Raw genomic sequence first — 144,179 nt, 5'->3', positions numbered from 1 at the left:
GCTGCTGCAATCCATTGCATCTGCTAGCAACTCAATCTGCCTGCCTGCAATCAATGCAATCAGTGAGCAGCTCAATCTGCCTGCCTTGTGTCTTCCTTGTGTCTTGTAACTGGGAGCTTAAAAAAAAATAGTTAATTGGGGTTTTTTAAGAGGTTTTTTTTTTTAGACATAGCAATTTAAAGTTAAGGAAGTTTTAAATTTAGCTGCTTTTATCTAAAAATATAAATAAAATAAAATAATAAAATAAAATAAAATATTTGTACAGCTTTCCATGTTTCACTCTAACTACACAAACACACAAAATCTCACAAAGCTGTATGTGGCATTTTGTGTGGAAAAAATGTAAACCATTCCAGAGGGAAATACACAATGTGTATTTCCTACACTTGCATATGCAAGTACATTGAATGGAAACCATTCTGGATTTGATCTGAGGTCCTTCAATATTTACCAAGGTGTCTGTATTAGTCAATCCAATTTGGGGATTAAAGAAGAATAACTATACTATAATAATAATTAACTGAACATTGAGAATTAACTAAATGACAAGTTGAGATACTATATTTGCAAGAAGTAACCACTCCAAATCCATTACTATGATTAATCATTCATTATCATTATTAAGATTCTAAATTTGGAAGGAAAAATCAGATAAGGTAATAAAATGGGATGTGTGAGTATATTGACTAAAATATATTAGCTCAGGAACCCTTACTCAACTGCATTCCTATCTCAAATTCTTGATAACCTGCCAAATAGTATTGGCACAGTAGAAAATATACATATATACAGCCAATGACCACTGGGTACAACATATATTATTTCTTGCAAAATGTCTTACAAGAAAGGGTTATTTGAGGGCAACTATAAGAAAAGTCTTTTTCGACATTGTTTATTTTTTGTTTCAAAACAATGAAGCATCAGGAGAAACTGAATACTTAACATGTGAATGTGATATGAAAGCAAATTTGAGAAGTATTGCTATAGTCAGTAAACATATCACCAGGATTGGATTTTAGTTCTTAGCAAAACAAGCGGATAAATAAAAACCCAGCCCTAAAATGTTAGAAAATCCAAAAAAACACATCTCTAAAAATTCAGGAATTATTATTTTAATGTTAGGAACAGTCAACTCCAATAGGGCCGTGATGGTGAACCTATGGCATGTGTGCCAGAGGTGGCACGCAAAGCCCTCTCTGTGGGCATGCGTGTCGTTTCCAGCTGCTCTTCTGATTTCCAGCACGCATGTGCGCACCAGCCAGCTGGTCTTCGTGGGCACCAGAGCGCCGAAAAACGGCCTGAAAATGGCCCGAAAATGGCCAAAAATATGGCCAAAAATGGCCAAAAACCAGGCATGCACACACCATCCAGCTGGTCTTTGGGTTTCCGCTGCTTCGGCGTGTGAGAAGACCAGCTGGCTGGTGCGCATGTACAAGCTGGAAACCCAAAGATCAGCTGGCCGGTGTGCAGGGGTGGGTTTCATTTTTTTTACTACCGGTTCTGTGGGCGTGGCTTGGTGGGTGTGGCTTGGTGGGTGTGGCTTGGTGGGCGTGGCAGGGGAAGGATACTGAAAAATCTCCATTCCCTCTTCAATCCAGGGGAAGGATACTGCAAAATCCCCATTTCCTCCCGATCAGCTGGGACTTGGGAGGCAGAGAATAGATGGGGGCAGGGCCAGTCAGAATTTTTACTACCGGTTCTCCGAATTACTCAAAATTTCCGTTACCGGTTCTCCAGAACTGGTCAGAACCTGCTGAAATCCACCTCTGCTGGTGTGCACATGCACACCGGCCAGCTGGTCTTCGGGTTTCCGGCACTCCGGCGCATGTTTTCTAAGAAGTAGCCCTTGGTGCTGATAGTAACACCAGAATTATGCAGAAGTGCATAATTCCCATAAGAAGAATTCCCATATAAATTATTTCCTTAGGTTCATGGATGCACAAGAAATTAATATACCAGCTGAAGAATTGTTGTGCGGTAAACAATAAGAATTAATAAGGACAAGAAAATTAAATTCTACAAGGAGAATTATTTCAAATTTAGAATTCTCCTTCTCTTCTGAATGAATTTCAAAATCAAATTCGTTTTTACCAAAGTTTCTCCCATTAGTACAGCTGGAGAAGCTGATTTGTTTTGTGAACAGAGTCCTTTACTTGTTTGAACAAAATCTAATCTTCCAGACTTCTTTCAAGGGGAGTGAAAGCAAGATTTGTTTGTTTGTTTGTTTGTTTGTTTGTTTGTTTGTTTGTTTGTTTGTTTATTATATTTCTATACCACCTTTCTCCCGTAGGACTCAAGGCGGTGTACAGTCAAGAAAAATATAGATACACAAACATCATAAAATTGCTAATTAAAATTATTATTATAACATAGTTTGGCCCAATTAAATAGAACCTAAAATTAGATAACATTTTAAAAACATGTTTATGTTTATGCACAAAACTGAAAAGCAGAGAATATACAATTGGAGGGAGAAGTAATTAAAAAATTTTTAGATTGTGCAGAAATGAATAGATTAACTATGATGATAAAGGAAAGAGAGGATTCAGAATATTTTAAGAAATGGAATAAATTTTACTGTTGGTTAGAAAAGAGATATAAATAAGTTTTAAAAGAGATTGAGGAAAAAATAATTGTTGTAATTAGAATATTATATAATGGAAAACCTTTGTAATGGACTTGGTGAGATTGAAGACGGAAGAGATAGAGAAGAGAAGAAATCTTTGAAGGTAACACTGAAATGTCACAGGAAAGAAATGAATGAAGTACTAAATGTTTGTTTGTCTTAAAAAATAAAAAAAAACTTTATTAAAAAAAAGGGGGGGAGTGAAAGCAGGCAAGCTAGTACCACATTTTCTCCAAATTCCTGCAACTTGCCACAGCCAGGGCAACCCCGTCATGGAGGAAACAGAGGTCTCGGTGAAATGGTTAAACAAACATATAGTTATTGTTCAGCTTTGAAAAAGGATATTAGATTACATACCAGGAAAGCAAACCATGTCTGACTTTGGCTTTCAAAAACCTTTTGAGACTCTAGTGCAAGGCTTAGTTTTGATTACAAAAGCACCAAGCAAAGTTGAGTTTATTTATCAAGGTATTATTCTAATATCAACTCAGCAAGACCAATTGTTTCTTCAACTGCACAGTTTTAACCAGTGGGAAATTCATTGCTGGAGCTGCAAATTGTGATTGTCATCCCTTCTGCTTCTTTCTCTCATCTGAGTTCTTTCTACACTGAAATAGTTTGCATTTTGTCTGAAAACAATGCCTCAAATTGTTAAGAAGAGAATAATTTTTATAGCTCTTGATGAGCAACTAGAAATATGTTTTATGTCCATAAAATCAACCACAACAAGAAAATAACTGTGAGCAAGACATTCATCACTATCAAGAACGCATGAAGAATTCTGGAATACAGTTGATTGAACAAATGCCATGCAGGAGATTTGCCTATCTATTGGGAGTCAGAAAGAAGAAAATAGGACCTGTCAAGAAAAACTGACCTTGCTCTTTGATAGCTATGGATGCAAGGGAAAGTATTTAATTTACCAAACAAAAAGAAATCTTGATGAATAACAAGGAGAAGGAGGAGGTGGAGGAGGAGGAGGAGGAGGGATGAAACAGTCATACAGAGCATAAACTCTTTTTAATGGAATTAACACTAGCTCAAATAATCACTTCATTTATATATGAGGTAGCCAGTGGTGAAATCCAATTTTTTTTACTACCGGTTCTGTGGGCATGGCTTGGTGGCCATGGTGTGGCTTGGTGGGCGTGACTTGGTGGGCGTGGCAGGGGAAGGATACTGCAAAATCTCCATTCCCACCCCAGTCCAAGGGAAGGATACCGCAAAATCCCCATTCCTTCCCCACTTCAGGGGAAGGATATTATAAAATCTCCATTCCCATCCCATTCTGGGGCCAGCCAGAGGTGGCATTTGCCGGTTCTCCAAACTACTCAAAATTTCCACTACTGGTTCTCCAGAACCTGTCAGAACCTGCTGGATTTCACCCCTGGAGGTAGCTCAAGAAAGTTGATTTTGAAACCCCATTTGTATACTCATTTGGAAGAAACATGGCTCTAGAATCCTCAATGAAGTTCATTTCTATGGAGAATACTTGTGAACTTTGCAAAGAAGTTGGTAATAGTTGAGGATTCATCAAATTAGACATCCCTGAAGAAGCAGGGGCCACATTGTGATAGAAATTGGAGGACAGAAAGCAAATTCTGGCCAGCAAAGTATATGTACTCCTCATGAGTAGGCAGCAGTTTTTATGACTGAATCAAATAGCTGGAGGTCAAAGGATTTTAAGCAAGCTCACAGCCGTAATGTAGTTATATGGAAAAAAGTTTGCCATATATAATTTCTAAATCACTTTTGGGAATTGATTCTTAATTGTTTTTCAACTATTATAAATCTTTAGAGCAACAAGTTTTTATAACACCAAGTAATTCCCTTCAATTGTCAGAGAAAGAAATTTTAAATATAAGTTTAAGGAGGGTTTTTTTTTTAATATACCACAGAAGAATGATTAGAAAGTTCATTTTGAAAAGACTAAATAGATTTGAAATTAGGTTTGGAAATTAATTATAAGAATTCTTCCCATGGGAAAATGTATTGTTTTGAAAACAAAAACATGATAGGATTGGACTTTGAAGGTTCTTCAAAGAGGGACCAAAAGGAATTAAGGATTACAATTATAGGAGAACACTGAAATTTGACTTGCTAATACAGAACAGAGCAAAATACTGCTCCGCAGTATCTGTTTAATATTGGATGTATTGAAGGATATCTGTGAATAATGGACCCAAAAGATAAATTAAGACTGTCTGCCAATATACATAGATTGTGCTTAAAGACGATATGGAAGAGGAACAAATTTTTGCTAAAAGTGAATTTTAAAATGACTGGCTACAAGAATGACATAGAAAAAGCTGCTGCACTGGTCATACAAAGGAAACCAGCTGATACCTTAATAATAAAAAGGGATATACAAATAACAAACCAAAAGACTGACTTGGATAATTTTTCTATGCTGGATTTACAAAAGCCAATTGTTAAAGTGTTGCATTTTTGAGAAAAGGGAAAGAAATAATGATAAAATATAAGCTGTACAACATTATTTGAAGGGATTAAATATAAGATTGTTAAAGATAAAAAGAAGGATATAAAGTTGGCTTATTTAAACCATGTTAAAATAGATATGTTGTTATCCCTGATAACTCTTAATGGACTTTTGCTAACCCCAAATTGAACAATAAGATTGTAAGGATTTGTTAATAAAAAGAGGTGAGATATGGGAAGAAAAGACCATTTGTTGTACTTTAAGAAAAGGTGATCAGTTATTAAAACTGTTTACATTTGTTGTGATAAAGGGGGAAGTCGTTTCTTTATATATTTCTTTTCTTTTTCTTCATTCTATTCTATTCTTTTTTCATATTTTTGGTTTTATTAGTTTTGCTCTTTTTAATTGTAATGTTCAATAAAGTTATTACCAGAAAAATTGGTAACTCACTTATCACAAGGGAGGGGAATACTAAATGCATGGGAAAGACTCATACAATTTATGTCATCTACCCACATAAAATATTTAATGGACATAAATTACATTAATTATCCCATGTGAGTTATTGTAATAGATGTATTCATGCATATTATTGAATTATTCATCCTCCCACTTTGATTAATTCAACTAAATCATACATATAAATTTTGCAGCACTGTGTTTTTTGATATTGTCTCAAACATTTCTCAGTTCCAAATGAATTCCTCTTTCATTTTTTTCTAAAGATTTTGGTTTGAGTTAAACTATGCTACTTTTATTGTTCATGCTGCTTTTGTTGTTTTACATTGGTGATGCGCAGCCTGAGGCTCCGAGCTCATATGCAATCTTCAAAAGTCTTCCCAAACCAGGGGTGCAATTCTCAGAAACCTCTAAGTTGTGGTTACTAAATTATAATTTTTAATGTGACAGAAAAATATTAAATGCATGACTGCAGAGTACTCATATCAATTACACTGCATTGTAATTTAAAACTTATGCAGCTCTATTTTAGAAAACAGTTTTTTAGCTTTGTACTAGAAGACCAAGATTCAGGCACCATGATCAGATTCCAAAGTCTATCACGTAGGAAGAGAACCAATCTTGTATTCCTTACCCTTTTCCTTGGAGTGATGGAAACAAGGTAGATGATGAGGTACCATGTGTTCACTACTGTACCCTGGATGTCTATAATCCAACATTTCCAAGGCATTGTCTACTGGAGAACAACATAAAGGTAAAGATTTCCCCCTCCCAGCCATGTCCAACTCTAAGGAACGCTGTCACCTTCCCACCTAAGTGGTCCCTATTTATCTACTCACATTTGCATGCTTTCAAACTGCTAGAAAAGTAAGGCAAGGACCAGAGCCCATCCCATTATGCAGTGCTCGGGTCTTGAACCCAGGCTGTCAAGCTCAGCATTTTTAACCACTGAGCCATCACTTTTCACCCCAAGGAACAACATAGATTCCCTTTAGTCTATGACAGGGGTGTCAAACTCAATTTCATTGAGGGCTGCATCAGGATTGTGTTTGACCTCGGGGGCCGGGTGGGTGTGGCCAGCGTAGGTGTGGCCAGCTCAATGTCACTCATGTTGGGGGTACCTATGGTGGCCCAAGCGCTCTGCCAGTGAGAACAGAGCTCTACATGTGGCCCTCCCGAGCTCCGTTTTCGCTTGCAGAGGGTTGCAGGAGGCTGTCACAGCCAAAAACAGAGCTGGGAAGAGCTCCATTTTTGCTCGCATATGCACCATGGGGCAGTCCTTCATTGTTTCCAGGGCAGCTCCGTGGGCCAGTTCTAAGTACCTTGACTTTGACAGCCCTAGTCTATAACATCATCAGGCAGAAGTTAGATTGATATTGTAACCTAGCATTGATTAAGACAGGGACTTTCTCCTCTATAGCCTGATTTGACTGGATAATAGATGGACCAATGCTGTGAGGGCAAAAGTCATCAAAGTACACAGTCTGGAACATCTAACTTGAGACTTTATCAGTGGCACATTGATTTTGTAAATTTTGTTTAATAAAGCAAGCCAGCTGAAACTTTAGTTTTATTGCTCCCTTTTTCACCTTGATCAGAAATTCTTCATTTCAAATTTGAGGTAGCTGGGAATCCACTGGTATTATGGATACTCCTCTACTGATTTTGAATCTGCAGGAGATGATCAGGCTCAGCCAGAGGGAGGGGTCAAATGCATCATAAGTCATGAGCTCCTGTGCACCCACATTAGATCTAAGTCCAGACCACCTTAATGCCTTTCTTATCTCCCATTCATTTCCCTTCACCATTAGCAGCTCAGATTTTTGTAGAGAACTTAAGCTTGCAATAAATCTTTACATCATATGGACTACCTGAATCTCCTGATTTTCCCAGCGCTTGACAGAACCCACCATCCTGTCAGGCATTTGAACCCAGTGCCTTTGAACAATATGAAATTGCATTATACTGAGCCATCTAGTCCAGGGGTGAAATCTACTTATCTTCCTTACCGGTTCAGAAGTGCACACGCCACGCGCATGCTCAGAAGGTAAAAAAAATATTACTTCCTGGTTAAAACCAGGAAGTAATGACACCTGGGCCGCAATCGCTACCAGATTGCCGAACCACAGGGAAAAATCGCTACCGGGTTGGCCGATCCAGGCCGATCTGGGAGCATTTCACCCCTGATCTAGTCCTGTGGAATAACCTCGGGATTTCCCAATGTTTTAGCATGCTACCTAAATACAGCAGTCTTTGAATTGTTAACCATGGTCTATAATTTAGCATACGTGTAAGTATCACCATAGATACGATTTCTTTAGCAGGCATCCAGTTTATAATATAAACTAATTCAGCTTCTACAAATCTCCTCCAACCTCACAATTCTGGGAGTCAAAGTATCAGCAAGACACTCACATAGACTAGTATCTAAAGATTCCTACATACATAGGTATGTGTATATAAATGTACTTATTAACAATATTCTTTCAAACATATATTATTTTTCCTTATGCTTTTTGATAGATGATAGATAGATAGATAGATAGATAGATAGATAGATAGATAGATAGATGATAGATAGATAGATAGATAGATAGATAGATAGATAGATAGGTAGGCAGGCAGGCAGGCAGGCAGGCAGGCAGGCAGGTAGGTAGATGATAGACAGACAGACAGACAGACAGACAGACAGACAGACAGACAGATAATTACTACTGAATTCCCATTTTTTCTTACTTTTATTTGGCTGTTAATGTTAAACATAAAAAGGGTTTTGCTTCTTCAGATTTTATAGAGGCCCTTTAAAAAGTTGGCATGGTGGCAAAATGAACATGACTGCAGACTAAAAGTGAATATATTAAACAAATAGAAATAGAATGATTAAATGCTACATCTGAAAGAGAGAACAGAAAGTATATGTTAGCTCTGCCCTTTTGAATTGCCCATTTCCTCTTTTTCTACAACCAAAGTGAGCATCAGCTGATGATAATCAAGATGGTATTAATGAACTGAGAAACAGTAAAATTGGAATGATATTCCCCTCAGAAATATTATACTGGCCTGGTACTTTGTGCTCTCTAGGGATCTAAAATTGGTTACTCTTCCTCCTGGGAGGTCCATTTCTACTTAACACACATCTGGCTTAATTAGGCCAACAGCTGCTACAGGTTCAGTTGGACAAGCTCCAGGCTCAAGGGTGCATTAGCATTTGTCTCATGATTTAACTTTCCATAATCTGATCTCTGCAGCACAAAATGAATTAGCAAGAGAAGATTTATTCCTTGCTAATGTGCTATGTGAAGCACAGCAAGCCTATGTCACTGTGCAATAAACTGAATTTATGTCACGTGGAGCCTAGAAATTCATTTTTTTAAAAAAAAAGTCTTCATTTCAAAAGCAATCTAGCAAATGAGAATACAGAAAATAATTCTACTGTCAGTATAGTGAATTTGCTTACATATTTTATAGTGGTATTAGTAAAATGTTAGTTTTAGCAGAGTACATTTAAAGAAATAATAGCCAATATAGTCAATGATGCAATGCCAATTTTAATCAGAAACTTAATGGCACTCAGTGGCTGCTATTTACCTTTAATTTAATTTATGGATCCTACCCTCCAGAATTAGCAGCAATGTGGAAAAAGTATTTCTTCTTATGTTCCATTAATGAATTTCCAGAGAGTCCAATCACAAGCAAATGGGAGAAATCTATGGAGATTCTCGGGTGGGACCATCCAGTCAGAACTGACAAAGCTTCTTGGATGAGAATCAAAACATCTTCCTCCTCAAGGAAAAAACATAGTTCAGTTGCCTTTTGAAAAAGCACTTTTGAGAGAAATGGAATACTTTTCCCTCAGTCTTCCTTAACTGTTGCCCTTCAGTTGATTGGGCCATACCATCCATCATTCCAACATGGAAGTTGTAGTGCTAAGAGCATAGATGGAGTTTTTTTAAAAAAAAATTCATGTTAAACTGTCCTGTTCTATAGGATGTTAAAGGGTCTATTGGGGGTCCAGTTATACTAATAATAGTGTTTTGTTTAATACTTTGCCATTCCTGTTTCTAAATATACATTTGTTGAAGCTAACAAATTTTAAAGCAAAGCCAGCCAAAAAGGAGAAGCTGCTTCTGATTACAATTTATATATAAATATAAATTGTATATCAACTGACTTACCACCCAAACTGGGACCAGAATCACTAAGCAAGAATTACTAAGTGAGTCACACCTGATTTTATGACCATTTTTGCTATGGTTGTTAAGCAAATCACTGCATTTGTTGAGTGAATCATATGATAGCTAAGTGAATCCAGTTTTCTCCTTTGACTTTGCTTCTCAGAAGTCAGCTTGGAAGGCAGCAAATGATGATCACATGACTCCTGCATGCTTCAGCCATTAGAAATACATGTTTGTTGCCAAGATCCCAAATTTTGATCATGTGACCATGGAAATTCTGAGACACTCATAAATTAGAGGACTACCTGTACCATGTCTGTATGTCAGCACATTGAAAGATAGGGTGTATATTATTTTCATCTTCTCCCTTTAGCTGCAGGATGTTTTTCTTTCATCAGAGTTTAAGTAGTATCAGCTCACTGTTCTTTATATAGAATGGGGGAGGGGAGAGGATTGGCCCTTATTCCCAAGGGCTGAGTGGCTGCTGGAAGTAGAGAAGATTTTTGGAAAAGATTTAACTCATGTTTGACCTGCTAGGGACACGGTGGCTCAGTGGCTAAGACACTGAGCTTGTTGATCGAAAGGTTGGCAGTTCAGCGGTTCGAATCCCTAGTGCCGCGTAATGGGGTGAGCTCCCATTACTTGTCCCAGTTTCTGCCAACCTAGCAGTTTGAAAGCAGTAAAAATGCAAGTAGAAAAATAGGGACCACCTTTGGTGGGAAGGTAACAGCATTCCGTGCACCTTTGGTGTTTAGTCATGCCGGCCACATGACCACGGAGACGTCTTCGGACAGTGCTGGCTCTTCGGCTTTGAAACGGAGATGAGCACTGCCCCCTAGAGTCAGGAATGACTAGCACATATGTGCGAGGGAAACATTTACCTTTTATGTTTGACCTACCAGATAGGTCTGATATTTGCTAGCTTGTTAAAATCGTAATTATGGTACTAATTACCTGATATGACATAAACCGCCTCTTATTCCATACACATTATTGTCAGCATCAGACAGTCTTAAGGTTAATTTATAGCCCTACTGTGTACTCGCTACTCAGGAGAAAGTTCCATTGAATTCAAGGGAAATCTTATTCCAAATCTAGATAGGAATGGAAATCCCAGTGCAATTGTATGCATGCATACTTAAAACTAAGCTCCATTGATTTTTAATGTGGTTTTCTCTCATTTAAGTAAATATATTTAGAATTTTATCTTCATTCATAAGAATCATAAGAATTTATCTCTTTCTGGCTTGCAATGTAGAGAACCTTACCAAAACCACATAAGTGCAAACTTCAGTTATTGTCTGCCTGCTAAAAATGTTATCAGTCCCAGTGCTCTCTCTGACATTGCAGTTCTAAACAATATATTATCTTCAGGAACTTCATAAGGGATCCACTCCACTTAGGTTTCTAGCAGGGATGAAATCCAGCAGGTTCTGACAGGTTCTGGAGAACCAGTAGCGGAAATTTTGAGTAGTTCGGAGAACCAGCAAATACCACCTCTGACTGGCCCCAGAGTGGGATGGGAATGGAGATTTTGCAGTATCCCCTGCCACACCCACCAAGCCACGCCCAAGCCACGCCCACCGAACCAGTAGTAAAAAAAATGGGATTTCACCACTGTTTCTAGATAGTTCAGCTGTGGAGCAAGTTTACTTTAGACTCTTGACTGCAAAACAATTAAATGAAAATGCAGATAACATGACCAAGGCATTCACAAACATTTTAGAACAGATTAAAAGCAAGAACTAAAAATGGGATGATTGATTGTTCGATTACATGCCGGTTGGTCTCAACTCTTAGCAACCACATATTTTTTACCCAAGATGAAGCAATAGGATGGAAGGGGACATGATTAGAGGGGATAAATCTCTACAGTAATTTAGATATATTATTCCTAGAAATGAAACAATGTGCTCAATAACTGTTGAGTTCACAAACATAGTGAGCTGAATATCTTCTGAATTCCTTCTCCAGATTCTATTATGAAAGCATTTTCTAGTTCAAACAAAGACCTACTTGTCAAACACCTGATAGGCTGCGTTGTTTTTTGTTTTAACTTCAGTATGTAAGTGGAGAAATTTACTGCAGGTTACATGAGTCATAACTTGTTCTTGTAAAAACATACAAAATGTGATCAATTGATCATAATAAAGCAGGTGGGCATGGTTTTTTAATCTTTCTTTTTTTTTTTTTTTTGTTATTCACATGATAGTACAACACAGTTTACAGATTTTTCATTGCTGTACTTGCCAGATAAGGAGAAAAACCTAAAGCACCTGGAGTAAATTAGAAGATAGGATATTGTTTTAGTAAGTGAGGTGGTGGGACAGAACCTGCAAATTCTATTTCAGGTCAGGCAAAAAAAACTTCTTCAAAGACCAGAAATATACCATTGAATGTCAAATGATACAGAGCTGAATGTCAAATTATATCTAAACTCCTTCGCAATGTAATTTGATTTGATTTGATTTGATTTGATTTGATTGAACTTCTATACCGCCCTTCTCCCAAAGGACTCAGGGCGGTGTACAGCCATATTAAAACACATATAAACTCACAAAATTTAAAAGCAATTTAAAACGAATGTATAAAATTTGGCCCACAAAGTTAAAAGCTAACAAACACCCAATTTAAAATTCATATTAAGCCAGCCCAGCCTGTTGGAACAAAAGAGTCTTAAGGGCGTGGCGAAAAGTACGCAGGTTGGGGATCATATGAACCTCTAAGGGCAGCTCATTCCAGAGGGCTGGTGCCCCCACAGAGAAGGCTCTCCCCCTGGGTGTCGCCAGTCGACATTGTTTGGCCGATGGCACCCTGAGGAGCCCCTCTCTGTGAGACCGTATTGGCCGGTGGGAGGCTATCGGTGGCAGAAGGCGATCTCGTATAATAGCAGCTTCACCAGAAACAAGAAGCAGTAAAGAAATCAAGGCTTCAAAAATAAAAAGGGCATGGGATCCTAGTGTGTTTTCCAGTATGTTTCCCCATAACCTGAGATCATATTGACATCCTTTATGTTATCTACGTGCCCTGTGGGTAGCTGCTGCGATTATCCCAAAACCAGCCTTTTTAATCGTAGCTCCATGCTGCAATGGATCTTCCCTGATAAGGTCACCTTCTGGTTTTAAGTTTCTCTTTTTGGTGCCAAGCAAAGTTTTTATTCCTGAGTCATGTTAATTAATTAATGTAAATACACCCACAAATATGCTCTAAGCATAAAGATAAAAACTAACCAGAATTAATATTTAGAATGAAGAGAGAAGAAAGGAAAAAGAGAAGAAAAAGAAAAAGGGGCAGAAAAAATAAAACATGATAAGTGACTTCCGATTTTCTTTCACAGTACTTATAACCGTACATTAACCTTTTACTCTATCATTTTAGTATTACTTACATTTTTTTATAATCTATTTTTTCTAAGCATCAAAATCATAGGCTATAAATTCATTCATTTGTTTTACTTTAAATTAATTTTCATTCAAGTACTGTATTTTAATGTAAGTTCGAATTATGGGGATGTTTGCTGGGTGGGTTTTGTCTGTTATAAGCCCCCTTGAGAAACCCGAGTTTTGAAGAACAACGTTCTTAGTTTATAGTTTTAAAAAAATAAAATAAAATCTGCTGTCCCAGCCACTGATTAAAGGTTTTCATTCATCTGCCTGCTGGACTACTTAATCAGCTAATTAGTTGTATATAGCCTGGAATTCATCAATGGAGAGTCTCTTTGAAAGTATTGAACAAATTATAACATCACTTAACATTTAATAAGTATAATGTCACCACTCAGGAGCTATCTTAGTTTATATAATCCCTGATACAGAAACTCGGTAGAACCAAAATGACCTTTAATAAAATGCAATGCGTGCTCTTAACTTCTTAATCATTTCTCACCCGTTAAGGGAGATAATCAATCAGCTGAAAACCCTTAGTCACCCAATAAATAAATATTTCTTGTAAAATTCAGTTGAAATCCAGCTAGGCAGCCAAAAAAATTAAGTTTACATCAACTCTTTCCAACTAAGCTACAGTCCCAAAAGTAAGCCAACTGTTGTGCAACATGAGCGTGAAAGAATTTTAATATGTTTCAAAATTCTTCTCTTGCATTAATGTTGTCTATTTAATCTCCAGTAGATTTTTTTAAAAATGATTTCTTTTGTTGCCTTTTCCAACCCTAATTTCCTGTTGCCATTTTTTCCCCCCTCTACCATTATCTAAAATCTGGTCTTTGCAGGAATGTCTGTTGCCACCTCTTGTATGTCTTGATCTCTGACTTCCTTTCAGTTTCTTTAAACAGGTGTGTTTTTACCTGAAAATATTGGTACAGAAATAGCTGTAAGTGATCATTATGACATCCTGCTCTCTGTTCTTTTACAGGGACAAGGCAGCATGAAAGTACATTTTTAGGTTGTAACAGGTAATTTAATTGCACAATTCACCTGTGTAATACATTACTGTAACATTGGACTGTATCAAGCTCTTAAATTCTTGTCCAGTTTTTTAAAGCTCTTGCAGACACCCCCCCTCATATCATTCAATTGTTAATTGAAAATGGACAAGAAAGTGAAAGCTGGCATTAAGTAGGTTTCATACATATAGAAATATAAAAAACAAAAGAAGATAAAAAGAAAACAAAAATAATAGCCTGAGCCCACTTTCTCTATGATACCTTCACTGCTCTGTGGTTCGTGATCCTTAAAAAATTTCCTACTATTACATTGTAGGATACTGCATCAGTTATTTTGTAGGAGGAAATGACAACATCCTGACGGTCTCAATTTACTGAATATTAACCTCTGTAATATTTCCATAACACACCCTCCCCATGGCTGCTGGTGTCCTATATTGTGGTTAAGTAGGCTATGACATATAAGGTTCAATGGTATCCAGCAGCCCAAAATTATATGTCTTCTAAAGAAAGAACAAAAAAAAGAAATAGGAAAGGAAAGGAAAGGAAAAAAAGCTCTAAAGACTTCTAAAGTTATTACTTTCTTTTCTTTTCCTTATTTTTCTCTTTCCAAATTATTTTTATTCTTTAAAAAAATTCTTTAATAAAAAATGATATAAAATGATTACATATCTTGCCACTGTCAAACAAGGTTGGGCATTCTTGCTTTATGCAGTATCTGAATACTTACTTAAAGACTAACCACAGATCTATGTAGTCCTAGATTTACAACCACAACTGGGACCAGAACTTTTTTTGTTAAGCAAGGTGGTTGTTAAGTGAGTCGTGCCAAGTTTTATGACCTTTTTTGCTACCGTTGTTAAGTGAACCAGGTGGTCGTTAAGCAAATCTAGCTTCCCCCATTGACTTTGCTTGCAGGAAGATGTCTGCAAAGGTTGCAAATGGCGATGACATGACCCTGGGGCGCTGCAACCTTTGTAACTACATGGTTGCCAAACAACCAAATTTTGATCACGTGACTGTGGGGATGCTGCAAATAATTATAAGTGCAAGGATAAATTATATGCCACTTTTTTCCCACTAAACAATTTTTTGCAAGATGAAGGCCACCGGTAACTGAAATTGTTGTTAATTTGATATTGCTTTCTTGTGACTTTTCAGCTTTTACTGTACAGCCTTGGGATGATTTACCTTAAAAATGGCTTATTAATCTTATAAATACACAAACCAGGCTATATAGGGAAACTCTTTCCATTAATGGGTTAGAAAATGCAATTCATATTTCTTCCAAGTCTGAAAGATCCCAAATCATGGACCCTTTGATGGATGGAAGCAGAATGCTCTTAAACCTGAAGACTGAATTAATTAGAAAAAGAGATTCATGTATTAAAATCCATAGCTTAACTATTAGTAGCCTTTATAGCATCCTCTCACCTAACAGAAGTGAACTAACCTCACCACCCCAGTTTTACTTTACATTTCAATAGCTCCTTAGTGAATAGAGCAGATATTTTGAAACCCATAATAATTAAAGACAGAAAGATAAGTACAAAAGTTTATTTTTGCAGAAGTAGATTTCACTTCCCACAGCTTACGTTTATATAACTGAGTTTCTATGTCCTAGGTCAAAATGATATTTAATAAATAATAAGCACTGCTAGTTATCTACCAAATATTCTCTAGTGAGCATATTTGCTTTTTTTTTTTTTTTTTTTAAGATAAATGGCCACATCTTGAAGAAGAACAGAGCTGGACATAATTTTAGTTATCAAATGCTGATAATTGACACAGAGACAGGCTTTGCTTTACACATGGTTATAATTAATCCAGTTCAGTGACCTCAAAGGTTGCTTTTCTAAGAAATGGGTGACTTGATTCTTTGTCAGCTACTTCAGTGGATATAAATTACAAATGAGGTACTAATGAAGGATTTCATCACTACTTTAGCTTTCAGATCAGCCTTCATTTTCCAGTTTATAAAAGTTTGTGGCTGGTGGGGGAAGGGGAGTACATAAGGGATAAGAGATTGGAAGCTCCTTGAAGCTGTTGTAAATCAGCACAGAAAAAAACCATGATACCTTCTGTGAATTGAATGAGATTCGGGGGCTTCCTTTAAAACTCCCGCATGACACAAAAAGAATAAATCTGTTACCTGAAAGCCAATGTAAGATGTGGCCTTGCTCAGTTCCTTTCACAATGCAGTACTGTATGTCTACTCCTTGACTTATGTCCATTCACTTAGTGACGGTTCAAAGTTTATCCTCACATGTACAGTCGTCACAGCATCCTGACAGTCACGTGATTGCAGTTTGGGTGCTTGGCAACCAGCGTGTATTGGTGACAGGTTGCAAAATTGAACATGTTGTGATGATTCATTGAACACGTGTATCACTTAGTGATAGAAGTTTTAGTCCCAACTGGGTTCATAGGTCGAGAACTACCTATATATACTGTATGTATGTATGTCTATGTGCCTCTATGTGTATCATCATCAAAGTGGTGATAAAACATACATTGCTGGAAAAAGCCGTGCTCAAAACAATGGATTCAAATTTAATTCACTGAGCATCCCAAACAATAAACTTCAAGCATACATTTCTCAAGGGTGTTGAACGCAATCTACAGTTTCAGTGAAATATCAATGTCTTGGACATTGCAGAACTCAGAATGGATGGACATCCTTCTCTTCCTCTACCTCTTTATGCCTAGGCGAGTATTCAACTGGAGACACATACAGTCAGGTCCAGAAATATTGGGACATCAACACAATTCTAACATCTTTGGCTCTATACACCACCACAATGGAGTTGGAATGAAACAAACACAATGTGTTTTAACTGCAGACTGTCAGCTTTAATTTAAGGGTATGTACATCCAACTCAGGTGAACGGTGTAGGACTTACAGCAGTTTGCATATGTGCCTCCCACTTGTTAAGGGACCAAAAGTAATGGGACAGAATAATAATCATAAATCAAACTTTCCCTTCTTAATACTTGGTTGCAAATCCTCTGCAGTCAATCACAGCCTGAAGTCTGGAATGCATAGACATCACCAGACGCTGGGTTTCATCCCTGGTGATGCTCTGCCAAGCCTCTACTGCAACTGTCTTCAGTTCCTGCTTGTTCTTGGGGCATTTTCCCTTCAGTTTTGTCTTCAGCAAGTGAAATGCATGCTCAATAGGATTCAGGTCAGGTGATTGACTTGGCCATTGCATAACATTCCACTTCTGTCCGTTCAAAAACTCTTTGGTTGCTTTTGCAGTATGCTTTGGGTCATTGTCCATCTGCACTGTGAAGCGCCGTCCAATGAGTTCTGCAGCATTTGGCTGAATGTGAGCAGATAATATTGCCCGAAATACTTCAGAATTCATCCTGCTGCTTTTGTCAGCAGTCACATCATCAATAAATACAAGAGAACCAGTTCCATTGACAGCCATATATGCCCACGCCATGACACTACCACCACCATGCTTCACTGATGAGGTGGTATGCTTAGGATCATGAGCAGTTCCTTTCCTTCTCCATACTCTTCTCTTCCCATCACTCTGGTACAAGTTGATCTTGGTCTCATCTGTCCATAGGATCTTGTTCCAGAACTGTGAAGGCTTTGTTAGATGTTGTTTGGCAAACTCTAATCTGGCCTTCCTGTTTTTGAAGCTCACCAATGGTTTACATCTTGTGGTGAACCCTCTGTATTCACTCTGGTGAAGTCTTCTCTTGATTGTTGACTTTGACACACATACACCTACCTCCTGGAGAGTGTTCTTGATCTGGCCAACTGTTGTGAAGGGTGTTTTCTTCACCAGGGAAAGAATTCTTCGGTCATCCACCACACTTGTTTTCTGTGGTCTCCCGGGTCTTTTGGTGTTGCTGAGCTCACCGGTGCATTCCTTCTTTTTGAGAATGTTTCAAACAGTTGTTTTGGCCACGCCTAATGTTCTTGCTATCTCTCTGATGGATTTGTTTTGTTTTTTCAGCCTAATGATGGCTTGCTTCACTGATAGTGACAGCTCTTTGGATCTCATCTTGAGAGTTGACAGCAACAGATTCCAAATGCAAATAGCACATGTCGAGCGTCACGAAGCACTCGACACCATGCACAAGACCACTGATCCATGGATGTTCATCCTGCCTGCTGGCAGAGGGGAGGGGACGGGCTGCACGGGTGTTGGTGGTGGGGGCAGGCTAGCGATTAGGCGTTATACTGCACGGGCGTTTATAGGGGTTCGCGAGGGGGTGACAGACGCACGGAGGCAAGCAGCGTGATTGGATCGAGCCGAAAGGGATGACGGCATTGCTGTGCGCGCGTGACAAGAAGCGGGAAGTTGAAAACCTCCGCGCAGCTGCCTGTCATTAGAGAAACCCTTATAAAAAGACTCTGTGCGGGGCGTGGGGTAGCCGCGTCTTTGCATTGCATTGCATTCCGACTTCCGTCCGCGCTGTACGTCACAATAAACCAAGTTGCATCAAGTGGGTTGCTTGTGTCTTCGTGAACGCAGACCGGGGGAAAGCCGAGAGGAAGACGCGGCTCCACTTTTCCAACTAGTCCGGTTCTTCGTGATGGCCGAAGGCGTGACCGAGGATGTCTTACCCATTGAGGCGCTGCGAGAGGAGGGGGCGCCGGAGGAAGCCGCCGTGTCAGATGTACTCGAGATGGATGAACAGCTGGTGGTACGGCCGAAGAGACGGGAGCAGTTGAAAACCAGCGGAACTGCGGAACCGCAGCCAGAGACGGGGCGTGAGGAACGAGAATTGCAAGAGCTGGGAGCGTCTGAGGCGCGTTCACAAACCCCACCCTATGCGGGCGCCCAGTTTCTAGGCTGGAGGGAACGGCAGTGGGTCGAGGAAGAAGAGGGGGAGTGGAGTTACTCCACGGGCCCAGGGGCGTCCACCATGGATGTGTTGCGTGATAGATTTGGAGAGGCCAGTTTTCGCGACGCGTCGTCCTGGCAGCCATGGGCACCCGCGGTGGACTCCGCTGGTTCCTGGTCTAGTGGCGCGGCGGGCGGCAGCTCAGGCAGTAGATTTCGTCTCGCTAGCCCAAAGTTCAAAGCAGAGCAGCGAGACCAGCGCACACAGCGGGTAAGCGGAGAACGCCAGAGCATTAGCGCCGCTCCAACAGGACGCGGGGATGGTGGGCGCGCCTCCACGGAGACTGTGGCACACCCGCGCAGGGAAAGGGGGGTGACCCATGGTAGAGGCGACCAACAAAACCAGCCGGGTCTGGGGCTTAGACCACCACAGCCACCCCAACTAGACCCTGTGCCGATGTGGGGCCATGGGCCATGGACCCCTCGCCAGACACCCTGGAGCTTACCTCCTATACAAGCGGCTTTTGACGGCACTGCAGGAAAGGTGGCGCTTTTCCTCAGCCAAGTAATAAGCCATATGGACTTATACGGTAGGCTCTATCCCTCGCAGTGGTCAATGGTGGTTGCAGTGACAGCGGTGTTAACAGGCGACGCTGCTGATTGGGTCGCTGACTTACACAGCGAACATGCCCGCGAATTAACGGACTTAGGGCTTTTCCTGGAGGCATTACGGAATCGGTTCGAGGACGAAACCCGAACGCAGGTTATTGAGGGGGAATTGGTCAACCTTAGACAACGGGGTCGCCCAGCAAAGGACTACGTCAATGAATTTCGTAATTTGGCCGGGAAGCTCCGCTCCTGGCCAGAACGCCTTCTGATTCATCAATTCCAGGCGGGGCTTGATAGAGACATTAGACAGGCCTGTGTCTACCGGGGTTTGGGCCCCTGCCTCTCTGAGTGGTACAAGGCGGCTGTTAGTTTGGATGTTGGGCTACGAGAATTTAAACCTCGCACCGTAAACCTACCTCTACGACGAGGACCAGTGGGCCGGTCCGGTGATGGGACCGTTACTCGCCCAGCCCCTTTCTTTGGGTCCGCTAGCGGTGAGGTGGCTAGACGGCCATTCCGTTGCTTCAGATGCAATCGGGAGGGGCATCGAGCAGCGGAATGTCCGGTGCCGCCACCTCGGATGTCTACTCCACGGCCACCACCGGCTACCACCCCACAGGACCGGCCTGCACGGACATCAGAACGATCTAGAGCGGTTACACAAACGCCCTTGGTAGAGGAGACAACACCTCGTTCCATCACGGGTGGTCCACCGGGAACAGCCCGCGTGCCCGAGGCTGCAGAGGAGACTGACACCGAGGAGGACATCCACGATCCTATGGTGAGTGATCCCATTCATCCATTCCTGATTCCAGTAACTCTTAGGCACCCCGCAACCAACCGGGAGTGCGATCAAGACGCCTTGGTAGACTCCGGATGCACCCGTTGCCTTATCCGTCGGTCCATAGCAGAGGCTTTAGGCCTCCGGATACTAATGTTACGCGATCCTATAAAATTCGAACAGGTGGATGGTACTACGTTGGGGGGTGTACCCGCCAATAGCGTAACAGAACCTGTGGTGTTAAAAATAGGGGCCCATCAAGAACGCATCCGGTTCATTGTAATAACACAGATGATAGAACCAATCATCCTGGGTCTTGCCTGGTTGGATAAGTGGCAGCCCCATATCTGGTGGGAGGGGGGCTTCCGTAAATTAAGGCTTCCAATCACAGGGGAACCCTGTGTTGCACTCCAGTATGGGGCAGCGCCCCAACAGAAGTACCCTTCTGTGTATTCCGATCTTGCTCGGGTGTTTAGCGAGGACGAATGCGACATATTGCCACCACACCGGGATACCGACTGTGGTATCGAAATCATCCCCGGAGCTCGATTACCGAAGCCCCGAATGTACGCGATGACGCCAAAAGAGTTAGAGGAATTACGCGCATATATAGACAAAAACCTGGCGAGAGGTTTTATCCGCCCTAGTAGGTCACACCTAGCCGCACCGGTGCTATTCCGCGAAAAGAAGGACGGGGGGTTACGATTATGTGTCGACTACCGGGGACTAAATGCTGTCTGTGTCGAGCCGCTGTATCCACTGCCGCTGATGACTGATTTACTAGCAACCTTGAGCACTGGGCGGATCTTCACGAAACTAGACCTACGTGAAGCCTATTATCGAGTGAGGATACGGTCGGGGGACGAATGGAAAACTACGTTCAACAGTCCCCTCGGTAGTTATCAGTTCTTGGTAATGCCATTCGGTCTGCAAGGTGCACCAGCTGTTTTTATGCAGCTTATAAACGGAGTGTTACACGAACACCTATATCGGGGGGTACTAGTCTACCTGGACGATATACTTATTTCTTCAAACACGATGGAAGAGCACGTCCAGCTCGTTCGACAAGTACTTACCAAATTGGTGAAAGCACACCTCTTTGTTAAACTCTCGAAATGCGATTTCCACCGGAGAGAAATAGATTACCTTGGGTTTCGGATTAGCGAGACGGGAATTCAAATGGATCCGACAAAAGTAGAAGCGGTGCTGGAATGGCAAGCCCCACGGACACGTAAACAATTACAGAGCTTTTTAGGCTTTGCGAATTTTTATCGACAGTTTATCCCGTCTTTCGCGAAGATAGCATTGCCTTTAACCGAACTCTTACGCACGAAAGGTATAGTAGCACCCGGAGTAAAGCCCAGGCCGGGACATGCGCTGCAATGGTCGCCCGCGTGCCAACAAGCATTCGAAAGTCTCAAGCGTCTCTTTGCTAAGGAACCGGTGCTTAAACATCCAGACACATCACAACCATTCATTGTGCAGGCAGATGCGAGCGACGTGGCCGTTGGAGCTGTGCTACTACAAAAAGACCCAAACGGTGATCTACGGCCCTGTGCATATACCTCGCGTAAATTCACGACAACAGAGAGGAATTGGGCCATATGGGAGAAGGAGGCCTACGCTGTAAAGCGGGCCTTACAGACGTGGCGACATCTACTGGAAGGAAGTGCGAAGCCTTTCGAGGTCTGGACAGACCACAAAAATCTGGAAGCGCTTCAGACCCCCCGGAAATTATCCCCAAAACAAATCAGATGGGCACAATACTTTCAACGCTTCCGGTTCTCTCTCGTCTACAAACCAGCAGGTAAAATGTTTTTGGCTGACGCATTGTCACGAATGCCTCAATACAGAAGTAAAAGGGACGCGGTGTTACAGGCTATGATTCCACCCACAAAGGTGTATACGTTAGGGACTCACCAACCCATTGACTGGTTAGCGACATTACGAAAAGAGCTGCTAACGGATAGGTGGGTACAGGAACACCACTCTTCTGTCACCCACCGAAACGGCTTAATATGGTGGGGAGACAGATTGTATATTCCCGTTTCCTTAAGGCATCGGGTGTTGACCCAATGCCATGATAATAAAACCGCAGGACATTTCGGGTTCTTAAAAACATTGCATCTCATCCGGAGACAATTCTGGTGGCCCAAAATGAGGAAGGACATCGACCAATATGTCCGCGGGTGTCACATATGTGCCACCTCCAAACCACGTCCTGGAAAACCGTTAGGGCTGCTACAGACCGTGGCAGAGCCAAGCAGACCATGGGATGAAATCGCCATGGATTTCATCGTAGAACTCCCTAACAGTAGGGGCTATACAGTCATTTGGACTGTAGTCGACCTTTTTTCGAAACAGGCACACTTCATCCCTTGTAAGGGCTTACCATCCGCGAAACGACTAGTCCGGATGTTTCTCCAACATATCTATCGCTTACACGGTGCACCCAAACGAATCATTTCCGATAGAGGGGTGCAATTCACTGCCAGATTCTGGAGAGGTTTCCTTCAGGATATCGGAACAACACAAGGCCTGAGTTCAGCGTATCACCCGAGTACTAATGGAGCAGCCGAACGAGCGAACGCCATGGTGGAACGCTACCTACGTTCCTACGTGTCATACCAACAGAGAGACTGGGTGGACTATTTGCTGTTCGCTGAGACGGCCTATAACAATTCCGTGCATAGAAGCACCGGATGTACTCCTTTCCACGTTGTTATGGGACGGGATTTCCCAGCTATTCCTGACCTAGACCTCCCCGCTCCACCATCAATGACTCCCCAGGAGTGGGCGGCTGGCATACGGAAGATATGGCCTCAAATAAAGCAAGCACTATCCAAAGCAACTGAGGAATATAAAGAGCAGGCCGATAAAAAACGGGCCACGTGTCCTTCTTTCCAGGTCGGGGATTTAGTGTATGTGTCCACTAAATATATACGGTTACGGTTACCCAGTCGAAAGCTAGGTCCCAAATACATAGGCCCATTCCCCATCGTAAAAATCATTAACCCGGTAACATTCATGTTAAAACTCCCCTCTCTGCTTGGGAAAATTCATCCTGTTTTCCACTCAAGTCTATTGAAACCAGTTACTGTACCCCCTAAGGCAACACAAACACCCCCAGGCCCAGTAACAGGGGCTCACTATGAAATCAACGATATCCTTGACACGAAAGTACGAAGAGGCCACCTATATTATTTGGTTCGGTGGAAAGGATATCCCGATACAGAGGCCTCATGGGTTCACAGAAAGGATGTAAATGCCCCGCGGTTGGTGGGGAAATTTCATAAGGAACACCCCCACAAACCGAAACCACTATAACAACACTAACCACTATTTCTTTTTCGTTCTCCTTTAGGCGGACACCTGGTAGGGGGAGCCGCCTGTCGAGCGTCACGAAGCACTCGACACCATGCACAAGACCACTGATCCATGGATGTTCATCCTGCCTGCTGGCAGAGGGGAGGGGACGGGCTGCACGGGTGTTGGTGGTGGGGGCAGGCTAGCGATTAGGCGTTATACTGCACGGGCGTTTATAGGGGTTCGCGAGGGGGTGACAGACGCACGGAGGCAAGCAGCGTGATTGGATCGAGCCGAAAGGGATGACGGCATTGCTGTGCGCGCGTGACAAGAAGCGGGAAGTTGAAAACCTCCGCGCAGCTGCCTGTCATTAGAGAAACCCTTATAAAAAGACTCTGTGCGGGGCGTGGGGTAGCCGCGTCTTTGCATTGCATTGCATTCCGACTTCCGTCCGCGCTGTACGTCACAATAAACCAAGTTGCATCAAGTGGGTTGCTTGTGTCTTCGTGAACGCAGACCGGGGGAAAGCCGAGAGCACACTTGAAATGAACTCTGGGCCTTTTATCTGCACATTGTAATTGGGGTAATGAGGGAATATCACACACCTGGCCATGGAACAGCTGAGAAGCCAATTGTCCCATTACTTTTGGTCCCTTAACAAGTGGGAGGCACATATACAAATTGCTGTAAGTCCTACACCGTTCACCTGAGTTGGATGTACATACCCTCAAATTAAAGCTGACAGTCTGCAGTTAAAACACATTGTGTTTGTTTCATTCCAACTCCATTGTGGTGGTGTATAGAGCCAAAGATGTTAGAATTGTGTCGATGTCCCAATATTTCTGGACCTGACTGTATATTGCATGGTTAAATTTCTATGATTCATCATCACCATCTTTTTTTTTGGGGGGGGGGAGAAGGAAATAGGGAGAAGCTTATAAATCACCTTGCATCCAGTGCAAGGTGTACCCACAGCTAATGGTATCCTATGCACACAGTTTGATAAAAGTCAGATTAGGATTAGAAAGTTTTGGATTCAAGTCTATCATGGAAACTCATCCAGAGTTCTTAGTACTTTTGTTGCTGAGGAAATTGTTTGTTTGTTTGGTTGGTTGGTTGGTTGTTTGGTTGGTGGTTGTTTGGTTGATTGTTGGTTTTTAAAATGTATTGGTTGCCCATCTCACCATAGGATAGCTCTCAGAGGCTTACAGTACTAAAGCTTGTAGAGTAAATTAGGATATAAATCTAGGAAATGAACCAACAGAAAGAAGGATTATGCTCTCCCATTATTATACAATATTAATTGAGCTATGTGGTGGCCTAGAGATGGAGCTCTTGCTTTACAATCAGAAGGCTGTGAGTTCAATCCTCAGTAGCGGCAAATATTTCTCTCTCTGGGCACAAAGAGAAAATATCTGCTGCAGCTCCGCATAGGCGCCAGGAAAGGCATCTGACCAGTAAACACTCAGTTCCATTCAGTCACCCCAACTCCACACCAACGCAAAAGATTGAAGGGTTATTAAAAGAAAAAAAGGGGGGGAAATCCATTATATAGTATTGTTACCACTATTTTGTAAACATCTCCATACCAACATTTATATCAAGAAAAGATGCATTCCGTGTCTTTTAACTGATATAGAAACTCTCTGTAGCAGCAGCAGCCTGCCCAGAAAAATTGCTATGGATCTTGATGTCATTGTATCAGTGTTACTACTACATTTCCAGTAACTACATCAGCAAAAATCAATGCTGACTACTGACTTAGTTCAGCATCTTGACTGAATTGGCTACCAACTGGGCTTTCAAACAATAGCCAGGAATACATATAACACTAGGCCATGGTTTGTTCAACCCTGGTTTGTGGATTTAACCAAAAGGACCCCAGTTCCTAAAGGATGCTAAGCCAATAGCAAACTACATACTACAAAGTATTTCAAATACATTTTTACTTTATCTGCTAACTGTCATAATTGCTGATCTGGTTGCCCCATAGTTGATATTCATTAGTGTGGCTAATGCTGCACCAAATTTATCCAAACTATCACATTTCATCATAGTAATTCACCTAGCGTCAACCTAGATTAAGGCTCCAATCTGTCATCCATGAGGAGCAGGAAATGTTGTGATGGAGTTGCTGAAATATTGTGTCAAATAGTTGCATGTTCCGGGCGAGATGGACAGTGAACTGGACATGCATGAGCTATAGCTTGACGGTTACTCCACAGAATGCCTATGGTTTCATTATTTTCATAGAAATTCCTTCCTGACTGCCTGGAGACCAAATTCTATCAACAGAGAAATTCAGAGTTTAAAAAAGCCACATTCTGAATCCCAAGTACATAAAACAGTGGTTTTTCACCTATCATTTCTCACATTTGGAAAAATCCCTTTCTTCTAAAATTAATGGAAAGGCAAAATGTAGCTTGGAGATGACATAAACAAGGACAAAATCTGGGGCCTTGTGGCCAGAAGTCCACATTTTGCTCCCAAAAAGTCCAATTTTGAATGTATCAACTGCTTATTCACTGAAAATTCCCTGGCAGTAGATCTTGGAGGTTGTGGCAAATTGTCCCCATGGCTGCTTTGCATTTTCATCCCATAGTCAGATAGCCCTTCAAGAAACTTAAGATTGTTCTGCCACAAATAAAACAAATTGGTGTTAGAAGTAACTGAGGAATAAATAAATATATTAAGCCTCTTAGGAAAACTAGCACGTCCTAATTACTTTTGTCCTTATTCCACTTCTTAAAGAACATGCACCATCTTCCAACAGTAAAGCACATAAGAAAAATAGTATTAAAATGATTTAATTGGAATTGGATTGCATTGATTGCTTTACTTTATAATGTTCCTCATTCCTAAATCTATTTTAAAAAGAAATTAACAACTCTATTCTTCCTAATCCTGAAATCATAAGAAATTTAAGCAATTAACAGTTGTTATTATTTATTTAAAGAATTATATCAGATTTTTCTGCTAAAAGAGCTTTCAGAACAGGTTTTTAAAAAAGCATTCCAGACTGAAAACATGATGTAAAAGGGGGGAAAGAGGAACAGAAAGGAAGAAAAACCTAAAATTTTTGCTAGATCTATTTTTTGTTATGAAAAGGTCCAGGTTCCTTGAAGTCCAGACAAATGGGCTGCAAGCAGGGGTGGGTTCTACTTTACTACTGGTTCGCAACAGGGCCGTGCGTACATGCTTGCTTTGCTCGCTCGCATGTGTGCTCTTCTGCGCATGCGCAGAAGCATTTTCATGATGTCAGGGTCAGTGGGCGGGGCCTCCCGCCAGTATTACTACCGGTTCTATAGAACCGGTGCGAACCAGGGGCAACCCACCACTGACTCCAAGTAGCAAATGGTGAGAAATTCTCTGCCTGAGAACCATGTAGCTATCCTATAACTACTTTTGCATTTATTGCTGAAACAAGGAGAAAATGAGACGTAGTCAGCAAATTCAGTTTTTTTCTCCCTCCGCCTTATAATCTTTCTCACCAACCTTGATATAAACACATGGATGAATTGCCCTTCAATGGTATCAGGACTGGGAAGGCAGAAAAAGAAAATCAAAGACATAATTGGGCATAATCTGCAGCTCTCTTGTCTTCTAATTCAGAAACAAATTTCATGGTAAAGTACATTAATCAGCAATAACCCAGGAATTCTCTGCATCTTCTCCTCATATTATAGAATAGAATAGAATTCTTTATTGGCCAAGTGTGATTGGACACACAAGGAATTTGTCTTGGTGCATACGCTCTCAGTGTACATAAAAGAGAAGATACATTCATCAAGAATCATAAGGTACAACACTTAATGATAGTCATAGGGTACAAATAAGCAATCAAATCATATTAGGAAACAGTCAATATAAATCGTAAGAATGCCAGCAACAAGGCTACAGTCATACAGTCATAAGTGGGAGGAGATGGGTGTTGGGAACGATGGGAAGATTAATAGTAGTGCAGACTTTGTAAATAGTTTGACGGTGTTGAGGGAATTATTTGTTTATTGTTATTACTTTGGCAATGCATAGTTTATTTTACAATGGGATTTTCAGGGCCTTCAGACAAGTGAAACAGGTATCCCAGAAAGTATGAAGCTGTGTAGAGGCTGAGAATGGTAATGGAATGCAAAGTTATGTGGTCTTCGTATCTGAATATCCAAGTACTAGTATCAAGAGAATGGCATCAGGCCACCTGAACTGAAATAAACGTCTGTCCAAGCAGCTTCTGTGCATATAAAGCATTATTGTATTATTGAGGCAACAAAAAGACTTGAGCTCCACCTGATGGCCTGATTGTTGCCCTAAACGTGAATCTACCTACTTTCTACTGCCTCTGTTACTTCAAAATCCTATTTTCCCTCACCTCAGAACTTTTGTTTACCTACGTTCTTAACCTCAAACAACCCAAAGTGATTGTGAAAACTATCTATATTAAGCACGTATTGTTTTGAGTCTTAACAATTTTAAGAACTACTAAGAATGAAAGAAAAACCTTTCATTCTTAGCTTCACTTACCATTTACCAGCTGTAATTACACAAGGTTGTCTTTGCAAGAGGAAAGTTTTAATCTCATCTGGTTCATGCTGAAAGTATTACAAAATTACATCCGTAATATAAGTAGAGCAACTGGGGATTTATGTTATGTGTCCATTAAGCCCACAGGAACATGAGCTTGATGAGAAGGAGGATTTTATTTACTTTTACTTCATTTCTTTCATTGGCTCTGTTAGCTTTCTCCAATCTGCTACCCTTCACATATGTTCTTCTGCCAGCCAAGAAACTGCATGAAGACAAAAACTGAGCTCAGCTTGAGGGCATCTCTCTTTAATCCAATAGTCTGGAAGGCAGCTAGTTGGTGGAAAGCTGGATTGTCCATAGAAATATATACTTGTGTACACCGAAGTAAACATGTTTATGAACATCCAGCTCAAAATGAACTCTTGACTGCTTGCAACATAAATTTAGCAGAGAGGTACATCCAGCTATATTTGGGTGCCCCCAAAATCAACAGGAACATCTAACTCCTGAATGCCTCCAAAAGAAGATTCTTGACCAGGTTATGGAAGACTAACACAGAAAGTCCCCGGTTTTCTTCTTTAGTAGGACTCACTCCCACTCTCAGGTTTATTGCCTTCAGCTATAAAAGGATTTCAATAAGCAGAATTAAAAAAGATCGTAAAGATCCCCCACAGGTCGGTCTATACAAAATAGGATTGTTGTTTCCAAGAAAATGACATGGTTTAAGAGAAATTTCTATGTTCAGTGCATGATCGTTATTGAAAAATAACTTTGTGCTCCAAACTCCTTTGTTGCTGATGAACATTTTAACCATTAACTTTTTAATGAAGACTTTAACCAGTATCCATTTGGAGAATTTCAAATCTATTTTACCCCTTTTGTTTCAATACAACAACTAGTTACTTAAAGAGAGCAACGAAAGACTTGTATCAACCTGTCTGCTCATTGCACTTCAGGACATCCTGCTCTGCAGATGCTATAGCTGTGGATCAAAGTCTATTTTTTATATGTAAGTGACAAGAAGCAATATTAGAAGTAGATACTAGGCTTCTACAGAGACATCTGTCTGCATAATGCCTGATCAGAGCTTTCCAAGCTTTGTAAAGTTTTGCGTAGGCTCTTTATATTACATGGGTTAATGTTGTTTAGAAAAACAACCCAGCAGACAGGTGACAGATTCCTGGCAGATCCAGGAAGAAAGCTGGATGAATGAGAGGCATATTCCCTAAAATTGTACCTGTGACAAAAAGGTACAAAAAGAGTGCTAAAACTGTCTTCAGAAATGTGTCAGGCAAACCTCTGCAGGGGTGGGCTTCAAAAATTTTAGCAAGGGGTTCTCTGCCTGGTTGCTGGGTGGGCGTGGCCATGGTGGGCGTGGCCTAGTCGGCCTCCTGCACCATGGGGGGGGCGTTTTTGCCCTTCTCGGCTCCAGAGGCTTTTCTCGAGCCTCCGGGAGGGCAAAAACAGCCTCCCCCAGGTTCCAGAGGCCCTCTGGAGGTTCTGAAGTTCTTCCTGAAGTTCCAGTAGGCCTGTTTTTTGCCCTCCCCAAGCTTCCACGTGTGCCCTGCACTTACCTGCATCCAAACCGGGCCACGTGGGGACTCCTGGGAGGGGAGGGGCAGGGTGGGTGCAGCCAGCCAGGAGTGGGATTTGGGCATTCTCCAAGCTGCACAGAATCTTAGCTAGAAGTTCTCCCAAACCCCTGCGAACCTTCAGCAGCCCACCCCTGAATCTCCGGCTTTGAACTGTTAGCTGGGAACTTGACTAAACACACCATTCCTAGCAGCAGGAGATACTTAGTAGAGGCGGAAATAAATCTTGGGGAATCTATCACACTTAACCTGTATCACATCAAAACATCCTTTCTTTTAACAGGATCTAAAAATAATTGGCTTCATCATAAAGTGAGATATGAACAAACGAACGAATGAATATTTTACAGATAATAAAACAATGAAATGGAAGAACAGTAAAAGCTAATAGGAAGACAGAGAGAACATCAATAATTCCATGCATTTTTCCCCTCCCAATGCCTTTTCTCAGGTTCTTTTCCTTTTATAATGTGTCCGCTGTAAATGTAGTTTTTAAAATGGTGTGTTTGTTTGTGTGCGAGAGAGCTTCCCCCTTCCATCAAGACAGCATCTCAAGCTCTTTCAGAAAATTACCTCAAGTCATTTTGGGAATCAAAAAAATGACAGTGGGGAAATCTAATTGTGCAAATAGATTTTCATTGCTCAAAATCTATTGTGGGGGGTTAAATAGCAATTGCATTCATAGGCTGTTAGCTGCATATGTAATTCGTTCATTTCTATGATGTAGATAACAGAAAATGTAAGAACAAATGTTAGGCAGGTTAAATAAAAATAAACTTCCATAATTTTGTTTATTTTAATCAGAGCCTCAAAAGATTATACTGTTATATCCTAAGAATGCTGTCGCTGCTGTATCTTTTCTTTAATCCTAAAAGCTTTGGGAATTTGAATTAGTTTATTATTCTGAAACGGAAGTTCCCAAAGAATTCTAACTTTTGAGTTTTATTCCAACACATTCCAAAGCATCTTTCCAAAGCATCTTTCAGATCATGTGAACAGCATGTCAACAGCACAAAAACATGTTTCAAAGTAAATACAGAGAAAAATAAAATATGTTCCCCTCATATTTTTCAATCAAGCCACTCAGACAAATTATTTTTAAAAAAGCAATTTTTTTATTTTCAAAAAACCTTTATTAAAATTTAAAATATTAAAATACAAATACAAATACATCTGTAACAAAAATACGTTCATGATAGTTGTACAATTCGTCGTTCCAACAGTACACAAATCTTAACTCTATTCATATATTCTCAGATATTCCTTCTTGATCAAATATATGTAAACACAATTTATATCTTATTTTTATCTATATATTTCTTATTTTTATTTACTATCCATTGATACCAGTTTTCCCAAGTTGAGTAATATTCTGAGTCTTCCTTGTTATTTAATTCTATAATAAGTTTGTCCATTTCTGCACACTCAAAAATTTTCCGGATTATTACACAATCTGTCAGTGTAGTGGACATTTTCCAGGCTTGTGCGAGTACAATTCTCATTGCTGTAATAATATGAATGATCAAATATTTAATCTTTTTAGGATATTTTCCCTTAATGATCCCCAGAAGAAACAGTTCAGACTTCAATTCTATTTGGCAATGTGTAATTTCATTTAACCATTTTTGTATTTTAATCCAGTAATTTTTTTATTTTTGGGCAAAGCCACCATACATGAAAAAAGGTACCTTGTGCTTTTTTACATTTCCAGCAGTTAGGGTTTAGATTGGGGTACATTTTTGTTGGGGCTAAGTGCCACTGATAGAACATTTTATACTGATTTTCTTTATATGCGGTCAATTTTGTTAATGTATAATTTTTCTTCCAAATATTATCCCACATTTTTAGCCCAAGCTATCATTGGCCCCTTTACGATTTCCTCTTCCAAATCAAAATTTAATGAATAATTATATATTTTAGATAGTAATTTCTCTTCCGGGCCTGTTAATAATTTGTCTAGTTGTGTTAAATTCGGTTCAAAACCAAATTCCTCTAAATCTTTTTTGTATCTCAATTGTAGCTGGAGATAAGGCCACCAATCTATAATTATTCCCTGCTCCTTTAATTCTTGGTTGGATTTTAATCTTCCCCCGTTATCCAAAATTTCGTTATATTTTACCATTTTTAAAAAGCTATATTTTTTAATTCCTGCAGCAGGAATATGCCTTGAGATTTTCTAATGCATAGTGGAAATTCCCACATTGAGTCTGATATTTCATGGAATTATTTTTGCATGCTTAGTGTTAAAATCAAAAGCAGAAAATGCAAATGAAGCACAATATTTTGCAAGGTTCATGGAGTTCTCCTACTGTTATGTATCCTACTTATTTTTCTTTTTTTCTTCAATATTGGTAGGAATTTCAAGTCAATGGGAAAGCCAGATTCACCTAACCATGTAACTGACTTAACAACTCAGTGATTCACTTAACAACTGTGGTAAGAAAGGTCATAAAATAAAGCAAAACTTAACCACTATCTCGCTTAGCAACCAAAATTTCAGGCTCAATTGTGTTTGTAAGTCGAGGACTACCTGTATAACAATGGGTTGGGATCAGGGGTGGGTTCTACTTACCTTCACTACCGGTTCGCAGAGGGGTTGCGCATGTGCACGTCACTCGTGCGTGCGCGCATGCACAGAAACATTTTGATGACGTTGGGGTTGGTGGGCGGAGCCTCCCACTGGTTTTACTACCGGTTCTATAGAACCGGTGCGAACCAGGGGCAACCCACCACTGGTTGGGATATTGTAAAACTTTAAACCACCAGAGATCCTAAGTAGGACTTAACAATCTCTTACTCACCAAAGCACAAGAAAAGCAGTGGCGGGTTGCTCCCAGTTTGGTCCGGTTCTTGCGAACCCATAGTAATGGCGGTGGGAGACTCCGCCCACCCACCCGGATGTCATCATGGACGTTCTGCGCATGTGCAGAAGCATGTGTGGGTGCGCTCCCATTGCAAACCAGTAGTAAAGGTAAGTGGAACCCACCCCTGAAGAAAAGGTGTTTTTAATTTAATCTCTTTCCCCATTAATTATTTCTGCCTCCTGCTCCCATAGCTGCTGGGACAATTCCAGGAACAAGGCTGAAACTGAAGGTGGCAGAAGAAAGTTAAAATTGCTTCAATATCCCTTTCCCTGAACATGCCAGATTATCAGCATTTCTGCTAAAAAGAAGAATACGTTCCATTGACAGAAATGCTACTCTTTTAACTGTATCGTGCATGATTTTCTCCTCTTTATCAGATAATTAATATACGGTGTTCCCAAGGTAATATAAAATCATAGGAAATCCAATTAAAACCTGCAAACAAATCAAATTAACTGAATTGGTTCTATCTTTGACTCAATTTGTCCAGGTTCTTTGCACCAGCAGACACTTGTAATACTCACATTCTTTATGCAGAAAAGATCTGGCAAAAAGACATCATTTTTATATGATGATGAGGGGAAACAAATCTCAGGAATGTAATTAGGAATGTGCCATTTGAGAAATTTTATTTCAGCACTGTTAAAGATAAGAGATTTAACTCATGTACAGAATACACTCTGTATTCTGTAAAGAGCATCAGAACTTCTTTCTCCTGGGATATTTTTATTATTATTTTATTATTTTTATTATTCATATTTCTATGCTACCCACTCTCCAAGGATTCTGGGCGGCTTACACCAAAGACAGTATACTAAATAGCATATTGCTCCCAACAATCTGAGTCCTCATTTTACCCACCTCGGAAGGATGGAAGGCTGAGTCAACCTTGAGCCGGTGAGATTTGATCCGCTGATCTGCTGAACTAGCAGTCAGCTGAAGTAGTTGCAGTACTGCACCCTAACCACTGCGCCACCTCGGCTCATTATAGGCTTTTTTATGGTGGTCAGCTATTACCTGAGCACAGATCTGCTTAATAGCATTGTGTCTGCTGTTCCTGATACTACCCATTTATGCTTTGGCCCAATAGTCAAGGATTAAGATAAGGTCAGTTAGGGCAATCCTGTGGTTGCTCATTCTTTTGTGGAAGAGCATGAATTAAGAAGAAAGTGACCAAGGCATTTTTGATAAAGCAACATTCTAACCTGTTCACTCAGATTACTGTGTAGTCTGGCCAGTACGCTTGCACAGAGAGGGCCTCCTCAGGGTGCCGTCGGCCAAGCAATGTCGGCTGGTGGCCCCCAGGGGGAGGGCCTTCTCTGTGGGGGCACCCAACCTGTGGAATGAGCTACAGGAATACAACTGATCCCGGACCTCCACGCTTTTCGAAAGGCCCTGAAGACTTATTTATTCCAACAAGCTGGCCTAACTTAAATGGTTTTAATGGGGTTTTTAAATTTTCGATTTTATTGATTCTGGGTTTTAAATTGGGAACTTTTCGATTTTGCAGATCTGGGATTTTAAATTGGAAATGCAGATGATTTAATTTATTTTAGTTTTTCTTAACTTTTGTACTATATGTGTTTTAAGTTTGGCTGTCCACCACCCTGAGTCCTCCTGGGGAGAAGGGCGGTATATAAGTTGAATTAATAATTAATAATTAATAATAATAATAAAATTTTGCACGTTTAAAATTCCAGACTGTGTGTGGACAGCAATGGTGTCTTCTGTGCTTATCATCTAACTCCCTTCTAATGTACACACCGTGTGCATGAGGATCAGTGAGGGAGTCCAGCAGCACCTTGTGTCTTCCAGAGATGTTGGATTTCATGTCTTAGCATTCCAAATTATTTTATTCTGATAAAACAGGCAGACAGTAAAAGCAACATTTTGGGTTGCAGCCAAACTGAAAAATTATTCTTAGCTGTCCATCGCAAACATAAACCAAACTCAGTGGAGTTCACACTGGCTATAGTGTGGGAGGAAGGGTATATTTAACTTCACTGGCCTTTGAAACAGTATTATGAAATTATTCATGAAAAACATAAAACAACTCAGTTTGAAATTTCAGTGAGACTGGGGCATTCAGCACTGCACCAAGGGAACATAAATATCAGTAATTTTTTACGGCTGGTCCCTGCCTTGTATCAAGTAAAATGTACATGTCTACTAAGGTAAGGATTCCCCTCTCACATATGTGCTAGTTGTTCCCGACTGTAGGGGGCGGTGCTCATCTCTGTTTCAAAGCCAAAGAGCCAGCGCTGTCTGAAGATGTCTCCATGGTCATGTGGCCAGCATGACTAAATGCCAAAGGCGCATGGAACGCTGTTACCTACCCACCAAAAGTGGTCCCTATTTTTCTATTTGCATTTTTTACGTGCTTTCGAACTGCTAGGTTGGCAGAACCTGGGACAAGTAACGGGAGCTCACCCCATTACGCAGCACTAGGGATTCGAACCGCTAAACTGCCAACCTTTAAATCGACAAGCTCAGTGTCTTAGCCCCTGAGCCACCTTGTCCCTCACATGTCTAGTAGGGCATGTCAAAATTTTCAACTTTCAATTTTCCAAACATTATGGGTGCTCAAAAGTTGTGACGTGCCTTGAGGATTATAAAGATATTTAGGTTACTTAAATATAATTTAGATGTGCTTGGTAAGTAAGTACATAAATATCATAACTTTTTAACAATTTTTTTTTGTTTTCTGCAACTTCGTTTACTTCAAATGAAGACGGTCTCCAGGGTTGTCTACTGGATATCTTTCAAATCACGAATAATCCTGATTATTTTTAATTGATGATGCCTGGATCTATTAGGAGTAAAATGATATATAGGTACCTTTTTAAATGTTTTAATACAAATTAAATTTAATACACTTTTAATACAAACTGGAGCAGTTTTTATTTGTTAGATGAACGTAGTTAACCTAAAAAGGTATTTCCTTTTTATCCGGCAGGCCCCTATGTTGTCTTGTAACAATCGTGGGGAACCATTTTTCACAAAATTAGTTTTATTGCTGCAAGTTCTCTATTCAAATTAATGTATCAACTTGGACTACAATAAGCTTTGTAGAGAATTGTTGGAGAAATAGGTAAACAAAATAAATAGTTGGAACATCAGCTCCACCTCATGGCATTGTTAAAATCTACAAGTCATTTGCTCAGTATTTTCATTTGTTGCACTCAAGCACTCTAAACTTTTTACACTGTATTGTCAGATGAAGATTTTTCACATTTGTTTTATTTCCCTCAAATCTGCTGATAGACATAAAATGAAAAGGATGAGTACTTTGTAAAGGCTGGAGAAATCACGAAATTTTAAAATATGGGTGTGGCTTTCATAAGCAAGAGAGTATGTCGAGAGTTTCATTTCTATAAAAATAGAAGAAATGGAGTTAAGTTATAACTGTTGATAACCTGTTATAAAACCCTTGTGGGAATTGGCAAGCTGAAGTAAAAAAAAATTGAAGAAAAAAACAAAATACAACTAAAAAGTACTATTATTTGAAGATCTGATTATTTGAAATGCTCTAGATATATCTGTCTTGATATAGGTAGAGTACTGTCATCCCATAATAAGCAATCTAATGATGTCTTTTCCAAATTTTTTCTGTCAAATGAGCTTGGTCCTAAAGTAGTTTTACTAGAATGCAGTATTGTTTTTCCTAATATCTCTTGCATGAAAACCATGTGTTACTTGTCAAGCAATTTTAATGAAAAACATAAAAATCCCTCTTTTTCTACTTAATGGTTTAATTAAGATCTAGAATTCAACGAAATCCACTTTGACAAAAAATATCCAGGTACAGATTTCCATTGTTTTCTCAAACCGTGAGGTAAATTAAAATAACAGCTCTCTATCTTTCCACCTTATAAAATATGAAGGCTTATATATACTTGTCCCATTAAAAATATGCTATTGAATATGGACACAAAAACAAAAGGAAAATTATTCTGGTATTTTTCATGAAGTAATGATAAAAGATGCCAAGATCCTGTAGTACAGTGGACTAAAGCACTGTTATTAACAGATTAACATCTGCTGCTTGCAATTACTGCAAGTTCAAATCTCACCAGGCTCAAGGTTGACTCAGCCTTCCATCTTTTCAAAGGTAGGTGAAATGAAGACCCAGATTGTGTGGGCAATAAGCTGACTTTGTATAAATATACAAAAGTATGAAGGCTATTGCTTAACGCATTGTAAGCCGCCCTGAGTCTCCGGAGAAGGGCGGCATATAAATTAAAAAGCAAAAAGCAGAGCAAAAAGATAATTGTAGCCTTTATTGATAACATAAATGGCTGCTATGGATACAGATTATATGCATTTATGCAGATAATGTTGAAGAAAATTCATCTAGAGTCACATCCTTGATTATTATTATTACTGGGGAACATTAGTTCAATGTTCCCCAGTACTCCAAATAAACATCACTTCCATTCAGTATGTTGTAAAGGAACTCATTAACTGGGAATTATATTAACTGTAATCCTTCACAATGTAATCCTTCAGTCTACTTTTCATGAAGCATCCCCTTCCTGCCTAGTGACTTCTGGGTTTGTTAAATTACAGTTTCCCAGTTAATATGGTCATTGGGAATGCTAGCTGGGAATACTGGAAGCTAACATTCAGCAGATCTGGAAGTCATCAGGTTGGAGAAACTGTTTTATGACAGACTCAAAAACCTTTTCATTGTCATTTGATAATTTTGATCCAAAATAAAATTTGCATTTGTCTACATTTGTGTATGTGTATATTTCTGTTCCTATTGATATACTTTCAAGACTGCATTCAAATGGAGATGGAGATAGATATATAGATATATAGATATATAGATATATAGATATATAGATATATAGATATATAGATATATAGATATCAATTTTCTTACTTCTTTGTAGGGTTTATGTGTGTTTTTTTTTCTTCTAGCCAGGTTTTCCCTACGTAGCCAAGGTTTTTTTGTAGCTCCAGCTCAGTAGAATCACATCTACTCGGTTCTGGGCTTTTTTCCTTTCTAACACCTGTATATAGATATACAGATATATAGATATATAGATATATAGATATATACAGAGGTGGATTTCAGCAAGTTCTGACCAGTTCTGGAGAACAGGTAGCGGAAATTTTGAGTAGTTCAGAGAACCAGTAGTAAAAATTCTGACTGGCCCTGCCCCCATTTATTCTCTGCCTCCCGAGTCCCAGTTGATAGGGAGGAAATGGGGATTTTGCAGTAACCTTCCCCTGGAGTGGGGAGGGAATGGAGATTTTACAGTATCATTTCCTTGCCACGCCCACCAAACCACGCCCACCAAACCACACCCACAAAACTGATAGTAAAAATTTTTGAAACCTAACTCTGGATATATAGATAAATAGATATATATATAGATACACACACACACACACACATACACATTGTCATCAACGTAGACAGACAACTTATAACTTCACCTCTCCTGACTGTGACCTTGAGCAATTACATTTTGGGTTTAACGTCATCTTGCGAAGGTGCCGTAGTTCATGCATTTCATTTTACCATTTGTTTTTCTTGGCAACGCAGCCTACCATTACAGAAATGACAACTTTGGCTAAATTAAGACATATCCACATCCTGTTACGCATTAAATACTACCAATGTGGAGATTTTTACAATCAAAGACAAACTGGAGAAGTTTATTTCACCAGAAGTAATAGCAGAGTATATTTTCGTGACATTTTAATAATGCAATATATTATGATGGCAATGTAACCACATAAGCTGGCACACATGGTCCCAGGCATAATTGCACTGATATTATGAGGTCCCATTGCCTCATTTATATCCATATATTGTTGAACTGTCAAGGTGCCTATAAATACCTTTGATGGTACTATAAGAGAACCTCAAGGTGTTATTGAGTACAGCTGCTGAAACATGACAATCTCTGAGGATGAGCCAACTATGTTTTTACATTGTTCCAAAATTTCAGATGTCCCTGGATTCTTTATTCTTTAATCAAAATCATATCTTCATATTGTTTTAAGCAATAGTTCAAATGCATTTATTTGCTTGCTTTTCTGGTCAGTCCCAGAAATCAAGAAAACACATACAAAATTCATAGAGATCAACTTTACATCAGAAATTAAAATAATCCACTAAAAGTGGTGGAGGATACAATTAGTTTTAACATGAAAACAAAACAGCATAGGAAACTTAGCTATGCTTAAAAGATTTGACAGAATGGAAAAGGCACTGCCTGGTATCAAAAAGGAACCACTCTAAATCACGCAGCGGCTCAATGGCTAAGACATTGAGCTTGTCGATCAAAAGGTCAGCAGTTCAGTGGTTCGAATCCCTAGTGCCATGTAACGGGGTGAGCTCCCGTTACTTGTCCCAGCTTCTGCCAACCCAGCAAGTTCGAAAGCACGTAAAAATTGCAAGTAGAAAAATAAGGACCACCTTTGGTGGGAAGGTAACAGTGTTCCATGCGCCTTTGACGTTTAGTCATGCCGGCCACATGACCACGGAGGCATTTTCAGACAGTGATGGCTCTTTGGCTTTGAGCATCATCCCCTAGAGTCGGGAACGACTAGCACATATGTGCGAGGGGAACCTTTACCTTTATCTTTACCTTTTACTGCATTCTAACCACTGCACCACCTTGCTTCGAAGCAAAGTTTCTGATGACAACTTATGACTTTGGGCAACTAACTAGAGCATACAAAACATTTGCTAGACCAATTCTCGAATACAGCTCATCTGTCTGGAACCCGCACTGCATATCGGACATAAATACAATTCACAGAGTCCAGAGATATTTTACGAGAAGAGTCCTCCATTCCTCTACCCGCAATAAAATACTTTATGCCACCAGACTTCAAATTTTCGGCTTAGACAACTTAGAACTAAACCGACTTCAGCCTGACCTAAGAGTAGTACATAAAATTATCTGCACACAATGTCCTGTCAATGACTACTTCAGTTTCAACCACAACAATACACGAGCAAATAATAGATACAAACTCAAAGTAAACCGCTCCAAACTCAATTGCAGAAAATATGACTTCAGTAACAAAGTGGTCAATGCCTGGAATGCACTACATGACTCTGTGGTTTCTCCCCCAAACCCCAAAACTTTAACCTTAAATTGTCTACTGTTGACCTCACCCCATTCCTAAGAGGTCTATAAGGGGCGTGCATAAGTGCACCAGCGTGTCTACCGTCCCTGTCCTAATGTCCCCTTTTATTCGTATCCATTTCATGTATTCAAATTACATTTATATTTTTACCTGTTATCTTATATATGCTTGACAAATAAATAAAATAAAATAAATAAAATAAAGAATACATGAAACATAGTGCACCTTTGGTAACTACAGCTTCTAATTGTAAACAGGGTCATAGATTAATAACAGAACCTTGAATTGCATCCAGGAATGAGCTGGAAACCAGCCCATTACATGAAGTAAATGAGCTAGAAAGGTATTAAACAATATGTCCATTTAAAGATTTCTTCACACATTTACATATTATTTTACCAAATGGCCTTTCTTTGGACTTATATAATAACTTATTTGCTGTGGTGGGTTTCAAAAAATTTTACTACCAGTTTTGTGGGTGTAGCTTGGTGCGCGTGGCATGGCATGGCTTGGTGGGTTTTGCTTGGTGGATGTGGCAGGGGAAGACACTGTAAAATCCCCATTTCCTCCTGATCAGCTGGGACTCGGGAGGCAGAGAATAGATGGGGGTGGAGCCAGTCAGAATTTTTACTACCGGTTCTCTGAACTACTCAAAATTTCTGCTACCGGTTCTCCAGAACTGGTCAGAACCTGCTGAAACCCAACTCTGCTTATTTGGAACAAACCATTTCCAACTAACTTGGTTAGAATTATAATTTTTATTTTGCTTACTTATTTATTCAATGTGGAAACAATGTTTATGCTCTTGGCAGATAAAAACCAAACAGATTACATTTATAACCTATATTAAGAGCCTTTGATTCCATCTCCACTCATATTGCTCTAAACCAGGGGTCAGCAACCTGCGGCTCTGGAGCCGCATGTGGCTCTTTCACCCCTCTGCTGCGCCTCCCTGTCACTCAAAATATGCATCACAATCACCAATGTGCGACACCCGCTGGCACGTGATATACTGAGCTTTTCAACCCCCGTTAGGCCAACCATGGATAAATCCAAGAAAAGAAAAGTTTCAGAAGAAAACAGAACATTTAATTCAACTACATATGCTAGTTTTGTGACCGCTCAGGAAATAGTCAGGCACGGGAAGGGTTTTGTGGCTCCCGGTGTTTTCTTTTCTGTGGGAAATGGGTCCAAATGGCTCTTTGAGTGTTTAAGATTGCAGACTGCTGCTCTAAACATTATAAAAATAAATTTTTATTTAGCCCAGTACATGCACAAAACACAAAACATACAATTGATTGAGGGGGAGAGAGGGAATCTCAGTAATAAGAAAAGCCTGCATTGTTTTGCCAACAAGATGATTTGCCCCTTGGTTGAAATGCTTCTTAGTTGCACAGCTTGCTTAGTCTGTACAGTAAGAAAAAAAAAAGGAGCAGAATCCTGACAAATAAGTGCTGCTTAGCCATTGATTGAAAAGGCCGGGAGAGATTGGTGAATGAATGTCCCTCTTCTACCAGGAACAAAGAGCATTTGGATCGTTGCCCCTCCAATAAAGTTTTCCTCCCACATAAGCAGACACCTCTACGGAGTCATTATATAGCAGCCATCATTATGCAGATCAGCTCTTTAGAAGGGGAAAATTTTCGGCAAGTGCCTCAAAAACGAATGAAGCTTGGAATTCATATAAAATCCACTTAAATACCCTCTTTTGAATTACATGCTTGTCATGTAGATCATCCAGTAATATGTGGGTAGAACCATTGAAGGTATTTTTCTCCAACTATTTTAGGTTTTGACCAAACATTTTGTCTGGTGAAATATGGCAGGGTAGAAAAAGTGGAGTGGAATAGGAATAGGAATAGGAATAGGAATAGGAATGGAATGGAAGGGAAGGGAAGGGAAGGGAAGGGAAGGGAAGGGAAGGGAAGGGAAGGGAAGGGAAGAGAAGAGAAGAGAAGAGAAGAGAAGAGAAGAGAAGAGAAGAGAAGAGAAGAGAAGAGAAGAGAAGAGAAGAGAAGAGAAGAGAAGAGAAGAGGAATAATCATTTAGCTTGAAAGTAATTTGATTTCTACTTCAGGAAGGTTGATATGTCAAATTTCAATTATATAGTCTGATTTCTTGTCTTCCTGAAATACAGGTAGTCTCCTTATGACCACAACTGAGCCAGGAATTTTTGACGCAAATCACTGTGGTTGTTAAGTGGGTCACCACATGTCCTGACTTGATTTTAGGAACATTTTTATGATGGTTGTGAAATAAGCCATCATGGTTGTTAAGCATGCTCATTAATTGAATCAAGCATACCCAATGAGCTTTCGTTGACATTTTCTGCCAAAAAAAATGGCAGAAACATTGCACATCATGGTCTCACAACCATGGGGCACTGCAACTGGTCATAAATGCGAGCCAGTTGGCAAGCACCTGAAATGCAATTACATGACCATGGCGTTTGTAGGGAGGAGTGGGGCAGATGTAACTTTGACAACTAGTTGTAAGCAACCTTTTTTGTTAACTTCAAAAGGTTGTTGAGTGAGGACTATCTGAACTGAATTCTAAAGAAAAAACAAAAGCCTTTGCATCAGGGGTGAAATGCTCCCAGTTCGGACTGGATCGCCCGATCCGGTAGCAATGGTGGCGGGTGGTTCGGAGAACCGGTAGCAAAAATCCCTGCGCGCCCCCCCCCTCCATGCACAGCTGAACCGCACAATCATCAGAGGCTTTTTTTTTTTTACTTTTAAAAGCATTTTTTCTACAACCTCTTCCGACGAAAAAATGCTTTTAAAAATTAAAAAAAAAACCTCTGATGATCGCGCGGCTCAGCTGGGATCATCAGAGGCTTTTCAAAGCATTTTTTTCTACAACCTCTTGGCCGAAGAAGTGGTAAAAATACCTCTCTGCTGATCAGGCAACTCAGCTGGGATCGTCAGAGAGGTATTTTTTAAAAAGCGTCTCTGACGATCCCAGCTGAGTTGCCTGATAGGCAGAGGCTTTTCAAAGCATTAGAAAAAATGCTTTGAAAAGTTTTTTTTTTAAAAAAAAGTTGGCCACGCCCACCCACTCACATTACCCCCCCCCACCAAGCCACGCCCACAGAACTGCTGGTAACAAATTTTACATTTCACCCCTGCTTTGCATTCAGCTTAGCCCCCTCCACAATACCCAGCCAGCTACTTCTCACCGACCTATAATCAATATTCATAATGTATGTCAGATTAGAGAAGATTGCTTTCAGTTGCTCAGCTTCCCCTCTTCTCAACCATAAAGATAAATATCAACAAAATCATATGAATAAATATTTGCTTTTTAAGCTTCTCTCTCAAAGGGTGGAGATATAACTAAACGCAATCATATATATATATCACACAGATATACATATAATCAGATTTAGTCAACTGCAGGATGGCCATTTAAGTTATGGACTGTAATCTACTATGCTTGTCTAATGTGAATTGGTAGCTAGTAGCTTTTCTCACTTCTGTGTCTTAAGGCTGTGACTGGTTCAAAGTCACCCTGTGATTTCTGACGTCATTGAGGAGGAACCTGAACCTGAATCACTGTTAGTACTTCATCAAACTAGCTCCCTTGGTGACAGTTTGCACCTTTACAAGGTTTACCTCTTACTTGAGATAAATCATAACTTTTGTCTGAACAAAACTAAGCCTCTCTCTTAGAGATGTTTTTCTCCATGTATCTCTCCATGTACGCTCTCTTTTAGAGATGTATTTCTCCATTTATTTGTAGTTGTTCAAAATATGCTGGACAGGTCTCCTAAATTCTTTACTGTTTTATTTTTAATCTGGAGTTTGTGGGTAGCATTAAAATCCTTTAGCATTAAAATTATTTTTATTATAATTTAATAGAATGGTTAAATATGATTTATTTGTTTAAAAGGCCTCTGACATTATCTGTTTTAAAGGAGTGGTCTAACATACGTATAAAATAGAACAGATACCATGATTTCCTAATCTATTGCATTTTTTTTTAAAAAAAAAATACAATTTAGGCTTCATCACCACCAGGGGGCACTTGCGTTCTATTTTCAAAGTCCAAATATTTTATGGACTGTAAAAAAAGAGCTATACTTCTAAATTCTCTCTCTCTCTTTCTCTCTCTCTCTCTCTCTCTCTCTCTCTCTCTCTCTCTCTCTCTCTCTCACTCACACACACACACACACACACACACACACACACACACACACACACACACACAAGTTTGCCAACTTAATGTTTCTTGCCCCATTGTTAGGATTTTATGTTTGGCTCTACAAGGATATTTGCATGTGGTTCTTGATAAGCTTGTCAGCTGGAAAGTTGACAGCCCTGGTTCAAGACCCCAGCACTGAACAAAGGGATGAGCGCCCATTCCTTGGCTCCAGCTCCTGCCCACCTAGTGGTTCGAAAGCATGCAAATGCCAGTAGATTAATAGTTACCACTTTGGTGGGAAGGTAACAGCATTCCATGCGCCTTTGGTGTATAGCCAAATGACCACACAAAATGTCTTTGGACCACACTGGTTCCCTCAGCCAAGAAACAGAGATGAGCAATGCACCCTAGAGTGGGACACGACTAGAGAGGGAAACCTTTACGTTTTTTTTTAATTGTATGTATATATGTATGTATTTTTTATGGCTGGCCATGTCAATAAAGGACTCCGAGTGTCAAGCAATCATAAAACCAATTGATCATAATATAAAAGTTAAAATACACACACAGCAGCACACATCTGATCTCAAAAGAGAATCTAGGAAATTAAACAGGACTTTCATCCTAAACTGATCAAATGGAAGATAATGGGATGTCTGGCTTTTTACAGTGTTATTTAAACTCAAAGGATAGCAGAAATTCAGGGGCATAATTCTTTAATAAGCTAGTTTTATCATTGATAAGGTAAAGGTAAAGGTTCCCCTCGCACATATGTGCTAGTTGTTCCCGACTCTAGGGGGCGGTGCTCATCTCCGTTTCAAAGCCGAAGAGCCAGAAGCAATAGCCTTCATCCTTTTGTATATTTATACAAGTCAGCTTATTGCCCCCACAACTGGGTCCTCAATTTACCTACCTTAGAAAGGATGGAAGGCTGAGTCAACTTTGAGCCTGGCAAGATTCGAACCCGCAGAATTGCAGGCAGCTGGTCTTAATAACAGGGTGCTTTAGACCACTGTACTACCAAGGCTTTAAAAAACATTTCCAAACTTCCCTTCTAAAATTAGGACACACAGGTTTGTTTTAATTGTAAACACTTTCAGTCTGCAAGAGCTTTCCTCAATGCAGAGCTCACTAAGTATATTGCAACAATGCTAGCTGGGAAGTTCCTGAATTCTAATTCCAGTATTTCCAAAGAGCGTCTTCTTAGAGAAATTGGGTTTTTTTTCCCCCTTTTCTTTATTGTTATGTATTTATTTTTTTCCCCTGTATTTTTTTTACTCGGATACCCCAAAGATAAGACCAATAAATTTAATTTTTCTAGAAAGTGAAAAAAAGTCATTTTTAATTTCCATCTTCCCTAGCAGTGTGACTGAAACAACAAACTCCCTCTCCACAGATCAATTTCAATCAGTTTATTACAGTCTTAGAGCAGAGACCAGAACAAAAAAAAAAAAAACGCTCAGTAAATATACAATTAAAAGTTCTAGTATAAAATAATAAATAACAACTAAAATCTATAATAAAATCCAGTCTGTCAATTATACATGGTCTAACTATACTAAAATTACAATCCATAAACTGTGTGGCCCGTTGTAGGTTCAATGCTAAAAGAGAAAAGACGAAGCAGTGCAAAGGGTTTGCCACATTTATTATATAACAATGATGGCTAAACTTTTCTAGACCAAGTGCCCAAAGCGCACATGTGCACATGCGAATGCGTGCATGCATACCCAAATCCCCAAAATGCAATGTGCGCATCGTCCCTGTGCATGTGCCCCACACCCCCGTGCATGTGTGAATGCCCCCCCACATGTGCGCAAGGCCCCCAGCATGCACCCCACCCCCCTGCATGTGTGTATGCCCCCCCTTGATGTGCCCCACCCTCACACATGTGCACTCGGCCTCCGAATGTGCCACACCCCCTGCACATGCACACACACACCCCACACACACCATACCCCCCCATACATGCATGGCAGAAAACCAAAAACCAGCTGGCTGGCGGGAGCCATGCACACATGCACAGCAGAACTGAACTGGGTCAACGGCTCGCGTGCCCACAGAGAGGGCGCTGTGTGCCACCTCTGGCACAGCTGCCATAGGTTTGCCATCAAGGTTATATAATGTAACTATGGTGGAGAAGATATGTGTTTGCGACGAATCCCCAAGATCTGATTGGACCTTCCCAGCAATGGAGACTTCTATATTAACTGGTCTGCGAGGAACTACCTTTTTCATTTTAGGGATGGTTCCTCAAATTTTCCTCCTCCTAAATCCCTGTCTCTTGGCTTTGCTTTCCAGATATTGTATGCATGGATGTCTCCTCTGCTTTTTCCCATATTCTCTCTAATACTACAGTACTAATGCTGACCCTATCTCATTCACTCCCTTCCTTATCGTACCAGTGATGGGTTTCAAATTTTTTTACTACCAGTTCTGTGGGTGTGGCTTGGTGGGCGTGGCAGGAAAAGGATACTGTAAAATCTACATTCCCACCCCAATCCAGGGGGAAGTTACTGCAAAATCTCCATTCCCTCCTGATCAGCTGAGACTTGGGAGGCAGAGAATAGATGATAGTCAGAATTTTTATTACTGGTTCTCCAAACTACTCAAAATTTCCACTACTGGTTCTCCAGAACTGGTCAGAACCTGCTGAAACCCACCTCTGTATGGTACTCTCTCTGGTGCTTCGATAATAAAAGCAATAAGGAACAAGCTGTGTTTTTGTTCCTGTGTTCCTTTGTAGGCCCATAGAAACTCTCTCACAAGAAAGAAATGACAGCTCAGCTGCATACAAACGAAGCAGAAATGTTCCAGTGTTGCAAGTGTTAAAAAAAAAAAGAGGGTGGAGGAAAATAGTATGGTAGGTAGGGGGTGGAAAAGAGAGAGATGATGCTTCACCTAGCCTGAGCAGAGACAAAAAATGTACCCACTGGCATATGTAAGGGTTGAATGGGGCATGAAAGTCTAGGGTTGATAGTAGTTCATTGACTTAATGGGCCACTGTTGGACCATTATAGATTATTAAAACAACAGCAACTGCTAACAAATAGTTGTGGGGGATGGGTGAGTGGGAGAGATCCATGCCAGGCATCAAGGTCAACCAGGGCTGTGCTGCTACTAGATTAGAATGAAGCAATAGAGGCCAATTTTTTCCTGAAAGCTTATAACACCTCTGGCCAGAAAACTGTGTATCGAAGCCTGAAAATAAGGCTGCAGGGTGCATTTGCAATGGACTCAGAGAGGGAGGAATACAATGTCCTTTGTTCCTGCATTAAAGCAATGGTCAATGACCCACATTGATGAGCCCAGCAGAAGTTATGGATCTGCTTCCTGTTGGTTGTAGTTCATAATTACATGCCTCACACTTGAGTAGCCTGATAATCTGGGACATCCAATCAAATAGCAACACAGTTCCACATGCTGACCTCTGCATCTTCATCAGCCATAGTTATTTTCAACTCCCCGGTGCTACACTACAACATGTAAATGCTTTGTCAATGAGTTCAATGTGCTTAATGTGAATTCACTAGTCAAGGTTCTTCATAAGAACTTTAATTATCTGTGGGACTGCATCTCTCCTGCTGTATTTGCCTATCCTATTGGATCTAGAACAGACAATATACTGCAGGGCCCATTGTTAAAGTTACATCATCTTGTAGAACCTCTAGATGTGTCTTTTCATACCCTTTGGGATAATATCTTCCCCAAAGTCTGGATGTCCCCAATCCTGTTGTTTAGGAAATCCCTTAAAATGTGTTTCTTTCAATAAAGTCTGGGACAGGATATTTCTATATTCTGTATATATGAAGTCACAGTTTACTACTTTTTATTTTTTTCCAACATGTTGTACATAACTTAAAATCACTTGGATGATTAACGTGGCTCCTGAATTGAACAAGTAAACAAAATCATACAAAGATAAGAATGTGGTCATTGATGCACCCTCAACTTTTTCTCATTTTTTGCTTTGTCATCAGTTAGGACCAATGCCAACAGTAACTTCTCAACTGCCAATTTCAACCTTTCTCCCTAATATCAAGACATCACTTCTTCTTCGGGGAATTTTCCCCAAAGAAGGGAATTTTCAAATTACCTTTTTGGGATACAGTATCTGGGGGGAGGGATCATATAATGCACATAGAAAAGGGTGGGTCTTCAATAACATGTTCATGGCCACCATATTGATTTTTTTGAACTTTCCGGGGATTTGCTTGAATAAGAACGGAAATAATTCCTTTAAATCTTCCTGAATATTATGAGGAAATCCTGCCGTAGGCACAAGTAAAAAGCTACAAAATCCATAAGGCAGTGCAACCGAAACCAAGAATGCATATATAAGATCATCTTGGCCCTATTTTAATTTTAAAAATTGAGTCAGCAGCAAACTATACAGCTCTGAAAATTGATTTGACAATGAATCGTCTAGAATCAATTTCTCATCTATCAAAATTGTCACTCTTCTAAAATTATATTTATCCTTCTTTTATTCTAAGTAATAAATTGGAGGAAGATAGACTCAAGTTGAATTGTGCTTTTTCCTCACTTCATCTAATGGTAAGATTGTATTATGCAGAGAAATCTAAAGGGTAATTATAAATAAAATAATTGTATCAGGATACAGAAAATGCATAGACATTGGTTTTTTTCTAGATAGGGTAAAAAGACATACTTTTTTGTGAGAGGAAGATTTAATACATTATTTTTTCTGTACAAAATTGGGTTTATTTTGCTGATGATATGTATTATCTTCTTATAATGGAACACAACAGGATACTGATGCAAAATGAAAAAAAATATTTGAGTCCATCATATCTTTTTACTGAAAATCATATATAACAGTCTAGACAAGTAAATAGTCTAATTAATCTAATACTTTGAATAATAATTTATGCTGCTTAGTGCATCATCATAATTCCAATATTGAAAAAGCCCATGCCATGTCTGATACCTAGTCAATTTAATTAGATTAATGGAAGTGATAAAATTGCTGTTATCCTAAAATGTTTTATTGATCGAAACTGAGCATATAACTCAAATCTGCTGAAATTGAAGATTTATCAATAGTGGTCTTGGAGTTATAGCACTTTGTTCCAAAGTTGGGACGAAGCAGGTAGAATTGAGCAGGGAGAAGACAGAAGGGAGAAAAAACCCTGCATTTTGACATCAACTATAGTGTGAAAATCCAAAATGAGCCAGCAGTGTGCAGCAGCTGCCAAAAAAGCAAACACAGTTCTAGGCTGCATAAACAGAGGGATAAAATCAAAATCACGTGAACTGTTAATACCACTTTATAATGCCTTGGTAAGGCCACACTTGGAATACTGCATTCAGTTTTGGTCGCCACAATGTAAAAAAGATGTGGAGACTCTAGAAAGAGTGCAGAGAAGAACAACAAAGATGATTAGGGGACTGGAGGCTAAAACATATGAAGAACAGTTGCAGGAATTGGGTATGTCTAGTTTAATGAAGAGAAGGACTAGGGGAGACATGGTAGCTATGTTCCAATATCTCAGAGGCTGCCACAAAGAAGAGGGAGTCAAGTTATTCTCCAAAGCATCTGAGGGCAGGACAAGAAGCAATGGGTGGAAATTAATCAAGGAGAGAAGCAACTTAGAATTAATTTCCTGACAGTTAGAACAATTAATCAGTGGAATAACTTGCCTCCAGAAGTTGTGAATGCTCCAACAACTGAAAGTTTTAAAGAAGATGTTGGATAACCATTTGTCTGAAGTGGTGTAGGGTTTCCTGCCTAAACAGAGGGTTGGACTAGAAGACCTCTAAGGTCCCGTCCAACTCTGTTACTCTATTCTATTCTATTCTATTCTATTCTATTCTATTCTATTCTATTCTATTCTATTCTATTCTATTCTATTCATGAATTAAAATATGCTGGATCTGAAATAATTTGCAATCGGTTACTAAAAAGTCCTGTAGCTGTGCTTCTCTTATCCTTGGATTTTTCAGCCTTTCGACTCCAGAGGCTACACATGTTCTATCCATGTCTGGAATTCATGCCAAGGACAATATTAATAAAAGAGGAAAAGGACAAGAAGAACTCTGTGGTTTTGTTTTTGTTTTTTAAAGAGAGATTTTGCTTAGAAGAATTTTAAAAAAGGGAGCAATTCCACAACTCACAATTTCATATATTGTATTCTGTTTATTTATTTATTTATTTATTTATTAAATTTTTATACCGCCCCTCTCCCAAAGGACTCGGGGCGGTGAACAGCCAGAATTAAAAACACACAATACAAATATTAAAATACATTAAAACAAATTAAATTATCTTTGGCTTCTCCAATTTTAAAACCCCTTACCCATAAAATTCACCCAATTAAAATTTTAACCCAGCCCGGCTTGCTGAAATAAAAAAGTCTTCAGGGCCCGGCGGAAGGTCCGGAGGTCCGGGATTAGTCATATCCCTGGGGGTAGCTCATTCCAGAGGGCGGGTGCCCCCACAGAGAAGGCTCTTCCCCGGGGGGTCGCCAGCCGACATTGCCTGACAGACGGCACCCTGAGGAGACCCTCTCTGTGGGAGCGTGTTGGCCGGTGGGAGGTTATCGGAGGCAGAAGGTGGTCTCGTAAATAACCGGGTCCTAAGCCATGGAGCGCTTTGAAGATGAGAACCAACACCTTGAAGCGCACTTGGAAGACCACTGGAAGCCAATGCAGCTCGCGCAGGAGAGGTGTCATGTGGGAGCACCATGTCACCCCCATAAGTACCCGCGCGGCCGCATTCTGCACCAGTTGGAGCCTCCGAGTGCTCCTCAAGGGGAGCCCCATGTAGAGAGTGTTGCAGTAGTCGAGGCGGGAAGTGACGAGGGCATGAGTGACCGTGCATAGGGAGTCCCGATCCAGAAAGGGGCGCAACTGGCGTATCAGGCGAACCTGATAGAAAGCCCCCCAGGCCACGGCCGTCATATGCTCTTCTAAAGACAGCCGTGCGTCCAGGAGGACACCCAAGTTACGCGCCCTCTCCGTGGGGGCCAATGTCTCGCCCCCAATAGTCAGCGATGGCACCAGCTGACTATATCGGGACGCCGGCAGCCACAGCCACTCAGTCTTGGAGGGATTGAGTCGGAGCCTGTTCCTCCCCATCCAGACCCGCACGGCCTCCAGGCACCGGGACATCACTTCAAGGGCATCGTTGGGGTGGTCTGGGGTGGAGATGTACAGCTGGGTGTCATCAGCGTACAGATGGCACTGCACCCCAAAACCACGGATGATCTCGCCCAGCGGCTTCACATAAATGTTGAACAGGAGAGGCGAGAGGACCGACCCTTGTGGCACCCCACAAACCAAGTGCCTTGAGGTCGACCTCTGCCCTCCAGCCAACACAGACTGCGACCGGTCGGAGAGATAGGAGGAGAACCACCATAAGACAGTGCCTCCCACTCCCAAACCCTCCAACCGGCGCAGCATGATACCATGGTCAATGGTATCAAAAGCCGCTGAGAGGTCTAATAGGACCAGAACAGAGGAGCAACCTCTGTCCCGAGCCCTCCAGAGATCATCAACCAACGCGACCAATGCCATTTCCGTGCTGTACCCGGGCCTGAAGCCGGACTGGAACGGATCTAGATAGACGGTTTCATCCAGGTACTGCGTTCCAGGTTATGTTATGTCATGGAAACATATTTCATGGGATTATTATTCTTCATAACTATTTTTATGTGAATAATAGTAATTCCTTGAATACTAGAGATTTTTAATTATATTTTATACTATTATCAGTTGGCAATTTGACTTCTTTCAGTGGCAGAAGGAGGCATCCTGTCCAACTCCAGTTTAAAACAGTGATGAAATCCAATTTTTTTTACTACCGGTTCTGTGGGCGTGGCTTAGTGGGCGCGGTGTGGCGTGGTGGGCATGGCAGGGGAAGGATGCTGCAAAATCTCCATTCCCACCCCACTCTGAGACCAGCCAGAGGTGGTATTTGCTGGTTCTCCGAACTGCTCAAAGTTTCCGCTACCGGTTCTCCAGAACCTGTCAGAACCTGCTGGATTTCACTCCTGATTTAAAAGTAAAGAACTATAAGAAAGCCACAAAGCTCATCAGTGATACCAAAAAGACAGACTGAACAATCCATGCTGTAGAATTCTTCTGGGAATAAACTCTTTTGGACATAGTAATCTTACTTTTGAGTAGACAACTGTGGGTTAAACAGTAAATGTTTCTGACAGTACTTAAAACTATATTATGAGACTCTCTATATTTGAGTCATTCAGATCTGTATCATAAGAGGCTAATTATTCTCTTTATTGCTCCGCTATTTTATAAATTGTCTCTTCTTTTCTATGGTTAAAAGCACTATGCACACCATGTAAAGGTTCCCCTCGCACATATATGCTAGTCATTCCCGACTCTAGGGGGCAGTGCTCTTCTCTGTTTCAAAGCCGAAGAGCCAGTGCTGTCCGAAGACGTCTCTGTGGTCATGTGGCTGGCATGACTAAACGCCAAAGGCGCATGAAACACTGGTTACCTTTCCACCAAAGGTGGCCCCTATTTTTCTACTTGCATTTTTTACCTGCTTTCAAACTGCTGGGTTGGCAGAAGCTGGGACAAGTAACGGGAGCTCACCCCATTATGCAGCACTAGGGATTCGAACCGCTGAACTGCCAACCTTTCGATCTACAAGTTCAGCATCTTAGCCACTGAGCCACCACGTCCCTCTACATGCACACAACGTAGATTTATTTAACGTTATTCCAGAAATGGCTTATTGAATAATGCATCAATAATGCATATTGATTTATTCAATATGCACATAAGTATATAATGTTCTCTAGCTTTTTCCTTTTATCTTATTTTTTTTGCAGCAAAATGCTCCTCTTTATTTTGTGCTAATGGATGCATTCTATCTATTCCTGCAATGTGTCTCAAGAGCTTTTAAAGCCACAAAGTTAAATATGAAAAGACATTAGTGAGTGCAGAATAGGCACATTAATCACTGTAGAAGAGAAAAAGAAATATGTAAAATGATGAATAGAATTTGTCTTTAAAAAAAAAGAAATCTTGCTGAAACATTATTAATTTTATTAATCGATGCATGTGGAAAAAAGTGTATGAAGATAGATTAGTTGTAAACCTCTGCACTCAAGATAGGCTATAAGAATTGGTTTTTGCCATAGGGTTGTGCACCTCCAACACTAGTGACATCAAGCTGGCCATGCCGACCGTGGCCCCCCGAGGCCAAACACAACACTGATGCAGCCCTCAATGAAATCGAATTTTACACCCGTTTTAGGGCTTCAGCATCTTTCTGGAATCATGGTGGCCAGGATTGGATGCAGTATTCCAAGTGTGACCTTACTTAGTGCCATATAGATCACTTATCATGATCTTGATGTTATCTATGAGATATATGATATTATATATACCAGTGGTGAAATCCAAATTTTTTTACTACTGGTTCTGTGGGTGTGGCTTGGTGGGAGTGGCATGGCTTGGTGGGAGTGGCATGGCTTGGTGGGCGTGGCAGGGGAAGGATACTGTAAAATCTCCATTCCCACCCCACTCCAGGGGAAGGTTACTGCAAAATCCCCATTTCCTCCCAATCAACTGGGACTTGGGAGGCAGAGAATAGATGCGGGCGGGGCCAGTCAGAATTTTTACTACTGGTTCTCCGAACTACTCAAAATTTCCACTGCCGATTCTCCAGAACCTGTCAGAACCTGCTGGATTTCACCCCTGATATATACGTGTGTGTGTTTGTGTGTGTGTGTGTGTGATATTCAAAATCTTCCTGTGCTTGGTTGTTCTGCCTGTTGTCATAATTTCAATGTTATTTCTTTTCTTTTTTTTAATTTGTGCTGCTGTGGAAAAATGAGAGAATCACACCTGCTTAATTGCTCGTCCACTGTAACCCCTGACTATTCTAAACAGCCTTGTGCTGTCTCTGATTGCCAAGTTTGCTCCAGATACTCTTAAGGCTTATTTTTGTCTTAGTTCTTCTGGGGGAAAAAAAAAAGAAAAAATGAAGCACACAAATTATCTCGCATTGCCAGCATCTTCCTTTTCTCGTAGGAAATGACCTTGCTGAAACGGTGGATCCTGTACTGCTGGGAAATCTTTTGAAGATGCTCATCTTGTTTATGAAAGGAATAACCTTTTATCTTGCCGCGCTTCTCGGCTTGAGTGTTGGAAATCAGGGAGTAAGATATAGTGGGGTATGTAAAAAATGATGGAATCTATTTATACGTTATTCAAACTCCCAAATTAAAGTGTAATCTCAAGAGTTCTTTCACTATTTTAATTCCCTCAGATGTTCCCATTTGCTGAACTGGCTGCAGTGCACAAAGAACTATGGGGGGAAAATTATCTTATATAGGATGCAGTGAAAAGAAAGTGCAGGTGAGAACTTCACAGCAGCCATAGGTTGACTTCAACATCTAGTCGAGATATAAAAAATAATTACATTATTTTACGATGGCTTTCTCTTACAGTTCTGTTTTTCTTCTTAATGATCTACCTTTTCCAAAGAACTCAAACTTCAGGATAGCAATGAAATGTTTTGCTTTCTCTTTCTCCTCTATCATCACAAGGAGACCAAGGTCAACAGTATGAAAGAACCTTTCCTCCTAAAAAGATTAAATAAAATTGTCAGCATCATTCTTAAGAATACTGAGGCTCCTAATTACAGGGTTTTCACTGAATAAAACTGGTTTTATGCCTGAGGAGGGACTAGAACTCATAGCTAAATGTCTATGGAGAGTCTCAATCATCCAGGTCATGGTTGCCCCCAAAGTGCTTTCTGAGAGCTGAAGAAGCTTCTTGGATGAGAACTGAAATATCTTCAAAGAAAAGCCAGAAAGTCCAGTTGCCTCTTGAAAAAGTACTTTTGGGACAACCATAACCTGGATGACTGAGAATGTCCATAGATATTTAGTATGCATTTTGGGATGAACTCCCTTCAGAGCTGAAGAAGCTTCTTGGATGAGAAGCGAAATGTCTTCAAAGAAAAAACAGAAAGTCCAGTTGCCTCTTGAAAAAGCACCTTTGGGACTAGAACTCGTAGTTTTCCCATTTGTAACTGGGTGCATTAACCATTACACCAAACTGGGCCTTCCTTTCTGTTTAAATGGCAATAATAAAATTAATGATGGTTCCATTAAGTTCAGTACTGGATGACTGCGTAGCACAGTTGCAATGAGAAATAATCTGCAGTGCTGAGTAGTTGTTAATTATGAATTCTGGTTGGATCTTCAAGAAACATTGATAGGCAAAACTAATAGTTTCCATGAATTACTACTGAATTGAAGCAGAAAGTCAGCAGAAGAGTGCACTCAAGAGAAACATTAATGTTGCTTGAAATAAAAATTGAAACTACTGTGCCCAATGACAGATCATTGTATGTGAAGAGGGAGGGAATTTCACATTCTTGTTACTATTTGTGGGTTTCCACTTGAAATCCTCCTGTATTTTGTGGAGAACAAAATTAAACTGATAACAGATCCTACATTTGATCTTAAGACCAGAAAGTGATGAAGATTAATCAAGTTCAAAATTTTGTTCCTGAATAGAATTAAAATAATGTAAGGGTCCTGTGAGCACAGAACTTCCCTTTAGCTTTATGAAGCTAAATGAAAAGAGACTGCAGTGTCGGACATGAATGTTTCAAAGTAGAAAGAATCAAAATATTTTGTCATTTTGAATGGCTTAAAACCTCAGGCACTGATGACACTGATGATGTCTCAGAGAAGGTGAAGGTAACAGCAGTAGGAATACCTGAACTGCATTTGAAAACCTGCAGAGGACAATATAATAAAAATTCTCCAAGAACCTAAACAAAAGTCATCTATAAGGGAATCCCAAAAGTGCTTTTTTTTTCAAAAGACAACTGGATATTTTTTTCCCTTGAAGATGTTTCGCTACTCATCCAAGTATATGGCACCCACCTTATACAATAGATTGAGGCAGGGGTGAAATGCTCCCGGTTCGGACCGGATCCGTGGATCCGGTAGCGATGGTGGCAGGTGGTTCGGAGAACCAGTAGCAAAAATGCCTGCGCCCCCCCCCCCCCATGCCCAGCTGAGCCGCACAATCATCAGAGGCTTTTTTTTATTATTTTTAAAGGCATTTTTTCTACAACCTCTTTCGCCAAAAAAATGCTTTTAAAAGTAAAAAAAAAAGCCTCTGATGATCGCGTGGCTCAGCTGGGATCATCAGAGGCTTTTCAAAGCAATTTTTTCTGCAACCTCTTCAACCATAGAGGTGGTTAAAAAAATGCTTTGAAAAGCCTCTGACGATCCCAGCTGTGTTGCCTGATTGGCAGAGGCTTTTCAAAGCATTTTTCTGCAACCTCTTTGGCCAAAGAGGTGATTTAAAAAATGCTTTGAAAAGCCTCTGACAATCCCAGCTGTGTTGCCTGATCGGCAGAGGCTTTTCAAAGCATTTTTTGCAACCTCTTTGGCTGAAGAGGTTGTAGAAAAAATGCTTTGAAAAGTGTAAAAAAAAAAAAGTTGGCCACGCCCACCCAGTCACATTACCCCCCCACCAAGCCACACCCACAGAACTGGTAGTAACAAATTTTACATTTCACCACTGCATTGAGGGTTATAGATTTTAACCCTCTAGGCTAGAGACCTTTTTTTTAAAACTTCCCAGACACTGACAGTCCAATATGGACACATTTTAAAATCAAATTCCTATGGCCTGGTTCATATAACACAACATATTGTGTACTTGGTTTCAGTTTAGCATGTTGTGCAAACATGGCTGTCGTTCCAAAAAAACCAAAAAGTTGTGGTTTAGCAGATTGTGTGAATCCAATTCATACATACATACTGATTTATTGCAAAGATTGGTAGGTCTCTACGTCTCCAGATGGCTTACAATATACATCTATTAGAAATCCATAAAACCCATTCGACCTTAAAACAATAAGGGATTGGGAAGGAATAGAAGGGAAAGAAGATAAAAGCAATCAAGAGACAGAAGGAAAGTTAATTGGCAATTCAGACCTGGTGACAAGAAGCTTGGGAAGATTATATTTTAAGTTGTTCAGACAGCTCCTGCTTTAATGAATTCACTATAAATGAAGGTGAGCAATTTATCTTTCTAGGGTTTCTATATTTACACAGATTCGCATTAAAGACAGTTTGCTGACTTTGGTGTAGTTCTTGATTCCTTGATCTCGTCCACGGAGTCTGACATGCTCCTCAATTAAAATCTACCCAGGCCAGCATTACTTATGTATCCATATTGTCTTATAATTATTATGCTTTAAACATAGTTAACTGTTGGAAGACAAATAGGAAATTAAACATAGAAACTGAGAGTCGGAAAGGTGCTTAAAGGCGCTGAGCTAGAAAGTAGGGTACTGTGAGTTCTAGTTTGAGATCTGATTTAGGCATGACACCACCTGGGTGACTTTGGGTCACCCTCTCACAGCTCCAGGAAGAAGCCCCAGAAAGAACAAACCACTTCCAAACATGTTGCCAAGAAAACCTGTCCTCCAACAGACACTCTCAGCAATAAAACATTTGTTCACATACACAAGGTGAAGTGAGTATATCAGAACATTGTGTGACTGTTTTCTATTATTGCCCATACCTTCTGTTACCTTTCTGATAATTTCCATTGGCGTGTAATTGAAGGTGAGAGCTAATCTGGTGCAGTGGTTAAGGTACTAGACTAGAAGCCAGAGACTGTGAGTTCTAGCTTCACTTTTGGCACAAAACCAATTAGGTGACCTTGGGCTGGTCACTCCCAATTAGCCTTTAAAGGCAATGGAAAACCACTTCTGAATTCTTGCCATGAAAACTGCAGGGACTTGCCACTCACCAAGAGCAACCCTTCCTTGAAGCCTTCTCCAATAATAATACCATAACAATAAAAACAATATCATCATCATCATCATCATTATTATCCATTGTCATTGTCCAAGAATTTTACAAAACACATCAAGAAATTGCATCTTCCTGCAATAACACCAGCGGAACTGCAAAAAACTGCGCTACTCAGAACATCATATATTTTAAGAAGATAACTGGTTGATACCTAGGACGCTGGAAGCAACCCGTATCAACCATTAGCACCAGTCAATCATATCTATGATATATTTTTAAATGTTCAATTGACTGAGTTTCATGTTTAATGAATAAAAGAGGAGATTATTATTATGATTATTATCATCATCATCATCAATTTTTTTTTAATTTGATTTATATGCCGCCCTTCTCCGGAGACTCAGGGCGGCTTACAATGCGTTAAGCAATAGCCTTCATCCTTTTGTATATTTATACAAAGTCAGCTTATTGCCCCCACAAACTGGGTCCTCAATTTACCTACCTTAGAAAGGACGGCAGGCTGAGTCAACCTTGAGTCTGGCGGGATTCGATCTTACTTTAATTGCAGACAGCTGGTCTTAAATTACAGAGTTCTGTCTGTTGAGCTATCCAGGCTCTTTAAAATTAATACAGAAACAATTTCTTTCCAGTAAGTTCAACTTACAAAGAGAATGGCAGGTTACAGGAAACACCGCCAGATTCTTTGCTGTTGGTCAGCAAAAAGCCACCATATGTGAGCAACCGGTTAAAGGACTTGTCTATGGAGATTCTCCAGTCATCCAGGTCGTGGTTAGCCCAAAGGTGCTTGATCAAAAGGCAACTGGGTTTTGTTTTTTCAGAAGAAGCTTCTTCCGAGCCAGAACTGAAGAAGCTTCTTGGATGAGAAGCGAAACGTCTTCAAGAAAAAACAAAACGCAGTTGCCTTTTGAAAAAGTACCTTTGGGATTGTTAAGAAGAGGTGAATTTTCTTCAGAGAGCCGCTGGCTGCGTTGGCCAAACCACTAGCGGCGCTTCTTCTTCTTTTTTTTTTTACAGGCGAGCGAGCAAGCAAGCAAGAAAGACGCGCGCTTTGCGCGCAGCGAAGCGTCCGGACTTCGCAGGCTGAGGGAACAGCGGGGCAACAGAAACCGGCGCCTGCTGTTCTCCAAACGGTGAATAGCGGGCGCTGAAGGGGCGTTTCCCTCCTACGCGATGCGCGAAGCTGCGCCGAGAAGGCGAAAAAGCCGCGGTTGTCGCTGGCCGAGCTCGTTTGCGAGGGCTGCGAGGGAAGGAAGGGGAGGAACCGCCGGCGGAGGAAGGCTGGTGATCCTGGGCGCGCTCGACAGTCTCGCCCGGCGAAGAAGGGAGATGCGATGACTCCTCTCACCCTCGTTCAGCCCGCCTGAGGAGGACGCTGGTGGGAAGAGCAGGTAAAACCCGGTCCTTTCTGCCACCTTTGACTTTCCTGCGGGACTTATTGAGGAGTAAATACACTAAGGAGGCTTGCTCGGAATAAGGGAGTTTTAGGGTTGAAGGAGAGCGGAGAAGTCGTGGATTCCTGGTTGAGGATGCGGTGGGATTTAGGAGAGTTAACATCTAATGCTGTACCTCTGGAGACATCAATCAATCAATCAATCAATCAGAATAGAGCTAGATGTCTTCTAGTCCAGGGGTCTCCAACCTTGGCAACTTTAAGACTTGTGGACTTTAACCCCTGTTCTAGTCCATCCCCCTCCTCAAGCAGGAGACCCTGTACCATTTCAGACAGGGGACTGTCCAGTCTCTTCTTAAGAACCTCCAGTGATGAAGCATCCACAACTTCCTGAAGGCAACTTCTGTTCCACTGGTTAATTGTCCTCACTGTTAGGAAGTTTCTCCTTAGTTCCAGATTGCGTCTGGTTTCCTCCATTGTTTCTTGTCCTGCCTACAGGTGCTTTGGTAAATAGGTTGACCCCCTCCTCTTTGTGGTAACTTCTCAAATATTGGAATTCTGCTATCGTGCCCCCCCCCCTTCTTTTCTCTAAACTAGACAAACCCAAAATCCTGCAACCATTCTCCATATGTTTTTGTCTCCAGGCCTTTATTCATCTTAGTTGCTCTTCTCTGTACTTTTTCCAAAGTTTCAAAATCTTTTTTTGTAATGTGGTGACCAAAACTGGATGCAGTATTCCAGGTGTGGCCTTATTAACACTTTACAAAGCGATAGATTGTAGATGCTCCACCTCTCCAGCGCGATCTTCTCTATTCCTGGCTGCTCTTCAACTCAAAAAAGCTGGTTCCAGATTTTGGGAACATTGATGTACTCCAACTCATTTCCAGTCTTTGTACTTATCCTTCTTCATTAAGGTGGTATGTACAACTTTGCTCCAGCTTAATGTATCAAAAATATTTCTACATTTTTATTCCTTTCGTCCAAGGAGCTCCAAAAGTTAAAATGATTCTGCTCCTCGTTTAACAAATCATCTTCTGCCAAACCTGTTGGTCAATTCTGTGGCCAGTTCTCTTAGGCCAAGCCCTCGCATCTGGTTCTATGACTATTCCCTGTGCCGAGTGTCTATGGAAATGTAATATTTCCTTTTTCTAAGTATTTTAGTCTCCTTAAAAATATCATACTACAATTGTGCTGTGATAAGCAATGCCCATTACTTTTCATCTTTAAAGGAACATATGCTTATAAATCCCAGAGCAAATGGTAGCACCTAATTGATCCTGAAAATACTGAGCAAGCACAGATCTAATTATAACTTGAATGGTAGACTAAATGCCAGGGCTGTGAAGTAGCTTGAGAAAAACCAGGAAGAAGGTAAGGGCAAATCATTTCTAAGTTGCTTCTGTGGAAACTACATATCTATGTCTAGGATGCTAGGTGATCACCTCGCAGTGAGATGGGTGGCAAACAAATTTAATAAATAAATAAATATCAAGCCCTAAGTTGAAATGTAACTGTAAATTGCAGTTAATGACAAGATAGTTTTGAATTATGTTTATGGTAGTGGTTTACTGACCTAAATAGGGGATTGTTTTGTACATTTTGGAGTTTTCTTGAGAGGCTGCTGTGAAGATGGAAGCCCTTCTCCCAAACTGCAGCCAAGTGCCACTTTTTTTAAAAAAAAACAGCAACCTTCTAACACATTTTCCTGTCCAGGAGGAAGTGAGGAGTGGGCAGGGGAATTCAATTTTCATGCTTTACCCCAGAGGTCCCCAACCCCTGGTCTGTGGACCAGCATGTGGCTGTGGCACGCCAGAAAGTGGGCTGTGCAAAGAAGCAAAGCCCCATCCGCGGCTTTGTGAAACCACGCCCCCTCTGGTCCACAGAAAAACTTCTCTCCATGGAACTGATCCCAGGTGCCCAAAAGGTTGCGGGCTGCTGCTCTACCCCAATTTGCTACCCAATTTTATTGTTATTATTCAGTGAGTCGTGTCCAACTCTTCACAAGTCCATGGACCACAACATGCCAGGCCTCCCTGTCCTCCACTGTCTTCCAGAATCTGTCCAAACTCATGCCCATTGCATTGATGACACTATCTAATCATCTCATCCTCTGCTGTCCCTTTCTTCTTTTGCCTTCAATCTTTCCCAACCTCAGGGTCTTTTGCAAGGAGTACTCTAGCCTCATTAGATCAGTGGTCCCCAACCTTTTTATCGCCGCGGCCCGCTGAGTGCGCGCAGGGATGGGGGCACGGCCCAGGAGCTTTTGCGCACGGCCCATTGCGCACGGCCCAGGAGCCTTTGCGCTGCAGCGTTCATGTCCCCCAGCCGCTGTGCGGCCCGGTGCCAGGTACTCCACGGCCCGGCACCGGTCCGCGGACCGGGGGTTGGGGACCACTGCATTAGATGACCAAAGAATTTCAGCTTCAGTATCTGTCCTTCCAAACAGTCAGGTCTGATTTCCTCCAGGACTGACTGATTTAATTTCCTTGCAGCCCAAGAGACTCTCAAAAATCTACTCCCAGCATCACAATATCCAATTTTAGTGATATCTTTATAGTCAGTTTCAAGGGCTACTAAATGGAGCTACAGGACCACCAAACAGGAGCTACAGATTTGCTCACTCTTGAGAGCCTTTGGGAGTCAAGTAGAAATGTAGAGGAATCACTTGTGTCTCTTCACCTCTAATACCAAGAGAGTGAAAAGTAGGGTGCAGCTTTTATGCTTTTTTTAAAAAAAAACATGTCCATTTATAGTGACTTTGCTTTTATTTTTCTTTCTCTCTATTCTCAATGAAAAGGAAATAAAATGCATCAGGACTGGCATCCTATTTTGACCTATTTAAATTGTGTTTCCTTGCATTGGCTGTGTTGTATTGCATTTCCTCTTTTCAGCTCTTTTCATAATATTGACATGCATGTAGATTTGTGACATCTTTCATTTCACACTACCTTTCACCATTTTTCTTCAGATGAAAATATGTAGGCATTTGAGAATGATTCTGTACTCTGATCTTGTTTTTTTATTATAGAAAATACATTTTAGTGATATATAAACTATATCACTAAACAAAAATACTTTAAGTTGACTAGGCAATTCAAACTGTTAATCTAGGAGAAGCCAATGTGTTACTTAGCAGAAATATAACAGTCCTTTTTAATATCCATATTAGGGCAAGATTAAAGCTCATAAAATACTGAGTGAGTTTTCCAGTTATCCAGAACTCATTTAGCAATGTCTAAGCATTTTTCTTTATTTTTGTCCATTGAACATTTTAGCTAATGTGATTAAAAGTGTATTTTAAATTCCTTCTCTTTTCAGGATTTCCAAATATGTAAAGTTTGGGTCACTGGCATAGAATGAGGAGACTGAGTAATTTTTATTAGCCTATTCCTTTCGAATAAAATTAGTTATTTATTGAGTGCAAGTAGTTTTTCATTTAAAATTGCTTTTATTTCCAATATAACATAATATTGTGCTGACTCTTCTTCTCATAAGTGGAGATTTTTAAAATTCAGTTTAGTTACAGGTAGTCTTTGATCTATAACCCCAATAGGAACTGGAAAATTCATTATTAAGCAGTGTTTCGGGATCTAATTTCAGTCTATCATGGGGCCAAATGGTTTATTCTTTTTCCAAGCTTTCTGGCTTGTGCTCCTGGAGCCCATCCTTAGGGAACTTCTCTCTCTCCAAAATGTGTGCACTGGGTTGGTCTACACATTGTATTTATATGGTGCTTAGTTTTGTGTGGCTTTTAATTGTTAGGGTGTTAATAGACTGCTATTAAGTCATTAGTTGTTTCCTGGTTTTCTCTCTGCACCGCAATGGAGAAACGGGCAACGGAGCAGCTGGCGCAAGGGAAGGAGAAGGACGCTTTCCCTCTTTCTTCTCCCTGCTCCTCCTCCTTCCCTCATGCCGGCCGCTCTGTTGCCTGTTTCTCCATTGCAGCACAGTGCCCAGGATCCACTTTGATAGTGGGGAGGGGGGGCGGGGAAGGGGGTGTAATTTAACCAATTTGCCCAGAGTCAGGTTGGCCATCGTGGGAGGCTGATCCCGCATGTGTGGCGGAGCTGGAGGACGAGGGTGGGCCATGCCTCCCATGACAGCCAACCTGACCCTGGGCAAACCAGTTGTTAAATTATTTGAATCCCACCACTGGTCGTAATTCAAAGACTATCTGTACCGTTGAAAGACAATTGTTGAGACTTATTGTTGTTCTGTAATTTGGGATATATTTATAGGGCTAGATTCTTTCATACGGAGATACAATATGCCACTCTGATTGTAGGAAGGTGCACCCTGTTTAGTTGCCAGCAATTAGAGATATATAAACAAAAAGATAATAGAATTGGCAGGAATAAATCTTCTTTGTTGCATATCCTTAATAGCAGAAAAGAGGTCTCATCAGTCAGCCTACCAATTGTTGGAGCAAATCACACTATAATTTTCCTGCTGCTAATGGGAGTAGAAAAGTAATGAATTGTTGAGAAGGAATGATTCTTGTGTTTCCAATGTCGTCCTTAAAAATGCTGAAGTCTGTTTTTGCAGCCCCTGAAGCTATTTTTATTATAGTTATTGCTAAAGATTAGACTTAGTAACCTGACATTTGGAGGTGTGATTCACTGTGTGAAAACCTTTGTAGTATTGGTTCATAGAAAAACTCACAAACTTCGCCTCCACCCCCAACAGCCTTTCCAGGCAAAACCCCACAGAAAATCTTGGTTTTATCCACTTTATATTATCTACCCAATTATTACAGCCTCAGTCACCACCCAAAATGGATATCCTGGCCTGCCACTGAAAGATTCCCACTCCTGGCTTAGAGAAAGGGGAGAAAGCTAAGATCATTTTGTCTCTCTGTGTATATACTGTACATGTTTGTGAGTGAAGGAAAATTTGTACTTAAATTTATTTATTTATTTATTATTTATTTGTTCAACTTGTATGCTGCCTTTCTCCGAAGACTCAAGGCGGCTTGATAGCTGTGCACACCTTCCTTCCTTCCTTCCTTCCTTCCTTCCTTCCTTCTTTCCTTCCTTCCTTCCTTCCTTCCTTCCTTCCTTCCTTCCCTCCCTCCCTCCCTCCTTCCCTCCCTTCCTTTTATTGTGTTTTAATGATGCTTTATATAACTCTTGTGAGCCGTCAAAGTTGGGTTTCTTAAATAAAGATTATATGAGTTTCTTCAATAAATAAATGTTTGCAACCCCTATCCCAGCCATTTGTATCTTGCTCCAAATTGAGAAGGTTTCTCACTATTAATAAATATTAATTTAATAGAACAGGAACATTAGGAAATAATGGTTGTAGCGTAATTGCATTCAATAAGAGCCGAGGTGGCGCAGTGGTTAGGGAGCAGTACTGCAGCTACTTCAGCTGACTGCTAGTTCAGCAAATCAGCGGATCAAATCTCACCGGCTCAAGATTGACTCAGCCTTCCATCCTTCCGAGGTGGGTAAAATGAGGACCCAGATTGTTGGGGGCAATATGCTATTTAGTATACTGTCTTTGGTGTAAGCCGCCCAGAATCCTCGGAGAGTGGGCAGCATAGAAATATGAATAATAAATAATAATAAATATATTATACTCCTCAGGCCGGGAGTTTGACATCCCTGTTCTAGATCAATTGCATGTTTCTGTTTCCCCAAAAGTTGCGTGCTGCTGTTGTACGTATACAACAACCTCTGAACTTTTTTTTCAATAAACTGAATATGAGCAAAATTAAGTGTTTTCTTTCTTTTTAAAAAAATAACTTACAGTTCGATAGGATTCCCCCCCCCCTTTCAGGGTAGTGTGAGTAACATTCTAATAAGAGGTGTGTGCTATTTTGAAAATACACATTATATTCAGTCTTTCACTTCCTAAAGCATTAATGCAGCACCAGCTAGTTTGTCATAGAGTAAAATTAGCCCTGTCTGTGCCGCTAGTGAAAGGGGGTGGAATGTGAAATGTGACCAAACATGTAAACAAGTTCAGCCACGCCTAAAATATTTTCCACTGTGGGTACAAGTGTAGAAATTCATTGTCAGGCTGAAGGCGTTCGATCTGAGTTAGATCTGCAATTTTTGCTGTTGTCTAAAATCTTCCAAGGTAAGTCTTTTAGACAAACTTTATTTGCATTAGGTGTTACAAATTATGAAACAATTAATGTAAAGGATTAATAGGCTGTTTTTTTTAAAAAAAAATGATAATTCTTGCAGTTCTATCTTTTTTTTCCTACCATCAGATTGTTATTATATTAACTTGAAACACAATACACAAGTTATTTTTGTAATTTAGATTATAGTAACTCTGTAAATGTGGCAACATCTGACTCTAACTTTGTGTCTTTGGCATTTCATATGTGCAGTGAAATAAATATCAAAATATCAAAGCAATATCAAAATTTAAAATGTTATTTCTTTGGGGGGAATAGTGTGCTTTTTTAATGCAATGAGCTGCCTCTTTTTCTTGCTGGTTTCCAGTTTTTTTTCCTATGCTCCAACTGCAAGGCTGATCTTTTATGGAAAAAAATGATCATGTTACTTAATAATGGATACTTCTGCCATATAAGGGCTTGGGTATATAATCATATAATTTCAGCTGTCTTTTCATGGAGACTAAGTATTATTTGTCAGTCATGTAAACTAGCTTGCATGATGCATTAGTTATGTTTTAGTCCCACAAATACTTGTTGCACTTTAATATTATAACTTAAGGAAACTTGTTCTCATTAGTGGATCACAATTCCTGCATTCATTACGAATAATCTAAAGAAACTTCCCTTAATGTGGCACCTTCCAGATTTCCTTAAATTCATCTGGAACCAACTGGGGTAATAGGGAAGTAATTTATAATTTAGGTTTTTTTCTAATGATTTATTTTTAAAAATGCTACCCCATAACTTATTTTTGTTTGGACACTGTCAGTAAAAGGTCAATTGAATATCTAGGACTGGGTTTGCAGTACTTACTGCTGCAGTTATTTCTATAGATTCTTCTCTTGATGCCAGCAAATATTTCTGACCCATTATCATTTGTATCTAATATTGTATCTGTCAGGTCCTAGGAAGGCCAACTACTTATACCAGTCAGCCCCAATAAGTTTCTGACATATAATTCTTGAATATGCCTGGCCACCAAATAGATGCTTAATTCAGACATATGTATACCAGTGGCCCTAATGTTTTACCTAAGAAATGGCATGCCCAACTCTGAGAATCAGGTTCTATGTTCTAGTGACACAAATAGGTAGATTCCTTCTTATCAAAATATATTGTTCCCAGGAGACTATATTAATTAGAGCAGTGAATATAAATCGGTTTACTAATTTTAAGAATATTCAATAGAAATTAAAAAACAGAAATGGATTTTATATATATATTTGTTTTCTGAGGTTTTCGCGGGTGTTTGTATGTAGGTCTTTGGTTATTCGGGTTTTCTACCGCGTAAAATTGGAGGTTTCTTGGCAACGTTTCGACGAAGTCTCATTCGTCATCTTGAGGCTGGTGTCTTTGGCTTCGTGCTTCTAGGAGCATTTGCTCCTAGAAGCACGAAGCCGATTTTTCACGCATACAGGTATGCAAGTCTTGTTGTATTCGGGTCTTCTCCCATGTAAGATTGAGAGCACTTTGGCAACGTTTCGGCAGAATCTCATCTGTCATCATCAGGCTTATGCAAGTGGTCTTCTGCAGCAACTGCCGTTACTATTTCAAATCTGGTGCTGGTAGTCTGCTTTGCTGGGATGGCCCCACCTCTTCATTCTAATTGGTTTGATATATATATATATGCATGTGATGGATCATTGATTGGTTATTTGCCATCAAGTTGGTATTGGCTTCTTAGTGATCATATCGATAGATTTTCTCCAGGATGATCTGACCCCAAATTGTTCCTTCAGGTCCTCCACTGGTGCTCCCATTACAGCCATAATTGAGTCCATCCAGTTTGCAGTAGATTAGGGGTGTCAAACTCACGGCCTGCAAACTGGATGCCTCCCGTGCTGGCCACGGCCATGCCCAGTTTAGCGAAGGGGGGAAAAAGTCGTGATATGTCTCGTGACACTGCCGTGATGATGCAACTTTGACACCCCTGCTGTAGATAATCCTCTTCTCTTTCCTTCCATCTCTCCCAACATTATGGATGTTTCAGAAGAGCTAGTTTGTCACATTTAGTATTGTAATGAAAATGTATAACAGAAATAAGAGAATAAATATTGTACTTCACAGACTTTTTTAAAGCTGTCACCAGGACAGTGCAAATAGTCCTTGCTTAACATCTATTTATTCGGCAACTATTTGAAGTTATGACAGCATTGAACAACTTAATGAGCGGTCCTTGAAATTCTAGCTATTATAGTGCCCCTGTGATCACATGAACAATTTTGGGCTCACTCTGGCCTACCCACACTTACGACCATCTTTTGGCTGCCCACCTACTTGCTGCCACCCTTCACTTGTTTGCCACTGCATCTAGCAAGGTGTGCACCACTACTGGGTGGGACCTTTTCTCACGCCATCTTTTGCACCAGCCAAAGGCCTTCTCTTGCATGCCAGCTGGGGGGAATGGGACAACTTGCCACAGCCAAGTCGTCATGGCCAACTTGCTGCAGGACAACTCGCCATGACCAACTCACCACGGTACAACTCGCCGTGGGACAATTTAACAATTCTATTTAATTATTTAAAATAAATAAAAATTATTTTAATTTTTGCCATTCACATTTCATTCTGTCTCTCCTTTCGCATCCTTTCTTTAATCTATTCCAACATTTCTTCGGTATTAGTGTAGGTCTTGTCCCGCAGCAAGTTGTCCTGTGGCAAATTGACTGTGGCAGGTTGGCTGTGGCGAGTTAGCTGTGGTGAGTTGGCCGTGGCAAATAGTCACAGACCCCCAGCTGGGGCTTCTCTCATGTGCTATCTAGGGCCTCCTTTTGTATACCAGCCAGAACCTCCGTGCCCCACCCAGAGTTTTCCTTTTGTGCCACACAGCCAAGGCCTGCTTTCACACACACCAACCATCTTTTGCATGTTGGTTGGGTTCTTCTTTAGTAAAAGAAGGTCCCAGTTGGTGCACAAAAGAATGACCTGCCCAATGTGAGAAAGGAGGCCCCAGATGGCCCAAGATGGGGCCTCCTTTCTCTCTTTTCCTGAGAGAAATCAGTGCAAAAGAAGGCTCTGGCCAGTACAGTAGTGGTGTGATGTAGTGGGCTGGGCCAGATGTGGTGGTAGTTGGGAGCAGCAGGTAGGCAGGTGGCAAAAAGAAGAGAGATAAGGGGATACATGTGGATGGGAGGAGTTGGAGCCGAAGCAGTCCCTTACTTTTTCCAAGGATGACTTGCATCAGAATGGGTGAATTTTAAACAATTGGGATTCACTGAATTACAGCAACTGGGATTGCTGGAATGGCCAGTGCTAAGCAGAGCAGTCGCATGGCATTTCTACCACATAGTTTATCGTCAGAGTTGTCTGTCCAGTTAGCATCATAATGTGAGGACAATCTGTAGCCTGACTCAAATGAAATTTTATCTGCTTTTCAACAAGTTTTTGTTGCTTTTTATTCCATCCCAGCCTGAATTATTTGTAATTTTTTTCTTTGCCCTTAAATACTTTATTTTAAATATTTAATCGCTTGTAGAATAAGATACCGATTATTAAATTAAATTATATAATTTGTGTTTTATTAATCAGCAATGCCTCACTATTTTGTTTGGGGGGGGTCATCAGAACAACATAGTGTGCTAAATTCTTAGCTCTTAAAAATCTACTTTTAATTTAGTTGTTCAATTTTTAAACTTGAAGTAGAATGCCCTGCTTGAAATATTTATTTTTGGTTAATTATGTCCATTTTTTTTTTCTGTAGCAGATGGTACGTGAAGAGTATATTTCAGCAACACCAGGTACTGACATACAGAGACCAGACCCACAGTATGCCTACAATGTTGGCATTTATGGCTGGAGAAAACGCTGCCTTTATTTATTTCTCCTCCTCTTGATCATCATCCTAGTTGTGAATCTTGCTCTGACAATTTGGATTCTTAAAGTAATGTGGTTTTCATCAGTAAGTGTTTTTTTCCCCCTTTAATTGGGGTTTTGCTGTTGCTTTTGCTTATATTCTTACTGTTGCATCTAAGATTTTTTCTGCACTGTAAAACATCCTTTACCCTAGAGCCGTGATGGTGAACCTATGGCACGCACGCCACAGGTGGCACGCGGAGCTATATCGGTGGGCACGTGAGCATTGCCCTAGCTCATCTCCGGCGTGCACCGGAAGTTGGGAAATAGGCTGTTTCCGGCCTCCAGAGGGCCTCCGGGGGGGGAGGCCATTTTCACCCTCCCCAAGCTCCTAGAAAGGCTGTGGAGCCTGGGGAGGGCAAAAAACAGGCCTACTGGGCCCACTGTGCCATCACGTGCCAAAAGCAGGGGAGGAGTGCAGCGCATCGAATTATGGATGTGGGCACGCACATGACCCCCACACACACCGCTGCCCCCACTTTTGGCACGTGACGGTAAAAAGGTTAGCCATCACTGCCCTAGAGGAATTTTGGAAATAATTTTCAGATCCTGGGGAATTCCTATATAAAAATCAACAAAAATACCATACCTAGTTTTAAAGTAGTTATTTGCAGCAAATGTGATATTTTCCCCTGCTTTTATCTTATTTCAATAGCTGAGTTTCTATATCACACCAAGTCTTTATGTGTTTTTTTAAATTTTATTTTAGTCTGATGTATGAACCTCCCCCAGCTGTGTACTTTTGAAATCACTGTATTGCTCATAGTCAATCATTTTGATTTGTTAGCCCAGGGATGTCAAACTGGTGTCGTCATGGCGGCATCACGTGACATATTGTGACTTTTTTCCCCCTTCACTAAACTGGGCATGGGCGTGGCCAGGCCTGTGGGCCGGGAGTTTGACACCCTGGGTTAACCCATATTAAAGAAACCATCGCTTAGTATAGTATATAATCTCAGCCACAAGATGCAGTCTTAAATATACTTTAGAGTAAGCCTTACTTAATGTAGTGTTAACATGCTTTGAATTGTGTTCATTGACTGGTATCATTTGAAATTTATTCTTTAATTCTTATGTGACTTTGTCATTTCTGAGTCCGTTACTGAGATGTTTCATCTAATGAATTGCTATTAATGAAGTGCTTAAATGTCTAAATCCTAAATGGGAGAGATACCATGTAGATTTAGTTGCATGCCAACAATGATGAATATATGGAGCCATTTCAAATAATAATAATGTATGGTTACTCCTAAAAGGGACACGGTGGCTCAGTGGCTAAGACGCTGAGCTTGTCGATCGGAAGGTCGGCAGTTCAGTGGTTCGAATCCCTAGTGCCGTGTAACGGGGTGAGCTCCCGTTACTTGTCCCAGCTTCTGCCAACCTAGCAGTTCAAAAGCATGTAAAAAATGCAAGTAGAAAAATAGGGACCACCTTTGGTGGGAAGGTAACAGCATTCTGTGCACTTTTAGTGTTTAACCAAGCTGGCCACATGATCACAGAGATGTCTTCGGACAGCGCTGGCTCTTCGGCTTTGAAACAGAGATGAATACCGCCCCCTAGAGTCGGGAACAACTAGCACATATGTGCGAGGGGAACCTTTACCTTTACCTTTATGGTTACTCCTAAAGGAGAAGAGGAGCAAATGGACAACTTCTAGCCTTGCTGTCATGCAAATTATATTGTTTCTTTGAATTACAGCTTTTTGAAGAGGGCTTGGGTACACATTGCTGGTATCTGGACTGGAGAAGAAGTCCTTATGTGCAACACCTTTTTATAAGTGCAATTCCTCTTCGTTGGGCATGCTTGCAAATGGCTTTTATCAAAACCTTGTATGAAAAGATATTTTTCTGAGCACCTTTCTTCCACCCATAACATATTTATCTTCTGAATTTCTTTTTCATCAGGGATGTCTGCCTTGAATAAACCATACAGTATTTGGAAAACGATCAATGTGGCCTCTTTGAAAAGAATTTGACAATGACTAACACAACTAATATTTAAAATGTGTTTTGCATTTGCAGACTGGAATGGGATACCTACAGGTTAATAGTGATGGGCTTCGTCTGGAAGGAGAGTCTGAATTTTTATATCCATTATATGTCAAAGAAATTCACTCCAGAAAGGTAACAATACAATGTTATGCACAGCTATTTGGAGACAAATCCCACTGATTTTAACAAGGCTTATTTCTGAGTAAATACACATAAAAATGTGTGGTTTCTGGAAAAAAAGTCATATTTACTAGAGTTATGCAGAGCCTGTTTTGATTTGATAGAATTTCAATAAAATTGGCTCTACAAAGCAGTTTTGCTTTGAAATGGAAGCAAAGATCTGATTCAAAGCAGCAATACATATCACATGACTGAAAATACTTGGGGGTGTTTACTTTGAAGCACAGCACAGATCTGATGTTTTTTTCCTGCTGATTCTGGTATTGTTCCAGCAATATTCAGTTCTGTAATTTCTCTTTCCATTTCAACAAACATACACAAAGAATGCCAATTGATTCAGTAGCATAGCTAGTCAATATGTTTTTTTTTTTTTCATTTTGTATCATTCCTTAGAGCTCTTTTGTGCTGCCAAGGTAAAATTTAACTAGTCATCATTCATCTTCTCAGTTTGCAGCTACTTGAACATATCTTACCACAACCTTAAAGTTTTTGGTTTTCTGCTAATGGAATATTACACATCTGTGCTAACGCAACTGAACATTCAACTTAGCTCTCTCGGGAGAGGCAAATCAGTATGTATTCTTTGATCAAATGAAAATGCACTTATGTATCAAACCTTAACATTTAAATTCTGCATTGTTAGGGTATGTTTACATCTGTCAGTAAAAGTGAATGGATACCAAGCTAACAGTTATAAGCTCTCGTCCAAATTAACTGTTTTTAGAAAATGCCGTTTCCTAACACAGCTGAGACCTGCTAGTCTTGAGGGAGTCTTTCCCAGGAATGACCAAGCTTATCAACGGGGGATGTTCCAATTCTCCTGGCATTCAAGAAAACCCAGGGATCAAAGGCAGAAAAGCATATCACATCCAGGAAGTTAATCAGTGGACATTCTTAGTGTCATTTCAAGCCTAGCACCCCAGGACAGCAAATGGAAAAGCAAGATATTCCCCTTTGAAGATTTCTTTAAAAATGAATTTGGAACAGGGCAGTTTCCACATTGCTTCAGCACAATTGAAATTCTTTGCACAAGCATTTGAAAAGTGCTGTATTTTCCTGTACTATCCTCACACCTACTAGATCTTCTTCTTCTTCTTCTTCTTCTTCTTCTTCTTCTTCTTCTTCTTCTTCTTCTTCTTCTTCTTCTTCTTCTTCTTCTTCTTCTTCTTCTTCTTCTTCTTCTTCTTCTCCTTCTCCTCCTCCTCCTCCTCCTCCTCCTCCTCCTCCTCCTCCTCCTCCTCTTCCTCCTCCTCCTCCTCCTTTCTTCCTGGCATATTCCTGCAGGTGTAGGGTCCACTTTTCAGATTATTGAACACCACTTTGCATGGTCAACTGCGTCTCCAGGGCATAGGCCCGCAGCTTGCATATTTTTGTTGATGGTATCTTGCCATCTCTGTTTTGAACACCCGCGAGGTTGCTGGCCATTGACTTATAGTTGGTGGGCAGTCTTGGCCACAGTGGAAGGTGCTGCTCTCTGGACATGTCCATATCAGCGAAGCTGGTCTTCTCTCATCTTCTCTATAATTGGTGCCACACCAAAATGTTATTGAATGGTGTCATTTGTGATGTGGTCAAGAAGGGAGATACCTGATATCCAACAAAGCATTCGCATTTCCATACCATGGAAATAGCTTTCAGTCCGTGTTATTGCTGCCTAGCATTCATTGCCATACAGTGCAACAGGATGGATGGTTGTCTTGTAAATTTTAGATTTAAGACAGGTTGAACCTGCTACATCTGCGTGAAAAAAAGTGCAGAAAGATATTTCAAAAAAAATATTGTTGTGATAGTTTTGAAGGTCTTCAGCTGAAGCTTAAAAAGCTTGTGCCTTTCACAGGAGTTCTGCTCTTCCTATCCCATTTTGCCCAAAACATTAAGCTACTATGGGCATGTTGATACTTTTCCATTACAATAGATAGGGGGAACTATTTTTCAAATCAAATATCAAAGGGATTAAAATTGAAATGATATGTTACTGAAACTTGAATTTTAAACCCAAATGGAGTTATGTTTTTGCTGACTCTCAGATATCTAATTCAAATCAAATCAGGGATGATTTACTTGGGCCTTATATTTACTAATGATTGGATTTGTGGAACATTTAGATTAAATTCAGCAGGTTTTTTTTTAATAGAACCATGGTGACAGGTGAAGTAAATGTAGATACAAAATTGGTGTGACATCCAAACATACACTTGGTGATTAAATAAGAGCTGTGATCAAGAGTTATGCTACAGTGAGCCATGAGGTATGATAACACTGGCAGTAACTGAAGTGGCACTTATGTAAAAGAAGTAAAATGTAGGTAGGGGCATTGCCACAAATAATTCAAACAGGATATACACAATGTGCATTCAGATGCCAGCATTCTTTCTCTTCCCACAAGATCTCTGCTCCATGTCCGTAAGGCAGAGCAAAAATGTAGGATGGTAGTGAGTATTTCTTAGGCCCTGCAAAGACTAGATTTTCTGCAGAAGAATAGATTTCACAGACATTAGGCATCAGCTTAATTTTAGAAGTGCCCTTGCTCCGTTGAAATGCTCAGAATTCCCTGGTAGAGGATATTAAAATAGTGTTAAGAACTATGCAGAAATGAAATCTAGGAAAATTAAAAAAGAGAAACTACAGTACACAAAAGAATAAAGTCAAGCACTGTAAGGAATTAACAATTAACAATCCTATCCTATCCTATCCTATCCTATCCTATCCTATCCTATCCTATCCTATCCTATCCTATCCTATCCTATCCTATCCTATCGCAATAGCAATAGCAATAGCACTTAGACTTATATCCCGCTTCATAGTGCTTTCCAGCCCTCTCTAAATGGTTTACAGAATCAGCATATTGCCCCCAACAATCTGGGTCCTCATTTTACCAACCTTGGAAGGATGGAAGGCTGAGTCAATCTTGAGCCTGGTGAGAATTGAACTGCCAAATTGCAGGCAGTAGGCAGTCAGCAGAAGTAGCCTGCAATACTGCACACTAACCACTGCGCCACCACGCCCCCCCCCCCGACCTCCGCTCTTTCCATGGTGACCTGAAGACGTGGCTTTTTCAACAAATCTCCTGATATGTTGGGGGTTTTAGTTTTTAACGGTCGAGGATTTTAATTGGATTATTTTAGTATTCATTTTACTGTCTTGTTGTTTTATTGTTGTGAGCCGCCCCGAGTCCTTCGGGAGAAGGGCGGCATATAAGTATGATAAAAATAAATAAATAAATAAATAAATAAATAAATAAATAAATAAATAAATAACCTACCCTACCCTACCCTACCCTACCCTAACCTAACCTAACCTACCCTATCCCATCTCATCCCATCCTATCATTACCATCCCATCCCATCCCATACCATACCATACCATACCATACATCATATCATATATCATTGTAAGTTATGTAAGATATATATTATATATCATCGTAAGAGTGGGAAAAGAATGAATGTGTTTGTTATTTTTCAGTAAAGTCTATCCAAATGTCTTAAACATTTACATTCTTTTTTCTCTTAATGCTAGGATTCATCCTTACTTTTGCAATCTTCTCATAATGTGACTTTGAATGCACGCAATAGTGATGGAAATGTCACAGGCAGATTAAGCGTAGGTAGGTGTAATATATTTTGCTTTAGTTTGGATTTTGAAAGTTTTATATCCAAAGAAATGAATGTGTATCTTTGTATGATCCTGTACAATATCTGATATATATTTATGATCTGATATAATATCTGATAAAGATATGCCAATTGCCCTGGCTAGTCAAATACCTGAAATAAAGAAAAATAATTTTATGTCATTATCAAAAAATTAACATGTGAATAATTTGCCTTCATTTATAAATCTGTTTAGTGGTTTAGTTCCTGGGAAGATACTAATATCCAATTTATGTAAATTATAAAAATATCAATTAGATATAGATATATTCATCATTCAAAAAACAGCCATTTGGATTAAAGATACTGCATATTAAGGATTTCAAGTTATATCAGATCTGGAATTTTAATTTAGCTTAGTTTGTCCACATTGTATATATTCACAAAGAGCTATGTTTATATTTTTGCATGCTGATATCTATTTCTTTCCATTTGGGTTCTAACACTCTGCTTTTTCTGATCAAAGCAACCAGAAAAAGAGAACATAACCAGATCTAATCTTGCACTGTATTCAGTGGTGAAATCCAAATTTTTTACTACCGGTTCTGTGGGCGTGGCTTGGTGGGCGTGGCTTGGTAGGTGTGGCAGGGGAAGGATACTGCAAAATCCCCATTTCTTCCCCACTCCTGGGGGAAGGATATCACAAAATCTCCATTCTCACCCCACTCTGAGACCAGCCAGAGATGGCATTTGCCGGTTCTCTGAACTGCTCAAAATTTTCGCTACCGGTTCTCCAGAACCTGTCAGGACCTCCTGGATTTCACCCCTGACTGTGGTTCAATATATATATCAACTAGTCAATGTAATGAGTCTTACTCACAAGTTACTGAGCATAAGCTTACAAATTTAACATCCCAATTATATTATATATTGCACTATTGAGGATGTCTACAGAGGTATGTATTTTTAAAACATGAACAAAGAAAATCCATTTTATAATGTTTTGTCTTTTTTAGATCCGGATATGGTACAGTTTCATAATCAACAATTTCAGATCAACTCTGTGAATCTTGATGAAAAACCTCTTTTTACTGTGAATGATGATGACACTGTAATTGGTACAGAGAAACTTCGAGTCACAGGTTTGTCTGCAAGTCTAAAACTACAAAAAAAAATGTTATTGTAAAGATAAAGACTGTAATCTGAAATTTGTTATATAAATAACAGTAATTTGTTATATTAATGAATTTAAGAGAACATTGAATATTTTATTAGTGATATTTTTAGCTAATGTTACATTAAACATCTTCAAAATTGTGTTTTACATTGAGGTCTAAAAATATTTTGATTAATTGGTAATTATTATTTTTTACTTGTAATTCATTTTTAGCTAGATGCTAGGCAGCATCTTTAAAAAAATCAATTAAACATGGCCAGATCTGGTTAATCCTTGGCTGGAAAATCACTGGCAACACTGGAACATCTGAAAAAACTTCCCAGAACAAAGATATAGTGAGCATTTCTATAGCAATTCTCAATGTTGCTAAGAAAATAATGTGATGTGGATGTAGTTATCAGTCAAAATTAGGCAACATTGCTCAGTTGAATACTGAAGTTGTAAAATCATTGATTTGGCTGATGAGTGAAGCGCCACATTGAATTATGTTGTGCAACATATTGAATGACCTAGTGTGAAAGACCTATGAGATCTTTGGATCTGACAATACTGCACAACAGTTTTTCTTTGGCTTGGAAACTAGCTTTTATCTATGAACCAAACAGATTTTTGAGAGTGAGATTTTTATCACCTTTCGTATCTTACTTCTAAAACTGTATTTACTTACTTGCAAATTGGCTTCTGAGGATTGGGGAATGAAATGCACCATTGTCAAATTATGGAGAGAATTCATGAAAAAAAATCCTCTTACAGCTTCTTAATAAGGGATCATACCATATTGGGCCCTCAACAGAGTGATAGGCTGAAGTGTGCACATTGTTACATTAGAATCCCAAATATTTAAACCAGCCCAAATATCAGAGTACTCAAAATATGGAGGAATCTTAGATGCTTAAAAGATAGTATGATGTTTCCCTGAAAATAAGACCCTGTCTTATATTTTTTTGAACCCCGAAATAAGTGCTTGGCCTTATTTTCGGGGAGGTCTTATTATTTTGGGGCACGTGGAGCAATATGAGGCTCCTCTTGCCATCTTACCAGATTTCCAGCTCTGCGTTTAAATATTTTTGGGGAGGGCTTATTTTCGGGGGGGAGGCTTATTTTAGTGCATGTGCTCAAAAGCCCGATAGGGCTTGTTATCAGGGGATGTTTTATTTTCGGGGAAACAGGGTATGTGCTTTAAATTAGCTTTGGATATTTTGTTGGGTAGTTACAAAAAACTTGTTTTCCACTAGTAATGCACTTAATTCGACATTTAAAAGTGATAATCATTTGTTTTTTTCTGCTTCAGGTCCAGAAGGTGCCCTTTGCGAACATTCTGTAGAAACACCACTTGTTCAAGGTGTGGGAGATGATGTCAAAAATCTAACACTTAAGTAAGAATATCTCTCCAAAATGAGTAAACGTTTATTATTTATTTTGGGGTGTTTTTTTTGCTGTAATCCTCAGTAACGCTAAACTTGTAGAGCAATAAGATAAGTAATCAGTAATATTCTGAAGAAGAACCCAATAGGAAAAGGAGTACTCGGGAGAAGCAAGGAATCAAATTCCACATGACCCCATTAGTTATTGAAAATTTAAAATCTAAGTAAAAAACTCCCTTTTATGACCCTGTAATCCCTTAATTCGGGGTAGAATCAGGGCGACTGGGGCTGAGCATTTACTGGCCAGATACCCTTCCTGACACCACACGGAGTTCACAGCAGATATTTTTTCTTTGCACTCTAGGAAAGAATATCTGCTGCTAGGATCGAACTCTCAACCTCCCAAATGGTAGTCAAGCATTTTCATCACTAGGTCACCACACCACTCATTAATTTTTTTTAAAAAAAACCTTAATAGCTATGTAATATCACAGATAATAGGATTTATAAACTCATTTAGCCATATATACAGTACAGTATTCAAAATTCCAAGAAAAAGAATATCAGTAATTTTGAGAACTTTAATATTGGCAAGGATGGTCAATATTGATAAAATAATCCTATTGTTAAGATTCACCTTCCCCCTTCATATTGTATAGTAAGACCGCTAAAGAAGCAATATGAGAATGTAGTGCCACCAGACACTGCTAAATTCTGAGGGATCACTTGCAGGGGTGGGCTGCTGGGGGTTCACAGGGGTTCGGGGGAACCTCTAGCTAAGATTCTGTGCAGTTCGGAGAACCCCCAAATCCCACTCCTGGCTGGCCATGCCGACGCCATCCCGCCCCTCCCAGGAGTCCCCACGAGGCCCGTTTTGGATGCAGGTAAGTGCAGGGCACACATGGAGGCTCGGGGAGGGTGAAAAATGGGCCTACCGGAAGTTCAAGAAGGCCAGAAATGGGCTCATTTCCGTCTTCCAGAGGGCCTCTGGAGCCTGGGAAGGCCATTTTCGCCCTCCTGGAGGCTCAAGGAAAGCCTCCGGAGCCCGGGGAGGGCAAAAACAACCCCCCCCCTTGGTGCAGGAGGTTGACTAGGCCACTCCCACCATGGCCATGCCCACCCAGCAACTGGGCAGAGAACCCCTTGCTAAAATTTTTGAAGCCCACCCCTGATCTCTTGCACTGAATTACAGAAAAGCATGCATACTGTGAAGGCATCCATGGTGTAAATGCTTTAAATATAGATGGTGGTATATTAATCTCATACAGGAAGTCTTTGGTTTACAACCGTTCATTTAATGACCATTCAAAGTTACAATAGCACTGAAAAAAGAGATTTATGACCAATCCTCGCACTTACAACAGCTGCAGTATCCCCATGGTCATGTGATCAGAATTCAGGTGCTTGACGTATATATATCCCATATCCCAGGGTCATGTAATCACCATTTGCAACCAGCTTAGCCAGCTTCTGAGAAGCAAAATCAATGGGGTAAGCAAGATTCATTTAATGACCATGATTTATTTAACAACTGCAGTAATTCCCTTAACAACAGTGGCAAAAAACTCATAAAATCGGACGTGACTCACTTAACAAACTCTCTTGCTTAGCAATAGAATTGTCCCAATTGTGGCTATACAGTTAAGGATTACTTGTATTCCTTCTAATCTTTATTTACTTAAAAAGTTAGAATGTATTGTTTTATACCAGTGATAGCTAACCTTTTCTGGACTGAGTGCCCAAAGTGCGCGTGCAAATGCAACCCCCCAAATGCAATGCGCGCGCGGCCCCTGTGCATGCGCACCTGTGTATGCACAGCGGAGCTGAACTGGGGCGACGGCTCATGTGCCCACAGAGAGGGTGTTGTGTGCCACCTCTGGCATGCGCGCCATAGATTCGCCATCACGGTTTTATACATAAACTAAACCAAAACCTGATCTATGTGTGTGCATGTATGCCTTATTAGGGAAGCCTTCAGATAGTCTTGCTTTTCCTTGTATATATATATATATAATTTTGAACTTCCTTTAGGGCAAAACCTTTCTCAAAGCAGTTTGCAGAAATAAAATCATATGCAAGAAATGGTAACAAGAAAATATATAAACATGGTAAAATATGTATATACATACAGTGCTGAAATTAGAAATGCTCAAAAGAATAAAGTCAGATATCCAACCCTGAACCAGTAGAACCAGTTAATTGAAGATTGCTAAGGAACCAGATGACTAGAACATTTTATTTTATTTAAAACAAGTATTTAAAACATGGTGTTATATTAAAACTAATGCCAAAGTACAGAATGGGTGTGAATGATTGTTTATAACTTCTTGTAAGTTTTAAAGCAGTTGATTCCATGAAACAGCAGGTAAATATAAACAATGAATCTCCAGTGTTGGAAATTGTGGGGCCCCTGGATGAAGATACATCAGTATCATTTCTATTCCATACTTAGTCCATATTTTCTAAGATTCAAATGTCTTATCTTTTTCCTTCAGTTCAAGCTTGTTGTTTGTGCAATAGTGTGAATATCTGTAGTTCAGATGTAGGATGAGGATGAAGGTTTGTTCTCTGAGCTTTTGGGTTCCTTTCAGAACGTTTCAGAACGTTTGATTACCAGGCTAGGTAGTATCTTCAGTGTCGGTGTTCTTCTGTTTATAAAGGCTTCAGGTATGGGTGTGTTGTGGCCCATCAGCGGCCTGTGCAGATTGTAGCTGATTCTGACAGCGAGGAGGCTGGTGTAGTGCTGCGCCAGCAGCCTGTGCAGCTGGCACTCGAGTCAGACAATGAGGAGGCTGGAGAAGATGTGGTGCCAGAAGTGGGGATTCAGCCAGGGCCTTCAGAACCTCCAGAAGCTCCTTTAAGTGAAGAGGACGAAGAGGAGGAGCCTTTCTCGATGCATGGGTGCGCAGAGCTGCCAAAAGGCAGGAGTGGCTCCTCAGGAGGAGGTCTCCTCGAGAGTAAGGCTTGGGGCTAATTGGCCACTCCTTTAGCCTATTTAAGGAGGAACGCCAACTGAAGCAAGTTGTAGGGAACAACTTTAGTTCACTCTACTTCGCACCTGGATTCTCTGCAAAATTGCTTCTGGGCTTTCTTCCAACCTTAGTAAGATTGTGATTACTTTATCTTTGGTTTCTTGTAGGCTGTTAAGAAAGTTTATTAACAGCCTTTGTTTTGAAAAAAACTGAGTTATTTTAGTAAATTAAGTTTTGTACAAACTTTGTGTGTGCTGTATTCTTTGGGGTCCGTAGCTGGGGCAGAACAGGGTGTCAGTGGTGAAATCCAGCCAGATCTATCTGGCTCGTGATCTGGTAGGGCCAGTGGCAGGAGGCTCCGCCCACCCACCTGGACGTCATCAAGTCCCGTTTTTGACCCTCTGCACATGCGCAGAATGCATGTGTGGAGGAGGCGCGCGCGAGCTCTCTCACATTTGCGATCCAGTAGCGAAGGTAAGTGCATTTCACCCTAATGGGTGTGTCAAGTGAGGGTCAGCTGGGAATCATCAGTGAGTCTTGTGATGTATCTTGTGATAAGGAGATTACATCAGGTCAGGATCATTGGGAGGTGAACTGCTGGTGAGGGGCTGCGTGGGTTGGTTGAGGGTCGGTACTGTCTCTGGTTGGCTGTGCGGTTGCTTGTTGTTTGCCAATTGAAAAAAGAAAATAGTGCTATCTTGAAAAATTGTTCCATCCAGACAAAACATCCATTTGTTTTTGGTAACGTTCCTGTATTAAAAAGCAAATCAAACTGGTGTGTAAAAGCAAGTCACCTCCAGAAATTCACGTGTTGTGTTATTTTCTTAAAATATATACAGGTATTAACTCTCCCATAGAAATCCACTGGGCAAAAGCTGGATTGTGAACAACTTCATTGCATTTAAGTTTTCAAACAACCCAGAAAACATACTTTTGCAGTTCTTTTCTAGCCTCTTGTGGCATTACATGTTGTAATGACTATTGTCTAAATGATTTCTAAAAAAATAACAAATAGCTTTACTTGACATTTGAGGTTTAAGAATTTGTGAATTAATTTGCAGGGTAGGTTTTAAAAGCTTAATAATTACTTCAGTGTGACAGACATCAGATGCAAGTTAGTAACATTCCTGTTGTATTTACATAGTTTGTCAAATCTGTAAAAGGATGTAAAGTGAATGATGCAGTTTGTGTCATTTGCATAATAACATTAACACGGCTGGTGTACTTTCCAATTTAATGGAAAATTGGAATACCTGATTTTTAGCGCCAGCTACTCAAAGAGGGGCTTTCACTGCTTCCAAATATACATACAAGTCTACAGAGGCTGCACCTCTCGTCTCATTATAGCAAATTATGTAATTTGAGTCTAGTTTCTAAAAAGGGATGTTTGCAATCATAGAGTTATTCAGTCAAGCCAGATGATTAAGCTGCCATGCTATAGACTAGCTGGTTGGGGAATTCTGGGAATTGAAATCCACACATCTAAAAGTTGCTCAGGTTGAGAATTGCTGCTATACACAGAAGATGATATAGATCAAGCTTGCAGAACTTCTTAAGAAGTAATTCTCCTAGGAAAATTAGTATAGAGATTATAATTTTACCATAAGTAAAATTGAGTCTTCGGAGAGGGGCGGCATATAAATTGAATTAATTAAATTAAATTAAATTAAATAAGAATTTAAGATGGCAGGATGACATCACATTGGGGAAATCTCCCTCCAGAATCACTTTGAAGACGTTATTATAAAAACGCAGTGATTGTTTGAAGAGACATGCATCTTTTGAAATAAGAGGATACGTTTTTGTAATGTTAAGGTAACTCTTCTTATGATTGGTTTCAGACTTGAATCACCAACCCGATCTCTCACCATGAATGCTCCGAGAGGAATTCACATCAAAGCAGAAAAGGGAGACCTTATCGGACTCTCTCATTTGGATATCGCATTCCATAGTACCAATGGGATGGTGAGATGCTAAAGATTTATTTAACATCAATACATTTCCTATTTACACTTGGTATTCAAGGGGAGTGATTGCTACATGAGTCAAACAATCAGTTTTAGTTTCAGTAAATAAAGACTACTACTGACCTTGAAAAGTTCAGATTTGTGACAAAGGTTATTTGATCCTCTAGAAATATAAAATTTATATAAAGGCTTAAAATGTTCTTAGCATATTATCAATGTTAACAAAATGCTGGGGGTGGGGGTGGGGAAGGAAACTTAGTATTCAAAGGTTTTTTTTTCCTTAAATGCAGTGTTCTATATTTAGTGTTATTAATTTCCGATGTTAAAATCCTTACTTTGCCAATTGTTTCATGTCTCAGAAATCCTTACATTACCTGCACAGAGAAATTTGAAGGTATATCGATAGTTTCAGTGAAAGATTCCTGTTTTGCACAATTTGATTGAGCAGTATAAAGCTGTGGTAATGCTGAATGAGAGATAAAATTAAAAAGGCAGAAATAAATTAAGGTGATTGGGAGACTAAGGGGGAACTAATTCACCAATTTGTTTTCTGGTGAATTAATATTTTGTAACCAGTGACACCTGTTGCAGTAGCCAACCTATGAAACTGTGCATCATCTTCTTAAAATCCCATATCCCTGACCCCCCAAAGAATCTCTGCTTTACCAATAAAAGCCCCCTGGATGATGCACTAGAAATGCATTACAAATGTGTAATAGAAACTTTCTATGTGTATGAAGTATTATGCAGCCAACAAAACGTGCTGATTAGTGTAATAATTGACTTTCAGATTAAAAATAGACAACTTTGTCTTCTTAATATGCTGAAATAGAAGACCTTGTCCCAAACAGTGGTTCACAGGCTAAAAAAAGGGTGGAAAAAATATACCTCTTTTGTCTCTGGCCACCTTGAAGAAATGGGGGGCCCTAATGTTTTAAATAAATGAAAGCAGCAGCGTGCTGAAATGTTTAAAATTTGGAACACATTTCTTAGGGGTTAACTGAAGGATCAAGTTGAAATACTTTCCTAGGTTTGGGGCACCACCTAAAGGAGATTTACACCAACAATTTGACATGCTTTCAGAGTGGTTTCCCAGGCTATATATAAAAAATTATTTTAGCTCATTAAGACATATTGAATATGTCTTAATGTAAGTAAAGCTTCCATTAAATTGCTCAGTAATGAATTAAAGGAAAGAGTGGGGCCATTCTACCAGTGGTTTTTGAACATTTCTCTCTCCTTTCTAGACTGAAGTTGTTATCGGGGATATATTTGAAAACAGTTGGATATTTGAACCTGGCAAATGTTGCACAGCAAGAGTTCTCTCTGTTAACACTACAGCTACAAAGTAGATTTGTGTGCTTTTTCCTTGCAGATCTTTGATGCTCAAAATTTGCTACTGCCAGATTTGCTTCAAGGAACAAATGGAGAATCTGAGAGCTCTGAAGGACTTTATGAAATTTGTGCGTGCCCAGATGGAAAGTTATACTTATCAGTGGCTGATACAGTTTCTACTTGCTTACAATACAGTCGTGATTGTCAATAAAGCACCAGAACACAACTTGATTTTCCTTGGCATTCTTGCTTGGTTTGTAAAACTACCAAATGGAAGATTTGGATATTGTAATTTAATTGTTTGGAAAACATGACTGATTTTAGGTTTTATCAGATATCAGATGGATAAATATATGATTTGTCATTTGTAGCTTTAACTCCTTCTTTCCCTTCATCTTAAATTTCTTGATTATATTATCTTTTCTGCTTTGTTACTTTGGCTTCTTCCTGACTACAAGTGGTCCTCAACTTATGTATCACAAATGGGACTGGAATTTTCGTTGGTAGGTGGTCATTAAGTGAGTTGCAACCGATTTCATGAGGGGCTTAAGCAAATCATAGTGATCATTAAACAAATCCAGGTTTTCCCATTGACTTGCTTGTTGGAAGCCCCCTGGGGAGATCCCAAATGATGATTATCTGATCCTGGCTTATAAATACATGCTGAGTACCAGGCACCCAAATTTTGATCACATGACCGCCATAACACTGCAGGAGCCTTAAGTGCAAGGACCGATGTCCATTTTCCCACTGTAACTTCAAACAATCATTAAATAAATATAAGTTGAAGACTACCTCCTTTATTTCACAAAAATTTAGTACAAAAGAACTCAGGTTCTTGGATAGGATGTTTTCCTTTCAGTCTTATTCTCAGTCTTTATACATTAAATTAATGTATATACAAACTATATACAAAAAAAATCAGTCTTGTTCACTTTGTCTTCTAAGAAAACAGCCATATCCACTCTGGCAGCTATTTTATGAATCTTTTCGTTGCAGGTACTTTTAATCTTGTTCTCTGTGCCTGTAGAGTTACCAATTTAAAGTCTTGTTTAAATGAATCACAAAACCTATTTTGGTTCTGTAAGAACTCCAAGCTCATCAATGATAGAATAGAATAGCAATTTACAGTCAAAATCTACTGATATTTTTCAGGGCATTGTTTCAAGACCTTCTTTATTTATCAAACTTTATCAGAAATGTGATGAAGGAACTTTGATCAATCTGCATACTTTGGTAACCCGCCAAGGGAACACCAAGTTGACTAAACATCTCAATAATACAAACAAAGAGTGTTTCAATTTAAAAAGAATTTCCCAAAGCTGTTATTTATGTTGTGTATATCATGACTTTCTGCTCATTGGGCAGTAGGATTATGCCCTCATAACACTATTTTTAAGTTTCTTCACCTTCACTCACTCCAACCCCTATTACTAAACAGAATATTCTTTGGGTTATCCTCTAGTAGAATTACTAAGTGCTAGGAAACAAATCTGAAAAATCCTTTCACCTACATTGGTCTTTGCATACCTGATAGTGATTATATCTAAAGGATTGTGACCAGGGGTGAAATGCTCCCGGTTCGAACCGGATCACCCAATCCGGTAGCGATGGCAGCGGGTGGTTCGGAGAATCAGTAGCAAAAATCCCTGCCATCCCCCCATGCCCAGCTGAGCCACACGATCATCAGAGGCTTTTTGTTTTACTTTTAAAAGCATTTTTTCAGCTGATCACACACCCCCTCACGCGCTCTTCTACTCTCACGTTACACCCCTCCTGCACGGCCTGCATTGGCTACCGGTTGCCCTCCGGGTGAGATTCAAGGTGCTGGTTATTACCTATAAAGCCCTACATGGCCTAGGCCTGGGGTACCTAACAGACCATCTGTGGCCAGCAACAGCTCCCCATCGCCCGGTGCGTTCCCACAGGGAGGGCCTCCTTGGAGTGCCGTCGGCCAGGCAGTGTCATCTGGCGACTTCTAGGGAATGGGCTTTCTCTGTGGGCACACCTACCTTATGGAATCAACTCCCCCTGGAGCTCCGGGTGGCCCCTGATCTGCGCTCTTTCCACCGTGACCTTAAGACATGGTTATTTCGCCAGGCCGGATTGGACTGAAGGGATTTTTAAGGGGAGTTATAATGGTTTTTAATACTTAATCTTGATTTTATCTGTTTTTATTGCTGTGAGCCGCCCTGAGTCCTTTCCGGAGAGAGGGCGGCATATAAGCTTAATAAATAAATAAATAAATAAATAAATACTGCATGCCTCTTTTTGGCGTGCACTGCGCACGCACAGCCAGCAAACCAGTAGTAAACCAGTTCAGATTTCACCACTGGTTGAGATCAAGTAAGGGAACGGGGGGGGGGGGGGGGGGGAACGGATACATAGGACTGCCAAGGTAGCTACTCCGAAATTATTCCTTGGTTGGATTTGTTAATCATTTCACAGCTACCCCGAAACTGGTAACTAAAAATAGGCATAGGAACATAGAGTGGAGGACAGGAGATGAGCTGTTCCTGGGGAAAGCAGCCTCCATGTTTTTCTTATGTTGTGTTTCAGCCTTTGTGCTCAGCCCCGAAGCCTGGTTGTGGGAACTTTGATGACTGTGGGTTTTCTCTGTTGCTGCTTAATGCTGTCGGTTTGTAATAAATCCTACCTCATCCTCAATGTGCTCTCCCAGTTTCTATTGAAAATCTACAGGAAACCTCTGGTAGATGTCTATCAGCACAGGTGAAGTATCATCAATATGCTGATAAAATTCAGGTATAGATCTCTGCCTCAGACTGTTCGAGTGACACTGTCTTTTCCAGGGCCTGGAAGCTGTGAGAGTCTGGAAGGAGAAAAAAGGCTTCAAGGCAAACTGTCAGGCTCCAAAAACCAAGACAGACACCTTGCTATTCTTCTAAGCCAGGGGTGTCAAACTGGTGGCCCATGGGCCAGATGCGTCATGCGCAGGCCAAGCCCACCCCAGCTCCACAAATGGGAAAAACATTGTGAAACATCATGTGACGGCGTGAGTTTGACACCCATGTTCTAAGCAGATGTCTTACCTATAAGCAGAAATCTTGCCAAACTAAAACAGACTACTTGCACCATAAAACATAAGGGAACCATCTTCGTCCTCTTTCTCTCACACAAACTGCATTGTCTCTTCCTCCTCTGAAATGCAATCTCTCCCTTCTGGGAGTCTGATAAACTCTCCCTTCTGGGAATCTGATAAGACACCCATAAACTTAACTGGGAGGCTGTGGGCTTTAGTGCATGCACACCCCAATCTGGTGATCTTCCATTTAAAAAAAAAACTCTGAGAGGGATAACATTCCCGCAGACAGAATGGTGTGCAATATGGGGTCCTTGTGGACTCATGGATGTGGTTTAAGCAGAAGGTAGCACTACAGCCAGGAGACTTAATTCACAAATTTGACGAATGCATCTTTTATGTACACAGAGAGGTATGCACCAAGACAAATTCCTTGTGTGTCCAATCACACTTGGCCAATAAAGAATTCTATTCTATTCTAAATCCATTTGATATGTCAATTATATTCCTATATCAGGAGGCACTACTTACAAGTCACACATGCTTAAATCACTACCCAGGTGCACTATGAGCTGGACTATTTCAACATGCTCTTATGTCGCCCTTGAAAAACATTTGGGTGCTTCAACTGCTCCTGAATGTAGCACACTGTAGAATTTTGGGCACAGCACATGATGCCCGTGTAATCACAGACATCTGGTAGCGCAGCAGACTAAAGCACTGTTATTAACATCAGCTGCCTGCAATTACTGCAAGTTCAAATCTCACCAGGCTCAAGGTTGACTCAGCCTTCCATCCTTTCTAAGGTAGGTAAAATGAGGACCCAGATTGTGGGGGCAATAAGCTGACTTTGTATAAAATATATAAAAGTATGAAGGCTATTGCTTATCACATTGTAAGCTGCCCTGAGTCTTTGGAGAAGGGCGGCATATAAATAAATAAATAAATAAATAAAAAACCCTGCTACATGAGCTACACTGGTTTCCAGGTGCAATTCAAGATGTCAGTTGTCATCTTTATAGCCCCATAGTCCAGGCCCAAGTTACAGTAGTGGCCAAAATTGTGGAAACCTTTTGAGAAAAGTGTATTTTCTAAAACTAGCTAATAACACCACTTTTTTTGAAGTAGAACCATAAAATTATATATCAATGGAAAGATAATTTAATCAAGAATGTAATGCAATAACTTTTATGAAGGATTTGCTATTAGAATAGCAGCTACAGTATAAAGAAGAAAAGTGAAATACATAGAAAAAAAATGATATATACAAAAATTATCACGTCAATTAATAGTTGGGTAATCTTTAGTATGAATTACAGCCTTACAACGTCTTCCCATGGAGTGAACCAAGTTTTTTAGTTCTGCAGCTGTTATAATGTGAAACTAAGATTGAATGATTGCTTCTATTAACTGGGTTTTATTGCTGGGTCACTTCTGACTAACAAGTTTCTTTAGTCGGCTCCATAGATTTTCAATTGGGTTACGGTCTGGGCTATTCTCAAGCCATTCCAGCAGTGGAATATGATTACCTTGAAACTTCAAAAAAAGTGGTGTTATTAGCCATCAAACCTCAAAAATACACTTTTCCCAAAAGGTTTCCACAATTTTGGCCACTACTGTAATTGTAGGAATGCTTGCCTATAGAGACTTTTGCCTATCCCACCAGATTTCACAGCTGAGGCATACTTCAGGTCCCTTCTGGGAGGAACGTAATTTGATGAGAGGCAAGGGGCATGCTTTTCTGCCTGTCTTCCTCCTGGACTTTCACAATACCCTAAAGACTTAGATCTTCCTTCAAACTCTGGGATCTGGTATGTGCGGTTTGCTTTTATGCTGGTACAGATAAGGATGCCTCAACTACGTATAGATTGTTTCTGCTATTTTGCACTGTATGTATTAATTTTTTAGATGTTAAGAGAGATTGCTATATGAATTTGCTTGCTTGCTTGCTTGCATGCATGCATGCATGATGCGGGACGTGATGGCTCAGAGGCTAAGACGCTGAGCTTGTTGATCGAAAGGTCGGCAGTTTGGCGGTTCAAATCCCTAGTGCCGCGCAATGGGGTGAGCTTCCGTTACTTGTCCCGGCTTCTGCCAACCTAGCAGTTCGAAAGCACGTAAAAAATGCAAGTAGAAAAATAGGGACCACCTTTGATGGGAAAGTAACAGCGTTCTATGCGCCTTTGGCGTTTAGTCATACTGGCCACATGACCATGGAGACATCTTTGGATAGCAATGGCTCTTCAGCTTTGAAACAGAGATGAGCACCACACCCTAGAGTCAGGAACGACTAGCACATATGTGCGAGGGGAGCCTTTACCTTTATGCATGTATGAAAGAATAAATAAATAGAAAACATTTTTTTTTTCTTTACAAAAGTATGGGAATTGAGATACTAAATAAAGGGCAAATCTTAGATATGTCCTCTTTTCTCAAAAGCAAGAGATAAGGTCATTTTTTCCTTCAGCGAATCAACTAAATGGCCTTGTAGTTCTAATACAGAAATTTCAACTCTGCAAAAGCCATAAACAGGGATGGATATTTTTTTGGTTTGCTATCCTAACTCACCCACTTTTAATTTTTAGAAGCTCAAATTGACCCCCCCCTCCCTATTTCAAACCCATGAATTACAGTCTGGTGCTCATTCAGGAGGCCCCTTCCAGTAAACTGAAAGCTGAGGCACCATTTGGAAATTGCAATTTTCTTCTCACAAAAGCAAAACAACAAAATAATCAAAAGTGTTGAGGTGAGGGGTGGGCAGGTGTGTTCTCTCCTGAGCACTACTGGTAAAACAAATGTTTTAAAAACCAACACACGCAGCCTAAAGAGTTTTTTGAGTTTTATTATTAAATTTTATGTTATGGCACTTAGCAGCGGAAATAATCACATGGCTTTGCAATCAAAGCCTTAAAGATTTCAAAGCCTAGAATTTGCTGAGCTATTTTTCCAAACACCTTTTTACATTTGTTTCAAGAGCTACCATTTTTTTCCTGTATTGCAATTGTTTTTATTTTCTCTATAATCTTTTTTTTTTTTTTTTGCAAATTACATTTTTAAGTGAAATGATCCTTTCAGTGTACTAATCAATGAAATTTACAACCATTATATAATGGAATACAATACTAACTACAACAGGTTTATTGGTACAAGTTTGTTTTACAAATATTTAATAATTTACATGGCATTATCAAAAGTATAACAATTTATAAAAGAAACTGTAGGAACTAAAAAACTCAAATTTCTTTATGTGCCACTGTGTGAGACAAAATAAAAAAGCATAATATTGCAGCACCATTTAAAATGTATTTTTAAAAAATACCCCACTGAATACCAAAATACATTAATTTTTATATTATTTCTAATGGTGACTTGTTGAAAAAAATAAAATAAAACACAAAGCTAAATCAAGGCAAGGTCTGAAAGATGGTTTAGTGTGCAGTTTCAGAAATTCCTACAGAAAGTGATATGTAATATACATGTAATTCTCATCCAACCAAAGACGTGAACATATCCAAAGCACCTAAAGTAAATTATACAGACAATATATTGTGTTGAAAAGTCATTAAACAAGTAGGATTAAAATGATGTGCAGTCCACAACAATCTTCATGTGAGAATGCAGCAGAGGTATAACCGTATTCCATTTGGAATAAAATGAATGTCCATAACAAACAAATGTATACAGACTGTTCCAGCAGAAATGTTCTCCATAGATTTTTGAATTTCTTAAAAAAGAATAATATACTCAAGTCTTCCATTAGTACACTGAAAATGACACCTCTTGGGAAAAAGTTGGATGAATACATGCAAGCAAATTTTACTAACCATAGTCCAAAGCAGTGTTTCTCAGCCTTGGTTACTTTCAGAAGTGTGGACTTCAACTCCTAGAATTCCCCAGGCAGCAAGGGGAATTCTGGGAATTGAAGTCCACACGTCTGAAAATGGCGAAGATTTAAAAACACTGGTCCAACGCTTTGGTTATATAAAGTGCACTTTATCCCTGTTAATTGTACCACTTTATTGTGTACATATTTTACAGCCCAGTCTCTGACAAATCTTTAAATACATATTCCACTATATGCTAATAGGCTCAGATTTTTACAAAGTGTCTATATTCTTAACTCCGCATGCCTGAGGACAGAACATGGCATTCAGTGAAAGAGATAAAAGTTCTCATGGAAATGTTGCAAAGTAGCAGAGGATGGCACAACTTTTGGCAGGTAATCATAATAAGCTACAGATTCATGACTGTTCACCCTGCCCAACACTTCTCGGCTATAAAGATATCCTCTGCCACTTTCTAGAAATGGACAGATTCACTTACCTAAGGTCTGCAGGACTATTTACTTTTGCCCTAATCAACACAGAATATATTTATTACATTTACAATCTGCTAAAGCCTGTGTATCCTCTGAAGTACAGTAACTACACAACTAAATCACATTTTATTCAATCATATTTAGTTAACTACTTCTTGCTAACAAAAGTGAACTCAAATGTACTCTTATCATAGCTACAGCAATTACCTTCTCTGAGGATAAACAAATGACTTCCATTCCTGTTAAACAAAGGCATCGGACTGAATACATGACATACCTACAAGAACATGCCACCAAAAAGTAGCTTTAAACAAAAATGGTGAAAAATGTGGCATGAATCCACCATACCTTTAACATCTCTCATATCTTCTGTTGTATAAAGTTTTCAAGTTTTATGATAATACATGCTGTGCACTCCATCACTCTCATGGCAACTTCAGAAGTGAACCTGTCATTTGGAACCTGTGGGAAAGGGAGGAGGTCCGGATAGCGAGTTTTTAAACTATCCACTCCATAGGCTTCCAGTGTGTGGACGTCATTTGTAAGACCTTCAAGCTGTTGGCTATATTCTTCAATTTTTTGTGCTAACGCAGTCGGTTTCACATCTTTATCTGACTTCCCCCTTACTGCATAATCAGCAGCGATCAGAGCTAATTTAGTGGATAAGTAACATTTAAAGCAGACCCATTCATTGGCATTTTTATGAAGATCATTTCTGGCAGCTGAAAAATTTGCTCTAGCTTGCCTCAACCATCTACGTGCTTCAACGGGATTTCCAACAGACTTGAACGTAGGTGGCACAAAAAATCGCTGTGAGTATGAAGGGCCAGTAGAGGAATGACTTTTTTCTCTAGAGTGTTGTCTTTCAGACTTATGGCTTGTGGCTTCTTGATTCCACGAAGTATAAAACCTCTGAAATGAAAATTTGTCTGATTGAAATCGAGAAGCCGAGGATGAAAATGTCCGCCTGGATGCCCTGTCTGCATTTTGATCGATAAATGCCTGCTTTTCTAGTCGGTTAATCTCATTTTGTAAATGCTTGAAAACCTCATTGGCTAGATCAAGATTTTCTGCATTTTTGTCTGGATGCCATTTAAGATAAAGCCTTCTTATAATCTTTTTCCTTTCGGATTCTGGAAGCTTCCAGGCTTGTTCTATCACTGAGGTAACTTCCCTTAAAATTTCTGGTAGAGAATTTGCCTTACCTTTTTTGGGGGAATGATGTTTAGAAGATGATGATTTATGACTCTCCCTGCCAGGAAAAAGAGGAGGAATTGTCCTTGGTCCATGTGCTGGAAACTCTGTAGGACTTGTTGGAGTAGATGGGGCACTGTCCTTGCTCTGAGAACTCTCATCGGGTCTTGAAAATTTATATAAATCAAGGGAGCTTACAATTTTGTATTCGCTATATCCAATGTCAATTTGATAAATCTTCCCCAAAAAACTGGAGTTTTCAGCATCTTCTCTTACTACCTCTTGCACTATTATGGCATATGTATATGTTGGATGGTAAGATCCATAGATATCACCCCCTTCTGCATCAACAAGATACCCAACATATTCACCTGGATAAAAAACATTCATTGGATCCATGAGAAGAGTATAATGGATTTCAGATGGAATAGGAGTACCAGGCATTGGTAGTTCAAGTTTGGATGGCTCTGAAGAGTCATACTTGACCCCTAAACTGTCAAGCTTTTCGCTAATTCTGTAAATATCATTGCAGCCCAGCATTGCAATTAAATAGGAAGTATCAGAAATCAGATTATCAGTTGCAGATTTCAGAGTCATTGCTAAAGCTAAAAGGAAATTTATGTCTTTGCTATCAGAATGCTGTATGTAGAGTAATATCACTGCATTTCCATATCGCTTTAAAAAGGCGAATGTTTCACTTTTACTGTGAGGAATGGGAGCAAAACCTTTAACTCTCAAGGTTGTTTGCAACTTTTCAAAACAAGAAACTTTCAAGCCTTCTCTTAAGGTCTTGCAAAGTTTTATGGCTTTTTCTTCATTGGCTAAAAACGTGTTGTCATTTTCATGTTTCATAATTCTAATAAGTCCTGTAATGAACTGTTCAGAAGACAGCAGTAACTGAAGCCTGCCCTGAAGTGAACACAGTGCTCCAAATTGACATGTTTTAGGTGAATCTTCATCCAACTGCTCTTCAAGTATACTACTGAGAAGGCGAGGCCTCAATTTCTGAGGAAACAGCATTATCAGCTTAGTGTGAAAACCATGGTCTTTCCCTAAGTAACATTGGCTAAGATCAACCAGCATTTGGACACCAATGTTTCCTTGTATTCTACTTTTATAATGTGGCGCATCATCAAAAACTAAGATGCTTGATTTTACCAATCTACCATCCTGGCTTGGAAGATAAAGAGCCAGTTCTCGCACATTCTCAAGGTCATTTCTAACTTTAACAGAATCATTCTGAAGGCTTTTAAAAAGGCCAGAGACGACCCGTTTAACGGTACGCATTTCATTCGGGTCAAGCTGTTTTCCCTCAGAGTTCTTGAATATGCGACTCAAAACCTCCACATACTGCTTTGTTGAAATGACATCTTCAGTGCCTAGGAGTTTAAATAGTTGGTGGAATGTGCCAAGTTCTAAAGGAAGTTTGTATAGGTAAGGTTTGAAGTCAGATTCATATTCCAGATTTATTACTACTTCCTCAGGTTTCAACAACTTCCAGCCTTCTTCAACCATCACAAAAGCAACTCCTCGAAGCTGAAACCGGAATTCCTTTTTCTCTGTACTAAGAAATTCATAGATGCTCCTTAGAACCTTAGCCCTCGTTTTTATCATATCTTCATCCAAAGTTGTTATATTGCATATATTTCTACAGTTATTTATAACTTTGTCTAAAGGAGGGTCTAAGTTAACATTAAGCATTGTTAAAACCTGCTCAAGTTGTTCTTGTGGACCAAGACTGCTTCCTTCTTGTTCTCTGATACTTAAAGGTGTGGCTTTTTCTGGAAGTATAGGACATGAAGTCCAAAGAAGTTGCAAAACATCTGTTTGTTTGAATTTAGGGTTTACTTGGGCTCCACTAAATTTTATAAGAGGAAGCGTGCCATTAACTTCTTGATATTGTGGATGAAATCTAACAATTTCAGCAGGTGCACGTTCTGGACACAAAAACGCAATTAAAGACAATTCTTTAAGGAAGTTTCCAGATAATAAATCAGTTCTTTCTTGAAATATATGGTGGAGGAGGACATCCACTGTATTCTGCAGAGTATCCTTGGTCCAATTTTCAGTGTTGGCTCTCATGCTGATTTCTTTAGCAAACTGCAATAACTGATGTTGGGAAATAACGTGCTTTAGTCCCATATTTCGAAGCAATGCCACCCATGATGTCAGAAAAGCAGCACGGTTTTTTGGTTTTGTAAGCTGTTCCAATTTTTTAAAGAAATCTTGAGGTATGAACAATTTCTCAGGAAGCATAACTTCAAAGACTTTTACAGTCCTGTCATAAAAATGTTTTGCAGGTTTTAGTCTATTACATGCATCATGAATGATCAAAAAGCTCTCTAACTTCTCAAACAGCTGCTCCTTTATTTCCGACGATTCTTCAATGCTAGAAAGCCTATTTTTCAAATGAATCAGATGTTCTAGTTTTGCATCGTAGGAAAGGCTTTCAATCTTTGGTAAAAGGTGCTTTAAATAAACTTCAAGATCATCTACTGGAACACAGTTTAGCACAGTGTACAAATCTTTTAAGTGGATTTTTTCTTCAAGGAAAGCAACTGAAGTTGTCTGTGTCCATTTATCCACTTCAATGGAGGGAATGCTTCTTGTAAGTACATAGCATGACCCACATTTTGATAAGCTAATGTATCGTCCACTGATAGATTTGTAGCATGGAAGGGACTTCAAAACTTTTATGTCATCTTCAGAGGTCAGGTGATTTAGGTTGCAACTGAAATACATCAAGAGGGCCTCAAAGTCATTTTCAGCTAACTTTTCTGTCTTAAACGTTGAAGTTTGAATCATATAATGTATAGCTCTTAAAATGCTTGAGGGGTTATCTATATTTGCTGTATGTCCTGACAGCAGGGGAACTAGAGGATTGTCTTTGGAGCAAATTTTGTTCAATGCAAGTTGAATACAACCAGTTTTCATTAAAGCATGGAAAACTTTATCAGTTTGGGAATTTGGGAAGAGAGCTATGTGCATAAGACTGAGTGGAAGCAACACATCGCAATCTGGTACAACAAGCTGATTAGAGGAGACAGTAAATTTTGTGCCTGGAAGCAATGTCCAATCCTTCAGGATCTCAATAACATTTTCAAATGTTGGTTTTGCTTCTTCCTGGTCATCTTTGTCATTTACAGATTCACCAATAAAATGCCACGAATTCTTAAGCCAGGATTCAGTTGCAAAGTTCTCTTTCCATCTCATACAGCCTCTTGCTTTGTATTCTCTTGGCAACACAGATGACAATAAATCAGCAAAACTGGAGATGTCAAATATTTTTGCCACATTGCAATTCAGTAAGATATTGCTGTACCGCAAGTAAAGGGTGTTCATAAACAAATCTTTACGAGATGGAATTAATTCATGGTAAGTTGTTAAGAACTTTGGGCGTTTTGAATCAAATACTTGCAACACGCTATCAAGCGTAATGAGCAGAGGCAACCCTTCAATCTGGATCTCATTTTCTTCTGTGTCTTTAAAACAGTAATCAACAAGAAGCTTTAGACTGTGGAAAAGTTTTAAATTCGTCTGTTGAAGACGACAGGGCAACTTTCCAATGTGGCAATTAGAATCCGGAGAGGAAAATGTCATCAAGAATGATCGAACATCAGCAGGAGTTACGTAGCTCACAGGAATGTCAGCATCCACAAGACAGTGATAAAGATTTGCAGTTTCCTCACAGCTGTAAATCAAGTTAAAGCCAATTTCTAAGAGTAGATGTTTGAGTCTATACACATTCTCTGCTACAGTCTTTCGAGTCGTGATGTTGTACTCAACATTTTTGAGGTGCTGCAGCTCGTCTTGTAGCAAATTGTCAAAGAATGGCTTAGCTTTATTTGAGGTAGACATATTAACCCAAGTGATGATAATTGCCGAATGCAAATCAGAACCATCAACATTTGGAGTTCGCACAACAGGTAGCAGGCGTTTGGATTCCTCGTGGATACAGCTATATACGGCTTTCACTAAGCAATACCAATCTGGTTGCAAGTCAAGTCTATTAACTGGGAAGAATGATAGAAATTTTTTCAAAGTGTCTTTCATAGTGTGCACAGACGTGTTTTGTAAAACTGACATGGTTGGATCAGTTCCCTGGAAGTAACGCTTTTTCAGCTGAATTAGAAGTTCAACGTAGGCTGGTGCTATCAGTGCTGTCATTAAACTATTATTCCAGTCACTTCGGACACCAACTCCATTGTCATCACGCCACAGGTTTCGCCTGGCAGAATCCAGAGCGAAGTGTCCATTCACATGAAAAGGAAGCCCCGTTTCTAAAGACAAAGGTAAGAAACAAAATGCCCGATGCGGTTTTTTATAGTTGTGAGTAATACATGCTGCAACTCCCCCTCGAGGGAAAAGCGTAATATCCTCGTTCTTATGTGCTGATACCACACTCTTTGAAACTTTGTCGATGGCTGAGAAACCTGACCTATTGCAGATCAACCAAGTTGTAAAGTTGCCTTCGGAGTCTTCCGTAACCATAGTGTACGTGATCTGCTGCACAGGTATCTCACTCAGCTGTTTCTTCTTTGTTACACTGTCAATTACAGAAGCATGGAACTGCTTTCGTTTCAATCTATCCCCATCGGTTACTTTGCCAGTGACAGAATATAACACATTAAGGGCTCCCGTTGTTTTCTCTATTTCACAAATAGAAATTTTCTCCATGTGATTCAAAAACATCAGAAGTTCTGCACCATCCGTACGCAGCTTGTCCAGAAGATTCTGTACCATCCTGTCAGAGCACGGCACAGAAGAAATTTCAGAAACTTTTGCCATGTCTCCATTTCTAAGTGGAAATCTAAACATTGTGCAGTTGTCTAGTTTAAAGTGGCCTCCTAAATAAAGATCCAACACATCAGAGAACTGGGTCCTGAAATCTGCATCCAAGTCCCGAAACATGCGTCCAGGACTAATGGATGTTGCCCCTGGAGCATATCTTGCGTGAGGGTCAAAGATACAAAGAATATCGTTTCCAGAAATGAAAGAAGGACAATCAGTTATATGATACACAGAATTGAACCCTATTCCATATTGACCAGTTTTACATGGATTGCCTTCTTTAGTGCCTTTACCAAGATTCTGAATCCCTCTAACGTCATCTTCAGTAAATGGCTGGTTGTTGAAGACACACAAAGCCGGGCCCTGAAGAGGGGACCATTTTTCATCAAATATTCTATCAACTGGGTGCTGCCGAGGATCAAACACAAAGCAGACTTCTGTAGCTTTTGCATCATCGGCATTCTGAAGGAGCTCTTTCAGCATTTCTTTTTCGGATGGATATGCGTTAAGAATACTTTTAATTCTGCTGGTCAATTTTTCTTTCTGTCCAAACTCAGTTCCAGGAGCAGTGAAGCAGATATTTGATGCGTACCGTTCTAAGGCTTTGTGTCGTTTGGGTATTGTCCCAAGCTTTACTGCTACTTCTCTAGGAATGTCCGCATGGCAATATTTTACTGTCGTATCTTTCACTTTTATCCAAGGACAGTCATTGTAGCACAAAGAATTGGCTGGTAGAAGGGCAAGGCGAGTATCCGGTAACAAAATTTCTCCATACTTTTTTTCACAGAATTCCTGCTTCTTTTCTCTAATAAGACTCCATATTCCTTCACTGATGATTCTCCTACAAAGTTGAAAATTTGCTTCTGTGAGTGGATTACCTCCTCTTTCCTGATCAATCGCTTCAAGAACTAGAGCAAAGTCTTCCACCATAAAAGCGTGACGTACTCCTACACTTTCAAAGAGTTCACGAAAATTATTTCTGTATTTATTAGACAGCTGATGAAGATGTGGTGATGCCTCAAAATTAAGATGAAAAGCTACCTTTGTGGAGTCAACATAACCATTCTCAACTAGAATGAAACTGTAATTTTTCAATTCCTCAACAATGGTTGTTTTTGTGGTTCCATTCTGTAGTAGTGCTTCATGGAGATATTTATAGCAAGCATTGGTGATATTTTCCTGATACAAAGTAATTCCATCGAAGCATTTTGCAACTTCTTTTAATTGCATTATAACCATAGACACAGTTGGTTTCTTAAGTAATCCTAAAAATTCTTTGACAGCCAAGGGAATAGTCCCACATCCTTTGAAGGAATGAGAATTTTCATTTAGTATGGGTTTTAGAAGACAAAGTATATCTTGGTGATCAACTGTGTAAAGGTCCACTGCAGAAAACATAGTTTCAGGTTCAAACTCAGAGCCCTTCCATTGTAAGGAGAAGCCTACGGGTTTTGTGAGAAATGGGAGAAATGGTATCGTTTGAAATTTTTCAGCAAAATCTTTAGTTCTTGGATCTTTGTTTTTAAGTTTTTCATCTATGAGATTTAATAGTATACTGCTTCTGAGGCAAGCTCCCGCATGATCAGTCCTGTTGATTTCTGCTACAGAATTTGCACGTTCTAACAAGTCTTCCCATAAAATATCATCTTTAGCCATGCCTAATTGAACTAATTTGACCAAAATTACTGGATTAAGATAATCTAGGCTAGTTCCATGAGGAAACCTTCCATCTTTTTTGACATAAAGCTTTGCAACTCGACCTTCAGGGTGGATCAGTCTGGAAGGTACCACCAGAGGATGTTCAGCCAGAGAACACGGAATGCATGGAGTAATGCAAAGTATTTCTGAAAATTCACTAATTTTCTCATTCAGTACATAGTGCATTAAAGGATCACGAAGTTCTGCCTCAATTTCTTGAATATTGGGAAAAAATACCTCAGAAAAAAATTGTTTCTCTGAAAAAGTATTCTCTAGTAACACTTGCTTACACCCTGCTTCTTCAAAACCTGTTTTGACCCAAGAAGGAAGATCCACAGCACAAAGATTCTTTGAACCTGTTTTTTTAAGGTATTTAAGAAAAATCTTGAAAGCTGCAGTTCCTATGTCAGGACGTTTCAACAAGGAATCATCCAAGAACCTGACATTCTTCACTGACACCCAAGATGAACCATCAGAGAACACTCTGATTCCTTCTTTGCCTTTTGGGTGGGCTATTTCTTCATAAAATCCCTGACATATAACTGAAAAATCATCATGCACTGAATCAGGATCAGGCCACACCGCAAAGCAATTGTAATCTTCTAGCTCACCAGATACAGCCATGTTGCGTAAAACTACCACCGCTTCCAAATAGGCCTTTACTATAACATGTCGCATAAATACAGTGTTCCACCTTCCTTTTGTGTCAGTTTTCCAGATTTCTTTTCGATTTGATGTAATGGCAAAGGAACCATTGATATGAACAGGTAGACCTGTTTTAATTCTAAGTGGTAAATAGCAAAATACTTCTCCCAAGTTGCAGAAATTGGATTTCACTGTCCATTTTTGATCCTGTCTTTCGCACAGCATAACTCCTACTGCACCACACGGGACAAGTCCTAATCTTCGTCCACTTTCATGTAATGAGAATTTTAAGGCTTCTCCGGTATCCATGCAAGCACACAGAAGCCATGTGGTAGAATCTACTGTTTTCTGTGGCAGTTCATCCGTGGGCCTTTTGGTTTGTCCAGTTTTAGCCATTTCAAAGAACGAAACGGTGTCGTCTTCCGGCCCTCTAAAAACTGGGGAGTGCAAATCGGCAATACGTCTAAAGATATGGTGAAATTCTTCTACAGTTATTTGTAATATGCATGAAGACTTTGGTGATTCAGTGGGAAGTTTTTTTGTGCTGCTACTGCAGGTTTTCATGAGTTTAGCAGCTTCCTTTAGAACGCTTGTAAAGGGGGTAGTAATTGCTTTGGATGGACATAGGTTTTTTTTAATAGTCACAGTGTCTTGGGCCACCTCAGGATTGGCTTCTTCAGCTTTCAAATATTTCAAGACCATTGAGTTTACACACTGAGTAAAGATGATCAGCCTATGCCCACAAATGCTAAACTCGTCCACAAGAGAATAAATATCTGCAGTGTTGTAACAGGTAGCGCTGACTTCACTTACTTTAGCTTCCTGCTGAGTTCTAAAGGAGAGTCTGAAAAGAGTCCCTTTATAACTGTAAGGTGCCTCCACAGTCAAAGGTAGCTGACAATCAAATACACCTATGAATGGCTTAAACTGATTAGGAAACTTTCGAAGTCTCTTCTGCTGTTTTTTCCAATTTATCTTGATCCCAGGATTAGATTTATCTCGTATATGTTTACTGAGATGGTTGATGTTTGGATCAAACATGATCATAAATTCTCTGCTCATAATGATGGGAATGTCAGTGATATGATAAACGGAATTAAATCCCAAACCAAACTTTCCAACTTTGTCAATCTCTGCTCTTTTTAGGGACTCACCTAACCGTGTTATATTTAGAAAGTCTGAGTCTGAAAATTCAGAATTGTTGAAAGACCACAAAGCTGGTCCATGACAAGCCGCCATTCCTGGATCCAAAAGATTTTCTCTTATGTCATTATTTCTTCTCATGTCAATCAAAAAATTGCACTGGGTTGCATCGGCATCATCGGCATTCTGAAGCAGCTCTTTGAAGATATCAGACACAGAAGGGTATTCCTCCAAAATGTTTTTAATTCTTACTGTGAGGGGTTCTCGTTGACCTGATTGTTCAAACCCCATATTTTCTGGATTGATCAACCTAGTACTGAGACATGGCACATTTAACCATTCTGCAGTTTTCATGGGAATATCTTCATGAACTAAAATTATTGGCTCCATAGCATCGTCAAGCAAATCATTTAAGTCATCCACTTTGATATCACAGTAGCAGCATTCATGGATTGGCTTCATTGTAAGTTTAAAAGGTTTTTTGCTACAATATAGTGGAACAGGTGTATTTAAACTGGCAGGAATCTGGCTACTGTACAACCATCTTATAATATTCAACATAATGTGAAGATTTTGCTTACTCTTTTCTTCAGTAAGAGACTGTTCGCTTTTAAGATATATTTTTTGAATTACCATGGAGACATGATCTGGGGTCAGTTCTTCAATTGACCCACAACTGATGAACAACTGATGGAACTTCGCCATAGTTTTTGGCACGCTATGAAGATATGGTTGGAGATCAAGATCGGGTGGTGATTTTATTACTGCCTGAGATAGTGAGCAAAACGTTTTACCAGTCCAGACCCAGGGAAATTTCAAGGCCTTAAAAGCTTCCTTTCCCTCACTTAAATGATCGTGCATAAAACCATAAATCTCAAGTAAGATTTGCTGAAACTGATAGTAATCTTCGTCACTAAATTTCTTGGAACTGTGCCAGTCCACTACCACTTTAAAGTGTTTTAACACTGACTTGATATTAGGTTTGATGGTGATCCCTAATGCCTTTTCAATACTCGGCTGGACACTTTCTACAAGGGGAACAGAAGAACCTATTAAGGTTGCTTGGGATATATCACACATTTCTGGTGGTGAACACAAATAGCAATGATCACCTTTCCAAATTAATGAACTTGGGTAATTTGGAGGCCTTTGTTTGCAAGCTGGAATCCATTTAATTTTTTTCAGTGTGGCTTTTGTTTCAAGTGAATGCAGTAGTGAACGTCTGTTCAAAATCATTAACAAAGTCCTGGCTTTTTGTGTCAGTGAATCCTGACTTGTACTAGCACAGTCCTTCAACTTCTCAATTTTATGGGCTACGCATAAAATATCTTTCTCTTCTAAACTGTTCTCAGATTTTAGGCCTATTAATCTCAGAGCATGTAGAATATCTGGAGAAGTTTTAAAAACTGTGGGGGGGAAACAGAGCTCTTCTTCCCCATAAAACAGGTCTTGTAATACTTCCACCTCGGGATCAAAAAGTTCACTGGCAGACACCATTTTTTCCTCTGAAATTTTAATAAATTTTAACGGTTTCAACCAATCCAGCACCTCTGCATTTTCATTTTTGAGGAAAGTCAAATTTTCTAGAATCCATAGCATAATTCTTATTGCTTCATCGGTAGAATAGAAATCATTCTGTACATCTTTTAAAATAAATTTTATGCAGTCAGTGGTTCTCAACAGTTCCGCTTTCAGTATGTTTGCTAAACGAATGGTGGCTTCATCACTGCTGTCAACCAGTGAAACAGAGAATTTTACATCTGGTGGAAGTTTGGCATTGTGATGCAATACCTTACAAACTTTCAGAGCAGTAAAAGCACTGCCTTCATCAAGTGGTTGCTCAATTTTCCTAAATATTATTAGCTCATTAATGACTCTCTTCTCTTTTTCAGTAACATCAGTCAAACTAGCAAGGAAGCTTCTGAGTGCATTTTTGTGTGACGTGGGCAATGAGGTAATCTGATTTACGGATTTCTGTAAGGGAAGTTTTTCCGCTATCTGTAAAACTATATGTGGAGACGGGGGATGTATATATTTCTTTAAAAGTGGATGTTGAATAGAGGGGTCAAGTTTCTTAAGAATTATCCCACCAAGTTGCTCAATTATCTCAGGTAAAAATTCCGGAAGCTGCGTTTCAGATCCATCATCTAGAATAATTGGTGATGGAGCCCTTAATCTTATAAGAACTATTGCATCTTCTTCATCATCCAGTAATGTCTTCGGAATAAGTGGTAGGTCATCAAATAGAGACAAGTCTTCAGAGAAATGTATATACAAATTCTTCCATACCATTTTGAGCCATGAAACAGGCGGATGATTCTTATCAGAAGTAGGAAACCATTGCACTGTAATCTCTGAACTGGGCCATAAAGTATTCATAACCTCTTTGATGAGCCGTGCAAATCGTTCGGGATTTAGAAGTTGCAACTGAGTGCACTGTCTTCCTGAAATGAAACAAACAAACAAAAAAAAGCTAGTAACACTGAAAAGTAATTTGGAAATCTTTTAGAAAAATAAATCAAAACAAAAGCAAAGAACGTCTTTCTTTATGGTGTTTTTTCCGTCACAAAAAAAGCAAACAAATGACAAAAACAACACTCGAGCAGCCTTCTAATTCTATACTAGGCAGAAGTATACTATCTGATTATTTTTTGCATACTAGAAACCCAAGAGAGATCAGTAGTTATTGTAACCCACAAAATGGCATGTAATAATGTGCTTGGCTCTAACAAAATATTCATGCTTCTTTTTCATCAAATAGATCACTCGCTCTTCAGTCATGTATCTGTTCATAGCATGAAAAATGGCAACAGCTGGTATATACAGACTCTTGATACCATCACAATTCATTGTATTTTGTTCAAGTTAACAGATAACAGAGTGTGTTAAGATACCTTTTCTGCCACTGCACTTTCCAAGTTTTTATTGTTTTTCTTTGATCTGCCTATTTTGTTCTTATTTATTTTTATTTATTTATTTTATTTTATTTCTATACCGCCCTTCTCCTGCGGGACTCAGGGCGGTGTACAGCCAAGATAAAACATTGCATATAAAATTTAAAAACAATTTAAAAAACAATTAAATAATTTCGGTCCAAGATTTAAAAACAACCCAATTAAAACCGAATTCAATTAAAACTGAGAGGATGGGAGCCAGCCCGGCTAGATGGAATAGGTGTGTTTTCAGGGCCCGACAAAAAGTCCGGAGGTCTGATATCGTGCGTATCTCAGGGGGTAGGTCATTCCAGAAGGCGGGTGCTGCCACAGAGAAGGCTCTCCCCCTAGGGGTCGCCAGCCGGCACTGTCTGGCCGACGGCACCCTGAGGAGGCCCTCTCTGTGCGAGTGAACCGGTCGGTGGGAGGCTATTGGCGGCAGAAGGCGGTCTCACAGATACCCCGGCCCTAAGCCATGGAGCACTTTAAAGGTGGTCACCAATTTACATTACATTACAACTTACATTAATCTGGAAAGTTTAACAGCGTGCAAATTTTAAATAATGGAATTCTATCAGTGTTGACTTAGATATGCATCTCAACAATATATCCTAATTAGATTTCACGTCTTGAGGGACGATTTCCATTCACAGCAGAACTAAGGTCCAGGAAAGAATGGAGTCTCTCTTCTAAAGCAATTCTCAAATGTCTATGTGATATTGTGATTATTTAGATATACTCATACAACTATTAAATCCAAGCAAGCAAATTAACATATATGCACAACTCTACCATGATTATCAATGTAATGCTTAAAAATCCGATTAATGCTATAAAATGGTGATTCATACTGTTGTAAACTATTAATTTTCATTATTACCAAAACTATAAAAAACTCTGCAGGTATTTTTTTTACCTGCAGTTTTTTTTGTAGTTTTGGTAATAATGAAATCTAACTTTCAAAATGAAAGAATTGTAAACAGCAATATCAAACCTATTTATGACTAATTTTTAAGTGCCATATTTAAATCATTTATAACAAGGGCTGTCATGAATAAAATCATGTTACTTTTTATACTGCTGACCTCTGAATATCAAGATACTATATATTTCCTACAGAACTTGAAATGTATATGACAAATACACTCATACATTCACACACACACATTTCACTTTTTACCATGTTTCCCCGAAAATAAACCCTCCCCTGAAAATATTTAAATGCATGTGCAGCCAGTCCCTGCCATTTCCTCTGGTTAGTGTTAGGGAGACAGAGCTGGAAATCAGGTAAGATGGCAAGAGGATCCCTGTCTTGCGCCATGCGCCCCGAAATAATAAGACCTCCCTGAAAATAAGGCCAAGCGCCTATTTTGGGGTTCAAAAAAATATAAAACAGGGTCTTATTTTTGGGGAAACACGGTATTTAGTTTCATCTGCATCTCTTCTAAAAATTAAGATGAAATCCTCAATTTTATTAGCTCAATTTCTACCCATCTATCTTATAAAGTTCAAGAAATACACTCAAAAACTAATTATTAGTCCAATTTTGCTCATTATGAATGTATATAAAACATGGATCATATATTTAATAATACAATTCTAAACACTATTATAAGCATGACAAGTTAATGGTATCAATTATTTTTCAAATATGCTTTAAGTAGTGTTAGTCAATTAAATTTGAAAAGCACAAGTCAACCAGCATGGAAACTAATATGAATCTGACATTCAATACGAGCAGAATATTCAGTAAACCAATACACACAAATGTTAGATTTCAATTCAGCAATCATTCAGACAACCATCCTACCTTTAACTCCCCAGAGAAGCTGTTGGGCTAAAATACAATAAAATGCATTTTCAGGAAAGAAAAAGTTTTATTTGCTATTTGAGTTATAATAATGTCATATACTGACTGTGGGGATCTAATGGTTCTGAAGTACCAAACAAATCCAAGTGATATTCAATCCGTATACTGTTTTGACATTATGGAAATATAATTTATTTGGGGATTCTTTGTTCCTGCAATATATGAATTTGTATGAACCAGAATAAAGAGAAATGCTTCCGAGGTGAATGTCCAAACAATGCTAATTATCAGAATCTTTCAACTTTTGTATCAAAAAAAACAGCACTTTTATTAAGGCACCATCGAAACTATAAATTTGAATTGGTAATTTAAATAGATTATATAACCAGACTTTTGCTAGTTCAATTGCACTTTATATTGTTTTGCCTTTAATCAATTCATGTTGTGGTTTCTGTCACCCTCTCTCACTAGTTGGTTTCATTTTTACAGACAGAGCAGGTTTTTCATTTCATATAAACCAATTAGATTGCTATTGTGAACGAGAATAGTTGACAATCAAGTGATATGGATACATAAAGTGATTTCCTTTTACTTACATTCCTTTTGGAGTTCTATCTTTTATATAACATTCTTTGTAACCTAATCACTTGATACTACTTGTGCTTCAGTTCGCTGCATTTTAAAAAAATTTTTTTACAAGATATACATATATTACCTCTACTTTTTGAAGCTTCTTTTAAAGCAGATAAAACTTGAGGTTTCAGGTTATCAGCAAGTAATCTTCCTTCAAGACCTGGGAAGAGGGACCTAGTAAGTCATTAAAAATAGAGTATTGATCATCTTGATAATTTATATTAGTCATGTAATAATATAGGGATTCTTGATAGAATCTGAGTGAACAAAAAGGTTTGCTCCTTTTCACAAAACCTGCCAATTAATTCTCTCAATGAACCAGGTAATTTTTTTCAGCCTCCATAAACTACTTCCTCTAGTTAACTCCATTTCTGAGTATGTTTTTACAGAAATATGGAAATCATTTACCGCTATTTTCTTCTTTATTTGTTTTTCAATTTCCCAATATCACCTACAGATTTGGGAAGGGCCTGACAGCTCCCATAAAAATACCAACTACCCGTTCCCCTACATACCTTTTTCAGGATCAGCTAAAGATAGTTCTAACTGCATTAATATATTGGTAAATCACAACCTTGCCTATAGTTCAAAGACAACAGGGTTACATTCCATTCAATACCTAGTGACAGTTCTAGCTTGTGATTCTTGCTATAGAATTTTCATCATTCGTCAAATGATGAAACACTTAGAAGATAAATACTATGAAAAATAAATTTGTTTTTATTATGTAAAAAAAATATTTCAGGATCTACAGTAGTGGCCAAAATTGTGGAAACCTTTTGGGAAAAAGTGTTTGATGGCTAATAACACTTTTTTTTTGGAGTTTCAAGATAATTATATTCCACTCCTGGAATGTCCTGGGGATAACCCAGACCTTAACCTAATTGAAAATCTATGGAGCTGACTAAAGAACTGACCCAGCAATAAAACCCAGTTAATAGAAGCAATCCTTCAATCTTGGTTTCACATTATAACAGCTGCAGAACTAAAAGACCTGGTTCACTCCATGGGAAGACGTTGTATGGCCGTAATTCATGCTAAAGGTTACCCAACTAAGTATTAACTGACGTGATAATTTTTGTATATCCCATTTTTTCTACGTGTTTCACTTTTCTTCTTTATACTGTAATTGCTATTCTAATAGTAAATCCTTCATAAAAGTTATTGCATTACATTCTTGATTAAATTATCTTTCCATTTATATATAATGTTATGGTACTACTCCAAAACAAAAAGTGGTGTTATTAGCTAGTTTTAGAAAATACACTTTTCCAAAAAGGTTTCCACAATTTTGGCCACTACTGCAGTTAAGATAATAGCCTGTGTGCAGTGAGACGGGGCTTAATCCTTCCATCTAAGCCGAAGGTCTTATAAAAATCAATATCCTCTCTATTGCAGGTACAAGTAACACATGGGGCCGGTGGGCCACTTGAAGGCACAGAGCAGGCTTTCTCCTCAGTCTGCACAAGCAAATGATGCTGGTAAAAGCAGACCGAACTATTAAACATTATAATTAAATACAGGTAGTCCTCGACTTACAACAGTTTGTTTAGTGACCATTCTAAGTTACAACGGCACTGAAAAAAGTGATTTATGACTGTTTTTCACACAACTGCTTCAGCATCCCCGTGGTCATGTGACCAAATTCAGATGCTTGGCAACCGACTCATATTTATAATGGGTGCAGTGCCTCAGAGTTCACTAACCACATTTTGCAACTTTCTGATAAGCAAGGTCAATGGGGAAGCAAGATTCACTTAACAACTGGGGGCAATAAGCTGACTTGTATAAATATACAAAAGTATGAAGGCTATTGCTTAACGCATTGTAAGCCGCCCTGAGTCTCCAGAGAAGGGCGGCATATAAATCAAAAAATTTTTTTTTAAAAAAACTGTTGTCACTAACTTGACAACTGCAGTGATTCAACTTAACAACTGTGGCAAGAACGGACGTAAAATGGGGCAAAATTCACTTAACGAGTGTCTGACTTAAGCAACAGAAATTTTGGGCTCAATTGTGGTCGTAAGCTGACGATTGCCTGTAGCACTATCAGTATTTCAATGAAACTATTATTAACAAGAGTTTATAAAACAGGTTGTACCTTGGATAAATTTCTGAAGTGATATAGACTGCATCCTGAGCTGATGCCGATGAAGAGAATGCAATAAAATTCCCATTTTGTAATGGCAGAAGCTCCAATCCAATAAGTTCACTATAATTTCCATCGCCAAGCACAAACTCTAGGATACAAAGTTTTTCATCGGCAGATCCCTTATGCTCAGATTTCCTTAACACGTGACGTACTGTTCCCGGAGTCACTTTCTTGACAGCTTTTATACCCAAAATCACAAGACTGATTGCATTAGCAATATTATCTGGCACTTTGGCAACCTCTTTTCCTGATTCCTGAAGGTAGTTTAACACAGCTTGGGTAGATTCCAAACTCTCATCCATTTCTGAAAAATATACCTCCTCTACCTTCACCCAGTTGCCACTGATGGAATAAATAACTTTGTCCTGGAATAACTTTTTCAGAAGAGGTTCTATAATTGGCTGCCAATGAACTTTTGTTGTATTTTTTTGGGGCCACAATCTGTAAATTAGCTCAGCTGACAAAGGAAAATCTGAATTTGTTTCCGTTTCCATTTGCTTAATGGCTTCCAGTATCAAAGTTGCATAGGCCTCAGGGACCACGTTGGCTACAAGAAGTTCATTCCACAAGGCTGCTGGATCTCGCCACTGATCAAGTTCTCGCCATTTTATACTTCTTCTGTTGTCTGTTAGACCAAAAAACCCACTAACATGAACCGGCAAGCCAGTCTTACTTTCCTCACCAGGAGGTAATGGAAGGAAACAAAATGCTCTTCCTGATAATTGGGCCTCGGCTCCTTTTTCTTCTCCGCTGCTTGATAAAGACATGGCTATGCCAATAGTTGGGATATATTTCAAGTCATCCGCCAAGCAGTCCAATTCATTACATATCCCTCGTCCGCCAACACTGTTACATACCAACCAAGATGTCTTTTGTGCATCTTTAATGCTCTCATCTTCTAAAACTATGTTTATATGGTACGTCACGCATGTTATACTATTACTTGGAATGCCTTTACAATACTGGTTTATTGCACTTCCCAAAATTTTGATAGAGTTGGGTCTTTCATGCTTCAAAGCCTTGTTTTCACTGGCTGTAACTCTAAAAATAAGCCGCTCGGTTCCATCAGCCTCTCTAACATGTAAGGAGACATCTTGCACGCTTTTAAGGAATAGAAGAACTGTATCGGCGTCCGCTCTGAATGAATCAAACAATTCTAGAATTTTATCCTTATTGTATAGATTGCTACTCAGCTGGGAAGGCTGCTGGCGAAGAGGAAAACGAAAGAAGGTGCCAGGGAAATGCCCGTTTTTGAAGGTTTCCTTTGTGCTTCCAAACACACCAACAAATGGTGTAAATTGGTCTGTTAGTTCGTTGATTTCTTTGATGTCATCTTTCAAGTTCCAACACTGGCCTGACTCAGAAGGTCCAAAAAGTTTTTGATGAGGATCCAACACTCCAATTTGGTCACCACTGAATATACTAGGAACATCTACAAGATAAAAGCAGATATATGTACTTAGATGTCTGCATTAAGTACAAAAATAAACACTTTGAAGCTTTAGCCCCACCCTCCTCCTCTTTTTTTTCTTATCCAACACACCTTCCTCCTTCTATTTTTCCCAAACTAAGCATCCTGTGAGGTGAGATAAACTGAGAAAGTGACTAGCCCAAGGTCACCCAGCTGGCTTTCTTTCATAGCTAAGGCAGGACTTGAATTCATAACCTCTTGCTTTCTAGCCTGGTACCTTAACCATTAGACCATACTAGTTCTAACACCATTAAGAATGACAAAACAATTCAAAAGCCATATCTCCCTATCCCTTTTTTTTAACTATGTGCCACAACTAGCAACCTACAGATAGCTTTTCTTCATGAAGTTCTATTCCTAATCTGGTCTCTCAGTTCTTCGAATGGTCTAGACATCTTCTAATTTCACTCTGATTTTAAAGAGATCTTCTGATGGACCTACGACTTCAGTAACAGAGTGGTCAATGCCTGGAATGCACTACCTGACTCTGTGGTTTCTTCCCCAAATCCCCAAAACTTTAACCTTAGACTGTCTACTGTCAACCTCACCCCATTCCTAAGAGGTCTTTAAGGGGCGTGCATAAGTGCATCAGTGTGCCTACCATTCCTGTTCTAATGTTCCCTTTTATTCATATCCATTTCATGTATTCATTACCATGTTTATACTTGTATCTGTTATCAAATACATGCTTGTCGAAATAAATAAATAAAAATAAAATAAATGTTTTTCTTATTAAATTCATGTTAAAACAAATTTTAAAAAAAGAAAACCAGAGCAAATCCCAGTGCATACAGAAATAATGTGTCTTAATGTTAATTCTAAAGCATTCAAAAATATAATTGCAAATACCAGTAATGTGGTAAACTGAATTAAAACCAATTCCAAATCGCCCCACTTTGAGTGGATCATCTTTTTTCCTGCTCCTTGCTATCTCTTGAATGCCATGCCAGTCCTCAGGAGTGAAAACAGCATTGTTGTACACATAAAGTGCAGGACCTAGAGAGGGGAAAAAGCAACATACACTCAACAATGTTATGTTACTAATGCAGCATAAGATATTTCAACAATGTGCAAATTTTACAAGCTGTGAAAAATAAATTTTGCAATGGCAAGAGTTACTTTGGGCTCCTTGCCTTCTAGTAAAAACCCAAAGTAAGATTCTTCTGTCAGACCAGAAATGGGGTTAGAAGACGTATAACTAACTTGTTACGTATATCTCAAAGGGAATTATAATAAAATTGCCTATGAGCTTCTGTTTCAATATTACTATCTTTCACGAATGAAGGCGAATATGTGTCCCAGAATAATGTTGCAGGATCCAATCTGGGTTGGTCACTGGGACCAGAAGTTTTGTCTTCTGAGCTTTTGGACTTGTGCTGGAACCCATCCTCAAGGAACTTCTCTTGCTATCTTTACGAGCAGAGCCCTCCCACATAAGGAATTTTACAATTTGCTATGATGATGCAAGAACACAGATAATTCAGACATGAAAATAAGAGTTGAAAAAGAGATCTTACCCTGGTACTGAGCCATGTCTTTAGACCAGAGGCTCTCTGTTCCATATTGAGTTTCATCATAGAGAAACCTAACTTCTGTAGCCCCAGCATCTTCTGCATTCTGAATTAATTCCTGGAAACAGAATGGAACAAATATTACATTAAAATATTCTAATTCATATTAATCGAAAGCTCAGTTGATTAGAGTACTACAGTTGTGACGCAGGGACAAAGATGAAGAGCAAGGTTGCAAAACACACTTACACTAAAATTGTATTAAAATTACAAATAGGCACTTCTTTTGTCAAAGGCAATGATGACACATTTGGAAAAGTATTTTACCTCAGATTAATGACTGAGTGATTAAATGATTGGTTTGGAGCTGGAATTGCAAGACAGTTTGTAACTTTAAAAAAAGGTAGTCCTTGATCTCAATCTTGTAATCTAAAAATTATAAAAGGGAAAGGAATGCACAGGAAAAAAGAAAGCAAGAATATTCAGGTACTTAATCATGCATCACAGAAGAATAATAGATTTGAAAGGTCAGTTAGATTGCTGAATCAAACTCCATGCTCCACAATTTGAATTAAAATATCCACAACACATATTTATCCACTAGGGCTAACTAAAGTGTTTAGAGGGATGATTTAAAAAGCAACCACTGAACACCCTTCCTCCAAAAGAAAAAAGAAAAAAAGACACACACCCCTCCCCCCTATCTTCTTGAATACTTACTGTAGATCAGTGTTTTTCAAACTCGGCAACAAACCACCTGGCTAGGGAATTCTGAGAGTCCACACATCTTAAAGTTGCCAAGTTAAAAATACACTGGTGTACATACCGTGAGGTCTTCCCTTCATCATCTGAAGATACACATACATGAACCCAAAAACTTTTCAACCAAGATTGCTGCCAAAGCAAAATAGGTTTGGACAGATATTTTGATCACTCTTGGATAACTGGTTTCACTGATAAACTGATCTTTCTGCTAGAAAATATTCTACAACTTCCAGCTGGAATTTGCTTTACTATAATTTAAACTGTGCTATACCCTGCCCTTTAGGATGACAAATAATATTTTTTGGCTATTTGGTAAGAATCAGTTTAAAGATATTAATCTGGAACTGCATCTACATGGAGGGAAGTAGGCTCTGTTTTAGGCCCAGTACTCTTCAACATCTTCACCAAGATTTGGACGAGGATATAGATGGGGAATTCATCAAATTTGCAGATTACACCAAGCTGGCAGGAATAGCCAACACTCCAGAAGATAGGCTGAAGATACAGAAGGATCCTGACAGACTCGAACACTTATTTATTTATTTATTTTTATTATCAAATTTATATACTGCCCTTCTCCCGAAGGACTCAGGGCGGTGTACAGCCAAAGTAAAAAACATAGATACAAACATTAAAATACTGTTAAAAAGATATATATACGTTTGGCCCCATAATTAAAAGAACAATAACAAACCTATTAAAAACATTTTAAAAAGTGTTAAGCCAGCCCGGCTTGCTGAAAAAGAAAGGTCTTCAGGGCACGGCGGAAGGCACCAAGGTCATGAATTCTTCGTATCGCTGGGGGCAGTTGATTCCAGAGGGCAGGTGCCCCCACAGAGAAGGCCCTCCCCCTGGGGGCCACGAGTCTACATTGCTTGGCCAATGGCACCCTGAGGAGGCCTCTCTGTGGGAGTGCACAGGTCGGTGGGAGGCCATTGGTAGCAGCAGGCGGTCTCGAAGATATCCAGGTCCTATGCCATGGAGTGCTTTAAAGGTGATAACCAACACCTTGAAGCGCACCCGGAAGACCACTGGGAGCCAGTGCAGCTCACGCAGGAGAGGTGTTATGTGGGAGCACCATGCAGCTCCCGTAACTACCCGCGCGGCCGCATTCTGGACCAGAACATTGGGCGCTATTAACAAAATGAAATTCAATGGTGAAAAAAGTAAGGTTCTGCATTTTGGCAAGAAAAACAAAATGCACAGGTACAATATATGTGGTACCTTGCTCAATAGTAGTAACTGTGAGAGGGATCTTGGAGTCCTAGTGCACAACCATTTAAATATGAACCAGCAGTATGCAGCAGCTGCCAAAAAAGCCAACACAGTCCTGGGCTGCATAAAGAGAGGGATAGAGTCAAGATCACGTGAAGTGTTAATACCACTTTTTAATGCCTTGGTAAGGCCATACTTGGAATACTGCATTCAGTTTTGGTCGCCACGACATAAAAAAGATGTGGAGACTCTAGAAAGAATGCAGAGAAGAGCAACAAAGATGATTAGGGGCCTGGAGGCTAAAACATATGAAGAACGGTTGCAGGAACAGGGTATGTCTAGTTTAATGAAAAGAAGGACTAGGGGAGACATAATAGCAATGTTCTAATATCTCAGGGGCTGCCACAAAGAAGAGAGAGTCAAGCTAGGGTAAGACAAGAAGCAATGGGTGGAAACAAATCAAGGAGAGAAGCAACTTAGAACTAAGGAGAAATTTCCTGACAGTTAGAACAATTAATCAGTGGAACAACTTGCCTCCAGAAGTTGTGAATGCTCCAACACTAGGAGTTTTTAAGAAGATGTTGGATAACCATTTGTCTGAAGTGGTGTAGGGTTTCCTGCCTAAGCAGGGTGTTGGACTAGAAGACCTCCAAGGTCCCTTCCAACTCTGTTATTCTATTCTATTCTAACTAATCACAACTTTAGGCAAAACCTTACGGAAGGTCAGTGTTGGCACTATCTTTATCTTCTCTCTTTGCCACAAACTGGATCAAATATTTTTGATTAGTATTTCAAATTCTTTTGCTTCTTATCAAAACATTTAGGTGTGGAAAAAGGTTGTTTATACCTTCCCTTTATAATTCAGCTTCTATATTTAAAGTAAACGTTCATATGAAACAATATTCTTTACTGACAAATCAGTAAGTTATGATTCTCAAAATTATGTTATGAAATCTTAGTACCAAATTTTAGGTATGCAAATAATAGCTAGTTCTATGGGGGAAATGTATTTATAAATCTATATGGGATACACAGTTCCATTCAAGTTCTGCCTCTGCACAGTTAGTGAATTTGCTGTGGTATCACAACATGCCATGATTTATCAAGATGGAAAAGACAGGAGTAAGTCTCAGCTCCCTATTCCTTTTAGCATTATTGCTATTTTTTAAAATTTAACAACCATCTAGAATTCTAAACCTAATATCCTTTAGTCTATGCCCATTTCACTACAATTTTTTGGAAACAGTAGAAAGGCTGGACTGACAAACAATATTACATAACTAACAAAACAACAACAATATTAGATAATAGATACAATACTTTTAATTACCTTAAGAATTTGCCCTCCTTCTGGGTATCTTCTTAAAATATCTTTAAGGAAATCAACAAGTGGAGGAGTGGTTTGCCCAAAGCGACCTAAATAAAATAAAATAAAACTGGTACTCCTGCAGTTGAAATACTGGAAAATATACTTTTCATTACAGAATTGGTTTCAGATGTTTAAAGGAAGAATCTCAGTAACAGCTTACTCTCACTTACTGGTAGCTGTTCTGTGAAAAGGCAGGTTAAAAATCAAGTAAATAGTAATAACAATCAGAGAATTAAAATAAAATGTATAAACAAAAATGAAAAAGGGCATATCCCTTTAAATCCCAAATCTAGTTCCATATTATGAGAATATGAGTGTTCTTGTAGCTCTCATAAGCACTTATGAATCAAAGTCAAGTAAACGGAAGGCCTCGTCTTAATTTTTCATATTGCTTCAGAGGCACTACTGTATGAAATGTATTTATTTGTGGGGATTAAAAATAGAAGGACCAAACCCAGATACATTTTATAAAGGAAAGCCAGTGCAAACATCTCCCCAGAGAAATCCAATTTTGAAACCTGCACAAAAATAGGACACAGTAACATCTGCACTCATTACAAAAAGCTACAGCCTGTAAAGCCATGGTTTCTTAAAAACACCAGAAACAGCCAATATTAAAGATGAATAAAGTATCTGTATCTTATTTTGTCAAGTACTGATTTATATTCTTTTTTTTTTAATGGAAATTGCATTTATACTTCTTAGGGCTGATTGGCGTAGCACAAGAGCAAAGTAGGAATAAGCTGGAAAATCACAAATCTAAGTGCCCATATTCGTATAAATTGCTTTGCTATAGGAGCAGTACATAAGCCAATATAACTATGGCCTCAAACTAGTTTACTATCCTAAAATGAACCATGTACATTATGGGTTTATGTGATGTACAAATCCAATCTCATAAACACGTATAGGACAAGTACTTTTATATGGGCACCTGAAAATTTTATATTGGTTGTGACAAAGATTTTTTTTTGTAAGATGTTACATATGAACAGCAATATCAAACTAAATACACGCTCCTGAAACAGAATAAAGATATTGCTAGAGTTTGAGATATTTATTTCTATATCAAATTACTAACAAATCAATTTCATTTACAATACACAAGAATGTCTACTGTATTTTTTCATTAAAATATTTCAATTTTTAAAAATACAAATACTAGAAAAACATGAATAAAGAAAAATGAACAGGTAAAGAAATGAATAGTTAGCATATTATAATTTACTATACCTCCTCCTTTTAAGCCCTTGGACAAAAGATTTAGAAATACATGATTCTGAGAAGACTGAAGGTTCCCAACCGTGACCCAATCAAACAACTACAAGAAAAAGAATATTATTTAACGTTCTATGTTCCTAAATAAGCATCAACAATTAATTACTTTATATGATACCAATCAATAAATGGCTACAGTTACCAAATGCCACTTCAAAAAAATCATTGAATATTATATGCTGATAAAAAAAATACTAAACTTTTATTGCCTATGTTGTGAAGCAACAAGCCCATTAATAAGATAGAAATGTTCAATACGGGGGGGTCTTCAACATAATCATAATTGAGCCAAACGTTCTGTTGTGAAGCAAGAAGTTGTTAAATGAATTTTGTCTCACTTTACGATCTTTCTTGACACAGTTAAGTGAATCACTGCAGTTGCTAAGTTAGTAACACGGTTGTTAAATGAATCTGGCTTCCCCATTAACTTTGTCAGAAAGTCCCAAAAGGTGATCACATGACCACAGGACACTGGAATCATCATAAATACATGCCAGTTGCCAAGCATCCAAATTTTTGTCATGTGACCATGAGGATGCTATAATGGTCATATCTTTAAAAAACAGTCATAAGTTACGTTTTCGAGTGCCGTTCTAACTTTGAACAGTCACTAAGTAGTGGGTTACCAGAAATTATTACTGTTAGTTTCACTAAACAAATGGTTGCAAGTTGAGGACTACTTGTATTCAGTTTCACATTCAGTTATGACCCTAATGCAGCATCCACATTACAGTCATAAGTTGTAATGATCATAAAGTTATTGACCTCATTTTACGTTTTTTTAAGGTGGTTGTTAAGCAAAAAGCTGCGGCTGCAAGTGGAAACACTACAGTTGTTAAGCAAACCCTTTGTTCACTATGGTGCGCTTTTGCCAAAAACTGGAAATGCTGGTTTTTCAGCAAAACTATCATAAAACAAGGTGAAGGGATGCTGCAAACAGCCATAAATGCGACCATGGTGCCAAGGGCAGACATGTGACTGCAGGTAGCATTGGAACTTCTTCCTTACCTCTCTTCCCTGGTAGAACAGAGACTGCTCAGCGACTGGAAAACCCGTCTCAAGATAAATTAATTCTTTTATGGCTCCCAGATGTGTTGAATAAGGTACCTCAAAGGTTCTGCAACCCACATAATCATGAAGAACAATCACTGTGATTGACCTTAATAAATAAGGAAGAAATAAATACTATCAGATGAAAGGCTCATTGAATACAGCACTGTGAACAAATCAAATTTATAAGCTTCCCAAAGTCTTTGCAAAGTTAGTAAATTGGGTTTTTGCTATTTAACCCTCAATGCATAATTCTTTTATATTAATATCCATGGAAACCCATATGATATTAAGTTCTGGTTACTATAAATTTTAGGTATGAACTATGTTTTTATAAAACATATTTTTTCATCAGTTCCAAAGTCAATTACATTCAATCATACATTTTAATTTTATGAGATAATTAAGTTAATTATAACTTAATTAAAACTTTACATTTGAGATAATACAAATTTATTGTGTGTGCTTTCATAGAATTGAGGAGAGCAGAGCAACTGACAAAATGTTAAATGAGACCATGTTCCTTTTATTATGTCATTTTATGCAATGGCTATCTCTTGTTCTAGATACTTTTGTTTCTGTAATCTTTCTCAGAACTTATCAATAATGGTAAGATTTATCTACTTAACCCAAACAAAATATTTTTCTATTTCTACTTTTGTAATAGATAATTTGATATTTTATTGAGACATCTATATTTGCATTGGTTTACTAAGCGATTTTAATTTTCTTTGAAAGAACTGTATTCCAAATCTATTGTAACCATATTTTTCCATTTCATATATCCTTCAGCTTAATCCTTTCTAAACTTGGGACTTAATAGTATGTCAATATATAACAGCGATTAGACAACCCATACTCCATTGGGTCTTTTCAGAGGTATTTCCTCACCTAAATAGAGAAACAGAATGACCATGGTAGGTAAAAAAACAGTGGGAATTTCCTTGTGGGAAATTAGTAAGGAGTATTGGAAATCCTTCCCTCCTTCCCTCCTTCCTTCCTTCCTTCCTTCCTTCCTTCCTTCCTCTCCCTCCCTTTCTTCCCCCTTCCTATTAGGCAGGGACGTGGCTGCTGCTGAGTGGGGGAATGAGCAAGGAATTGAGAGAGTGGCTGGGAAACTGTCACAGAATGTTGAAAATGATTGTGTCATTGCAGCAGCAGCCCAGCAGCAGCCAGTAGCACTAAAGCAGTCACAATTTTCCTTAATTTCATTCCCTTGAGAGTCATGAGTGCCAGATTTTGGGTGCATTCTGTAGATTAACCCATTTGAGGTACCTTTCTTAAAGAAATTGTTGCCCTATGATGCACCATTTCACCCAGGTAAAAACTATGAGAACAGTTTTAGTAGTGTGTGTGTGTGTGCACGTATTTATGTGCGTATGATATTGATACACACACATACACACACACACACACATATATATATATATATATATATATATATATATATATATATATATATATATATATATATATATATATACTCAGCCATATCCCATAATTTTAAATATAGCACACCAAGGCTATATTCTAAATAATCATGGTGTTTGCTGCTTTAAAATTCAAAATTCCCTATCTCCTATTCATTCATGCATGCATGCATTCAATTTATTGACTGCTTATCTTACCACAATAACTCGGGAAAGTTCACCATATTAAAAAGCAGTGAGCAGGGGGTTGGACTAGAAGATCTCCAAGGTCACTTCCCTTCTATTCTGCAAAATCTATATACAATACTCTATTATATTTCTTTCCCCTCAATTTTCTATAAACTGAACTACAGCTAAAAGATCTTTTTCCTAACTCTTTACAAAAGTTTAAACAATATGGGCTAGTAAGGAAATATTGAACTTAATAAATTGCCTGCAGTTATAGGTAACAAGGCATTATGTGCAGATAACTGAGTAGACTAACAAAAAAAATAGAATGCTTGTGTTCTCCACCTAACACAGAAATATCTTAAGTGGCTTGGGGAACGAAAACATTAATTTCCATGCCCAACAATGTAAGAAATGAAGCAAACAATTGCAGGAGATAAGAACCAAGTGTTTTTCTTAAAACACCTCAGCAAGCTACTAAAAATTGGCAACCTGTTGAAATTACAGCATTTAAAAGTATGCAATGAAACCATAAATCTTCAGCCAGTCAAAATAATAATAAAGAAAAGCCCAATGTTTACTGTATTATGATGAGAAGGAAGCAAAATCAAAGGTGAAAAATAAACCACTGCAATAGCAGTGAAAGAATACCAATCAATAATGATTAGATTACTAAGAAAATATTTTGAGGAGCCTTATATTTGAGTGGAACACATTTCACATTTAGGTCACAACCACAGAAAATAGGAATCAAGGCAGCCCGCTATTATATTATATTATTATATTATATTATATTATATTATATTATATTATATTATATTATATTATATTATATTATATTATATTAATTATATTATATTATATTATATTATATTATATTATATTATATTTATTATTTATTTATGCATGTATGCATGCATGCATGCATGCAATTTATTTGCCGCCCTATCTCTGAGGACTCAGGGCGGCTCACAACAGTAAAAATGCATAATTCCTCATTAAAAGTAATATAAAATTAAAATTCCAATTTAAAACAATTTAAAATTCATTTAAAAACTCCCCCTCAGTCCAGGCTGCGGAACAACCAGGTCTTCAAATCGCGGCGGATCGAGCGAAGGTCAGGGGCCATACAGAGCTCCAAAGGAAGTTGATTCCAGAGGGTGGGTGCGCCCACAGAGAAAGCTCTTTCCCTGGGGGTCGCCAGCCGACACTGTCTGGCTGACGGCACCCTGAGGAGGCCCTGTCTGTGGGAACGCACTGGGCGATTGGGGATTGTCGCTGGCTGCAGAGGGTCCGACAAATATCCCGGGCCTAGGCCACGAAGGGCTTTGTAGGTGATAACCAGCACCTTGAACCTCACCCGAAGGGCAACCGGTAACCAATGCAAGTCACGCAGGAGGGGTGTAACATGGGAGTGTTGGGAGGCTCCCATCACAACCCGCGCATTCTGCACCAGCTGAAGCCTTCGAGTGGTTTTCAAGGGCAGCCCTAGGTAGAGAGCGTTACAGTAGTCAAGACGGGAGGTGACCAGCGCATGAGTAACGGTGCGTAGGGCATCTTGGTCCAAGTATATATATATATACAGTATATATACTGTATTTTTGTTTGTTTCATAGATTATCAACACATTTGCCTCAATTTTACATTGTTCCCAAAACTTGTAACATCAAGGCATACATAAAATTAATGACAAATACATACATGTGTATGGGAAATATGTACTGAAAACACAGGGGGGGAAATTGTATAGGTAGGTCTTGACTCAGGACCACAATTGGGATCAGAATTTCCATTGCTAAGCAAGGTGGCTGTTAAGTGACTCATACCTCATTTGATGATCTTTTGTGCCACAGTTGTTAAGCGAATTACTGCAGCTGTTAAGTGAGTATTGCAGTTGTTAAGCAAATCCAGTTTCTCCCATTGACTTTGCTTGTCAAAAGCCAGCTGTGAAGGTGGCAAATGGCAACTACAAGACCCACATGGGATACTACAACTGTTGTAAACACAGTGGTGGGTTGCCAAGCGCCTGAATTTTGATCATGTGACTGTGGAGACGCTGCAACAGTTCTCACACTGTGTGAGAACTTTTTTCAGTGTTGTTGTAGATTTGAACAGTTAGTAAACTAATGGTTGTTAAATGAAGGGCTACTGTAATATATTTACATGGGAAATTCAACAGCAAGCTATCAGTGTGGCACAGCGAACCAAGTATAAGTTTACCCTCAGCCTTTGAAGCCTATACTTTGAGCCAGATTCATTTTTCTACTTAACATATTTCCTAGCAAGATGGTACAAATGTGTTCAGATTCTGTTCCATGAAGATGCTTTAGAGCCCACAGGGCTCAGACATAGTACCTGTCTGAAACCCTTTAAAGCAACCATATCTTTTCCCAGGACAATTTGGCAGCTACCAAACTGACACAACTGCTTTACAGAGTTGCATTTGCACTTCTGCACTGCACAGATCTATTTTCAGAGATTTTTGGGGGGGGGGGTAGGGGAAGTTACCTATTGCCTGAAGCAATAGGAAAAATGGGGTATAAATGCATCAAATAGATCCTGTTGTATGGCTGTGTATGATTAACTATCAGCTGACACAGTACTTTTTTCCCCATCTTTCAAGCAATTCTCATTCAATCCAAGTTTCTTTGCCATTACAAACAAGAGAGGAATTTCTCTCAAACCTCTTGAGCACCCTTTCTGCTTTTCTGAGGATCACCGCTTGTCTCTTATTCTCCAGGAGTTTGCATTTATTCTTTACTCCAATCTACAGAAGCATCATTAGGACGGGAGTGGTAGAGTGCCAGGAGTAGCACTATCAGCTGAGTAACAATGCAGAGGTGGGTGTGGGCCTTTCACACCAGAATGTAAAATGTGATATGAGATAGATAGATAGATAGATAGATAGATAGATAGATAGATAGATAGATAGATAGACAGACAGACACACAAATATATATACATACCCTGTTTTCCCCAAAATAAGACATCCCTTGATAATAAGCCCAATTGGGCTTTTGAGCGCATGGCAATAAGGCCAAGCACTTATTTCAGAGTTCAAAAAAATATAAGACAGGGTCTTATTTTCGGGAAAACATGTTGTATACACACACATACATACATAAATACACACACCTATATACATATATTTATATATACATATACATACAGACACACACATATATATATATATATATATATACACATATACAGATATACATACATACATACATACATACATACACACCCACATATATTCCTTTAATCCTACTGTACTAAGCATTCGTTGTAAAGATTCCGGGGAAACAAAACACAGAGTTATGAGGAGACCTTCTGGGCCACCCTAAAATCCAGTATATTTATATCAGGATATGTTTTGAGGCTTGAATCTATACGTTAAGATGGAAACGCTCAATGCAGATACGCACATATATCCCACCCTCTAAAGTGCTTCTTCCAGGTAATTCCCGGACAGCATTAGGACAGTTTAATTCCAAAACAAGCCGAAGAGTACAAGATTAGCAACGGTTACAATAGCAAGCTGGGCAACAAAACTCCACTGTCACCCTTGTGTGTCACGTCGCCAACCAGAGGCGGCGCCCCGGTTTGGGGAACCTGCCGCAGGAAAACTGAGAAAACCCGGGGCTACGAAGCAAGCCACGGTTTATTTCCCACCCAGGACATCGTCCTCCCGAGGAAACGCGGCTCCCATTGTAGCCGGGTAACGGCCATTCCCAAATTGCAGCAGCAGCAGCAGCAGCCACTCCCCGCCCCATTCAGCCGAGAGCCGCAGCGCCATCCTCGCGGGCGAGAGATGAGCTCCAGCCAAGGGGCGCCTGGAACGCGCCGGGGTCTCCAGCGGTTCTCCAAAGCGGGACCCCAAGTGCGCGCCCACCCAGCTTCACTCACATGCCCTTCCAAGCTTCCTCGCCGGCCTCCTTGGCGGGCCGAGCCTCCTTTCCGTGACGGGGCAGGGCTGTTGAAAGTCACCGCGGCGCCCGCCTGCCTATCCGGAGGCAGGCTAAAAATCCGCTAGCCGCAGCATCGAGACAGGCCTCGCGCTTTCCTCCACCCAGCGCCGCACCGCGCCGCCGGTTCCGCACATGGGGAAAAGGAGAGACCGCCCTAAGAGGACGGACGGAGGGAGGCCGGCGGCGGAGGGAGGGAGGGAGGAGAGTCTCTGCAGAAGGTGGGGGGAGAGCCGAGGGAGGGAGGGCCTGAGCAGTAAAGGGTCAAACGGAGGGTGGCCCGGGAGAAGGAAAGGAGGAGCAGATGGCGTTGCCTTCGGCCTGCGACAGCTGCAGGGTTTGTAGCAGTCAGCTCGCTGGGTGTGAAACGTGGAGGAATCCTGGCCCCGATGTATCACGCTTCACACAGACACACAAAGAGAGAGAGAGAGAGGGAAGGAAGGAAGGAAGGAAGGAAGGAAGGAAAGAAAGAAAGAAAGAAAGAAAGAAAGAAAGAAAGAAAGAAAGAAAGACGCGCCTCCATACGTTTTGCCAGTTACTCATTTTCCCTCCACCACTGTGCGACTCCTGACCAGAGAGGGTATATACCCAAATGCCCTAATCTTGTAAGGCTGTTGTTTTCTAAATGACAAAAGTGCATTTATTGAGTTTCTTGCTGAGCCAGATAGACAAAAAGAAGACCCCATCTCCACACCGCATTGTATTCATTCAGTTTGCAGAAAAACGATGCAAACTGAATGAATGCCCAACAATGCCCTTGAAGTGATGTCCCAGTGCCTGGAGGCCGTGCGGGCCTGGATGGGGAGAAACAGGCTCCGACTCAACCCCTCCAAGACGGAGTGGCTGTGGCTTCCAGCGTCCCGATATAGCCAGCTGACGCCATCGCTGGCTATTGGGGGCGAATTACTCGCCCCCACGGACAGGGCTTGCAACTTGGGCGTCCTCCTGGACGCACGGCTGTCTCTAGAAGATCATTTGACGGCCGTGGCCAGGGGGGCTTTTTATCAGGTTCGCCTGATACGCCAGTTGCGCCCCTTTCTAGATCGGGACTCTCTACGCACAGTCACTCAGGCACTAGTCACTTCCCGCCTGGACTACTGCAATGCTCTCTACATGGGGCTCCCCCTGGGGTGCACCCGGAGGCTCCAGCTGGTCCAGAACGCGGCCGCACGGGGATTATGGGGGCGACGAGGCGCTCCCATGTGACACCTCTCCTGCGCGAGCTGCACTGGCTCCCGGTGGTCTTCCGGGTGCGCTTCAAGGTGTTGGTGACCATCTTTAAAGCGCTCCATGGCTTAGGGCCGGGGTATTTACGAGACCGCCTTCTGCCACCAATAGCCTCCCACCGGCCAGTACGCTCGCACAGAGTGGGCCTCCTCAGGGTGCCGTCCGCCAGACAATGTCGGCTGGCGACCCCCCAGGGGGAGAGCCTTCTCTGTGACGGCGCCCACCCTCTGGAACAACCTTCCCCCAGAGTTACGGATAATAACAGACCTCCGGATTTTTCGTCGGGCCCTGAAAACTTATTTATTTCAACTAGCTGGGCTGGCTTGAGCTAAATTTTAAATTGATTTTAAATTGGGTTGTTTTAATTACGGCCAAATATTTAATTATTTTAATACTGTTTTTAAATTTTGTATGCTTTGTTTTTACTTAGGCTGTGCACCGCCCTGAGTCCTATTGGAGAAGGGCGGTATAAAAGAAAAAAAAATGCAGAGAACTGTCTGTCATAGGCATTGGGAAAGCTAAATTCTTCTGAAAGCTAAACTTTATTTCCCAGTACAAAAGAGGGCTCTTTCTTGACTAGCGTGGGGTGAATCAACGTCTACAGGTTTAAAACCACTTCTTTATTTTTGCTTTTAGAATCTGCCAAGTATAATGTCACTTGGGGGAGTACTTTTTTCAGAACCATATCAATTAAAATGCAGCATAGCATGCAAAAATCAGTTGCTGTAAGTCTACACAGAAGTGTTGCTATTTTCAGTACCTTTCCCTTGCTATGTGCTTTTAAAAGAGCAGCTTTGAATTTATATTCTGTTCTATCAGACCTGCAGTGTACATATATAAGAAAACAAATATAAGAAATTCTGAAGCCTTAAGCCCACCTCTGAAAGCATATATCCCTTTGAACCTTATATTGGAGCTATACTTCCTTTCATATTTGGAGTGCCTAAAAAACTAGGTCTTAGTGGGAAAGTTGTGATGAACTGCCTATTCCCTAACGTTTTGATTTCAACATATGACAACAGAAACTGAGTTTCTAGACCTTTCTCTACTTTCTTAACCATGACAACTTTAAGGTATATAGACCTCAACTCCCAGAATTCCCCAGCAACACTGCTCTACTGTATTGTTATTCCACTACAGTATTTTGAATCTTACAGAAAAATAAAATTAAGACAATTACTACTAGTAGACTTAAAATGGAAGAATAAATAAAAAGTCATGTCGTTTTATAATTCATACAAGAATTAAGATTGCAAACAAACCAAATAGTTGATCAGCTATTGTACCTTGGTCATGTTACTCAAGGAATGAATATTTGATTTTCTACTTTTAACATTATTTCTAAGCATGTATTGGACTTACTGACAATACATATTTCGTCAGTTATATCTAACTGACCTCATAATTTTAAATCTCGAATAGTACCTAGCATTTTCAAAAGAAAAATTGAAATATTTCTAAGGTAAAGATTTCTTAGAACTCATTTATATACTATAATAAAAAGCTGTGTCTTTTATTTGTAATCTGGAATAATAGAACGTAAAGAATGTTAAATTATCAATAGAAGCAGAGGTGAAAGTAAGTAATTGAATCCACTTAATATGAAAGTATCAAAAGTCTAATATGTTTAACATTTGTTTCCAAATCAATTAAAAAATTATAAAATATTATTTGGCATTATTTTTGCAAAAACAATTAGCTAGAGACTAACTTTTTTTTTAATTAAGAAAGGTTTGTATTGTCACACTTCAAATTTCTTTCAATAAAATAGTTTCCTCACAGTTGACATAGTGACCTTTCTTAATACAAATATACGTAAGGGAATTTAAGGAAATGGAATTGTATTTTCTAAGGTGGATTTTTTTTTTCAAATCAGAAACATTCTTTTAAACTGCAGTGAGATTTATTATGAGAACAAGTCACCATGCATTTCCTGCTTCCCTTGAATAAATGAAGTTTTAGAGCTTCTGCTTTATGAAAAGATTATTACCTAATCTTCCGTTTCTAACCACTCTCTCTCAATGGTAAGGAAATGAAGTAGGCCTAGGCTGCATTGCTTATGCTTTGTTTTCTATTTAGGCAAGGAAATACTAAGTGTTTGGTAGCTCTAGCAAGCTGTTCAGAGTAACTTCTCCAATCAGGAATGAATGAGCCACTTCTCTTTTAGCTCAGCTACTGTCTTCAGTGGGCTACACTGAAAGTGTCACAATTTCCTATGCAAAATTTCTATGGTAAATACCTGTATCTGTTCTTCCCCATCTATTTCCCACTCTGACCTGAGATATAAATTATGAATGAGCTGTTTTGCAAGAAAGAAGGATATTTATGATACCTGGTTCCAACATCTGTTTTTACTTTTCATTGGCAGTTTGGAGATAACAGCACCAATAATTTGTAGATAGTGCCTGAGCTTCCTTAGAATAAAATCTGCATCCGGCCATCGTCAATCTTGATAGAACGTGATACGGCAACTGTTCACTAAACCTAGAAATCATTAAACAAATAGATCCACGCACTGTGTAAAACCCTGGTTTGTGGAATAAATCACAGTTTGCAGGGTTTACTAACCCCCTAGCCAATAAAGCATGTTTTTGAAACCACAAGAGATTTGAATCGCATTCCCAGCCAAAACCATACACGCTGCATTAGGGCTTAGTTAATGCTGAAGCTCAATTCATGTTTAAAGTAATGCTTAATGCATTGATCAAAGGTAACTGTCTGGATTCTTAAGTTTAAGAAGTGTTTGTAAAGAGTGCTAAAACATGAATTGCTCTACTTATTCTCTCAGGGACAAGATACTTACAAGTAGTTGTACATATACAAATCCCAGATAACAGTATCATTACCAGGGGCAACAATTATGAAAGAATGCTGTTTAAAATTAAATTTCAGATGCAAACCAGTATTGAGCTGATTGATTGATTGATTGATTGATTGATTGATTGATTGATTGATTAAATGAAATGCAGGGTATATACCCATTTGGGATTGTTCCTCAAGCCCAGCCTTGTTATTATGTTTTGACATTTTAGCAGTAAGAACTACTATTATACAATGATAGTTTGGCTGTTTCATTATCTGCATCTATATGTAAATAGGTTTTATAGCCTGAGTCATCTACTTTGAATGATTGTCTGGAAAGCAAACAAATAGCTCATCCTTTTGGAGCTCCTGTTTTATTTAATAGTTGCATAGCAGCATTTCGACAGGTGAAAATTGTGGAATAAAAGTATATGCCAAAATTCCATCATCAGGACAGCTAGCAAAGTGCAGGAGTTTAATGCTAAAATATTAGCCATTCCCAGTGCTGCTACAAGGATAACAGGATGGGATCAATTGTGATTTATTTAGTTGGGGTGTAAGAGTCTCCCTCAAGCTAATTATTGTGGTTTATAAACCATGGTTTAGTGCAATAGGTGCAGCCACAGAAAGTTTGAATTGCTTACTCTAGAATTTAAAAAAATAAAAATTAGTTTTTCTCTTTCCTAATCCTTCATGCCATTTTGATAGATTCCTCCTCCCCTCCAAAGCATAACATTTCACTCCCACATTCATCTGATGAGTTGCTCCTTTAAGACTGGTTTAAATTAGCGTGTATAGCCAGTATGGTGGAAAAAAAACTGTGTTGAATCACCATCTTGAAACCCTACCAAGAACTGCAGCCAAGTACAGTGTAATTTTGTGGGTTTTAGCATAAAACCAAAGGAACCAATGGCCTTTTAAAAAGCATTTGCAATAACTTTGATTCTGAATGGCTGGGGCTGCTTGTTTGTTTAAGTTGTTTAATTGGAATCACCTCACAGAATAATCATCAGCAGGTGTTATTGGGCAAAACTATGAAGAATCAGATTAGGAAGAGCCAGGATAAGATCTGCATAAACCTGAACAAATAATTGGGGCTTACTTATGCAGGCAACTCTACTGCAGCAAAGGAGCTGCAGCAGTTAAGATTCTGCAGTGTTGGCAGGAAAATGCCAGTGACTCAGCAACCACATTTGAATGTGAAATAATGCAATGCTATTATGGAACTTTTCATACTATAGTGAGTAATGTCCGTCTTTTAGTTGTTTATATATAATCCAAGTTTTTATGCCTCCTTAATGGATTTTTAATGCCACTGTTTTAAATATTTCATGCCTGTAGAAATGGAGAGTTCTGATGATGATTTAAGTTGCTATTTAAATCCAGAGTATCTATATGTTATTCAATATTCTATCATAGATTGAAATAGCTATACGCAGCTTTCAGATCTAAGAAAACTGCTTTGCTGAATACTGTCAGCTGAAGAACAACAAATAGTTTATTATCTTCAGAACTCTTTATGGAGTCACAGAACGATTTGGTTAGCCTCTGTACATGTGCTAGATTAAATACAAATAAGCCAAGATTCACATTTTATCAATAATTTTTAATATTCTGGATATATAAACATCACTTAGAAACTTTCAAATTGTGACCTTTATTAAATTATATCTTTTATTTTATGTACATGAGAGCATATGCACCAAGACAAATTCCTTGTGTATCCAATCACACTTGGCCAATAAAAATTCTATTCTATTCTATTTTGCCAAAACAAACTTGTCTGCCACTCCAACATGGAAGGTTAACAAAATAATAGAATTGAAAGGGACCTTGGAAGTCTTCTAACCCCATACTCAAGCAGGAGACCCTGTACCATTCCATATAAGTGGCTACCCCAGTCTCTTCTTAAAATCCTCCAGTGTTGGAGCACCCAGAACTTCTGAAGGCAAGTCATTCCACTGGTTAATTGTTCTCACTGTTAGGAAATTTCTCCTTAGTTCTAGGTTGCTTTTCTCTTTGATTAGTGTTTATCCATCGTTTCTTGTTCTGCCTTCTGATGCTTTGGACAACAGATTGACCCCAGTGGTGGGTTCCAACCGGCGTTACTACCGGTTCTCTTCATGCACGCGCTTTGCGCACAATCGAGTAGTTATGCAATTCACAATAATAAACAAGAGAGGAAAAGCAATGGAAAATATGGAGACGGTGCTCAGGTTATGGATTGAATCAGTGGTGTGTGCCACTTAGCCTAATGCTGATCAAGAAAAAGGCTAAGAGCTAATTCCATGACTTGCACCAGAAGGCTGGTAAGGTGCTGCTAAAAACACATTTGTTGCAAGCCATGGGGTGATTCCTGCATTTTAAGGCTCATACAAATCTGCATATCATGGAAATGAGTGGTAAGGCAGCAAATGCAGAAATGGATGTAGCCAATGAGTTCCTGGAACCTTCAAGTAAATCATTGCGGAAGGTGATCATATGGTCCACAAATATTCAGATGAAACAGGACTTTATTGGAATAACATGATAGATAACCTATATCAACTTGGGGGAGAAGATAATGCCAGGTTTTAAAGCAGCAAAGAATAGACTAATTGTGCTGCTAAGTGGCAATGCTTCTGATGACCTGAACAACTACTAAAACAGCTGCTGTCTACGATTCCAAAAACCTGTGAGCTCTCAAGAACTTCTCAAAGACCTCACTTCCTGTTGTGTGGAAGCCTAACAAGAAAGCTTGGGTCATCCTTCTCATCTGTGGAGACTAGTTCTTCCACCATCTTATCCTGGAATTGAAGAGTTGCTGCCACCACAAAAAGAAATTGAACTTCAAGGTTCTTCTTGTTTAAGATAATAATCTGGGCCATCCTTTTTCCTCGGACAATTTCCATCCAATTGTGAAGATTGTGTATCTGCCTCTGAATACTGCAGAGAATGATAGCAACCTTTTAAAAATATTCAAAAAAATGAAAATAAATGGATTGGGTCTAGTTTGTTGAACTTTGAAAGAATGAGGTAAACTGGTGTTCTCTTTGGTTTTGTACCTAATGCTACAATTATGTCTGAGATCAGAGAGATTATACAATAAGGTATTCATATTGAGTCAATCTGTGCAACATATACATATTAGCAGACCACTGAGAATATAGAAGTTGTTCATTGCTGATTTAGTAATATAAAATACAGGATGGAAATTTAATTTCTTTGTAAAGAACTCTCTAAAGCTCAAGGAAGAGAGGAAGAATCTGGAATCCATCCATTCTAGTATTACCATGAGTAAGCAAATTTTATTGTTCTGACACATGCCTGATGCTAGCTTGTCTTTGTACTGACAGAATCAGCTTGCTTTCAGGCAAAGGCAGATTTTCCTCATTGCTTGCTTCCTGTGCTTGTCTAACTTGATGCCCTCCAGATGTGTTGGATCATCTCCTAGAATTTTTATTTTATTTTTATTTTATTATTCATATTTCTATGCCACCCACTCTCCGAGGACTCTGGGCGGCTTACAGCAAAGACAATATACTAAATAGCATATTGCCCCCAACAATCTGGGTCCTCATTTTACCCACCTCGGAAGGATGGAAGGCTGAGTCAACCTTGAGCCCGTGAGTTTGATCTGCTGATCTGCTGAACTAGCAGTCAGCTGAAGTAGCTGCAGTACTGCACCCTAACCACTGCGCCACCTCAGCTCTTCTTACTTGTGTAAGCATATCACCTTTGCTTTCTAGGAGATGAAGCAAAACCTTTCTGGAGGGTCCAGGTTATGTGTATACTCTGTATACTAGAGGTAGATGGCTTCCTTTTGGTGGTTGCAATTAATGTTTTGGGGGAGTTTAAGGACAGCAATGGACAAAGTAATGACGGATCTGCATCCTGCACTGGGCTTAAAAACCACCAGTGTTCAGCCTACCTCAAGCTCAGAATAATTTTTACTATTTTCCGAATCTCAAAATGGCAGGAAACCAAAACCAATGGTTCAAGTAGAATGCTGGCATCTGCTAAAAGGGAAGCAGAGATTATGGGCTGCAGAGTTGGTCTCCCATGTTGAAAACTTAAAATGTCCACAATTAACCTGCATGCAAGACAGTGATGGAATTCATTTTTTTTTACTACTGGGCGTGGCTTGGTGGGCGTGGCAGGGAAAGGATACTGCAAAATCTCCCTTCCCTTCCCACTCCTGGGGAAAGGATATTGCAAAATCTCCATTCCCACCCCAGTCCAGGGAAAGGATACTGCAAAATCCCCATTCCCTCCCCACTCCTGGGGGGAAGGATATTGCAAAATCTCCATTCCCACCCCACTCTGGGGCTAGCCAAAGGTGGTATTTGCCGGTTCTCCGAAGTACTCAAAATTTTCACTACCGGTTCTCCAGAACCTGTCAGAACCTGCTGAATTTCACCCCTGATGCAAGACCTGAAACCTGTACAAATATATTATACTTCTTGAGTTTCTCTTGAACAGCTTTCGAAATCAAATCCTGGTTCTCCTGTTAAAAGAAGGGCATAAATGACAACTGATGCACAGTTGAAACATGTTGCCGGTCATGCTGGAGGTTTTTAAAGTGTAATCAAATTAAAAACTTATAGTCACTATTTATTCCTCATAAAAATGTTGCTTCTGGTCTAAATATTCCACTCCTTGATGTCATACAGAAGCCTTATATTGTTAGTTGTGTATGATGAGTAGAAAGCATTGCCATGAATAATACATATGCATTACTTCGGTGATAGCATGTCTCAAATGTAGGGAGAAGAAAATAGAAAGGATGTGGGGGAGGAGAAAGCAAAATTGCACTGAAGTCATGCCAGCACCAATATATACTTCTATATATAGGTCATGATATTACATGCACAGATATACAAAATAAATGGTCCTTGCATCACACTGTGTAACATGTCACTTTGTCATCTTGATGAAAGTGCTCCATTCTGTGGGTACTCCTGAGTGCAGAGGAAAAATAGTGGAGGTGTTTGCAAGCATCCCAGAAGAATGGTTTGGTTGATAAGTATGCCTCATAAAATGCTGGACTAAGATTCATTTTGGACCAATTCAGCAAAACTGTTTTCACACGCTGTGTTCATTAGAAGTGTGGGATAATTTCTTTGTTTAGGCTTCACTTCCAGTAGATAGACTTAATGTACATTAATTCATGGTTTTGTCCATTTAACTAAAGGTTTATAAATTGAGGTTTTATTGCAAATAATTTATGTTAATTATGTAAATATGGAAGTGATATAAATTGTTATAAATGACAAATTCTAATCTGACATCTCACTGTTAGTGTTGTGTTAAATCAACTGTTGGTGTTGTGCAGTGGTGGGTTCCTCCCCGTTCGGTCCGATTCGGCCGAGCCGGTAGCGGTGACGATATGACGTCACCGACTGGTTCTCCCCCCCCCGCCCCCCCACGTTATTCTTACCTTTTATTTGGTCCCACCCCCAATCTATTGCTGCCTCCTGAGTCCCAGCTGATGACTAGAGGGAAAAAAACTATTTAAACTCTTGCCGCGGGGCTTCAAAGGGCCGTCCTACAGCTGATCAGTGTTAAAAGCAAACAAATGAGTTGGGTCGTAAGTGCGAGGACTGGTCGTAAGTGTGAGGACCTTCCAGAAATGACTCTGACCAGCTAGCCACATCCACCTAGTCACATGACCTCCAAGCCACACCCACAAAATAAGCCACGCCCACAGAACCGGTAGTAAAAAAAATTAGAACCCATCCCTGGTGTTGTGTTAAATCAAGTTTTTATTGCATAGTATGGATAATTCAAAGATAAAAGGTTAAATCCTACTTTGGTTCATGTATTGTAAATTATTACATAGTTTGATTTTGACTCGGTGTGCTGTATAAAACCAGCCATGATGAGTTGTAAGATATTTTTGTAAGACATAATTTTTGACTAATCCAAAAATTGATGAAATATTTATCCCCATAATAGGATAAATACAATTTTATCACCATAAATTTCTAGTTGTTAAAATGGAAAATGAGACTCCATTGCTTGTACCTGTGTAGAAAAGAATAGTGACCATAAGAATGGAGGAATGTTCATTGATAGCCTTGTTTTCTACTCCTTTTGATCCTACATAATTACCTTGCCCAATTTCTATTTTAAGCTGTTCAATTCTCTCCTGTATGGAAAATCTGTGATTATATTAGTTATGTTTTAAGGATATGCAGCCATGAGGAATGATATTTTGATCAGAATAGCATGCTGGAAGAAGCTTACCAATTTCCAAACCAAAATTTCTTCAGGCTTCTCTTTGTTGCATTGGGGCAAAAAAAGACTACTGCGCTATTCTGGTCAACTGGCCATCCTACACTACAATCATGGCTTATCTGAATAATATGTATGCTCAATTCTTGGAAAGAACAAAAATGTTAATAAATGCACATTTTGGAGGTTCACTATGAATCCAGGTATTCATCAGTTAGCATAATATGAGTTAGTATAATAAAGACCCTTGGTTTTATTATTTAATTCTTTTGGACAAAACTATCCCCTCAAATGATACATCGGTTTTTAATTGAATCTTTGGACATAACCAGGGGTGAAATCCAGCAGGTTCTGACAGGTTCTGGAGAACCGGTAGTGGAAATTTTGAGCAGTTCAAAGAACCAGTAGTGGAAATTTTGAATAGTTTGGAGAACCGGAAATACCACCTCTGGCTGGCCCCAGAGTGGGGAGGGAATGGAGATTTTGCAGTATCCTTCCCCTGTCACGCCCACCAAGCCATGCCCACCACACCATGCCCACCAAGCCACGCCCACAGAACCGGTAGTAAAAAAAATTGGATTTCACCACTGGACATAACTAATGATAAGCAGTTGGACTTATCCAAAAATAGGTTGTTTCTCTTTAACTTATGCACACAAAACCCCAATGTATAAGTTTATACATATAAATATACTGTGATTTGAAATACAAATATTTGCTTGGGAATGGAATTATTTACATTTATTATATGAAAATGAAAAGCACCATTTTATCAACATAGGGTCCAAGTAGAAGCCATAGTGACAAACTGACATAAATTATATACTGTATGTAAAATGCCTATATATTGTTTCACAATGATACCTTAATGTATATGATATCATTTGCTCTCCTTCCTGTTGCACATGACTTTCAAAAGGTTTATAAATGACTTTAGGTGAAGAAGAATCCATGATACATCATCTCTTCAACATGGAGAGGCCTAAAATGATTGACATATTTATAATATATTACATCTTCTTTTTAACAGACTAGCTGGGAACAATGGTGTCTTATATATCTATTAAATATGAAATTTGTCATTACAGCTATTTGTATCAGTTGAATAATAACGCCGATGAAGCAGTTTATGCCCATTCACACCAATAATGGCATAACAACGCAAATGATACAAATCACTGCAGAAATTTGGTCCATTGAATGTAGTGTGTTATCAATCCTACTAAATCGTGTATAATAAAACATTTATGCAACAGAAATTAAACATGCTAGAGAAAAAAGATCTTTGTTATGGAATCAAGATAACTGCATGAATTTAATAAAAAATCAAATCAGGTTTGACTTCTGGTGATTATATAGACACCTTTTTGGCCTATTTTTAGTAATATTACATAGTTTTTAAAAGACCTTTCTTGTTCAACCACCCAGGGTCACTTAGGTAAAATGGGCAGGTAGAAATATGAATGAATGAATCAATCTATCAACGAAATGCTTTACTACATATTATTTCTGGAGAGAATAACAGGAATACATAACACAAATCTTCTTCAAACAATACAAGAAGCATGGCTTGATTTTATAGAGAAATCAGTTGAATTGAATTTGAAAAGAAGGAAGTAACATTAGATTATTTTTATAAATTCAGATATACTCTGATATTCAATAGTGGCTAGATAATTTACCTGACATCCTGGGTTTTTTTTTCTTTTCTTTCAGCAGGCATGGTTCTTCACTAGCAATATGAAGCAGACATAAATGCAGCAATTTTAAAAATAACTTTAATGGTTATATATCAGTCTATCATCTCAAAATATAGCACTTAAAAACAACTTATTTCTAAAACTGAATGATTTTTCACTGCTGTTTTTTCTCTTGCTTCTTCCAAATCATTCTCTTCAGAGGATTAGATTCAGTTTCAGTCCCCAGAGAAGGAGACAGTAATGGGAAAATATATGGCTTTGTATTGCAGCTTGAAAGAAAAATCATACCGTGTTCTCTTTTATTTAGGTTAACGTGTCCCTTGCTTGAGAATAAATTGGAATGTAGATGTTATTGTTCTCCTGCCTCCTGAGAGCCTAAAGATGAAGGCAGAGGCTGACTCCATTCTGTTTTCTTCTCTCAGCCTGATAATAAGCTTGATATCATAGCTTGCTCCTAAAGGATAAAAAAAGAAAATGAGTAAGGCAGAAATTGAAGCAAAGGCACTGAAGGTTTGGGAAAGTCATTGCCTCTCAAAACATAACTGGCTATCATGAGTCATATTTCTAATTATAAGTTCCTTTGCACATTATTTTCTTTCCAATTTCAACCCATGGACAATGTAAGCTACATTTACTCTCTTCCTTCAATGAAACTGCAGGGCAACTGGATTCTTCTTAAACATATCTGTATTAGTTTAGTGGGTAGTTTAGGGTAGTTTTCATTGTCTAAAACAGGGGTGTCAAACTCAAGGCCTGGGGGCCAGATCCAGCTTAGATCTGGCCCACAGGGCCACCCTAGAAACAGCAAAGAACCGGCCCATGCCAGTGAAAATGGAGCTCATGAGGGTCACATGGGGTCTCCCAAGCTCCATTTTCACTGGTAGAGGGTTGCAGGAGGCCATCCCAGCCAAAAACAGCGCTCGGAAGTCTGTTTTCGCTGGCACAGTGCTTGGGTCACAGGCACACACACACTGATATGAGTGATGTCATGCTGGTCATGCCCCCCCCCCCCGGCCCCTTTAAGGTCAAACACAAGCCTGATGTGGCCCTCAATGAAATCGAGTTTGACACTCCAGTATAAAATGATGGTCTATTAGTTCAGGATAGAAACCTAGTGCCATTCAAATGTTTTGGGCATCCTAAGAGTCCTAATTGAAATGGCCAGTGGCAAGGAATTGAAAAAGCTAAAGTCCAAATACTAGATTCTTATAATGTTTTGCTCTCTGGGTGAATTATGAGAGTATAGCAGCATTCCTTTGTATGAATGAATATTTTTACTTATAGGAAAGAAAATGGGTTGCAAACTACTAGACTGATATAATCAAGTGACTTTTATGTTACCTATTGATTATTTTCATTCTTTTTTAAATTCATTTCATTCAGGTAATCATATAAAGAGCCGAGATAGTGCAGTACTGCAGGCTACTTCTGCTGACTGCCGGCTGCCTGCAATTTGGCAGTTCAAATCTCACCAGACTCAAGGTTGACTCAGCCTTCCATCCTTCCGAGGTTGGTAAAATGAGGACCCAGATTGTTGGGGGCAATATGCTGACTCTGTAAACTGCTTAGAGAGAGCTGTAAAGCACTGTGAAGCAGTATATAAGTCTTAAGTGCTATTGCTATATAGGACATGCATTCTGCGGGAATCAAAGTTGTTGCAAAAAAACCATAGGCAGCTTCTGTGAATCCCAAAAGTACATATAATTTTGATCATATAATTGATATAATTAAATCATTAAGAATAGTCAAAAGTTCATGATTGCCAAATCTTATGCATTTTTACTTTCTTATGTAAATTCTTGCAAAATGTCAGCCCTACAAAATAAACCAAATCTGGAAATCGACTACATAGGAAGACTAAAGTTTATTGAGTGAGGCCATAGCAGCAGGATAATGCAAGTCTGGTTGCACTTTTCTTGCCCTCCATCTTATACAGATCATATAAAATCATGGGTGCAGGGGTTGAGATTACCAAAATCTTTTTTGAAAAATATTTCAAAAACGTTAAATCAGATTAAAAAATAGAAAAGTAAGCATATAAACGGTTATATATACTCCAGATTTCTGAACAGCCCTGAAAGTAATACTCTGGGAAGGAATAACAGCTGCTAAAAGCAATCTGAATTCTTCAGTTCATCATACACTAGGAAGAAAATAGCAGTCTGTCAATCTTGCTAAATCAATTGCTCTACAACCCTAAAAGGACAAAATGTCCATTTCTCTTCATTTTCAGAACAGACATTTAGAATTCAAAAGAATTAAGTGTTTACAAAAAATCTGGTTTTTCCAGAACAAAACCAATATGTGAAATAGCTATTGCCCAAAGAGGCTAATAGCCTTGGACATCATATGACTTGAGTTTTCAATAGAAAAACATAGAATGTGATAAAGCCACGGATGAATATGAGCTAGATTTAAGATGTGATAACTATTGTTGACTTTTTCTCATGAAACTGTATTCATAGTTTGCTTCATAAAAAACTGGAGGTTGATCCATTTAAAAAGGAGTAGCAGAACAAGCATGCAAAGTATAACTTCAATTGCTGCTTGATACAGTTTGTAACCAACATCCAAACTAGATGACTATTTAGGAATTTAGATTTCATCTGAAAGTTTATATATTTAATTTTCCATTTTTCCTTAACAGGTATAAAAGTTAGTAATTTAATTGTATAACAAAAAAATCATATTCTTCAGTTTAATCTATCTCATGTTTATGAGAAGGGCAGAAGTTTCTAAAAAGTGTGGAAATATTGTTTAAAATGCTACTTTTAAAAGACAGTGTATCAAATTGATTCCTCTGTCAACTTTTTCACAGGTATTTTCCTCTGTCCAAAAGAATCAATAATTATAAGTCCTGTGTGAGTGACCTATTAAGTTCTTGAAAACAGTTTATTGCATTGGTATGCACAATTATCCTAATATGGTTTGTTCACTTGCAAGATCATTTTTTTCATCTTTAAAAATAATGGTCTTGGCAATTATGCTAAAAATTTCTTCGTTTACTGAAATTAGTTGTGTCAAAACCCCTGGGTCAGCCCCAAAAAATGTCAGGCTCAGAGAGTTACCAACATCAATGAATATCCTATTCATTTACCAGTTGGTGAATTTCTTCTCTATCTCTCTTTCTCATAATGACCTGGCCATCAGCCTGGAGCTAAATGTTTAATTCTTCCCAATCCCCCCTTTTTTTAATTGTATGCATCAAAAGGAACTGGCCATTAATGAATATACAAAACATGAGACTTTATAAGAAAATAAAAGATGTATTTCTCTATAGGAATTTGTAAGAGAAAAAAAATCAAGGCTAGGAAGAAAAGAAGATAAGGGTAAATTCTCTATCCTTCATGTTTCAGTTTGTTTTAAAGCCTATAACAGACTTATATACACAGGATGATTTCCTGCAGCTGATGCTCAGTAATCTTCATAATTATATTGGATAGCTAAGTTTGGTACTTTTCAGGAAGTACAGATTGTACTACATAGACATCTATATACCACATGAGATTATTTGTCCAAATACGATCTACTGGAGAGTGCTTTTTAAAAAAAAAACTTAGGCAGAAGTCTTTCCCATCACCTTGAGACCTAAACGCATTGCATGAAGAATAGATGCTCTTGTTGCTGGAGGCATGGTCCAGTTCCTTCATCTATGTAACGCAGGAGCACGGTGGCTTGCGTGGTTAAGATGTTGGGTAGGAAGTTATCAAGCCCACATTTGAGACCCAACTGCTGCCATGGGGCAGGGTGAGCTCCCATCCTTTGTTCCAGCTCCTGCTCGGGAGATGAAAGGAACCCCAACTAGGCATCCCCGAGCAATGGTGATGTTACCAGCTAATCCTTCCAACCTGGAAATGCCTTGGTGCTTCTAACATGAGTGCGATGCAAGCTGTGTAGCCCGTTAGTTTGCACGATGGCTTCTCTCCTACTGAAGAGAAAGGGGGGAGGTTCCCTTTCAGATCTGTTATAGAAGGCATAGAATTTGAGCTTGTCTACTGCACATTAGTTATAGTGAATTTCATCTTGGAGTGCTTTGTTTGAGTACTACAGGGAGAAGTTCCAGGGGGGAAAGGTGGATCAGGTATATTTTATAGTTCCTGATCCAGAAGTAGATTGTTTGGAGCACGGGGTCAACCTTGAGAGCGTCACATGACAAATCGTGGCATATCATGACGTTTTTTGCCTTTGCGGAGCTGGGATGGGCGTGGCCTGCCTGTGACACATCCGGCCCATGGGCCGCCAGTTTGACAGGCCTGGTTTGGAGGGACAGAAGGTTTCACTTCACTTCAATTTGAGTTAAATTCTCTTCCTCCTCCACCTTGATTATGTTAAGCTTACAAATATATCATTACGCAGTTGTATTGCTCTCTGATTTTACATCAGAATGATTCTCATTCCCATCATGATGGGAAACCATAGAAACAAGTGTATTTGGCTCCTTAGAACATGCAGTCACTGGTTTTATTTGTGCAGTAGGAAGAATTGACAGTGGTGTTCTGTTCAGTTTTATACATTCATTTCAGAAGGCCTCTGTGATGACAAGAGGTGGGGCAATGGCCATAGACCTTTCTGATCCTGAAAGATGAACTCTATATAAGGTCTAATGTAGAAAGCTAGGATTGATTAATTACGTGCCATCAAGTCATTACTGACTTTTAGCAACCACACAGATTTTCTCCATGACCTAAAAAGATAGAAGAGGAACAATGCAGGCAGGAAAAGAACTGCTCTTTTTTTTTTAACCAGACTACAAAAGAATCTAGACAAATCATTGAAGCGATACAAAGAATTTACAAATATTGCTAGCTTTTTTCCCCCTTCAGCAAAGTTTGGTAGAATCTGCATTAATACCCTGTTATGAAATTGGCAAGATTTAATTGCTAGCTCTATTAACTCCGTCAAATAAAATAAATGGACACCAACTTGAATTTTTCACTAGCCACATTCTTCTTGGCCCACTTTGCTCCATATAGATTTTAATTTCCCCCTTCCCTGTGAGGGATTGCTTTTCAGGTGGTTTTAAGATGCAGAGGCTGAATTGCTTAAATATTCATGCACAATAGGCAGCAGATATGCATTTTTTCATGGGGCCCAGGAGATTCCCAGCTGTACATTATTTGCTGATATAAGTGGCATGCAAGAAACATGACCACGGAGCGGGTGTATTTAGCCGAGTAGTGCTTTCTGTTTGAGGTATCAATTCCACGTGCTATCTGAAACCTCTGCAATGCTGAAAATGTATCTGTAGGACAACTGAAGAGGGAAGATTAGGGTCATGATTTTCCTGCATACCTCAGAAGCATTTTGAAAAAAAAAAAAAAAAAACCTGCCAGCCTCAGAAATAACATTTCGTCTCCTTTCAAGCATCAACCCAAAAATGGCAACCTGAGTAACAGATGTTATTAATGACAGCAGCTGAGTCCTTGCTATGTTTTTAAAAAGTTTTAAACTCTGACTGCCTCACTTTGAGTTTTGTATTTGCAATATATTTTTAGCTTTGGGTAATTTGTGTTTGAGCCTTTTTAAGATCTGAGAGTTTTGGCAGCAGGAGGTTCATTTGACTCTAACTGTCTTCATGTTGCCATCTAATTTTTTTTCCCAGTTTTCTTTTGTCCCTTGAAGTGAGTAGAACTATAATTGGAAAGGTGAAGGGAAAACTGAGATAATTATTTCTGTTATATTTATGTGATCAGTGTTAATACCTTAAATGATTATTTCATGTATTAAATTGTAATTTGGATGGTTTCCCCTTCCATACGCATTTTGCTCTCTGTTTAAAAACATACTATTACATAAAAAAAGAGACAGGTTCCTGTTCAGAGATTTATCTTCTATTTAATCACTATTCAGTCCAAAGAAAATAATTTATATATATATAAATATTTAATCTAGAACTAGTTACTGTTTCTGAAATTTAATGTACTAATGTTATGTTTGCATTATAATACTTCCTTTTAATTTTATTTTTAATCACCCAAAAGCTTTATGCTTAAAGGTTACTGAATATTGCATTCAAAGACCACTAAATTTATTTGAATGTGGAATCATTCCAGCTCTGAACCTTCTAGAAAAGTAAGGTCTATTTTGCAAATTCAAAATTAACCACAGTAGTGCTTATAATGTACAAAAAAGAATTGTTCAAATTCCCAACACATAGTCATCCTAATGGTTTCCATCCTTTATAATAATGAAGTTAAGCTGTGCAATAACTTTTGATTAAATTTAGAATCCTTCTCCCTTCCAAAATATTCTGTTATATTACAGATTTTTTTTCATAGAAAGTGTTAGTGAAACCATTTGCTTTGGACTGAATCTAATTTAATATTTATATAGGATATATACTGAAAAAACCCATAATGTAAACAAATATTTACTGTAGCTATCCAATCTTCAGAACAGTTTACTACATACCATACTTAAACTGCTCAAATAACTTATCCAACAGTTTATGCACAATTACAATCTATTTGCAATTAGGAATTCCTAAATTTGATATGAATACATATTATCTTTCAGGTATAGATGTGTATATAACACTTGCAAATTGCATTCAAACAGTGGATACATCAAAAACAAGTGACAATTTTGCATAATGATTTCATTAGAACTGGTGCTTTGCTTAACACACAAAAGCTATACATTTATAGAAATAAAAAATACTAAGCTTTGCTTGCATAATTAATGGACGTTCATACTGTATATACCAATGCAGTATACATACATTTATGGACTCTTTCAATACTAGTTGCACTTTATGCTATCATTTTAAAGGTTACTTTGTATAAACACTAGTTCACCAAACATAGGTTATTACAGTCAAACTAAGAAATAAATCTGGGATATCCACATTAGGCCTTTAGATTATATGCTAAATAAATTCATTGTCTGGTCTAAGTATGCAAACTTTGTTGCTACATATTTTAAAATTTGAAAACAAGTCATTAGTGCTCTCATAAAATAGTTCTCAAGCGATATAGCTTCCTTGGTATAATTATTTTTTAATGTAATAATTAAGACATACAGTTAATCCAGGAAACCTGGCACACAGTGAGGTATGCAAGGGCATGGAAGAGATGCCAGCATCAGCTAAACTCATTAAACTGTTGAGCGTTTGATGTGTTAGGTCTACAAATATAGTGGTATGTAAGAATGACCTTGGGAGACAGGAGGAAGAGCCATAGATTAAGTAACTGCAAAGTAGTAATGCAAAAGATATCTCAGCTCACAGAAGCAAAACGAGCACAGGAAGCATTTTAAGAGGGACCCCCCCTTCTTTTCTGGAAAGAGTAAAGAAGAGGAGAAATGCTTTCAGATTTGCAAGATTCTGTTTCTGTAACTTTGCAAATAAAAAAATAATGTTAGTACTCATGGCTTGTGATTTCTTGCCTGGACCACTTGAAAGGGTTAACAAAGCTCCAAGAATTCATGCCAGCACATGGGGCAAGTTCATAAACCCCTAGAACCTGATGGCGAACCTATAGCACGCGTACCACAGTTGGCACGCAGAGCCCTCTCTGCGGGCATGCCAGCCATCGTCCCAGCCCAGCCCAGTTCCACTACACATGCACGTGCACCTCCCGCTGGCCAACTGATCTTTGGGTCTCTGCCGTGCATGCACAGGGGGTGGGGCAAATGCGGGGACCCCTCACATTGCATTTTGGGGATTTGCGCATGTGTGCACACCCCCATGTTCCATTTTGGGCCTCGAAGGCCTCCTGCACTAACCTGGAAGCCAAAACGGGGCACGGGAGCACCAGGCGAGGCCACCCCATGTCCTGTTTGGGGGCTGGAAAGCCTGCATCAACCTGGAAGCCAAAATACGGTGCAGGGGCACCCCGTGAGGCCCCCGGTGCCCCATTTTGGGCCTGGAAGCCAAAATGGCTGCAGCAACCTGGAAGCCAAAATGGGGTGGGGGTGCCGTGCAAGGTCCCCCGTGCCCTGTTTTGGGCCTGAAAAGCCTCCTGCACCAACCTGAAAGCCAAAACGGAGCACGGGGGGTGCATGAAGCCTCCCCGCATCCCATTTTGGGCCTGGAAAGCCGCCTGCACCAACCTGGAAGCCAAAAATGGGTGAGGGGGCAGGGACCATGTGCAGGGGATACATGTGCATGTGGGGGGGCGCATGCACGGAGGTTGCTCACATTGCATTTTGGGGGTTCCGGCATATTCATGCACGCGCACACATGCTTTGGGCACTTGGCACCAAAAAATTTAACCATCACTGACCTAGAATAAACTAGACTCTAGGTTTATACCAATTGATTAGAACTACTGGCTAACTGTCCCGGCCAGTGAAAAGCCCAAGCCGAACCCTGCTTCGGCAAATGGGCTGCACCGAAGCGTGAGGGATGGAGGGGCCGTGGCCCATTGGCCAGGGTGAATGAACGGACCGTGTCAGCCGAGGAGGCTAGCGGTGAATGCCCCGAGGTGGAACACTGGCGGAGAACCAGACGCAGCCAAGGGTAGGAGCCAAAAAGTCCCATTTCGCAGCCCACAGGCCATGCCTGGTTTAATGAAGGGGAGGAAAGTCCCGATATGTCACATGATGCCGCCATGACGACACGAGTTTGACACCCCTGATCTAGAAAGCTAGTCTTTACCTATTATTGCTATTCTTTCTTTGATAAATTCTTATCATTTCAACTAAATTTAAGAGAAAATTCATAACAGAAAAAGCTCTTTTTTCATGGAAGGACTGAGCTCATTTAGTTTGGGATAATGTCAATTTTGACAGATAAAAACAAGGGTGCCAGCCACTCACAATAAGGATTGAATGTGTAGATCTGTTGTGCAGTTCAGTCTACAGTCACTCCATATATGTATAATTGCATATGCAGACATAAATATATCACAAGATATGTAGTTCAAAGGGATAGGCAACATTAATTTTGCATGCGGAATTAATGCAGCAGAATTGAGGCGACTAGGCAAAAATTAAAATGAGGCACAAATGATGGCAGTTTTAAAAAGTCCTCTTTCTTCTAAGCTGCTTAATTAAAAGAGCCCCAGTTACTTTTCCATAATTATAAAACTGATTATTAAAACAAGAATTCTATTTAGCAAGTGATAATTATTCTATGCTATTTGATAATGTTCACCATGGCCATTTTTCTTTTATAACGTTCGTGGGTTTCATTTCTTTCTGATGTTTACTTTTAAAAATTTTATTAAAATTATAAGGTTCGGTCCAGTTTACTGGTTTTTATTGACCAAGGCTTAATGAAGAAGACTCACAAATTGCTTTTCTACAGGCTTATTGTCTTATTGCATTTCCAGATTCTTATTTTAACCTTTGCAATATCTCTTCTTCTTTTTTTCCTTTGCTTTGTAATCACATCGTGAAACAGAAATCAATAAGAGGAAATTAACAATAAAGCCTTTCCCTACCGGCTTTACCCGCCGGAAATAAAAAAAAAATGAAACCAGATTAATAGGAAAGTTCTTCAGGATCAGCAGTTTATCATTAATCACTCATTAAAAATAAAACAGAAATTTGTATAATATGTATAACCATTCCATAGAGGGCAGATGGAATGACCTTGAGAAAAAAAGGAAGAGCCACTCCCATGGTCAGGTAAAAGAAACCTGGATCCAGGACAAGAATGCAGTATGAGTAAGCTAGTCCTTGCTTAATGACCAAAATTGGGATCAGCAACTTTGTCACAAAGACCATTCAGACTTGCAAAATTCTGTTACTGTTGGTTTATCATAAAAGCAGAACTGACCTACATAGCTTTGGTTTTTTTAATCTCATTTATCCTGAAGGTCTATCACATGTGCAGGAAAAAGCACAGTAGTCTGCTTTGCCAATCTAAACAGAAGGTGGCAGTACTTTCTCCTGCCTCCCCCTTTCCATCATCACAGTCAAGGTCTGAAAATCCACAGAAGACCATTAGAAACACATTAGCCTGCAGTCATTTGGCAAGAACATCTTACAATTCCCTATTTCAAAAAATATGTTTAAAAATGGTAACATTAGAGATAAAGCAGAAGAAAACAATGCATACCGAACATTCAGAAATTATTTACAACAACCTTACAAT

The 144,179-nt window shown here is 39.4% G+C and overlaps 2 protein-coding genes across 5 annotated transcripts; one reads left to right on the top strand and one right to left on the bottom strand.

The window, feature by feature from the left end:
- The first annotated feature begins 58,916 nt into the window (after positions 1-58,916).
- Positions 58,917-83,836, top strand: SGCG (sarcoglycan gamma). 4 transcript variants are annotated; one of them, XM_070943909.1, is made up of 8 exons: positions 58,917-59,044; positions 68,883-69,077; positions 71,053-71,154; positions 74,722-74,809; positions 75,812-75,937; positions 77,264-77,348; positions 82,150-82,273; positions 83,651-83,836. In XM_070943909.1, the coding sequence occupies exons 2-8, from the start codon at positions 68,883-68,885 to the stop codon at positions 83,819-83,821; spliced, it is 891 nt and encodes a 296-aa protein (XP_070800010.1). In that variant the 5' UTR covers positions 58,917-59,044; the 3' UTR covers positions 83,822-83,836. The 4 variants fall into 4 exon arrangements, with proteins under 4 accessions (XP_070800010.1, XP_070800007.1, XP_070800006.1 ...); XM_070943906.1 differs by having other exon boundaries at positions 68,880-69,077; XM_070943905.1 differs by lacking the exon at positions 58,917-59,044 and adding an exon at positions 65,037-65,130 and having other exon boundaries at positions 68,880-69,077.
- A 7,492-nt stretch (positions 83,837-91,328) lies between these two features.
- Positions 91,329-110,986, bottom strand: SACS (sacsin molecular chaperone). The gene is made up of 5 exons (XM_070943904.1): positions 110,956-110,986; positions 110,288-110,434; positions 107,917-109,399; positions 105,898-105,989; positions 91,329-102,883 (listed from the first exon to the last, which is right to left on the bottom strand). The coding sequence occupies exons 1-5, from the start codon at positions 110,969-110,971 to the stop codon at positions 91,329-91,331; spliced, it is 13,293 nt and encodes a 4,430-aa protein (XP_070800005.1). The 5' UTR covers positions 110,972-110,986.
- Positions 110,987-144,179: the final 33,193 nt, after the last annotated feature.

The sequence above is a fragment of the Pituophis catenifer genome, unplaced genomic scaffold, assembly GCF_029215685.1.
Source record: "Pituophis catenifer annectens isolate HBS135680 unplaced genomic scaffold, rPitCat1.0.hap2 SCAF_4, whole genome shotgun sequence".
Lineage (NCBI taxonomy): Eukaryota > Metazoa > Chordata > Lepidosauria > Squamata > Colubridae > Pituophis > Pituophis catenifer.
The sequence above is the reverse complement of the archived record's forward strand: the minus strand, read 5'-3'. Positions and strand labels throughout refer to the sequence as shown.

What these genes read in the sequence shown, in the direction of transcription:
- SGCG (XM_070943909.1), top strand. Translation starts at nt 68,883, where the DNA reads ATGGTACGTGAAGAGTATATTTCAGCAACACCAGGTACTGACATACAG. An exon ending in AGAGAAACTTCGAGTCACAG is followed by an intron (nt 75,938 to 77,263) that starts GTTTGTCTGCAA and finishes TTTCTGCTTCAG; the next exon opens with GTCCAGAAGGTGCCCTTTGC. An exon ending in TCCATAGTACCAATGGGATG is followed by an intron (nt 82,274 to 83,650) that starts GTGAGATGCTAA and finishes TTTTCCTTGCAG; the next exon opens with ATCTTTGATGCTCAAAATTT.
- SACS (XM_070943904.1), bottom strand. An exon ending in TTCAGTTTACCACATTACTG is followed by an intron (nt 109,400 to 110,287) that starts GTATTTGCAATT and finishes TTTATCTTGTAG; the next exon opens with ATGTTCCTAGTATATTCAGT. An exon ending in ACTTCAGAAATTTATCCAAG is followed by an intron (nt 105,990 to 107,916) that starts GTACAACCTGTT and finishes ATGACTTACTAG; the next exon opens with GTCCCTCTTCCCAGGTCTTG.